Source organism: Xenopus laevis, chromosome 8L (genome assembly GCF_017654675.1).
Source record: "Xenopus laevis strain J_2021 chromosome 8L, Xenopus_laevis_v10.1, whole genome shotgun sequence".
Classification (NCBI taxonomy): Eukaryota; Metazoa; Chordata; class Amphibia; order Anura; family Pipidae; genus Xenopus; species Xenopus laevis.
The window spans coordinates 46,937,211-47,081,389 of record NC_054385.1 but is presented as its reverse complement, the minus strand read 5'-3'; the positions used below and the strand labels follow the sequence as shown (position 1 = coordinate 47,081,389).

Genomic DNA, 144,179 nt, shown 5'->3' with positions numbered 1-144,179 from the left:
GATGGCAATTTAAAAGGCCCTAGACAGAAAGAGAAAGCGGCTAAGAAAGCACCAGTATGAGTGTGCAGTGTTTAAGTATGCTGTGGGCTTTTGCTTAAAGAATTGGCTCACAATGTTATAAAATGTTCTTTTCCTGGCAATTTTGCAATTGGTCTTTTTTTAAAGAGTTTTTGAATTATCTGCCTTTCTACACCTTTTTTCAGCTTCTAAAATGGGGGGTTATTGACCCCAGCAAACAAAAAACTGTTGCTAGGTGAGCTTACAATGTTATTGTTATTGTAACTTTATATTCCTTATCTTTTTATTCAGTCCCACTCATTTTCATATTTCTCTCATTCAATCCCCTGCATGGTTGCTAAGGTAAACAGGACTCTAGAAACCAGATTGAATTCCAAACTGGAAATCTACCAAAAAAAACTAAATAACTGAAAAACCACAAAAAAACAACTGCAAATGCTCTTAAAATATCAATGTCTATGTCATACTAAAAGTTTATTTATAGATGAGCAACCCTTTTAGGGCAGAGATGCTCAGATTCGGGGAGATTTAGTTGCCCAGTGACAAATCATCTCTTCTTCTTCTTCTCCCCGAACTGCCTCCCACCGGCTACAATGTAAATTGCCTGCGGGATGGCAATTGGTGCGCTTTGTTTTCCAAAGTCGCCTTGCGAGGAAACTTCGGGCAACTTCGGAAAATGAAGCTTTTCGAGTGCCATTCCGCCGGCAATTGAGATTCTAACGAAGAGGTGATTTATTGCCGGGCGACTAAATCTCCCGAATCTTTGCGTCTGTCCTTACCCTAAAAGTGTTCTTTTCACTTGGGAAATTGTTCCCATTATCAAAGCTTCCTGGCAGCATGCACACCACAGGATTAAATATGGTAATCAAGAAAGATAGATGATATTTTTATTTATAGTTAATACACTAATTCTAAAAGTAGATTTTGGGGTTCTCTGTTATGTGTGTACTGGTCAACCAGTAATAACTGCATAATGACTTAATTAAAAGGTTATACACTTCTGGCAAGTCTGTAGGTCCATAGCAGATGTTCCAGATGAATCTCATTGTAGTCATCTACAGTAACATAATATAATTGGAGGTTTAGTCTATGGATGTTTTTTTTTGTAGTGCTGCAGTGAGAAAAGTCCACAATTCATATCATAAATGAATAAAATAAATGAAATAAAACAATATAAATGTCAAACGTTTACCGTTAAGGAATGTAGGAAAAGGAATTTAAGAAAAACCCCAACTAATTTAATATCTAAGGGCTAAACTCTGTAGGACGGTGCCGGATCGACTAAATGCATCTGACAAAAATGGATGTAGTCACATGGGTCAAAATATAATGAGACTGATACAAGAATCTGTTGCGACATGACTGTCGGATGCAAACTGCATGCTGCATCTTTATCCGTCATTTTTTTTCCATTGAAATACAGTGAATTTGATCCGACTTTACATTCCCCACACGCACCTATACTTGAATACATTTCTGAAACCTTCCATGAAATGACAGTATAGATGCAGTAATAAAAAGCCTGCACTATACAGTACGTGCTGCATTATGTGTATAAACAGAATAACTTTTGCTGTAACAGAAAATGTGTTTACAGGCACTACTGTTTTGGTTTTTTTTTTTTAAATGGCACCAGAAAAAAAAAAAGCCGATCAGAGGCCTCCGCAGTGAAGCGTTCAGATCTCTGCTGAGAGATCTATTCATACACATCTCCCAGCCTGGCCTGCAGTGCTGAATGTCTTCAGTCTCCTGCTTGGTACATGTAAATATGCACGTGCTTGTATGTGAGCATCTGTAAACATATATTCTGCAAAAGTCTCTTTTCCTATAAACACACACACATACTGTGTGTGTATATATATATATATATATATATATATATATATATATATATATATATATATATATATATATATATATATATATATATATATATATATATGAGAAGTTCTCATCACATGTCACACAGGGGGCACGGGATTGGGTGAGTGCTATTGCTTTTACTTATTTATTTGTAAGATGTTTTAATGGGCATTATTGGTCTTGACAAAGGTCTTAGGAAAACGTTGACCTGCTTTTAAACATGTATTAAATATATATAATGCTGTTAAAGGGGTGCAATTATTGCAGACCTAATCACTACTGAGAGCCCAATAGCTGTACAGTAAATAGCACTGTTTTGTATGTCACCAGGGTCCAGTTTGCCACCTCCAAAAGTTGTATATAACAGAAGCCATGGCTACAATCAGGCAAAATTATCAGGGTATAAAGTTGAATTTCCAGCAGTGGAATCAATGACTGAGAATTCAATTAAATTGCCTCATATGAGCAAGAATCATTACTTGCTGGAGTACAGCAGTAATATTAAAACAGTTCCATACACATGCTGTTTTCCAAACCACTCCCAGCGTGCAATGGCAGATTTTGGCTGAAAAGACAAGCAGGTGTATTAAATCAAGAACTCATTGGGGCAAATTCACTAACCTCCGAAAATTAGCCAGCGACAGCTTTGCTCATATCGAAACACTTCGCCAGGCGTAGATTCGCCAGGACAACACTAATTCACTAAATTCCAAAGTTCCAGTGCGCCAAACGTTGGCAAAGTTGCGCTAGTGTTACTTCGGCAAGCATATGCATATGGCGGGAAGTTAAAGGTGAATGGACGTATATGTTGCAGCAAATACATTACATTACACAAGCCCTGGAAACCTTAATAAAATAAAATAGAGTTGTTACAAACAAGGGTAAATTGTGCTCACCACTATTTTTAAAACCATTAGGCGGGGGTGCAATGAGGGTGTGACCACAAAATACATATAGTCAAACACAAGAGTCCTCTGCACTCAACCCATTATCAATATATTTAAGACAGCGACATTTTGTGCATACTGCTACTGAAAAATGCCTTACCCTTTAAACAACACAGAGATTGTTTGTCCATATATTGCAATATATTTAAGCTGGCCAACTACAGTACGTCAAAGTCATCCCATATCTGGCCAGTCCTACGCTTAATTTTCATCTGATTCATTAAGAATTCAATTGCTTAATTATACATTTTACAAAGGGACTACGTTTTACCTGGACCTCTTGTAGTTGACTATATGTATTTTGTGGTCACACCCTCATTGCAGCCCCGCCTAATGGTTTTAAAAAATAGTGGTGAGCACAACTTTCCCTTGTTTGTTATAGTTTATACAGGAGCAGTGACCAGCTCCATGTTGTAGCTCCCACCCTTCCCAACTATAGTCAGGTGATCCCACTGGTGTCTAATAAAAGGGCAGCCAAGTTTGGGAGTTTTACTTTGAAAGCAGCTAGTAAGTTGCAGGTAAAACTTAGTCCTTTTGTAAAATGTATAATTAAGCAATTGAATTCTTAATGAATCAGATGAAAATTGAGCATAGGACTGGCCAGATATGGGATGACTTTGACGTAGTTGGCCAGCTTAAATATATTGCAATATATGGACAAACAATCCCTGTGTTGTTTAAAGGGTAATGCATTTTTTAGTAGCAGTATGCACAAAATGTCTCTGTCTTAAATATATTGATAATGGGTTGAGTGCAGAGGACCTCTTGTAGTTGAAAATAGAGTTGTTATATTGCCCTACACATGAGCCCAGTGTATAGTTTATGTGCCATATGTTAGAAATTGTAGGGGGGAAGCCGGGTACACCAGAAACAATTTACGATCTTTTGCAGCCTATCACCCTGAAAAATGAAAAGTCACCAGCGTTGTTTTCAACTATTTTTTGAGGAAGTCCTATCTACTCTATTGCACGTTGCCTGGTCTGAGGTGGTGAAGGCAAGTCTGGCACAAGAGGTAACGTTCGGTAAAATCCGAATCTTAGTGAATTTGCATAGTTATGTCCATTTGCCAGAGCGCAACTTTGCCAGGCGTAAGGGAGCGAATTACTGCTAGAGTCTATCTCCTTCGCTAGCGAAATTACGCCAGCGAATTTTTGCTAATGTTAGTCACTTCGCCCTTTAGTAAATCTGCCCCATTCTGTTTCACTTCAAAGGAAGAAGGGAACAAATCCAAACTGGCTCTTTTTTTGGAGAGTTATGAAATGTCACATTGTTTACCCTGCTAACAGTTTGAATATTGTATATAGTCCACAGGTTGCACATCATGTGTAGCCTCATTATTATATCATTTTATAGCAGCACCTGGGCTTTTTTGCATTTCCTTTGGGGGGGGGGGGTTGAGTGTGCTGCCTTGCTGCCTTTCAGACTCTGGGTTTGCTGAGAGGAGTGAGTAAGCTTGGAGAAGCTGAGAGAAAAGTTTGTGTTCTGAAACAAACAGTCTGTGACACTGGGGAGAAAGACTGCCTTTTGACTGCAAAGAAGACTTTTGTTTTTTATTCTTTGAAAACTCCAATTTGGCGAGATTTTGATTTACTGTTTCCTACTTTAGCACAGAATTTGTGCTTTGTTTGTTTTGTTGAGAAAATAATCCACAGGCAGGAGCCTGCAAAGTTTGGTTGCGAACCAAAGCCTCCTGCCTCAATTGATTTAAATTTTATTCACCGCATAAAAGCACTGGAGTGCGTGAGACCACGGCTTTCTTTTATTTCTACAACCACTTCACAGCACCCAGAAGTGAAAGACATTGGTATAGCGTGTGCAGACTGAAAGGTTAAGGTATATATATACAATGGCATTACTGGACCCCCAGCAAAAAATTTTTCAGGCCCCCAAAATGTCTAGAGGTTGACCTGTTTTACTAATATTTATTGAAATTGTACATGAGGCCCCTATACCTCCTGGGCCCCCCTGCAGTCACAGGGTCTGCTGCCTCTGCAGCCACGCCTCTGTATGGATGTATATATATATATATATATATATATATACATATATATATATATATATATATATATATATATATATATATATATATATATATATATATATATATATATATATATATATATATATATATATATCATATGAAAAAGTTTGGGAATGGCATCTCATCCCATAAAAATAGCTATTGGATTCGAACTCTGGAGACCCACTTTCAAAACCATATATCTGAGTATATATACTGTAAATACCGTATAACATAAGCAGATTTACATTTTAATCACCAGCTCTGATAGCAGGACCTTCCTGACTCTGAAATACATTTATTCTAGGATCCTACTCTAAAAGGATGATGCAGCATCTTGTTTTTATCTAACCATGTAATTTATAAATTAAACCATGCAATTTCATGGTATGTGGATTAATGAACCCACGGCAAATTATATTGGATTTTTACCAGGTCAGGAAAGCAAAAAAGAAATTCAGCAGATGAGCTAACAGACCTCATCTTAACTACTGTTGAGATGCATTTTTCCCAGTTGTTAATGTGATTAGGAGAACCTAATAGTTTGGTAAGGCTTTTTCCTATCCATAATGAGGAAAGAGTAATTATGTCTTAGGAAGAAATAAGAATTAGTATATAGTATTACCTTGTAAAAGTTTAAATGTACTGTACATGTTTACAGGTGCTGAAAAGAATGCATTGGTAAAAGAACAACAAACACTATTTTGTACATACTTTGGTCATTTTATCAACACTGGGCAAAACTCAGCAGTAACTCATGGCAACCAATTAAATGATTGCATTCATTGTTCTACCTGCAGCTGGACAAAAAAACAACCACTGATTGGTTGGAATGGGTTACTGCCCAGTGGCAAATGTGCCCAGTGTTGGTAAATGAGCCTCATAATGCTTTTGCAAACACAGAAAATATTTCTCAATCCCACCTGGGAGTGGAAGAAGAATTGCAAATCTTTTGGGTTAATTTATCACATATAAATGTGAGGTTTTAGTTTTTTCTTACTTTGAATAAACTCACAATTTCAAAAAACTTGAATGTTTGCTTATTTATTAAAATAGCCGAATATATGGCTTGAATTTTTCACTCTGAAATTTTACATTCAAATTTTTTCAGGTGTTTTTGTGCTTCTGAGTTCTTGGAAGACGATTATTATAGGAAGGAAGGTGATAAGGAAGTTTGAGGCAGAGATCAGAGAAAGTGGCAATAAAAATTGAGTTTAAAACTATAAATAGTTATAGTTATAACTATTTATAAAAAGTTGAAAACTGTTTTTGCATGAATCAGAATTAAAACTAGAATTTCAAAATGTAAAAGGTGATATTCATACATTGCCATACAGATGTTACATCGTGCACAGCACATCCTTAAGGCTGGCTTAAAAGTGACGTATTTGTATGGCACAACATTTTATTCTAGAAAGAAGGTTTGTTGCATGCACTGCTCACTGGTACAAACGATAACATTCACAGTCTTTCTTTCACTGGCGCATGGGGTCGCTAAATACTGTATGCAAGGGAAAAATTATATTTGTCCAAAGGCCCGTTGTACATCAGACCAATACATTAGCACTTGGCAGAGGAGGGTAACAGGCCTACCCCTAGGTCGGCCCTGTAAATAGCCCAATAAAATACAGAGAAAGTTTTTTTCAAAGTTATACACAATTAACAGGAATAAAATGAGGCTGTAGTATATATAAACTTATATTACAATGATATACAATGTTATGCAAGTGTATTTGTAACCCTTCATGCTGTTAGTATTTATTCCAATACATATAAAAAGACATGTGAATGAGTGCAAAAACTGTACTATAAGAGCAAATACTGTTGCCTCGTTTCAATTTAAAATGAAAACAGCTATAAGGACTGCTTTCTGATTCTGAAAGTCTAACGTGCAGTTATTTAACCTAAGGTTTCTAAGATTTTCTCGATTCTTATCTGGCAAAATATTGGCTTATCCTATTTGCCAAGAAAAAATGGACAGTAGTTGCATTAATAGCGTTGACTAGGGGAAATGTGCTTGAAAACTCTTCTGTTCTGTATGTTTGTTGCTATTTGTTCAAAGCCCGTTTACCTTATATGAACTTACTGAAGCTATTAGGACTGTGCATATTTGCAATGAAATGCCTCTTTTTAACATAAACATGTTTTATTTCTTAAGGTCCCAGATCCTCAGCCTATGGAACAAGGATGACCTCTGCTGGATGCGAAGACAAGAAATCCAGTGTAATGAGAACTGACTTTTCATTAATTAACTATTCACAGAGGCCGTGGAAGGGTTAAGGTAATGCAGGGATCTCTGTGCTCTTTTATATTTCTTTTCCCCCATTGTAAATGTGAAATGAGTTGTAGCTGCTGACATCTATTGGAAGTGGACAAGCTATTTCACAGGTCAGCAGAATGTTCCAGATTGCGATTCCCATTGTTTTGTCAATTGCTGCCACCGACTGTAGCTTCTGACATTCAATTTAGCAGAGTATGTTAGGCCTAGGAAGGGAATTGGACGTATATTGTCTGCCTGACATCCTCGCAACAAAATACTTTTGCTTCATTTTTTAAATGTTAGAATTGTTTGGTGACTCTGATCTAGAAATGTTGTTCTCATGAAGCAGATAATAATCACATTAACAGAAAACAAATGACTGAAATGGACCCATCATCAACTGCAAGTCCTTTTAGTTATTCTTGTGCATAAATATAAAATGAACTGACGGCTAAACTGGTGAAAGAAGGCAGCACAGATGTCAGCTGCATTCTGTAAACATATGCTGTTGCTGTTAAGTGTTGGCACATACTTCGCTGTTATCATCGTGTAGATCATCCTACTGTATAAAATCGCTTTAATGAGACCATATCGGCACGCTATTAAAAAGAGAAAGCATTGCCCATTGAAACAGCATCATAGGAGCACAGGGCTTATTGGGAGCACAGGGCATTTATTCTGTTTACATTTACAGGTTTAAGTTTTAGTGAAAGTTGTCATATGGTTTGCTTGTCATATGGTTATTAGAAACATACAGACTGCGAGGGATACAATATCTGTAGGTAGCATGTACTGCTCGGCTGTTTGAAAGCAAGCAAGGATCTGATTGGTTGCTATGGATTACAAGCAAAGCGTGTCCCTGTTATTAAACGTCCCTGTTTGTGCTCTTCTATTGAGCTTTATGGATCATATCTCAGAAGGAGGGAGAAATTGCTTAAAGGGGACCCGTCACCTAAAACAATTATTCAAAATCTTATTTTATCACATCAGTCAAGCAAAATTAACTTAAAGGGCACCTATCACAGCCAAAATCAAACACATATTAACAATCTGACCAGTACAAGCTAAACACGTTTAATCAAACCACATATATAGTTTTTTGAAAAAACTGCAGGTTTTAAAAAAATCCCTTACTTTGTCAAATGGGTTCTTTCACTGAGGGAGGCAATACTGTGACTATAACAGAGACTCTAATATGCAAATTTCAGGAGCATGCTCAGATTGTAACACTGCTTTGAGTATTCTACCCAGAATGCCTTGTTTAAGTAAACTCCTCCACTAGAAGTATCAGGAGATTTCCTTATCTTGTTCATTGCTGGTAAAGTCATTATGCAAATGAAGGGCACACACTAACTTCCAGCAGGTGGCAGCACTACTGAACAGCAGCTAACATACAGGTTTGGCTGATTTGAAAATAGCTTAGAAGGGTTGATAAGCAAGCAAGGAATTTCAACTGAGCATGTGTAAGATTTCAGCGCTACAGTTGGCTGGGAAGATATAGGTAGGAGGAGCCAGTGAAATCCAAGATGGCTGCATCAGCTAGAACTGCAGCGGAGATAGGGGAGATCTTGCAGAAGGAATAGTGAGCTGATCATTTACATTATACAAACAATTCTAACTGTTCTAAAAATCAGATTTCTTGAACTTTCACATAGTGTAGTTACTTAGTAAATGATTTTGGTCATGATTGGTGCCCTTTAAATTACACTATATAAATTATTTGAATCTTGTTTCCTTCAGTCTGGGAATTCATAATTATAGCAAGCAGGCAGGAGCCATGTTGTGGACGCTGTTATTAAGACAAGCCTTGAATCATCTCAGAATCTTGTTTGTGCACCAGAATGGGGGACCCGATGTCCATCCCCATGTACTGGTTACACAATGAATTGGTTAAGAGACAACGGGGGAATGTGTGGAGCGCTGTGACATCTAGGAAGTGCTGAATGGAAAGTGAAAGTAATTGTCTGCCCCGCCTCTATGTCCATGGCATAGAGGAGGGCCAGACAATATTTGATTGACAGCTGAGATTTTTAAATGAGCTTACAACAGCCATGAATGCTTTAATAAAAAATAGACATTGTATTTAATGTTTAGTTTGAAAAGGACTTTTATTATACAGCTGTAGCACCTATTGGGCTGATTTAGACAATTTCCAAGTAGTTTGATAGAGCATGGGCCACACACGACCTTCTTTCACCAGGATGGGCTTTCGCAAAAATGGAAACACGCTTGCTGATGTTGTTGAACTACTACTCACTACTGTCAAAAATACACAAAAATAGAGTTGGACGCCAGGGGTTCTTTGCAAAACAGAAGAACAGGATTTATTTAAAGCAAAACGCCACAGGGATTGTAATACTCACTCATGAGTTAGCTACAGTACATCTCCAAGTACATTCATAGGTGTAGCAGAGACAGCATATAGACTACTACCACACTAGGCATAGCCCAAAGGAGTTGAGAGATCACCTTCCAGTATTTCAGTACCTCATGTGACTTGAACCCCCACAGCAGACTTGGAACAGGGTTACACCTTAGCCTAATTCCCTCGTCACTACTTGGGTCCCTTCACTACAGGCAAAGCAAAGCCTAGGGGAGAGCTACTCCCTTCTATCCTTCTAGTTGGAGCTTGAGCTGCTCTTTCTCACTAGCCTCGCTGCCTCACTCTCTCTATAGAGTGCTATAACAGGAGCTACACTACACACTAGCTCACCTCATTCACGGGGTCCCTGAACCCCAACTTCTTCTGGGGCCTTGTTGACTCCAGGCTCAGTGGAACAACTGCCCAGCTCGACTGCTGCAGGCCAAAGAGGAAGTGCCCCTCCCTGCAAATCACTTTGTTACAGCACTGCAGGAAGTGGTCATAACCTAGAACCAATAGAAAGAGGTATGCAAATAATGTATAATATGTTACTTGGGTTTAACCCAGCAACAGTGGAAAGGAGGCACTGGCAGGGAATGAAGCTATAAGGGCCGTTGCACTTAGGGGTCCCTACACAGCTTTTTGAGTTTGGACGACAGGTCCACTTTAAATAGGTGCTAAATTGTACACGCGCAGTTGCCAGTAGGTAGTTTCGCTTTTAATTTCGAATTGGTTGTTATTGTACATTGTACAGTATAGCTGATGATTTCATAACTCTCTTTGCCAAAATATATTTACAGCATAATTTAATAAAAAATATAGCCATTTCGGAATAAGTCTCAACATTCATGTTCCTTTTTATAAAGGTAGAACAGTGGTACTGTATATACTGTCCTTGAAGCTTTAGAAATGTTAAGATTGTGCTTAGAATTGACAGCACCAGCACTGTATCGAGCCAGTGGAGTAACTTCTCCCTGCAAAATGTGTTTTTCTGGACCCCCACCCCCTGATGATAGGGATCTGCGAGGTATGCTAAATCACAGCTTACCTGTGATTTTGCCTGTGTTGGGGTCAAGCTTAAAATCGCTGGTCATCCTTGACTTCCTCCTCATGGGTTCCCTTGGGCCCCTCTGCAGCCAGGGGCGCCAAAAATGCTGCTCCTGGTAACTAAGAGCCGAATTTCCGGTTTTCAAACCGGAAATTCGGCTCTTCTAGTGCAGAGAGCGCAATTGTGCTCTCTGCACTAAGCGTCGTGGACCGCTCCTGCCCTCTCCGGCGCTATAAAGGTTAGTGCCGTGGGGAGGGGTGGGGGCGGCGAAAGAAGGCCGCCTCAGGCGGCATTATAGCCAGAATCGCCCCTGTCTGCAGCAGCAGGGTCTGCCCCCTTTATCAATGGTGTAACTATAGGGGAAGCAGACCCTGTGGTTGCGAGGGCTTTCTCTATTGCAGCTCTCTTGCATGAAAACCTATGGGCCCCTGCAGCAGGGTTGCCAGGTTGGCAGTTTTCCAGACAATTTGGGCTACTAATTTAAGACCAGGCGGGTTTTAAAAGTACAATCTGGCCAAGGTATGTATTTGGGCTACTTTTTGGGCCTTTGACTGGTTTGTACTTTGGAAACCAGCAAAAGTTTTTTCTTGCCCTAATGTGCCAAGCCATGCATCTCCCAATGCATGTTGGGTAATGTAGTTTTGTTTAACAATTTGCCAACTGACAAGTTTAATGTAAGACTACAACACCCAGCATGCAATGGAACCGACTTGTGTAGAAGTCGGGTGTTACCAAATTTTGGGCTCTGTACCCCAGTCTCATCTACCTCTTAAGCATTCTCGCATGACTTTCCTCAATTTCAGACAATTTTGAGGCAAAAATCTGCTGGCCACCAAAATATCTAGAGGGTGACTGGTTTTACCAATGTTTATTGAAACTGTATATGTATTAGGGCCATATGGGGCCCCCTATACCTCCTGGGGCCCCTATACCTCCTGGGGCCCCTATACCTCCTGGGGCCCCTATACCTCCTGGGTCCCCTCTGTAGTTATGCCTCTGGTAAAGGGTGAATTTGTCCCATTTTGTTTCTTGGAAAAATGTGCAAAACAGTGAAAATTTGAAAAAGTCCCTTTTCCCATATATTCATTTATTTTGTAGACTTTATTTCACTGCACATATTGTGCTATTTTTTGTTCTACTTTTGGAGTGCCTCTTGGATAGTTTTGGGTTGGATTTGTATCTGACTTTGGCTGGTTTTGAAAGTTAGACCTGGCAACCCAGCCCTGTAGCAAGTAGATGTGCACCCGCAATCAGTGAGCTCAAGTCAACATGTCCCAAGCAGCTTGCGCCAACACATCTGAACCAGGACGTCTGTGTGCATGAGGCCTGCAAAGTTGCTGCACTTGCTACACCCCTCTGAAGTTTTATTTGCAGTGTGGCCCAGTGTCAGCTTTTTACACCGCTGCGCTCTATAGTTGTTGTACAGAACTGAGCAGTAGTGACATGTATGGTTGCACATTAAGAAGAACTAGATGAGCATTTCATTGCATTGGTGACTGGTGCCATGATGTGATGCATTAGTTATTTAGGAACAGAGCCATACAAATGTTTTCAAACACTGGGCCACATACATATATAAAATATGTGAACCCCGTTCTTTTTTTAATAGTACTGCATATTGGTATTTAGGGTTCCAATAATAACTAGACCCATTGAAAAATCAATGCCTGCACCAAAGAACTGCAGTGGAGGATTTTATTTTATATGTCCTTTATCATGCTTTTAGAACATTGGACCCAAACTACAGTCGTAAAGTATTCAGCTCCACTGGATTTTAAAACTACATACTGTGTGCCCAGGGGAAATCCAGGCCCTTCAGGGACCATCTACGCCATGTTACTCTTACTGCTCTGCATCCTCCTGCAGTCAATCTTTCTGTAAGTGAGGCTCTTAAAGTGACATGCTACCTCTGCAAGAATGCCACCTGAAACAAGATGCTCATCTTCCTTCATGTTTAAAATCCCCCTGTGTTTGCTTTCACTTTTTAGCCATCTGTTTCTGTATAGTCGTCATGTTACCCAGCCATCACTGTACTTTACCATTTTGGTCTACAAACTGCTTTATCTGGATCATTATGTCTTAATCACCCAAGGATAGCTGACATTGCTGGACCTCTAGTCTGACACCATACAGCTTTTTCTTTGCATTGCCAGACCTCATGAATAACTGGGGAACTGATGTCATATCATGCTCTTTTAAATCAGAAAAACCATTAGAGCGCCACAAACAGGGAAAGGTCTTGTTTCGTTTATCTCATGCAGACAAAAATAGCTGCACAAAATTTTAGGGCAGTGATTTATCCTCTTCGTAAATACTTAATCAGCCCAATTATTACACAACTGTTTTGGTTCATCTCTAGCCTTATATTCTTCCATGTTTTCAGCATGATGTAATGCAAAAATACAGGGTTCTGGCCCCTCTCCTGTTAACCACTGTCCTCATTATAATGTCTCTTTGTGACTGCAGGGTACTGTACATATGAAAAATGAATATTTGTAGAGCCAGTCAGTTTGAGTCATCCTTAACCTATTTTAGGAATTAATACATGCTTGAAATATGCTCGGAAAAATATAGCTGAAATAATCTGCCTTACAGGATCATGGGCAAATAATGTCTGCGTGCAATATATTGAGGTTAAATCACAGAGTTAAAAAAAGCACTGGATTAAATAAGCGGCACTAGACATGTACTGTAACACTTGAAATTGGGAAGAAAAAAAAAAAACCTACGTGAATGCCAGTTTTGTTGTGACAGAGCTCGGCGTGCACTTTGAAATATGGAACTCATTTAATAGCGAAAGACCAATTATACCGGAAAATATTTACAACACTTTTTGTATCAATTGCTAGACAAAGACTCTACAAACATGGCTATAAAAAGCTGATTGCATTCACTTGAATTTATGAACACAGTAAATAATACTATGTTTATCAGCCAGTTTCATGAGCCAAGCGTATTCAGGAAAATGTGAGGTAATCTGATCTGAGACACAGACGCCTAAATATAATTCTTTGGGGGGGAACCAGAATAGATTCATAATGTACAAAGTAATGTTGTCTATCTCCCTTTCGCCCCGGCTTCAAGAATTTATCTCTATAGTAGCTCAGTACAAAAACTACTTATATGTCTGCTTCTTGTGTTATTGCACTTCACTGATAGAAAAGATGGATGAATCAAGCGGGATGCTTGTAGAAAATGATTTTTTCCTTAACGGCATATTTCTTCTCATGAATGGGTGCCACCGAAACATATGTATTCAATACACTTGCCCTGTGTCTCAATGTCGCCCTATCGCTAATAGGATTTGCTGCCAACAGAATCTGTCGTTGAATGCCCTTCCATTTTTCTTCTTATCTCTATAAAAATGGATGCCGCAAAACTCAAGTTCAAATATTTGATCATCTCTAATAAGGCTTTAAATCAACAGCACCCTTGCATAGCATAAGAGTTTTTTTTTTTTTTTTTCATCTGCATAATCGTTAAAACCACGCCAGATCACCGGGTTTACCATTAATACTCAGCTAAAACCTAAACTTGAATTTGAATAATTTATAGGAAACTCATTGTACCAGAACAGAGATTTGGAAGCCATATAACGGGGTCCCCAGAGTTTCTTTTACTTGTGAGCCACATTCAAATGTAAAAAGAGTTGGCGAGAAACACAAACATGAAAAAAAATCCTGGGACTGTGATTGGCTATTTGGTAGCCCCTAAATGGAGACTCTATTTGGCAGTACATCTGGTTACTATACACCTGAAACTTGTCTCCAAGCCTGGAATTCAAAAATAAGCACCTGCTTTTGGGCCATTGAGAACAACTTCTAAGTGGTTGGTGAGCAAAATATTGCTCGTGATCACTGCCCTATAACATTAATGAGCCAGACATTTAAGTTGTCCACAGGAGCTTGCCATCTTGGACATTTGTAGTTACATAGTAACATAGTTACATAGTTAAATTGGGTTGAAAAAAGACAAAGTCCATCAAGTTCAACCCCTCCAAATGAAAACACAGCATCCATACACACCCCTCCCTACTTATAATTAAATTCTATATACCCATACCTATACTAACTATAGAGCTTAGTATCACAATAGCCTTTGATATTATGTCTGTCCAAAAAATCATCCAAGCCATTCTTAAAGGCATTAACTGAATCAGCCATCACAACATCACCCGGCAGTGCATTCCACAACCTCACTGTCCTGACTGTGAAGAACCCCCTACGTTGCTTCAAATGAAAATTCTTTTTTTCTAGTCTAAAGGGGTGGCCTCTGGTACGGTGATCCACTTTATGGGTAAAAAGGTCCCCTGCTATTTGTCTATAATATTCTCTAATGTACTTGTAAAGTGTAATCATGTCCCCTCGCAAGTGCCTTTTTTCCAGAGAAAACAACCCCAACCTTGACAGTCTACCCTCATAATTTAAGTCTTCCGCCCCTCTTACCAATTTAGTTGCACGTCTCTGCACTCTCTCCAGCTCATTTATATCCCTCTTAAGGACTGGAGTCCAAAACTGAACTGCATACTCCAGATGAGGCCTCACCAGGGACCTATAAAGAGGCATAATTATGTTTTCATCCCTTAAGTTAATGCCCTTTTTTATGCAAGACAGAACTTTATTTGCTTTAGTAGCCACAGAATGACACTGCCCAGAATTAGACATCTTGTAATCTACAAAGACCCCAAAATCCATCTCATTTAAGGAAACTCCCAACACACTGCCATTTAGTGTATAACTTGCATTTATATTAGTTTTGCCAAAGTGCATAACCTTGCATTTATCAACATTGAACATCATTTTCCAGTTTTCTGCCCAGTTTTCCAATTTAGACAAATCACTCTGCAAAGTGGCAGCATCCTGCATGGAACCTATAGTGCTGTACAATTTAGTATCATTTGCAAAAATAGAAACAGTACTTTCAATGCCCACCTCCAGGTCATTAATAAACAAGTTGAAAAGCAAGGGACCTAGTACAGAGCCCTGCGGTACTCCACTAACAACACTGGTCCAATCAGAAAATGTTCCATTTACCACCACTCTTTGTAGTCTATCTTTTAGCCAGTTCTCTATCCAGGTACAAATACTATGTTCCAGGCCAACATTCCTTAATTTAACCAGTAGCCTTTTGTGTGGCACTGTATCGAATGCTTTAGCAAAGTCTAAGTAAATCACATCCACTGCCATCCCAGAATCGAGGTAAACCCTCTTCTGAATGTCAGTTACACCCACATACTCAGTGTGTTTTGGGTGGCTTAAAAAGTCATTGGCAATCATCATTCAGAAAATTAGGCCAGAGCTGTATCATGAATATAAATTACTAATTAGCTTTATAAAGTGTATTCTATATATAATGTAAGCAGGTCCTTGGGAAACAGAGGCTCAGGACATGTTCTGTAAATCTTTAGAAAGGAAGATGGAGATCTACTGGAGACATCTTGAGAGCATAGATCTTTACTGCTAAAGGGCTATTGAAGAAGCCTAAATCATAGTGGGGTTCATTTATAAACACTAGGTAAATTTGCACCTGGGCAGTAACCCATGGTAACCATTTAAAGGTTTGCTTTAATTTATCAACCTGCAGGAGGCTGAAATAATCCGGTCATTGATTGGTTGCTATGTGTTACTGCCCAGGAGCAAATTTGCCCAGTATTTATAAATGAGCCTAAGTGTGTTGCATTTCTAGCCAAAGTCTCTGACTTTCCAGCTTTCAAATGGTGTTCGTATTCAAGTCAATTCATGGTTGCTAGGGTAATTGGACCCTAGCAACCAGATTGCTGTAATTGCAAACTGGAGAGCTGCTGAATAAAAAGCCAAATAACTCAAAAACTACAAATAATAAAAAAATAAAAACAAATGGCAAATTGTCTGAAAATATCACTCTCTACATTATACTAAAATTAATTCAAAGGCGAACAACCTTTTTAACCACTCCCACTGCACTCATAATACAGCAGTTTTCCCTTTTTTAATTGGAAATTTAGATCTTTTTAGGGCAGCTTAGAGCAGTGGTGCACCCTCCATCACACTTCTCCAAATGCAAATGAAACTGGCATGGTTGTTGGGGTAGTCAGCATCTGAACTGCTTTCTCAAGCAGGAGCAGCCTCAGAAATGACCATTAATTTGCATAATGGCTTATATATGAAACTAGTTGACATTTATGGTTCTCTACTCACCTATGGAAAGAAACCCTTCATTATTTAAAATAGGGCTCTTGCTGTAATCTATAACAATGCAGTTACTGAATGTAGTAACATTTACTGGACGTCACATATTATTTACATGTAAATAAACGTCTCGAGCCTATGGACACATTTCCATGCCACCTTCAAATCATGTCTTTCAAATCTCGCATCCACTAATCAAACTGACTCATATAGTCTCTGCAGCTTGCTGCATCTCTCCTCTTCTATTTATAGCTTGAGCTCTCAGGGATACGAGATATAACACCTTTTGTATTTTATAAGGTCACGCTTCACTGCAATTTGCATGTCATTTGTGTTTATACATGCCTACATAGTTGAATTGCATGGTGCGGTTTTAAGCTAAATAACAATTATAACGTCTATTAAACCATACTACAGGATCACTCAGCTACTAATTGTAGCACAGAAATATTTAACCCCCCAGCTGCTAATTGTATTATTTGAAATATGTAAACAAGCACATATCTGTTGTATTTGTAATTCAACAAAGCTGTCTGAATTCAGCGTTGTATAACATGAGCCAAAAGTAATTAAATGCTACTTTGCAAATTTTTTTTTGGGGGGGGGACAACATGTTAAATATTATTTAAACGTGTTTAAATATAATGAACTGTTTGTGAACTACAGCATCCTGGTGTTATTGTAGAAGTGCACTATGCAGGACACATATTTAATGAATAATATTTTCTGTTCACTCTGTCAGTTATTAGTTTATGACATTATGTTAACAACACAGACTCATTGATTCCTACTAGTGATAGGAGAATCTGTCCCATTTTGCTTTGCCAAAAAGTCACGAAACATCAAAAATTGGCAAACGAACTGAAGGCATTGGGTGTTTTTTTTTGCACAATGGGGTTTTTTTTGAGGCCAAACACATTGAAAAATGTCGCTCATCACTAATTCCTAAAGTAATTTTATTTATAGTTGCTGAACAGACAATCATAATCTGTACATAAATGTTTATACAATATAAGAATTTACATGTTTTGGTTGTTAATGGTGCTTTAAAATAGTGTAAAGCTTGTTATAGTATAAAGGACACTATTGAGGTATGGGAGTCATACATTCATAAACAGAGAATCCAAGTGAGAATGTTCAGCAAAGAAGAATAATTACAGCTGGTGAGAATGGTCCCTAGCAGGATTATGTTACAATGGTTTCCCTTTCTGACATACGTGTAAATCTGCCCCATAAGGGTAATCCTCTGCCCAATTACTTTCTGTCCATTTCTGCTAAAAATAAAGACATATAGTTGCTGCATTGTTGCTATGGGATAAAGCACTGCAGAACATTTGTATCTGTGCTAGGAAGAGAACCATGATTTAACATTTAGTTAAATTTTGGCTTTTCACTCTACTGCGCATTCACAGCCGCGAGAAGAAAGATGAGGTCGGAAGAGGATCGCTCTGTGGTGCTCACTTGTATAACCCTGGGCCGGTGCAGATTTCAGGTAAGTCAATACAATCACTTGGGGGTGCCTAATATTTGACACCCCCAAGTGGAAGAAGACTTTTCCTTCTCATTTAATTACAAAAAACAGACCTATCAATGAAAAACGATCAACATGAGCTATATGTAACTTTTAATGCACATTCATATTTTGAAGAGTTATTTTTTAGTGTCAGTCTCACTTTAAATACAGTAAGTAAACTTTAAGTGGGTGTTATGTTTTGGTAGCCGAGGAGTAGAGTATAACAGTGCTTTATTAGCAGGTTCATGCAGCCATTACACAACAGTAAGCAACTCTCACCACAAGCTGTATAGAAAGTATGCAGTATTTGCTTGTGGGTAATACATTGAAGATTTCCTATGCACAATATTCCTCTCTCTGAGAAAGGATTCAAATAAAGCTAGTGCTGTAGCTGTTTCACTATTTCAAAGCTATGTTGAGCAGAATCTGACCACACCAGACTTAAAGTTCCACGTAGTAGTGCCCTAAGTGGCTCCACAACTGAAGCATAGTTGGGAATATACTTAGAATACCATGAAGTAAGACCTAAGAAAGCTTACAAGGTCTGGAAATCAGATGGAGTAGGTGCTTGTGTAACAGAGTTGACATGGTCAGGGTCAGGCAGTAAGGTCAGGCAGTAATCCATCTTGTGAAATTATATGACCCAGAAATGACAGCTGAGTTTGTCTAAAGTGGCATTTGGAAAGGTTCAGTTTCAGTCCTGCAGAATCAATGCATTTCAGTACATTTCTTAGGTACTTGTCATGAAGATCCATAGTTGGATCGTAGACAATTATATCAACTAAGTAGCATTCTACACCAGGTATGCCATAGAGTATAGAAGACATCAGTCTTTGAAAACAACTCTGTGCTGAAGCCAGTCCATAAGGTACATGCTTGAACCGAAACAAACCACCATGGGTGATAAATGCTTTGAGGTCTCTGCTTTCCTCATGCAGTAATACTTGATGATAAACACTCTGAAGATCCAGAGTAGGGATGTAGCGAACTGCCGTTTATGTGTTCGCGAACACCGGCAAAAAATGCGAACAGTTCGCGAACTTCGAACATCCGCAAAATCGTTCGATTCAAACGATCGAAGGATTTTAATCGTTCGATCGAAGGATTTTCGTTCGAATCGAACGATCGAAACCATTTGATCGAATGATTTCATTCAATCGAATGGCTTTGATCGTTCGATTTGAACGAAAATCCTTCGATTTTAGCGGTCGAAGGAATCGAATGGTCGAATGGTCGAACGATTTTTGTTCGAATCGAACGCGAACTCATATTGGCGAACGTCGCGCGACGTTCGCAAACATTCGGCGGACGCGAACAGTCGAAGTTCGCGCGAACTAGTTCGCCGTCGAACAGTTCGCTACATCCCTAATCCAGAGTAGAAAAGAATTTTGCTCCTCGGAGTTCTGAAAATATTTCCAAACTCATAGGTAACAACCAGCTCTCTCAAAGCTGCTACAAATTGTTCTGTGGATTTGCCATTACGCTGTCCACGTTGGGGGAATTTATATCTTTCAGCAACCATATTTACTCTTGGCACAAAAAAGTTCTTTATAGCAGTAAGAGCAGTTTCATAAGTCTCATCAGGTAATGGTAATGTATAGAATATACGCTGTCCGGAAAACATAAATAATGAATATGTGGGAAGATAAGCGGAGCTCACCCTTCCATGCTGTGCAGCATCTCCTTGCCTGTCGCTGCTCTCGCGGGGATCTGGCAACATCAATCCGGAACTCTCTCACTCTCAGAATTACCGGCACTGACAAAAGGTATCCAGAGTCGATGCTGTATTGATTTGACGGCTTTTATTAACCAACACTTTGTGACAATAACAGTGGGGTGAGATTAATAGAACCAACGTGTTTCGTGCCTTCCAAACTGGCACTTCTTCAGAGTTCACTGAAGAAGTGCCAGTTTGGAAGGCACGAAACACGTTGGTTGGTTTTAAATTTTTCTATTTATGGCTTTTGAGTTATTTAGCTTTTTAATCAGCAGCTATCCCATTTGCAAATTCATCAATCTGGTTGCTAGGGTCCAAATTACCCTAGTAACCATGCATTGATTTGAAATATGGAATATGAGCAGGAGATCTGTACAGAAAGATAAGTAATAAAAAGTAGCAATGGGGTCAGTGACCTCCATTTGAAAGCTGGAAAGAGTCACAGAGAAAAATAAATAATTATTAAAACTATAAAAAAGAATAATGAAAAGTTGCTTGGAATTGGCAATTCTATAACATACTAAAAGTTAACTTAAAGGTGAATCACCCAACAACATGTTTATTATTCATGATGGTCATGACAAGTAATAATAAGTTTGGAGGCCTTAAAGCTGATAAGAAAGTTGGAAGACACAGCTAAAGAAGCTCCCAGGCTCATCATATAGTGGCAACAACTTGACTTCTAAATGTATAACCCAGACAGGAATTATGACAAAATCAGATTTATTCCACACAGGTGCTACAGAAAATGGGAAACTGAGAGTGACAAATGTGAGTAATAATATGCAGTTACATTATTGTCACAGAAAGGATTTGCAACAGTATCTAAGGAATGTATAGTTCCAGTAGAAACTGGTAGGAAAGTAGCGACAAGGTGTCTCTCTTAGGGGAGAACGTAGTAAAAGCCAGTAATGGTAAAAATAGTCGCAATTGGAAAATGTATGCCTCTATGTGAATAAATTTCACTTTCCGTGAATTTAATATAGATTTTGTGAACCTGTAAACTCCAACAGTGGAAGAAAGAATTTTCATAGTGTGTTATTGATTGTAATATAACATTTTACTGAAAAAGCTGTTATGTTTGCTCCAAAAGATTATGCCACCTTCAAGCACATCTTAAAAGTGCACAATACAAATTCACAGTTCAATAACAGACTAACGAAAAATATGACGTTGCTATTTCAGTTCATCTGAACTCAGTGGTAGGCTATACCCTGGCATTGAAACCCTTTAGGGTAGTACAGCCACGAACATCCAAACACAATGGAGCTTATTCAGTTAGGTGTTAGCTGAAACTCACAGATGTGTGAAAGTTTGATGCAGAGACAATGGTAACCTGAATTTCATTGAGGCAGGTGTTAATTTGTCAATGCACATGACTGGAAGTGGGAATTTTTGTGAAACCGCTGGGGTAAGGATGGTCAAAGTGGCATTGTCACAGGCCCTCTACTATATTTAGGGATGGTAATTCCTGCTGAGCATAAATGGCTTCCTTAGTGCCTCTTTATAACCATCTGTCTTCTGTGTCCAAAACATGGACATTGTTGTCCCCCATTTTCCTTTAGATGTTGATAAAAGCCTCTTGTGTTGGGTAATTACCTTACTGAGCAGTTGTTTGGTTTCCCCAAATGTATATATCTGTGACCACATTAGTTGTCTTTTGCTTTAGTGTTGGGTATTTTTTGTGTACCAGCTTTGTCTCAAGGTGTTGTTCGGTTTGAGAAACATAGTGCAATGTTTGTCCAAAATTCTCATAAGTTTTTTCACTACATATAGGATGAATATGTTGTTTCTGTGGGATACCCACAGTTTGCCTGTATTCCTTGTTTTTAGACTTGGCATTGGTTGTCCCAGCCAAATGATGTAAAGTTCTTATAACCCACAGTTTATGTCCCAGATGGTGGTAGAAATTAAACAGTAAATACTGATCAGTATGAGTGGATTTTCTGTATACGTCAGTATCCAGGTTTCCCCCCCTCGTTCATGTATATTGCAGAGATTAAACATGGCAGTTTGCTTTTTTTCATATTTTCCCTTTTGGACTTCATATTATTCCACAATTTACACAGTCAGCACCCTCACCTCCAAAAAACTTTAGTATGATGCACGTCCAACGGTTCCCAGCCTCAATCCGTTCATCAATTCAAATTGCAGTAATAGACGGCACCAATCATTGATTTGTTGTCTTAAAATGCCTTTATTGGGACATAGGCTCTGACCCCAAACACCCGGCAACGTTTCAGACCTTTCACGGTCTTTTCTCAAGCCACGAGAAAAGACCGTGAAAGGTCTGAAACGTTGCCGGGTGTTTGGGGTCAGAGCCTATGTCCCAAAAAAGGCATTTTAAGACAACAAATCAATGATTGGTGCCGTCTATTACTGCAATTTGGACTTCATATTATTGCCCACTGAGTTTGTGCTCAGTGAAGGCTGAAGCTTCAGGTTTAATTTTGACCCAGATGTCATCTACATATCTGAATAGAAGAAATAGGGCTAACCTGCACTCAAAGGAATCCACAGGGACAAAAAAATAAAGTAAAAATATATATATTTATTAATAGAGGTTTAAACATTTCGATAGGCCATGAGCCCATGACTAAGTGCCCTTAGGGTACGAAACGAGTAGGGCCTATGGAGAAGAGAAATTCTTAAACGTCTATTAATAAATATAGTTTTTTGCTTTATTTGTTTGGCTCTGTTTTGAGTGCTGGGCGGTTAACAGTGTTCCTTCTATTTGTACATACTGGTTTGTCGCTCCCTGAAGCTGAGGGGCTGGGGCTGGTGCACCTGGACCACTGGATGTACTTGGTGATCTATTTATATTGATATTCTGGGCACCTTTTTTTCTGTTTTCATCTACATATCTACACATATGAACCAATGTCTTAGTACTGTTTTCTCTTCTTCCATGTAAAGATTCATAGACTCCATTTTAATCAAATAGTCCAAATTTTAACTTCTTTTCTAAGTCAATAACTGATACTGCATCCCAACTAAAATATAATGAATCCTTATAGGTGGAAAAATATACCAATTGAGTTTATTTAATGATTAAATAATATTTAGTAGACAAAGTATGGTGATCTAAAATACAGACAAATCCTTTATCTGGAAAAGAAAAGGTCCCAAGCATTAATAACATGCATGAATAACAGGTAGTGATGGGCGAATTTATTTGCCAGGCGCGAATTTGCGGTGAATTTGCGCGTTTCGCCGCCAGCGAATAAATTCGCGAAACGCCCGCGAATAAATTCGCGAAACGCCCGCGAAAATTCGCGTCAAAAATTCGCCGGCGTCAAAAATTTTTTTTTCGAACGGGCGCCGGCGTCAAAAATGAGACGCCGGCGCCGTTTCGCGAATTTTTCGCCGTTTCGCGAAATTCGCAAATTTTTCGGCGAAGCAAAACGACGCAAATTCGCCCATCACTAATAACAGGTCCCATACCTGTAGTAATTAACAGAGTCTTTTACTTGTCCTACATGAAACAACTCTTTATTAGTGATAGGCAAATTTGTCGCGTATCGCTGAAATTTGTGAAAAACAAAAAATTAGCGAAACACATTGAAGTCATTGGGCATCAAATTTGTGACAATTTTTATCCGCACGCCTATTTCGTCCAAATGCATTAAAGTCAATGTTTGCCCCCCCCATAAACTATATAGTGTTTTCTTTCTTAGTGAAGTTAAGCATCCGCCAAATTGGATATTTCAATTTCAATATACAGTATATAAGTAACAATATTTGCCTTACTGTATCACAACTCACAAAGAGTTCTCATGACCATATAATGACACAATAGCTGTTCACACTTATTTTTTAAAGTGCAAAAACAGGACAGGCTTTCAAACTAGAGAAAGGCTGATTTGTATTTTATGTTAATGCACCCTTGGGTGAGGATAGGACCACTTATAATTTTCATTCTCTCAATCAGACCCCTGCACACATGAATGGGATTATGGGATACCAGCCTCTGAGAAACCAGCTCCTCCCCTCACTGTTTAGGAGAGCACGGCTCACCGGTCTCAAATTACGGTATTACCGAGGTCACGTTTTTTTAAATTATAACCTTTATCACAGGGGCTTAAAATGATTGGGGCAAAGGGTAGAATTGGGGTGTTATTTTACTGGGCACTTTACTCGCTACTGCAGGTTATTGCCCCCACTCCTCCCAAGAGGGTAGACAGTAATGTTTTAAAGTAAATTTTTAGAACATAGGCAAAAATACAGGCCATGATTAGAAGTGGATCCTGAAAACAGCATTATGTTTTCAGGTTAGTGATACATTTAACTGTTAATGTGATCAGTTGCCCTTGACTGTCCAATGAGCTTGAACTCACAACGTGAAACAATATATATCAATCCAAGGATCTTATTCTGCACCAGGACCCTTGGGGACTAGTTTATGTCACTGATCTTCTCTGAGAAAAGACTATTCAGGTAGCAATCATTCCATGTATTCATGTGAAGAAGATAGCTATCTAGCAATCATACCATACAGAATTCATTCCAAGGGTCCAGCCAGACTAGTGAGCTCACATTAAGGGTTCCATTCAATACGTAGGTGAATAAAGTAGCCAGTAAACTGTCCCCTGACACAGATTTGTTAATTATGCAGCATACAATGGACTCTAGCCACAAGCTGAAGTTCAAGTATCAACAATAAAGGGTAATATTATGAAGAAATTGCCTGTGAACTTCTGGGAATATATAAAGGCCAAGGATAAACTCGATTAAAGAAGATACAGGCTTTGCAGTTCTTCATCTTGCGTAATGTTCCGTGGCTCCAATTCCTTGCTCCAAATCTGCCATCATCTGTAATATGTATACATAATAATGACAGAAAAATATGGGTCCATTCAATGATAAAACGTTCTGTTTTGTAGGTACTGATGCAAGAGGCTGCGTTCCTTTGGCAATTCTAAGCGAGGTAATAGCATATTATTAATACCTCCAAAGCAGAGCATTCCTATTCTTTGTGCTGATGAGTCGATGTTGAAGATTGTATTCATTCTTAAAATGCTAGGCTTTTTGATTAGCATTTTTTTTGTTACCACTGCTGTTTCTTTTCATCCACAAGAAAGAATGTTTAAAGCTGTAAGCCCCCGAATTACACAGCTTTTGCTCACGGGTCACAATATACTTTGGCTGTCTGTGTCCAAGCAAAGAAGCAATCATAATGAACAACCAAGATGTATATTCAGCTTGCCACATACATTTTTTTTTTTTTGCCACAATGTAGTGTTGAAAACATGAAGACTAGGCAAAACATAATGCCAAAGTGCCATCTTGTGGTGAAAAGTGCACTTGCACCCAGCTGCCTGTCAGCTTTTACTTTGTAATTTGGGCCTGCTGTTTGTGAAAATTATACATAATATGAACAAAAAACATAAAGTAATGACCTAGGTCCAATTAAATTTAAATAATGAACTAATTACTGTCAGTTAAATAAGCGCAAAGTACAATTAAATTCTTAACTGCAAATTTATTTTACCACGCAAAGAATATAATTAAATTGTGTAATTACCCATAAAGTAGCTCTAGTTAAGTCTTAGTAATTGTAAGCTAGAATATACAGTGTAACCTTGAGTGGAAATAATTTCTCCGCCACGCTAATAATGCCATTGAGATAGATCACAGAATAAATCTGCATTGATGCAGATAATAACCAACTACAATCATGTAATACGTCAACTATTGGTGCTTTAAGATACAATGTACATAATGTAATTTAGTAACTGTGTTGCTTGTTGGGCCAATCCATTTCTGCACAATGCTGTCAATATGTTAGCCACGTGCCGTTACATTGAAGTAGCAGTTAAACATTTACTTTTTTTAATCTGTTTATTTTTATATATGACCAATGAAATTATTTGGCCAAATGATATTCTTCACAGAGAGTCTTACATGCCTACATATTTAATTTAAATAAAAAATACTACTTGCTCAGAGGAAGTTCAATGTGAAGTGAAACAAAATAGCAGCCTGTATGCTTTGGTTAACCAGTAACAATGTATCCTTCTGAGATCTACAATGCCTGTACAAAACAAATGAGGTTCTGTTACAAAGACCCTGTTGTTCCAGAGTTACCTATGAGAGGAAGAGAAGAATGCAAATCTATCTTAGCAATGACCATAGACCCGATTGGACATGGTCAGTCCAGCCAGAGATCACCTAAATCACACACTCCAGCTGCCACCTTAAATGGGTCACTCGACTCTCCATTAGGAATTCAGCCATTTTTAGTTTTTATGTGTTTAGAAGGTTAATCAGGAGCAGGTTAAAATAAGAAGAATGAACCAGAAAGACTATACATCTGCTTTTTCTCGCACTTTACCCATTAGACACAAAGATACAACTGAATTTCCTCAGTTGTCAGTTACAACAGAAACCAAGGAACAGAGCAGCTTTTTGGGTCTCCAAATAAACTGTACTTACTTGTACTGTACAGTAATTACTTGAATTTTGTTTCCTTCAGTCTTGGAATTCACAGTCACAGCAAAAAGGTAGGCGCCATTTTTTGGGCACTGTTATTAAGACAAGCTTTGCGTTATCCCAAAACCTTTTTATATGCACCAGAATGGGGGACCTAATGGCCATGCCCATGTACTGGCGACAAAATTAGAGGATGAAAAAGGAGGAGGAATGTGGGGAGTGCAGTAACATCTAAATTCCAGTATTGCTGCTTTCAAAATAATTTCTTGGTCCTTGATCTTACTTTTAATTGTTCATTTTAGTTATCTGTTCAATGTAGTCAGTGGGCACAGTTCTTATTAAGCAAATATGAATGTCACTTCTTCCTTTCAAACCACTTGTCTTACTGTGAATAAATATCCCCAGCATCATCTAATATAGCAGCACAATAGGGCTGTAAATAAATCAACTCTTAACTTTGTGACTGCTACTGATCATTGTATACCTCCCAACAATTTGGAAATAAAAAGAGGGACAAAAAAGTTGCGGCTTGTAGTGAGGCAAAAAAACAAAAAAAAACCCCAACACACTGCCACGCCTATTTTTGTGGCCACACCCCCTAATTACCATATTCATTTTACAAAACTTGGCAGGTTATGAAAGTTTGAACATATTTCTGTTTTCTGTTTTGCTAATGAAGGTGAATTGCCCTTTAGGGTAAGGGCACACATGGAGAGTCGGAGAGATTAGTCGCCCCGGCGACAAATCGGCTCTTCTTCAGGGCGACAATCTCCCTGAACTACCTTCCCACCGGCTATAATGAAAAATCGCCAGTGGGATGGCACTGGCGGCGCTTCAGGGCGACAATCTTCAGGGCGACAATCTCCCTGAACTACCTTCCCACCGGCTATAATGAAAAATCGCCAGTGGGATGGCACTGGCGGCGCTTCATCTTCCAAAGTCGCTCGAAGTTTCCTCGTGAGGCAACTTTGGGCGACTTCAGAAAACGAAGCGATTCGAGTGCCATCCCGCTGGCGATTTTTATATATTGTATATATTACTTATTGTATATATTTGCTTATTTCAAAATTGTTACAATAGTATCTTACCTGCAGCTGTAGCTGTTCTGGGCTCTCTGCCAACAGCCAATTAAGTCAGAAACTTTGTTTCTTTTTCTGACTGTTCAGTGCAGAGAAAATCGGGACTTTCCAGTACAACCGAGGGACTGTGGGTTGAGCTGTCAATAGCGGGACTGTCCCGCTGAAACTGGGACAGCTGGGAGGTATGTCATTGTAAGCGTACACCTACTGAAGAACTAAACGTTTGCTCTGCATGTGTGTTGTCATTCTGCATCTGAATTCCTACTCTAGTTTACAGCCTAGTTCAGACTAATACAATGGATCTTCCAAAGGGTTTGTTGTTGGATTGTTCACTAATTGTGATTTATCGTTTTCTGTTGCACTCTTTACATGTGTGCTTTTTGAAGACTCATGATGTGTGCTGTCTTGTATATTTATTTAATGGGACATTGCTGCATTGTATATATGTTAAATGTGACATACGATCAATAGAACTGCTCATAAAATAATCCCATGTGCCAATGTGCAGCAGCAATTGAGTTGTCTCCTTTTATGATTTTTCCCATGAAATTACGTGTTTTTATACAATCTATAGTGCTTATCTCTATACCATAACATTTTTATTTGTTTGTACAGGTATGGGACTAGTAATTCAGAATACTCAGGACCTGGGGGTTTTCTGGATAAGGAACCTTACCGTAATTTGGACTTCATACCTTAAATCTACTAGAAACACATGAAAACATTACATAAATAGGCTTGCAATGAGGATTAATTATATCTGAGTTTGGATCAAGTACAAGGTACTGCTTTATTATTACAGAAAAAAAGGAAATAATTTTTAAAAAATGTTGATTATTTGAATAAAATGGAGTCTGGAAAACTGGTTTCCGGATAATGGCTCCCATACTTGTATTTATTTTTTTTAAATGCTTGATGGTAAACTTTCCCACAAATTTTTGAAAGGGCACCAAAGTCATAAATATTTGTTCTTTTTATTCTACAAATTTAGAATTTTATAATGCATTATCGTGCACTGGTCTTGATTCAATCCAATCCGATATGGCAAATTTCCTATGATAAGTTCGCCTTTTTGTATGTCCACTAAGCAATTCATTGCACTTAACACCTATATCTTTCCGTTACCTATGTTTTCGCTACCTAACGGCCTATTGAAAGTACCGGGAACAATTATGTTTCACATGTTCGGTGTTTAAGATCCAGATCTGAAAGTGTTAATGCTAGATTTTGCCATGGCAAATAGGACTATAAAAATCCCTTCACTCCTTGGCTTCTTGCCACACATCATGGAGTATTTTGAACAGCAACTCCTTTTTATAGCATTGCTACATCTGGGTGTGGTGTTTAACTGATAACATTTGATTGGTTGGGATGAGCCAATAGAAGAGGTTCATAGAAATCTTAGGCAGTGTAGAAGGTAAAGTTATTTCAGCATCAAAAAATGAAAAAGTTGACATATGTTGTATTCAAGCTATTCTAGACATAAGTAGAATATCATGTGTTATGTTGCGGTGTGATTTGCAAAAAAAAAAAGTGATAAGAAACCGTTTCCCCAAAAATAGCAGTAATATCAATTGTAAGAACCGGAAATGGCGGTAACGCAATTATGCCAAATTGACCATATTTTGCATTCACCTAATTCGCAAAGAATTGAATTAGGTAAAGTTTACCACAGTAAAGTTATCGAACATTTATCGCATTGAATTTAATCTGGTCCATTGTTTATGTACTATGGTTATTCTAAATTCTATACTTCCATGCCTCATCATACTTGCTTTGTATAGTCACTGCTTATAGACTATTAAACATGCATGCAATAACGAGTAATAAGACTGTCTGTCTGTATCCCAAGACATTGCAGCCCTCTCTGGTATGTGGCTCACTGCAATAACCTGGGGATGGAGCCACAATCAAATTATGGGGCACATTTACTAAGCTCGAGTGAAGGATTCAAAGTTAAAAAACTTCCAATTTCGAAAGCTTTTTTTTTGGGTACTTCAACCATCGATTAGGCTACTTCGACTTCGAATCGAACTATTCGAACTAAAAATCGTTCGACCATTCGATAGTCGAAGTACTGTCTCTTTAAAAAAATCTTAGACTACCTACTTCAGCACTTTAAACCTACCGAGCATCAATGTTAGCATATGGGGACCTTCCCCATAAGCTTTCTATGCTTTTTTTGATTGAAGGAAAATCCTTCAATCGATGGATTAAAATCCTTCGAATCGATTCGAAGGATTTCATTTGAAGGATTTTTCCTTCGATCATTCGATCGAAGTATTTGCGGTAAATCCTTCGACTTCGATATCTGAAGTCGAAGGATTTTACTTTGATGGTCGAATATTGAGGGTTAATTAACCCTCGATATTCGATCCTTAGTAAATGTGCCTCTATGTGTCTTTAATTTGTTGCACTGTTGAAACTTATCCCATATTCAACCCCACAATGAAGTAAAACATGAAGAGAAAATGGATTGCATCTCCTGTACACAACAAATATGATGAGAAAAAAAAATGCTAGTGCATGGATATACAATAATGATGAGCTAAACAGTAGGAATTTTAGTGTTAACCTTACTTCGTCAGAAGCCTTCCGATGAAGTGACGATTAGTCATGATACGCGTTAAGCTAGTTCCCCTGCCGGCGCCCACTGTTGTATTTTAACATGGATTAATAAAGATTCAACTGTTTTTACTCAAGCTTGGTTTCCCCACAAATTGTTGATCCGGTGATGTAACCCCGACTATCAAGTTTGTTCTCAAAGTGTTTGTTTCCGCGGCCAGAGCGGATTCAGAGGGATCGACGGGTAAACGGATCACGCTTCTCGTTCTCTCTGCTAGTTCTGGAACGGCTTGCACCGTCTCTTCTCAATTCAACTGAACACCAACTGAGTGATGAAGTGGAAAGCAAACCAGGCCTGATCCCCAACCTCACTGATATTCTTGTAGCTAAATGGAAGCTAATGCCACCAACATGGTTCCAAAATCCAGTTTCACAAACAGCTGAGCATTAGTATTTCTTCCATTCTAATGTTTCATTACAATATAATACAAGACATAATACGCATATGTTTCATGTTGCAGGACTAGTTTTTCAAAGCGTTTTCTTAAAGAGGTGGTTCACCTTAAAGTTAAGTTTTAGTATGTTATAGAATGGCCAATTCTAAGCAACTAAAAGTTGGTCTTCGTTTTTACTTTTTTTTTTATAGTTTTCAAATTATTTTCCTTCTCCTACTGACTCTTTCCAGCTTTTAAATGAGGGGTCACTGCCCCATCTAAAATTATTATTATTACTAAATTATTAAAGGCTGAATACCAAAAACTTGAAAAATTTGAGAGTTTTTTTTGTATAAAAAACAAATTTTTTATGAAAAAAATACCTAAAAAAATCGTACAATTCGGATTTTGGCTTTGTTTTATCGTGTTGGTCCTCAATCCAATTAAATCATGCTTTTTAAATAATAAATAAGGTAGATTCTAGTTTGGTCTGACTTTTTTAATTAAAAAAATCATCAAAACCTGGAATTTGGATGAATAGTGTCAGGGAGCCGGGAGCTCCCTCCAGGGAGGTAGTCAGGATCGAGGAGGAAGCCCTCTTGAGGGAGCAAGGTCGCGGTGTCCAAAGGGTTAATTCAAAGAGTAGTCAGGATCCAGGCAAGAGTTCAGGGGCAGGCAGATAACAGCAAAGTCCAAAGTCCAGGCAGGGGTCAAGATAAGTAATCAGGAACAGGATCAACAAAATCAGCCCACAGGAAACCCAGGAAACACTTAGGAAATGTATTCCTATACTTGGGCGCCATTCTGGCGTCCAGGTAGCGTTTTTATTTCAAATTTGGTGCCATAGTGACGTCATTGGCGTCCTTGCGCCGACGTCATCGCGCCGGCGCCACTTGGAAGCGACGCCGGCAGGGAAGGACGCGCCGCCCGGAGCTCCTGGACCTGCTCCGGGCGGCGATCGTGACAAATAGGCCTCTAAGGGGCAGACTTATCAAAAATCAAGTTGGCTTTTTTTCTTCAAAAAACATGAATATACGCATGTGTTTTTTATTTATTATTTTTAAATCTTGAATATTCTGAAAATGTTAAAAAGTCACCAGAAATCATTGAGTTTGTGCTTTTTTTTCCTCAAAAATTTGTAAATCAGCCTCCACCCATGTTAAAATGAACCTTATCATTTAGTTTTACTGTATTTTTGATTCCTATGTTTGTCTGTTGATTGATCAATTTATCCATCATTTTGCTATATTTTTCCTTTACTGTCCCAGAAATTCTGATTTAGTTTACAGAGGCAGCACAGCAGTATTTGCAACTGGAAGGATGGAAAATGCCCCTGTATAATTCTCCAGAATAAATACATCATAAAATGATTTGAAGTATAATACTTATTGCATGAAGGATTAAGGGGCAGATTTATCAAGGGTCGTATTTCGAAGTTAAAAATACTTCGAAATTCGACCATCGAATTGGAATACTTCAACTTCGAGAATCGAAGTTTTTTTCATCGAATTTGGGTATCCTGCGGTCGAAGTAAAATCGTTCGATCGAATGTGATTCTAGGCAGAGTCAGAGTCAGGATCGCTTATTCTGAATTCATCTATTTCTCAATTAGCTAGGAAAGAGCTTTTCATCACTATTGATTGAGCAAATCCACTGCAAAAAAAATGTATCCATAGCCTTCTATAGGAATCAACATTTCCTACCACTTGCTGTTGTTAATTTTTCATTTCGCTGAAAATACAGTATACTGAGTGCCACATTCTCCAGTGTATTGTCATAATACGTACTGGCCACCAGGTGTCATCCTTGTACAGATTTTTACAAGCAAAAATGGTATTCCTTGTCTGTCTCTGAAGTAACTGTAATTCCATAAAAAAAATGTATTAGATTGATTTTGCATTTGTTTAGCATTTTGGTGAATACGCACTTCATTTTACATTATAATTTCGCCCAAATCATAAAAGTGTGAGTTAGCATGGTTTCTACTGTGTGATGTCTTATTAGGCAATTCATTAAAATAAGTGCCTAAAGTGGAATAAAAGTAATAAATGGGGAAAAAGTAGCATAGATATGCACAAAAAAATTTGAAATTCTAAAAATTTTATTTGGACCGTTATTACAGTGCAGATTTTTACTGCTTATAGCCCGTTTTTAAGATCTTGATTTTCTCTGTAAATACTCTGAGCACTAGAGAAATGTAATGTAATATTACACATTACATTGAGAATTTCAAAGATCTGTTTGAAGGTGGTGTATTTTTATTATCATAATTACTGTGTTAGTAATAAGTTACACTACATACATGGTGCTCTGGTGCAAACCATTACAATATTTTTTGTTAGATGCGTCACTAAATACTTTTTTGATTTTCCTTCACCTATATCAAAATTGTGCATGGGAAAAATTGTTTGCATAAGGGAAAACATTTATTGTATTTTCCTTTAATAACTGTTATTACGTTTATACATTTGTGTGGAAGCCGCTGGGCGGCAGATTGCAAGTATAGTAGAATAGCAGTTGTGGCAGTGAGTAGTGATGGGCAAATAAATGTGGCAGGCATGGATTCGCTAATAAATTTGCAGGGAAAATCCGACGAAAAAAAAAATTGGCACGCATAAAAAATTGTCGCGAGTCAAAATTTTAAAAAATGCCCATTGACTTTAATGTATTTGGACAAAATAGTCACACGTATAAAAATTGTCACTCGCATCAAAATGATTTTGATGCCCATTGACTTTAATGCATTTAGCAAATTTTTCACCGCTTCACAATTTTTTTCACGAAACGGGACAGATTCGCCCATCAATGACAACGAGAATAACCAGCTGTGGGCAAGCACGGATTTGTGGCAAGGCCGGCAAAATTTTAGGTGCCCAGCCGCATCCCTAAGGAGCACTGGGGACTCAAACTCAGTGCTCTGATGCTTGAGAGCACGTGCGCAGGGAAGGTATGCTAATGGGCCGGCACTAGGATCATGAGGCATCCTGGGGGGGTGTGCACAAGAAGCATCCGGCACTGGAACCATGCAGCCTTGGGCCACAGCTAATTATCACAGTTTATTATCATTATTATCCTGCTGTTTTTTTACATAGCATAATAAATATGCCCCTTAATAAAGACAAAATGCTTGTCAGTTAATATTTGTGAAGATTCTCATTCATCCAGGTTATGATATATCTGTAGAAATAAGTCACATCAACTGGACTTTCTGTGTTTTTCTTGAAGATATTTCCCCGGTCACCTGACCGACTTTCTCAACTGAGTAACAGCCAGTTGGATGACTGTTAAAATGTCTTCAAGAAAAACACAGCAAGTTCAGTTGATTTGACTTATTTCTACAGATATACCTGTCAGTTATTAATTGTCTCATAAGCTAGGGTTCAGATCTTCTACCTTCTGCCTAAAATACATAAACATCCATCTAATCCCTCAGGAAGATCCATAGTATCCGGTAATGACTCCCTCCTACAACCATTGACCATCTTTGCTGACAATTGCTTGGGCCCCATAGTGCTGGAACTCCTGACATGTCTTCAGGACACTAAAGATTTTCTTAAAAATTGCCCATATAACCTTATCTGAAGATGATGAAGCATTCCTATACACTATCAAGGTATCAAGTCTCTACACATGTTTCCCTCATGAGGAAGGACTAGAAGCTGTTAATCGACACCTACATAGAAAACATCCTCAAGACTCTCACTTAGTCCTGTTTTTATGTTCCCTCTTATAAATTATTTTAACTAGAAACTACTTCGGGATTGACCTGCAGAAACAGGGTACTAGTATGGGTGCTAACATGACTGCCAACTACATCAATATTTTCATGAATTGTCCTACAAAAATGTTGTTTTTCCAATATATTTTCTGGTATTGTCGGTATGTGGATGACATATTTTTTGTGTGGAAGGGACCATAGAAAAACTTTTGCAGTTTTCTGATTATGTTAACAGCACACATAATCCCACCAAGTTTTTACTATACTTTGATAAGGCACAAATCGAATTTATGAGTCAAGAGTTATAAAGGTAACCTGTCTACCAGCTTATACAGAAAGTTGGTAGACAAAAATAGTATGCTTCGATTTGACAGCTTCCTTCCAACTAATACAATGTCAGGTCATCCTAAAAAGCCAACTAAAGGTAGCCATAGGCGAAAAGATCCGCTTGTTTGGCGACATCAACGAGCTGATCTTTCCCCGATATGCCACTAACGGGCATGGCTATATCGGGGTTAATCTGAACATTCGGCCCTATGGCCAAACAATCAGATTACTATGAGAGCGCAATGGGCCGGAGGAAAAATGTCGGGACTCTCGAAAATCATAAGAATCCTCGATTCGTACGATAGGATCTTTGCGTCTATGGCCACCTTTATAAGATTCAAGTACATCACTTCTGATAAGAAAGATTATCTGAATAGGAAAGAAATTATGTTGGGCATGTTTATAAAGATGGTCCATCTTATAATAGTTTACTATCAATGTATTTTCCAGTCACTAGAGGACAGTGTGGGACAGAGAATACTCTTGTGGTAGAAGCATCTGGTAGGAGGTGGTCCCTCTGTTTCAATTAAGAGGGAAGGGATTGCCCTGGAAGTCCAAATTAGTAAGTAAATAAATGTCCCAGGTATTTTTGGCTGACGGGATACTTAGAGACCAAGTACCTGAGGACAATTACCTGAGAAAAGTGGCCATGAGGGAAGTTATTATATTCAGCACTATTTAGATTAAAACTCTTCCTGAGTTAATCTTCAAGACCTGGGTGAACATCCAGTTTATTCCCCACTATGGGGCAATAAGAATAAGACTCAAACAAGAAAACCCTACAAATTCAAATTTCTAAACAAATAGATTTGCCCCTAAGTGCTCCTCTAAAGTCTCCCCTCTAATGCTGGTGCTAGTAAAAAAGGGTTAATAATTTGGTCTTATTTAAAAAAAAAATACCATGAAATTAAAATAAACAATATACCATATTTCATAATATTTTTATGTGGCACATAAGTTATTCAGTACCATGAAAGCTGTACTTAATTCTTCCAGTTTCAGTTGCAAGAATAAAGAACATGGAGCTAGATTTACACAGATCAGGTGCAAGCATTATTAGAGAAATTATTATTATTAGTAGTAGTAGTATTAATAAATACAATATTAATATTATTATTAATATCCATATTATTATTATTATTATTATTATTATTATTATTATTATTATTATTATTAGAGAAATGTCTTGCAGTTATTCACTGACCCTGAACTGCTGGACAAATGTTTTTTGGAGAAATGTTACTGATTTTATTGCAATACATTCCCAAGCATGTTAAAACCTTTAGTGCATTTTGAGGTTGCATTATGCTGTAACTTGTTATGCAGCAAAGTAAAGTGTGATTTAGATCCCTGTTCAATTTTTTGCTATATGAGTATATTCACTCATTAGTCTAAAATCTTTTAGCCTCCTTTAGAAAATAATACATTTTGACAGCTTTGCGAGTGCAGAACACATTAACTGAAAATTAGAAAAACGTATTTCTTAATTGACTTTATTTATTCTCTATAAATCTAATAAAGGAAATCAAAATGATCACAATACATGCATGCAAAGCAAAAACAAACCTCAGGGTAGTATCACCATATTTGGGGCAATTTATCAATTTATCAGAGATTAGAGATTGTCACAGAAAAAATCACTTACTTTCTATTCATTCCTATGGGATTTTTAGAATTGTATTTATCAAATGGTAAACTTTCACTCATTAAAAGGGAACTCCACACAAACATAACTTGAGCTTTTTGAAAAGTAAACATAATTTCAAGCAACTTTGCAATATACATCAATTAAAAAATATGCAGACTTTGCATGATTTTTAATGGTTGCTGACAGTTCCCTAAGCCTTGCCCCCTGCTCTCCTGCTGATCTTTCTGACTTTGCTGAGCTGGCTGACTACTGTTACTTTGTATCAACAGCCAGCTGTCCTAAGCCTGCATCCTACAAACCCCACAATTGTAACATCACAGTGCAATGCATTGTGGATTATGTAGATCCTGCATGCTGTCTGTAAGGTGCGGTCACTGCTCCCATTGTCTTCTATATGACCTTGACAACTTTTACCTGGCTTAGTTTTGTATTAGTGGTTTTTACACTTCAGGACCACTCTAAATCAATTCAGACTTTTTGAGGTATTCATATTTTTTAGTGCAGAGTTCAGTGTAATATTCCGTTCATAATTTTTAATCACAGTTTTAGAGTTTGTGAGTTAAGTCATGGTTTCAAAAATCCATGGAACCAAGAAAATGAGAATGTTGATAAATAGGCCCCCCACGTAGGTTGCAGAGGTATCAGAACAGTACATATTTTCATAAATGTCCCTTCTTAGAGAGGAGTCATGGAAAGTATTAAGCTGCCAGGATATCTGAAGCTGAGGGAAGGTTAATACTAACAAGCTTCACTATCTAATGTAATATTCATTTTCAGGAAGGACCCAGTCTTCTTAGCGTTTCAGATAGATCCAATTCATTGAATAAGCTTTAGAAAAAGATGTTCTAAAAGGGCACCTTTGGTACTGTGTAAAGAGCGGCATTGGTCATGAACATAACACAAACAGAAGTTTCATTTTATCTAATTAATTACTTTCTCTGCTACAGTTGTTTAAAATACAATATGGGTCTTTGGGTTATTCTGAAGATGCTCTTAATGTATAACTAAATAAATCAGAACAGATTTTAATTTGCTAATGGAAAGGTCTAGGTCGCTTGCAAATAAGAGGGGAGCTATTTTGTCTAACACATTAGCATGCAACATGGCTGCCCTTGTCCATTCATACAAAATGCTACATTTCCATAAAATGCAGTGTAATTTGTCAGAAAAGCTTCATCAAATGCATTAGATCAAAGATAAATATGTACCATGTGATAATCATGTCTGTGAAGCTCTTGAGAAAATTGCAGATTGAACACCTGGCTCTGATTTGCTGCCAAGTAATCGGATTCCCAATTTTATCCTATTTTCATTAAAGCCCAATTAATACAGTTTTTTACAGTCCTTGGGAAATATGTTTGTTATCACTAATCCTTTTAATATATAAGTAATCGAATGCTGCCGTAAATATCCATGCAGAACAAACTGCGCTAACGATTTAATGAAAGGTTCTAACAAGCTACAGTTTACGAAATTTACAATGGGGGATTAAAATTGAAGTTGGGTTTCCTAGTAATGGTCATCGGACATAGTAACTCTCAAGACTGCCAACTCCTGCCTTTAAAACTGAGCGCATATACAGTCCGCCTGCTACAGAACTGATTACCAAGCTGTGTCTATGCATTCTTCAGACTACCCTCATTTCCATGATCTCAAGCAACTAAAAGTCCTTATTATATAAGGATCCAGGTAATATCAAGAAAAATGCTACACTATGGGTACAAAACAAGGCAATTTTCATCCAAAATTGCACTTTGCATGAAATGACCACTTTAGTATATTTTGGTTAGAAGCCTCTCAAGTCAATTAGATGTCTTGTTTGGTGGAAATGAGCAGTGTCCAAGCAGCAGTTCCAGGTCAGCCAGTAACCCAATACATGCATGAAATGAGTCAATTGGTCTGTTCAGTATTTTCTTTGGTAATCAATTTTGGTGCAATCCCACCAGAAGTTGATTGGTCAGATCAGCTTTATGTGGGACAACACACAGACAAAAAGGACAACAGAACTTGTTCTAAATTGTGCAGTGGGTGGTCAACTTACATCTGAAGTGAAAGATTCCACAGTGAACCAGTTTGAATGAAAACTATTCCCCCAAAATGAATACTTAAGCAACAGATATATATTTATACATCTCTTGCCTTTAACCCCCATTTTGTGATGGTCTGTATGCTACCTCAGAGATCACCTGACCAGAAATACTACAACTTTAAGGGGCAGATTTATCAAGGGTTGAAGTGAATTAGAGGGAATTTTCGAAGTAAAAAAATTCAAAGTCGTTTTTTGGATACTTTGACCATCAAATAGGATACTACGACTTCGATTCGAAGTAAAAATCGTTGGAATATTCGATCATTTGATAATCGAAGTACTGTCTCTTTAAAAAAAACTTCGACTTCAATACTTCGCCAAATTAAACCTGACGAATTGCTATGTTAGCCTATGGGGACCTTCTACAAACTTTTTGTAAGTCTTTAAACATCGAATAAAAAACCTTTGATCGTACGCTAAAATCGTCTGAATCGAACAATTTGTATTCGATCATAGGATTGCCAAATTCAGTGAAAAAACTTCGAATTCGATGTTCGAATTTGAAGTTTTTCAATTCGATGGTTGAATTTCGAAGTTTTTTGTATTTCGAAATTCGACCCTTGATAAATCTGCCCCTAACTGTAACAGGAAGAAGTGTTGAAGCAAAAGACAACTTTTCTGTCTGTTAATTGGCTCATGTGACCTAAGAAGTATAGTTTGTTTGGTTTGTTTGTGTGCACCGTGAATCGTACAATCCCAGGGGGCGACCCTTATTTTTAAATATTCTATTTATGACTACCCAATGGCACATACTACTAGAAACATATATTATTGTGAAAATGGTTTGTTTACATGAAGCAGGGTTTTACATATGAGCTTTTGCCAATGTGTGTAATGCATCCCCCCATAAACGTTCCAATACCAATGTATGTCTATGTCACAATTATGTCAGTCCTTTCCAGCTATGGACATAATTACATCTCTGAACATCTCTGTAGAATATATAATTTGTAGTATATTTAATTCTAAAGCATCTCAAAGATGTCACTGTTTTGGAAAATGAGAGTGTGCCAGATTATAAAGGAGTTTAGAAAAAGGCAAAACAAACCTTGTTAGGAAAATGTTTTCTTCCCAAACACAGTGACCTAAATTGGAAATCAGGAATGGAGAGTCAGATTAGGGAGTCTGGTTCCTGTTTTAGTACTGACAAAACAATGCAGCATTGTTACCTTTCAGAATGATGTTTTGTCAATGGTGGCCTGAAACAAATTTTTCAAGCAATGTAAGACTAAGGAACCTATTTACTAACATTGGAATTTTTAGTTTTTTCACAAATTTAGGTTTTTTGTGTTTTTTTATTTCTCTAAAAATTGAGATTTATAAAGTGTAAAAACCATGAAACCATATAATATAGAACTTTGCCATGTAAAAGCTGTAGATGTCCTGTACACGTCAATGATAGCTGTGCTTATCCTATTTGTCTATTTTAAATCAATTCAGACTGCTTTTCAGATTTTTTTCACTAGTAATTGCCTAAAAAAACTCAAATAATTAAAGTTTCCATACTCTCATTCTGATTGTTATGTTTTTTTTTCCATTTGTGCTTTTGTATGTTTTTATCTTTTAATTTACATTGCATTCATGGTTTAGAGAAAAATAGTTTATTTGTGATTTCAAAAACCTCTAAAATCACTAAAATGACATGGTTGATAAATGGGCCTCCCCATGAATTTATCTGTAAGAAAGAATTGTTTTATCCTTTAAGCAAAATTTGAGATTCAGCCATTTGATGCCACCCAATTAATTATATAGGTTGGGAAAAAAATAAAATGTAGTCCAAGTTTACCCCTTAACATAGTGCTCACTGCTGTAAGTGCTGGGGTGAGTGATGGGGTTGGGGGCAAAAAGTATCTCATGACAGTTGTGTTGGAAGACCGGTAGTAAACTTGTCTGATTTCAATAATGAATTCTTAAAAGGCAAATAGGCCAACATATCCTCACCAAAGGCTAGATGAAGAGAAGATTCATTGAAGGACCTTTATGACACCATCTTAAAAAATAAAAAACTCAAACAATTTGAACATCCCTAAATGAAATCAGGTATATCTAGCCTGTATAGACAATGTTCTTGATGAAATTACAAATGACCTATTGTTACAATTGTTTGCACCAACTGATAGTCTTGTTACACATTGTAACAACAGGTCATTTGTACTTTCACCAATGACATTTTCTAGACAAGTTGGCAGGTGGGGATCCCTGGGAAATGTCTTCCCTGGCCTCTCTGCCCCACCTTACATCCAGCCATGACCTCACCATGCAAAACAGTGCATAACCTTACTACTCTCCCAGTAAAGAATCCTTTCCTTTGCTGAAGGTAAAAATGCATTAGTTCTACTCTGTGTGACCTCTTGTTCTTTGCAAATTTCTGTGAGGAAAGAGATCCTCTGAAATCCGTATTCACCATTAACATGTGTAAAGAACTCTCATGCCACATTACTAGCTCCTGTTCTCCAAACAACACCAGGCCTGACAGCTGTTCCTCAAACAGTAAATGTTCTCTTCCAATTTATTAGGTTGCACATCTCAGCTTAGTACATTTTTCTGACAATTTCACTGCTTTCTCAAGGTAGCATTTTACCAGGGATTTACTAAAATTCAAACTGGGGAATCCATTGACAAATGTATCAAAGCAGATAGATGTGTCTCTATGGCAGACTAGTAAGTGTGATCATTTTAATAGCACAGACTAGATCAGCTATGACTATTAATGTAAATGACACACAATCTGCCTAAAATAACACGTAAGATAATAACATTGATGGGTTTTACAAACTGTTATATAAGCACAAGCTATGCTCTGCACAAAAGTTGGGTTTCTGAGCTACATCAGAGGTGGCCATGTTTAAATCTAAGGAATCACATATATTATAGTCAGCATATTCTATTACATCAATATGCATTGTGTCATTGTTTAAAAAGTGCAGTTCCAGCTGTAAACACATGTGGGGCATTTTGCATTCACAGCCAACATTTTGTATTGCTTTAATTAAAGCGGCACCATTACATCTTTTTGGGTTCAAGTGGGGATGCACTGAATCCGGGATATGGCCAGAATTTGGCTTTTTTTTTCAGCAGCATTTGTATTTCGCTGAATCCGAGCTCAACCGAATGCAAATCCTTATAAGTATGTGGTTTTTTTTGTCACGTGAACTAGGAAATTGCAATTTTTTTCCACTGAGACAATGTATGGTTCTTTTCAACCCTTGCTTGTACTAACTAGGGTTCAGATTCATGAAAGATTTAGGATTCAGACAAATCCCAAAATAGTGGATTCAGTGCATCCCTAGGTTCAAGTCTCATTTTGTAATCAACAGTTGTCCATGGGCTCTCTTAATTTATAAGAAAAGTTGGACATATGTGAAAACATTTGTCATATGAGGTACAATATTTAGATCTGTAGATATGTATACAGCTAAAATATCACCATAACTGGTATATTTAGGCTAGGCTCCCCTCCCCTTTACTGTTTTGGAACTGACTAAAGGTGCAGACTCTCAGTTTGGGTACATATGCATTATAGTTCTGATCACTAAAGGGTATCTTTATGAAAAGTGGATAGATTGGCAGTTTTTGGTCAACCATTTCTATGTTTCTCAGATCTGACAATATGTGACAAAACTGTAAACTTTTTGTACTACTGAAAGCAAATAAATCTAAATAATCTAAATAAAAATAAATTTCTTTGGTTGTCTAATTATAGTAAGGGGCACATTTACTAAGCTCGAGTGAAGGATTCGAATTAAAAAACTTTGGATTTCGAATTATTTTTTGGGTACTTCGACCATCGAATAGGCTACTCTGACCTTCGACTTCGAATGATTCGAACTAAAAATTGTTCGACTATTCGTCCATTCGACAGTCAAAGTACTGTCTCTTTAAAAAATACTTCGACTACATACTTCGGTAGTTTAAACCTACCGAGGTTCAATGTTAGCCTAATAAAACATAAAAATCGTTTGATCGATCAATTAAAATCCTTCGAATCGTTCGATCAGAAGGATTTTATCGTTCGTTCAAGCGATTTTTATTCGATCGATCTAAGTATTTGAGCTAAAATCCTTCAAATTCGATATTCGAATTCGAAGGATTTTACTTCGAGGGTTTATTAATCCTCGAAATTCGACCCTTGATAAATCGGCTCCTAAGTGTACGGTTTACATATTGGTTTTAATAGCAGCAAAGAATGTGCTGTAATAATAAAAAAAGTAATATATTTAGTTCTCTCACTTTTTGCCTTTCAGTTGTGACTCAGAATGGAAGGAAGACGTTTTAGGAGCAAAAACATGGTATTAAATGTTATTTTCATGCTTTTTTATGGTATATAAATCTTATTTTTGTTTCTTTACAAATTCTGCAAGGATAATTGCTTTTTTTTCAATGTTTTATGGTGTGTACCAAATGATTGACTATATACTTTATACTTTATTTCAATATATTGGGTTAACAGCTAATTTCAGTAAAATGTTGTTTTGTTTGCCTATTATGCTTTTAAATTATTGTGCACAATTTGATCAAAGGAAACATGGAACCTGCATGTTATTTGTCTAAAGGGTTTTTTAAGTTGTTGTTTTAACCCCTCAGTTCGCTATTTATCCACTCAGTTACTATAAATGATCTAAATGTGAAAACAAGGCTACATTTGCAGTGTTAAAGTTAGTTAGCTAAAGAGCTTATTTTTATTCAACAAAACCAACAACAAGGATTTTGGATTTGCTTTTCCATGACAATGACATTTTACATGAAGTTTCTAAAGTTGCTGGTTCAACCAACTAGTGGGAATCTGCCTTAGTTAACATAAAGTAACATTTTTTGTAAATGAACCCTGAAGCTGGTACATTGTTCAGTTTATTGACTAACAAAGGACCCCTGCTCCCTGAATTAAAATGCATGAATATTTTTGAACTTCAGCTCAGTCTGCTTTTCAATAGAAATGCAGGTGTTTTAGTAATTAAGGGAGTAGCCATGGCCGATGTAGTTCTTAATTTGTCTCCATTGACAAAGAAAAGACCTTTTTCCTTGAATCACAAAAGAACAGCTATAGCTTGAAGTCTATAACAGAATGGCATGAACTCCTCTTCCTGTCCTGGTGGGACATTTCAGAGGGGGAGCTACAAGGTGCATAGCTTGCAGCAGGATAGCATAGGCATCACTTAACATAATTTAATTGCAACCCTAAACCAGGGAAACCCGTTTATGGTCCTGTGCCATGGACATTTAACTTTGGAAGTGACTTGTTGGTTTTAATCCAAAGTAAAGGAAAGTTGCTTAATTATACAGAACGGTTTTATGTCAAGTTAAATTCAGTGTCATGATATAATCCTTGAAGAGGCAGCCTTGATTTAATCTACATGTGTAGTTGTTACAATCATTTTAACATCTGATATTCTGTGTGAGTATATCTGTATATTTTAAAGTACACCCTGTAGATACATTAGGACAAATATTAAGGAATAGTGGTATCAATTGAAGTTATCAAGCCACCTATTACAACTGTTATAAACCCCAACATCTCATTGCATAACAAATCACAACAGAATATTTCAAATAGAATATTTTTCACTTGTCTGAAATAAAGTTTATTTTACTAGATCGTACCATTTAAATGATTCAGCGAGTAATGTTTCTAAAGATATATAGATCATAATTGTCAGTTTAGGTCCTTGCATTTCACAAGTAATTGTTTACTTAGCCATCAGTTCTAGTGTTTCGGTGTAATTTACACCTCCATTAGGCAGAAAACAATACTTAGGTATTGCAAAGCATTGAAGCTGCTTGTCAAAAGCAGACAGCAAGTGTGTGTGTGGCATGTGTTCATTATAGCCAAAGTAGCAAATGTGCAAGACAGGTGTATAGTCTACACACAGTTTAAACGTATAGGGGCAGATTTATCAAAGGTCGAGGTGGAGCTATTTATAATTTACTGTCTCTTTAAAATTTCGACTTTGACCATTCGCCATCTAAAACCTGCTGAATTGCTGTTTTAGCCTATGGGGGACCTCCTAGAAGCTATTTGGAGTCATTTGGTGGACTATGAAAAATCTAAGTTTTTGGGGGGGGAAACTTTGAATCAAATTCGAGCGAATGCACTATTCATTTGATTCGTACGATTCGAATTCGGCTGAATACAGACCTATTTGATTGAAAACTGACCTATTCAATTGAAAACTAACCTATTCGACCAAAAATAAACTTTGACTTAATTTCGTTGGTCTTTTTGAATTCGAATTTCGACTCTTGATAAATATGCACCATAAAGAATGTTAAATTATTTTCATATTCAATGAAATAATAGACTAGAACATGGGTTTGCAAATGTATGGCCCAAGGAGAATGAAGGAGCCTGGAGTAAAATTAGGGAATTATAACTTTGTGATAAATATTTTATTTAACCTTTTTGTTTGTTTTATACGTAGTCACTTTAGGTGGAGTGGAACATACGTTGAGCCACAAAGTTAGACTTAGGAACAAGAAAGTCTAGTATACAGTTTTTGTTTCAAACAGTATAGAAAAACAAAACCACTAAATGACCCAAAATTCTAAAACTGAAGGTCTATGAGGCATTTTCTTCACCAGCGTGCTGTAAAAAACACCAAAAACTACTCCCCACCAGCACATCTCCTGAATTCACTAGCACAGACCCGTAAATATAATATGCTGGAAGAGAAAACACCCATTGTGTACATTTCACAACATCACACACAATATCTGATAGTATGAGAGTATGAGCAATGAGCATCCTTTACAAAATTTTTAAAACAAAAATGAAAGGCAAATCATCAAAAAAAATTCTCTGCTACTGAACATAACAAATAAGACAAAACAGTTCATAACTAACACACTGTCATCTATCTATATAAATCTAGCTATGTAAATCATTTTATTACAGAATAGTACTTGTCATTCAAATTATCCCTCAAATGTCTACTGGACTAATAAAGAATATTACTTTGTGTAATTCAAATTTCCTGGTTTATTTTTAAAATATGATCACATTTACTATTTTCTCTTCCAAAAAAATTTGCCTTAACTGATCCAATACTACTACTCACAGATCAGAAGGTTTTAGGAGCAAAATATTGACCCAAGTACTCATATGACTTCAGATAAATGTAACAAGCTCTTGAAAGTGTAACTATAATCCTCAAGGTGATACTGATAAATGTGTTTACACCCCCTAAATACTGACTGTAGCAGCTATGCTTTTTACAACACTCATTATTTTGTTTAAATTACCCTGCACCCCTCATATTCTGGGAATTACATAGGCACAATATTCTGACAGTTCAATTAGGAAAATAATATCCCCAAATACAGTGATTACATAATGTCCATACCTAAGAGCACTAACCACTCCTTTTGATTGGTGTGGGTATTAACATTCTATTATGTAGCTTTGTTAAGTGTTTGAGCTTTAAGCTTCAAAAGAAAGTAGCCCGAGGGATCTCCTAGTATAAAAGAAAAGCATGAACTTGGGAGGAAAAGGAAAGTAAACTGTCAGTAGAGGTAGATTAATGGAAAGATCTAAATGCTAAAAAAAATTGTAAGGAATCTGGAAATTGCCCACAGCCAATGTCAGGCAGGATATAGACTATCAAGCGACCGGGTAGGATCAAAGGTAGAGATAAAGAATAGATATATATTTGTCATTTGCACAGTAATGATTGATGTCATAACTTTCAAACAAACATTAAATTCAATTAGGCTGTACATTATTATAATTCATTCAAATTTTTAGAATGTAGATGGTACAGGTTAAATCTATAGAATTGAATGGCAGCAATAGCTTCACTTTCTTAAATAGTTTTCTAGAGCCCCCACCCTACTCCGGTATACACACGCTCTCGCTCTCTCTCACTTACACACATAAAAGTTCATTGCATAGATTTAAAATGCCTATGAATCGATCAGTCCTTCAAATACACCCCATGGTTGTGCAAACTTTATGCATTTTTTGCTGGAATTTCTGCCTTTTTAACATGAATATTACTGGCATACTAGCCTAATGTTACAATATAGACAACAGAGGTGAAATTATTCAATTATGTGCAAGAATTTTTCCTTTTCTCTCTAATATCCGTATTACTTTTATTAACACGATTACTATTATTTAAATTCCAACAATGCCCACACATATAGGGGCAAATTTACTAAAGGGCAAAGCGGCTAACGCTAGCGAAAATTCACCAGTGTGATGTCATTTAGTTACTTCGCGATTTACTAACGGGTGCTGGCGTAAATCCGCTAGCGAAGTGGAACTACTCTAGCGCTACTTCGCACCCTTACGCCAGGTCAAGTTGCGCTATGGCGAAGGGATGGAACTACGCTAATTCACTAACTTGTTCTTTAAATTGGCGCCGTATGCAAATTAGGCATCGCTAGCGTAACTTCGCTTTGCTTGACAAATTAATGGTCTCCCTGAGCACAGCTTCGGATTTTAGTAAATTAGCGGCACCCTGGCAAAGTGCGGCGAAGGCATCGCTAGCGGATTTTCGGCGCTTAGTGAATTTGCCCCATAGTCCTTGTTTTTTCCCACAGCATACACAAAATGCTTAGCAATTGGTCAGCCTTTCTAAAATGCCACATAGGCCTTATATTTTATAAGGACATTGCTTATCAGAGATATTAAATTAATGAATGTTATTGTCTAATCAGACTACCATAATTTTACTGGCTATAGCTAATATTTTCCAATTTTACCTAATAAAGTAAACTACCTCCAGGGTCTTCAGTACAAGATGTTAGCATCCTGTGTTCTTATCACTTCTTTTGCAGCTCCTCATTAATATTCCCACCATACTGATGCAATTTTTATATCATTGTCTATTAAGCAGGATAATCACTCATTCGGTTATCAAGCAGTCAGCAAGGACCTGGCCTTGAGCCTTTAGAGCAAAGAATCCTGAGGGATCAGAGAAGGTTAAATGTGATTGACATTATATTATCTATGTTTTTATATATATAATTACAATTAAAAAATGAATGGAGGTGTAAGATTGCATTTATGTATGTATTATAGTTCAGTAAAACTAAGAAGCCTTGCTACTGCAAGAAAACAATATTGCACTAAACAGTTATTTACAGTTCTATGTATATATATGTATATATGTTACAAACCAATAAAAGATTTAAATTACACTAATCTGTAGAAAATAATATCCCACAATTATGTGGACAAAGACAGTAAAATATTAAAGACTTTGGTAAAAAGTTGGAACAAAAGGAATAGAATGAACGTGCAACATAAGCTAAAGGAGAAAGTAAAAGAAACAAAGAATCCCATTTGTGAAAACAATGGGAGGGGGAAAAGTAGTAGAGCCTGGAAGTAGACAGCAGGACAAAAGATTTGAGTAATTGGGATAGTAAAGAAACTGAAAGCAAAGGGAACTCCCTCAAATTAACAAGTAGCAGTAAAAAGTGCTTAGCAACAGTAGAAATAAAACACAGGTTCAAGAATCAGAAGTTGCAGCTAAAACATTTTGGGCAAAGTCTGAATATTACATTTCTATCTTGATGAATCTTTTTAAAACAAATCCATTTATATGTGTCTGTTTCTCAGAGCTTTTGACTCTTTTTCAGCCCTAGTTACACATCTGCACAAGTCGTAGGTTATCATAAAATATTTCTTTAATTCAAATGGCAAATAAAAGTTGCTACTATTGAAATACTGATAACCATTTATTAGCAGTTATAGACAGGAGTCAGCTCAGCTCCTTTATTAAGGGGAAGTAATATTGGATTATTGCACTTTGCTCACCAAATTAAGCACAATAATGTCCAATTTGCATCAAAAAGCATGCAGTTACAAGATATTAATTTTGTTAAATCAAATGCAATCAGCACAACTGCATTAGGTGCAATGCCCATTTGCAACTGCAATGATGCTAGAATGCTGGGAAAAAAACACTGCATTGTGGGAAAAACATAGCAATTGCCTTCAAATTTCAGTTTGTTTACTGCACTTGTGAACATAAATGACCTGTGATGTATCTGAATAAATCAGTGTATTATGACCTTTGCAAATAGAATACAAAATAATCATAATAAAAACATGAAGATGGTTTCAACCGACACATTACTAGTCTGCCTTACTTCTTTGGCTATGGCTGTCCAACAGGGGAACCTTAGACTTGGGAAATAGACTTAGAAATAGTCATGGGTTTTTAATGTCCCTTCAAAGGCTCCATAGTAGTGATGGGCGGATTTATTCGCCAGGCGCGAATTCACGGCGAATTTGCGCGATTCGCGCCGAGCGAATAAATTCGCGAAACTCCAGCGAAAATTCGCGGTAAAAAATTTTTTTTCGAAAAATGGACGCCGGCGCCAAAAAACGGGCGCCGGCGTCGAAAAAACGGGCGCCGGCGTCAAAAATGGGCGCCGGCGTCAAAAACGAGACGCCGGCGCCGTTTCGCGAATTTTTCGCCGTTTCGCGAATTTCGAGCGAAATTCGCGAATTTTTCGGGGAAGCGAAACGGCGCAAATTCGCCCATCACTACTCCATAGTGATTTTTGTATCTTTATGTTGAAACAGCCTGGTTTACAAACATGGCTTAAGGGAAATAATCAGCACACTAGTAAAGTGTAAAGTAAAAAAAAATTGGGAAAACATAGTTGCCTTTCTCTGAGTCCTCAGTATTCACAAAAAAGAAGTCCAGAGGCAGAACATGAATTTAGGCTGGGGGAAACTTTAGATCAAAGAATTTAAAGCATTTGTTTAAAAAAAAAAAGTCCATTGGCTGTTGGGAGCTAAATCCCTAGATCTTCTAGGGTAAATAATCAACATGTTTATATATACTGAAACATTATGGAACCTTAAGCTCTTTCATTTCTTAAAAAAAAAAAAAAAAAAAAAAAAAAAGAAGAAGAAGAAGGGAGGTAAAAAGGAGCAAGAGCTCTTTTATAGTGAAAACATTTTTACTGGGACATCACCAAGCGTTCTTTAAAACAAAACAAGATGGCTGTGGTTCAGCACATTCCTGAAAATCCCAGTTTAGAAAAAGTCTATGATGTAACGTAAAACTTTTGCCAGTGCAGTAAAAATTGTTTGACTAGGTTAAGAGTTTAAATGTTGCATTTTGTAGTTGTTGTTCTAGTAATACAAATTAGATACCACCATGTCTAGACGCCACTTGGTTAGTTAGAATGTATGAAATAAGAGTAGAATGTGTACACTATAGCTGAACTATAGCTGAGGGTCTAGCCAAGGGATAGCTAACATTTTACAAAAATAGGTGAATATTTATGGAAGTTCCCTAATATCCAAAAGTGGATTTAGCAAACCACCACAAATGATAGGCCATAAAATAGAATTTGGTTAATAGTTAAGGAATTAACTGCATTACTTTAGCCTTATAGGTTTTTACTTTCTTAAGATTTAGTAGTAAGAAACAACAAAAAGTACTAACCAGACTACAAGTTATAAAGGAAGTTCTAATACAATGTAATTTTAGATTTTACATCAAGGGGCCCATTTACTTACCTCGAGTGAAGGAATAGAGGAAAAAATGATTTTTTTTGGCTACTTCGACCTTCGATTTAGACCTTCGACTTCGATTCGAACGATTCGAACTAAAAACCGTTCGACTATTCGACCATTCGATAGTCTAAGTACTGTCTCTTTAAAAAATAAAAAAATACTTCGACCCCCTAGTTCGCCACCTAAAACCTACCGAGGCCAATGTTAGCCTATGGGAAAGGTCCCCATAGGCTTCCTAACAATTTTCTGATTGAAGGATAATCCTTCGATCGATGGATTAAAATCGATTATTCCTTCGATAGTTCGATTGTAGCAGTATCGTTAAATCCTTCGACTTCGATATTCGAAGTCGAAGGATTTGAATTCGGCAGTCAAATATCGAGGGTTAATTAACCCTCGATATTCAACCCTAGGTAAATCTGCCCCCTAATGTGAGGTGATCAGTGGAACCATTACGCCATATATTGTATATCATACATTTTCTTATTTCTTTTCTTTCCCTTATTTGTTTATGTTCTATTTTAATTTAAGCTTATCTATGACCAAATGTACAGTATGATCACATCATTCTATTGTTCTTTAATGTCATTGTCACAAAACAATATAAAAATAATGGGAAAAAAAAGATTTAGTAATAAGAGGGATCAAGACAGGTTTTGATTTTTTGGTCTAGTCATGGGCAAAGACATTACAAAGAGAGGAGCAAAATGGGAATTTTGCATATTGTACCTGATTGTCGAATATGTTGACATTTAACAGAAATTAATATTCTAGCTGAATACCTGGATTTGAAAAGTTTTTCAGACTTCTTGGTTTGAGACTTCCCTCTCTGCTTTGTCATCCAACAAATAGTCCCCCTTTCCTTTAGCTCATGATAAGGTCACAAAAAATGGTCACAAGTCACCTGGCTGCAATCTGTCAATATCCAAAACAGCAAATAAGCATTCACATCTAAAGTTCGTTCTAATGGGTCTTCTTTATTGAGTCAGCCAAGGTGGGCTTACCTTCCAGTGTGGGAACCTCTTCTACAGTGTGATCCCTAGGTTCATGTTCCTCTTACCCAGCTCAGGTTGCACAACTGCATACTAGTAGTGTAATAGATCTTAGTAACCCAAACAGTGAAGTTGGGTATACATGGTTAGGTTTGATTTGCCCTAAATATGCTCTATGTCCTATGTCTCATATTCAACAACAACAACACAAATGCAGTGGAAAAACAGTTTGAAAGTATTATAATCAGAATGCAGGAACATGTCTGATGCTCTCGGTTTTAAACCAGAACTTCTTTTGATTTGCCATCACACACTAAAGGGTAATAGGGCAAGCTGCTGCTTGAGTGCACTTATTGAAGAGTATTAGGCCTATGGCACATGTACCATAACATTTCTCCACTGATATACTTTCAACAAGTGGAGGAATAGCTAGTACCTCGCCTCTTATTCACATGAATAGAAACAGCATCTCACTTATGGTGATAGGCTATTTCCGTTAATATGAATAAAAGGCTGCACAGAGAGCTTGCTCTTTGGTGCAAATCAGATGCAAGTTGTGGCTAAATGTGGAGATGCCATCAAATCTGTTTGCTGTCTATTTTGATACAGCACATGATGAAAACCCTAGAATTATGCCACATTCAAGGTAGCAGTAACTCTGGGGTTCCCTAGTGTCAATAGGCACACTTGCAGAGGAGTTGGGACAGACGTACTGGTGCAACTATAAAGGAGTATGTTGGGACATAAGTACATTTAATGAATGAGATGAATATGCTTAACAGTATTAGCATGATTGCACTTGCAGTTGCATTCGTAAATGAGCCATGTAGTGGTTCTCAAGCAGCTGAGAAATTCCTGATACCCCTCCCCCCAGTGCCCTATAACATGAATAGCAACCCAGAACTTTGGTGGAGAAATGTTATGTGTTCTATAAAAGTGTTTTTTCCCCAAAAAATGTACATTTGAGGATTTCCAATCAGGGTGGCACAGAGGGGTATTGGGCATTATCCTTAAGCTTATGACACACATACCATTTCTTCCCCTGTGGATAAATACCCATTACCCCCATGCCTGTTAATGATATATATGGAATCCCCAATACACTCATATATAATTTTCAGACCAAAACCTTCTGGTCTGTGTTTCTCCACTGGCTGTAAAAAAGCCAGCAGATAAATGTTGTGTGCCATTAGCCTAATAATGTAGAATTTGTTTGTAAGATTATTCAGAGAGGAGTACATAATTGGCAATAAGTTGCTAATATGAAGGATCATTTGTGCCAAATAGTGATGGGCAAATTTCTCCCATTTTGCTTCACCAAACAATTAGCGAATTCCCTGCGAAATTTGAGAAACAGTGAAAAATTAGCAAAACTCGAGTTTTGATGCCTGTGTCAATTTTGATGCCCGCATCAAAGTCAATGGGCGTCCAAATAGTGTTGACATGTGACGGCTTTGACGCTATCAAATTTTCCGGCGTGCGTCAAAATCTTTGCAGGAGTTTCATGAATTTATTCACCAACGGCAAAACGTGGAAATACGCGAGAATTCACGCCTGGCGAATTTATTCGCCCATCACTAGTGCCAAACATATATTAGTAGCTTCAATGGGATAAGTAGTACTAAACTGGAATAGAGTTATACCCCTATATGCAAGAAAAGCCACTAAGTTTGCTCAGGAGAAGTAACCCTTAGCAATCAATAAGATGTTTGCTTTTAAATAGGTGGACAGTAAATGCTACCTGCTGATTAGTTGCTATGAGTTACTGCTCCTGGGCAAACTTAGTGCCTTTTATTACATAAAACCCATAGAGTTTTCTAAACAATTTTATACTACTGTATTCTTAATAGTCTGTTACATAAAATTAGAGCAGACGGACAAGATTATAATAATTGTAGACCTTTAAGGTGGCTGGATGTTTTGGAGAAAAAGAACAACACCGGCACACGAGGCTTGTATCTGCAGGGCAAGCCCTTGCAAAAGATTTTTACTGCGGTGGTGCAACGTTTCGGGGCTCCGCCCCTTTGTCAAGCTTGACAAAGGGGCGGAGCCCCGAAACGTTGCACCACCGCAGTAAAAATCTTTTGCAAGGGCTTGCCCTGCAGATACAAGCCTCGTGTGCCGGTGTTGTTCTTTTTGTCCTAGTTACCGGAAGGTTACCGTGCCCTCCATTCATCGAGCACCGAGCCAATTTGTCTACTTTACTAAGGGTGTGCGAGGGTCGATCTTTATTGGATGTTTTGGAGAACAGTTGATGAATTTCTGATGAAGGAGCTGTAGTGGAGGTCAGTAGTATAACATTTGATTCTTGTGGGGCATCTTGTTAGTACCCATGCCCACATTCATATTAAGGGGCAGATTTATCAAAGGTTGAATGTTAGAGTTTTTTTTAATTTAAATGAACTAAAATGACCTCGAAATTCGAATAGTATCTTATTTAAGAATAAAAGAGAATAAAATTTGAACATCTAAAACTCAAACGAATATTACCAACCCAAAAAATCCAATTGAATTTGAATCGAATTTGACTAAACTCAAATCCAGTGTCAGGAAGGCTATTGAAATCTGAACAATTTGAATTGTTCCCAGAGTCCACATATGATAAATCTCGAATTCAAATTCGAGCTTGGATTATTCCCAACTCAAATTTGTGAGTTTTGATCAAAAATCCAACTTGAAAATTCAAATTTGAATTTCCAGTTCGAACCATAATAAATCTGCCTCTTATAGTACATTATGCTAGTGGGTAAAGTGTCTTGTATGTTTCCCCATATCTTGGGGAGAAAAAAAGATCACACAGCTAATTTTCTCTGAAAGCTTAAAAATATTTAGTCTATATTTACATTTCAGACATTTATACTCATGCTCAATTATATTATGACTTCTGTATATTGTGAATAAACAGAGGCTAGGAAAGAAACTCCTAATAAGAAGCTGGAGAAATATACAATATGGTGTATACATTTACCTTCACTTTGGCTATTGTGCCATGTGTGCTTTAACATTGAGCAAATACTAAGCATCTTTAGCTTTGATTTTTCAAAAGTATAAACAATATTTTATTTTGCAATATATTTGAATAATTTCAATTAATGGAATGACTGCTTATGTCTAGGAACCTTTCATCTACGTAGTATTTGCTCATGTAATTGTATGAAATCCTTACTCCAGAAATGTACTTCATTTTGTTTTCATTTTGTAGCATAAATGATGCTGTTAATTTAAAATGTTTGCATTACTTTTCTTTCTGGCATTCTAGAGGGTACACAATACATACCGCTTTTATAATCTGCTTTATATGCTTATTATTTGCAGCGGTGAATTTGTGCACACTTCAAATATTTCAGGTCATCACATCAGCTGTTCACAACGAATCGCTCCTTGTAGGCAAATCATCAGATGGAACTGTGTCCTTCAAACCCTACTTGAGCAGTGGTAAAAAGTTAGGAAACATAATTAAACTCATTCTGCATTAACATTTATATAATACATAAACCGAATGCTTATCCCGATTCACCAAACAAATTACATTTTGGCCATTATAATCAGCTACTTATCAATGGTACCGTTTGAAATAATTTCAAGTTCTACAACTCAGAATGCAAGATGCCTTAAATACAAACCTTGAACATTTACATACTGATTTCATGAGCAAAGCAGAAGGTATTTGCCAGTAACAGTACAAGACTCAGCAATTTTATTGTCTGCAAAATCCTGGTCCTCTCTGATATGAAAATTCAATTATTTTAGAATGGGTACTCTCATTAAATTTTGACAAGCAGTGCAAGCTAGGTACTGAGGCGAGCTCGGAAAGCTAGTTGGGTCTGATAGCAAGAGGCAGAATTTCAAATTCTAGTATTTTTACTGGGGGAGATTACCTGACATTTGATATTAAAAGAAACAACATTAATCAAATATTGCATTCCTTATGCATTGTCGAGAGCTTTGCCACAATGCAACTTACATAAGTTTATAGGTACTAGCCAGTTTCTCAAAAGCAAAGTAACCAGGTATAGTTTGTGTGTTTTGTCTAGCTAACGGGTTCCATTTGTTTCTTAGGAAACTTTGTAATCATCAACAGAAATCTGACTTTCATGTTGTTCTGAGGGTATAGCCAAGTCATGCATTTAAAATTTGAGAGAAAGAATAATTCTCATATTGCCAGGGTATTAACTCCTATGGCGAAATGAAAGAAATGTTTTAAACAGAAAAATATGTGCATTAATAACAACAAACAAGGGGCAAATTCACTAACCTCCGAAAATTTGCCAGTGACGGCTTCTCTCATATCGCAACAATTTGCCAGACGAAGATTCGACAGGACAACGCTAATTCACTAAAATCCGAAGTTGCATCCAGGGCGCCGAACTCTGACGAAGTAGCGCTAGCTTTACCGCGGCAAGCTAGCGTTGCCTAATCTGCATACAGAGGGAAGTTAAAGTTGAATGGACGTATATGTTGCAGCCAATACATTACACTACACAAGCCCGGGAAACCTTAATAAAATAAAATAAAGTTGTTATATTGCCCAAAAAAATTAGCCCAGTGTATAGTTTATGTGCCATATGTTAGGAAATGTAGGGGGGAAGCTGGGTACCCCAGAAAAAATTGACGATCTTTTGCAGCCTATCACCCTGAAAAATGAAAAGTCGCCAGCTTTTTTAGGACTTTGAAAAATGTTCAACTATTTTTTGAGGAAGTCCTATCTGCACTTTGCCTGGTCTGAGGTGGCGAAGGCAAGTCTGGCACAAGAGGTAGCGTTCAGTAAAATCTGCATGTCCATTCGCCAGAGCGCAACTTCGCCAGGCGTAAGGGAGTGAAGTACCACTAGAGTCTATCTCCTTCGCTAACAAAGCAACCGTTGCTGGTGACATCACGCTGGCGAATTTTCGTTAACGTTAGTCACTTCGCCCTTTAGTAAATCTGCACTGTAATATTCTTCATTGGGCAGTTATAACATTGGGAATGTTAACCACACATAGTACCTTTTTAGGACCTACTTAAGGGTGGCATCATGTTTGGCAAAAAATGTCTTCTTCAGTGTGAAGTTTTACAATATACACTGATACAAACTATATAGTGTATAATCTGTTTTCCATTGGCAGATGAAGCACTAAATACTATCTTGCATTCACAAAACTTGTATTAAATTTGTGCAAAGAAAACATTTTTGCAGAAAGGAACAATTATTGTGCAATTTTTTTTTCCATTAACAACTATTATTACATACCCCAATTACATACCCCCACATAACTTGGGGCCCCCCCACAAAAAAAATCTTCTGAAGGGGTACAGTGCCAACAGTCCCTCCTCCTCTGACTCTACTCACTTCCCACTCACGCTGCACCTACAGGGCGGCTCTGCTACATCAAAGGTCGGACAGTGGGACTAGGTTGCAGCAGACCCCACTATGCTGGTCCCCCATTACGTGGCCACCCCCACATCCGCTGGGTCTGCTGTATAGCTAGTTATGCCAGAGGCCGTTAAGCTTAGGGACATGGAGAGTAATGGGGCTTCATGTCTCATACTTGTTTCTTTAAGAATTTTACATACACTTTACAATAGAAATGTTGCTTTGTTTATATGGGCACTTTGTAAACATAACCACACAGAATGTGTTTCTAATATATATTGTATCCCTTACATTGCCCTTTAAATATGATCTTGTGTTAAATGTACAGGTGTGGGACCTGTTATTCAGAATGTTTGAGACCTGGGGTTTTCAAGATAATGGATATTTCCATAATTTGGATATTCATACCTTAAGGGGGTTATTTACTAAACTCTGAATGCAAAAATCCCGAAAAGATTATTGATTTTTTTTTATAAAATCGGACTTTTAAAAAAAATCATGAATTTTTCGGAATTTAATAAATCTGAAATCTCAGACCTGTCGAGGTTGCATATAAGTCAATGGGAGAAGTCCCAATGATTTTTTATGTACGCTGGGTTTTTGGCAATACCCCAAAGTTTTTGGGCAAAATTCTGAGTTTTCAGGTGAAAAATCCGAAAAAATCTGGAAAATCGGATGAATAATCCAAAAAAAATCATGAAAATCTAATGTTTCACAGGGTTTTTTGGATTTTTCCCCGCAAAAATGTTTTTCGGGAAAGTGTATTAATAAATACGCCCAAAAAACCTGTGCGGATTCGGTCGCAGTTTTTTTCCAGAAAATATTGAGATAAATTCACACTTTGATAAAAAAAAAACCTGCAATGTAAACATTAAATAAACCCAATAGACTGGTTTTGATTAGAAATAAGGATTAATTATATCTTAGTTGGGATCAAGTACAAGGTATTGTTTTATTATTACAGAGAAAAAGGAAATCATTTTCAAAACTTCGAATATTTGGCTAAAATGGAGTTTGTGGAAAACAAACTTTCCGTAATTCAGAGCTTTCTGGATAATATGTTTCCGGATAATTGATCCCATACCTGTATTATTAAAAAAAAATCATAAATCTCTTCTTCACAAGCCCCATTAAGTGTGATAAACTAAGTAATTGCTCTTAATCTAACCTCTTAAAGAGCGGCAGCTTTTTGAGCTCAGCACTGCACAATGCATTTTTCATCATTTCCAGTGAACCATTAGAACAGCCAGCAATCTGTTTTACTCTTTTTATATTTCCTACTTATCAAAGGAAGGGGCACATAGAAGACTTACCATATTCATTCACTGCAGTCAAAGACCAGAAAAACTAACAAGTGCCAATATTTAACTTTTAAAAAGGAACATAATAATAAAGGATGTATGTAGGTGTTAGTGTTTTAGAATGTGTTGCTGGCTTGTGTCTACATGCCTGTATTCTTTTAAGTTTTTCAGTACATACTGGGGCTCATTTATTATGGCTGGGCTTCGCACACATTCATTCAGATTCCTATTGACATAGAAAGCTTGACACCCACAGACCACACTGCCAGATCCCACAGGTACTTCACAACTGGCCTACACTGGTAGTTTTAACAAACCATTGACTTCACAAAAGCATGATTCCACAAGATATGTGCTTGCAAGGGAGATGTATAACCTCATAAAAAAATATTACAGTACTATGCCATATTCAAAAGCCATTCAGACCTTAAAGCAAAAAGCGTGACATTTGGTAAATCTCTTTACTCTGAAAAAATGTGATAGAATCCTTGTACTATTCTAAAAATGGGGAAAAAAGACTAATTATCAAGATCTGGTTGCAAAAATGAAAGAATAAAACTCAAATAATGTTTGAGCTTGCACATTTCTTCAAAATAAAATTAAGTGCTGTTCCACAGAAAGCTTTAAGGGGCATAAAGTACTGTGTAATTTTTTTTACAAATTAAATCACAGAGTAAAGGGATTTCACATTAGTGAGGCAAGAATTAAACATGTTACATGATTCCCTGGGCCTCAGAGTTGCACCTGCTATAAGGATGGAGGAGCTAATGATCTGTAAGGGGTAGAGGACACAGATTTTTGATTCCCACTACATTTGCTAGCAATGGAAATACCCCAACCCATCATGGAATGCTTGCATTTTACTATATTGGCAAGTTCTGCCAGTTGCCCCTTGCAAACAGCCACATGTAAAACCATCCACTCCCATTTTTGAATGGCAAACTCAAGTACTGTGCAGTTTAAATTCAAGCGAATGAGAGCTGGACTGGAGTAAGAAGTCAAGTGGTATAATTATGGGATCCATTATCTGGAAAAGCTGTCTCCATAGACTTTATTTTAATCAAATATTTCAGATTTTTAAAAATTATTTATTTTTTCTCTTTAATAATAACACAGAACCTTGCACTTGATCCCAACTAAGATATCATTAATTATTATTGGTGGCAAAACCATCCTATTGGATTTAATTACTATTTAAATGATTCATTAGCAAAGTCTAGATTTCGGAAACCCCCGAGTCCCGAACACTGAACAAATCAGAAACGAATCCAGCAACATAAAGTTCACAGTGTGTGCAGTAGGGCCATTATAGCCAGTGCTGTAGAATTTATGTTTTGTGCCTTTAATTATATGTTTTGTAAGCCATTAAAGAAAAACAAATACATTTTCTTTGTTTGTTACATTTACAGTATTGGTTTGTCCTTGAGGTTTCCAGAAAGAAAATGAAAAAAAAGAATTGAGAATATAATAATGGAAGGAAAACAACCTGGTAAAACGTGTAAATTGGGGTCTCGGTTATCCAAATATCTCCGAATATTTTTATCCGAATAATTAACATTTTTATAATGTATTTCCTTTTTCTCTGTAATAACAAAACAGAACCCTGTACTTAATCCAAACTTAGATATCATTAATCCTTATTAAAGGCAAAGCAACCCTACTGTAGTTATTTAATGTTTAAATGATTTTTTAATAGAATTAGGGTATGAAGATCCAAATTACAGAAAAACCCCAGGTCTCGAGCATTCTGGATAACAGGTCCCATACCTGTACTTCAGATCGACCTCAAATGTGCACCGAGCAACAATTTAATGATAACATTACAAAGCTTTAGGTTTAAATGTATTACAAAAAGCCTCTCTGATTCCATGAAATGTTAGCAATTTCTGCAAATCTGGTCATACCCTTCAAAGCAGAACGCAGGTACAGGTGCCTAGAAATACATCTGACCATCAGTTGCCGATTTAAGCTTCCATGTTACTCATTGTATACAACCTCATTCCCCAGGGGCAACATAAGCCTGGAATAGTTGTGTAAAGCTAAAAAGAGCGAATCCCAGATAGACTGGGTCTCTCACAAGTAAAGATGGGGAGGGGCCCCCTATGTGTGTAATACTGCAATAATTTCAGAATATTTCTCATTGTACAAATGCAAGAATTACGGAATTTCATTATCTACAGTACATAATAACAAAATGATTCAGAGAATCCAGATAAATCTTTGTATGCAAAGGAGATTGGAAGGGGGCTGCTAGGACCCAAGGAACATACCTCTTTTGCCTAGTCCTACCATGTGCCTATTTGAAGCATGTGTCTACTAATCGAAGACTTATCTAATTAAAGCCTGCTTCTACTACTAGGAGGTTATTTACTAAACTCAGAACGGAAAAAATAATAAAAATTCACAAATTTCTCCGAATTTATTAAACTCTGAGGATGGAAAAGTCAGAATCTGAAAATCCGGCATCTCAGACCTGTCGAGGTTGCATATAAGTCAATGGGAAAAGTCCCAATGATTTTTTGATGTGCGCTGGGTTTCGTGCAATATCCCAGAGTATTTGAAAATTCCAAAAAAAACGTGAAAATCAGATGAAAAAATTAAAAAGAAAATTGTGAAAATCTGATTTTTCCCACAAAGCAAATTTTAGAGAAAATGTAATGATAAATAAGCGTAAAAAACTAGCGGATTTTATCTGAGTTTGTAGCAGAAAATATTGAGATAAATTCAGACTTTGATAAATAACCCCCCTTGTGTGCAAGAGGGAGTGGCTGGGTTGAAATTGTGCAAATGCTGGCTGGCAGATGTGAGTGGGAGCTGGGAGGCAGTGAGTGGGGGGCCCTGGATCAAGTAGTATTGCCCTAGGTGCAAATATTACTCGGTTAAGCTCTGATATTCACTGAAACAAGTAATAGTGAATCAAGAACCTCTCAATAAACCACAATGATAGAATACCTTTAACGTAATGCTTATTCAGCAAGCACTTCTTATAATCATCTGGCTGCGGTCAGCATCTCACTCAAGACCAAAGCATCAGAGGACGCTGGCCAACCCTTTAGCCTGTTTTCTTCTCTGCTCACTTGTCTGTGCATCTGGATGATACGCAAGTTAGGAAACAGCTGGGGGCATGAGGAGGACACCATGATGCTACACACTGCCCATCATAAATTGAGTGCAGGCTAACACAGACAACAGTTTATTCAGCTGGGCACACCGTTGTCTCTGTGTTCTGGAAGTTAAAAAAATAGGTGTACAATGTCCATTTTTTGCACTTTGTACATTGCCTGGGAGGTTGTATCTGACACTAACAGGGCCACATCTACATATTGGGCACACTTAGGCCACTCTTCACCCTCTGCCCTTGCCTCGGGCCATGTCATGGAACACTGAAGATTGCTTCAGAACTCAGAAATGTGTCAGAAATGTGGATGCAGCTGGGCAGCATGCTGCCCATAAAATTGTGCCACACTAGGCCCGGGCATTTGTGGCCTTCCCACAATTTCCAGTACTGGACACTTACAGCTAATAGCAATACATGCCATAATGTCTGCACTGTGTACCTTTAAATGCTAAACTTTACAAATGGGTCATTTACTGACAAATTCAAAGTGCAATTTTTGGAACAAATCACCATGTTTTTTACTCACAATGCAACATTTTCCCCAACAAAAGTGGGATAGTGGTTTCTCCTTTCTCCTTAATATGTTGTAGACAAATGCTACTACATAACTGTAGAGCAAACCAGTAAATTGTATCTGTTAACTACTTTTTATTCAAAACTTTTTTGAACGCAATTAGTTGAATTGAATCACATGGGAATACAATTTTAAAGCAAGAGAATGCATTCAATAGGTAGTTAAAAACACAGAACATTTTTATTCTTGCTTCAGACCATTTGAAGGAGTACTTGAGGCTCTGAATACTTTAATAACAATCAATGGTCAGATAGATAATTGCATATATATTCTGAATGTACTTTGAAATTTTATTGAACGGCTAATTGAAATCTGCCTTTATAAAACACTCCTGGTAGACCATTAAGGGTCCTGTGAAACGCTTAAGTACTTTGGGAAATAGGAAAGTGACTGAGCAGTGGTTCTTTTGGAAGAGACAATTAGATGTGCTGTCAATGATGTTTCTTAAAATACTGTTCAACTTGCACTACAGAAACAGTGGCGGAACTACCGGGGGTGCAAGGGGTGCGAGCGGGCCAGGGTCCGCACCCCCTCAGGGCCCCCCAGCAGCCTGCGTGCCACTGAAATGCGGGCCATACGGAGGGGGGCGGGGGCTGGCTGCGCATCACGCACCAGGGCCCGCCCCCCTCTAGTTACGGTACTGTACAGTCTAATGTTCAATAATCCAAATATAAGGCCTCCCAATAGCTCATTTCATCGAATATTTTCATGTCTTCTTGTTGAGTATTTTGTTTTACAACTATAAATTGATCCGTCCCCAGCTTAATCTGTTTCCATTAAGTAAAATGGATGAAAATTAGCCATCTTAAATCTGTTACTATGACCCTGGAGCAACAATATCACATGCTGACAAACCCAGAGAACAAAAGTGGCACATTAGCATTAGTTTGATGGGAAAGTGATAGCACAAAAATAACACAGCCTGATAGAAGTGCTTCTTTACTGCCTTGAGAAATGCCCTATATTTTATTTGTACCCATGGATACCTGAAACCCATTTTCTCACTGTATCTCCAAAACCTTGTTGGGCAGATTTTTAAATCACTTTGATGATCTAGACTCGCAGTGGTCCCCAACCAGTAGCTCGTAAGCAACATGTTGCTCTCCAACCCCTTGGATGTTGCTCCCAGTGGCCTCAAATCAAGAGCTTATTTTTGAATTCCGGGCTTGGAGGCAAGTTTTGGTTATTTAAAAACCAGGTGCACTGCCACACAGAGCCTCAATGTAGGTTGACAATCCACATAGGGGCTACCAAACGGCCAATCACAGCACTTTTTTGGCATCCAAAGAATTTTTTTTCATGCTAGTGTTGCTCCCCAACTCCTTTTACGTCTGAATGTTGCTCATTGATTCAAAAGGTTGGGGATCCCTGATCTAGAGAAATCATTCTAATATAATCAGTCATTAATCAATGGCATTTATTTGGATCAAGAAGAAGCCTTCAACAGTTAAAGGGGTTATTTATTAAAGTCAGAATGGCATAAAATAAAATAACTATAAATTTTTTTTATTTTTTTATTTTTTTTTTGACATTTGTTATACCCCGAGGATGGAAAAAGCATGAATCCGTAAAACAGGCATCTCAGACCTGCTGAGGTTGTATGTAAGTCAATGGGAGATGTCCCTATCCTATTTGGAAGTTTCTGTGGTCTGTGCTGGAATTAGCACAAAAATCAGACTACTTCAGACTAGACTAAGACTATTCAGACTACTTCAGACTAGACTAAGAGAACTAAAACTACTAAGACTACTAAATCAGACTTTTTGGACAAAAATCCAAAAAATGTGGGCTTTTCGGGAAAGAGTCAAAAATAAATTGAGCGATTCAGGAAAAACTTGTGTTTGTCCCTGATTGGATTAAATCTTTTTTTTTTTTTAATAATAAATATATTTATATAAATAACGTCGATTCTAGTTTGGTCAAACTTTTTTAATTCAAATTTGGTTTTCGCTTCCAATAAGAATTAATTCTATCTTTGTTTAGTTTAAAGGAGAATGAACCCCTGTAGGAAAAAAAACCTTACCCCCCCCACCCCACGTAGACCCCTACTCCCTCCTCCCCCCAGGCTAACTGCCCCCCCCGGGAAATGCCCCATAATTTATACTTACCCCTCATCTCTGATTCTGGCAGCGGACTTCGCGGCATCCATCTTCTGGGTCTCTTTTAAGTACAAAGTACCGTTTTATTATTACAGAGAGAAAAGAATAATTTTGCAAAATTTGGATTACTTGGATAAAATGGAGTCTATGGAGCTTTCTGGATAACGGGTTTCCAGATAACAGATCCATACCTGTACAGGGTTTTTGCTTGGGCAGTATTAAATATCAAACTAGGAGTTAGCAAGGGAGAGACTTACCATTTTTTTGGCATGGGGGCACCCGTCTAGTCTGGAATAGGTGAAGAGAAAAGATAGGAATCCTAGCTGAGAGGCTTCAATGGGAGATGCTAGATTATTTGCGAGCATTTGTTATTTGAGTTTTGAGGTTAGATGACTAATATATTGATAATTGTATAAACATCAACTAGTCTGTTTTTATTATGTATTTATACTGCATTATTCTGCTGCAACATGTAAGTGGAGTTCATCCTGAAATAAGAACACAAATTATGAACCATGTCTGGTCCCACTGGAGCTGCTGGGAAGTGTACATTTCACAATAGAGAGTAACACGGGGTATTATATTATTAAAGTTGATTTATTGTCATTGTACAGTGTGTGTCTTGGAGAATGGAGAGTGGCGGAATCTCTCTCTCTCTCTCAGTAGACTGTGGCGATCTCTAACTTCACTTTTTGATAAATATACCCCATAGACTCCATTTTAAATTAATAACTGAATTTTTTTTTTAAATATTACCCTTTTCTCTGTAGTAATAAAAAAAGGTAACTGTTACTTGATAACAACTAAGATATAATTAATTCCTTATTGAAAGCAAAACAACCGTATTGGTTTTATTTAGGGGCAGATTTATCAAGGGTCGAAATGAAAAGTCAAATTTTTAAATTCGTATTTGAATCGCATTTTAAAACAATTTAAAAATTAGATCGAAATTTATCATGTACTGTCTCTTTAAAAATTCAACTTTGACTATTCACCATCTAAAATCTGCCGAATTGCTGTTTTAGTCTATGGGGGACCTCCTACAACCCCCTACAACCTATCTGAAAAATACTTTGATTCAAATTCGATCAAATATGATCCGAAATTGAATCGAATGGTCAAATACAGGCTATTCACCCGAAGTTAAAAATTTTTATTTTTTTAATTTATTTCGGTTGGGCTTTTTTTTATTCGAATTTTGAGGTGATGGGATTTAAAAAAAAACTCCCATCACCTCGAAAATTGACCCTTGATAAATCTGCCCCTAAATGTTTAAATGATTTTTTAGTAGACTTATGGAGTATGGAGATCCAAATTATGGAAAGACAACTTAACTGGAAAACCCCAGATCTTGGGCATTCAGGTCTCATACCTGTACCTTTTAGATAAGAAAATATAGACTTTGATATGAAATATGTGATTGGTTACTATCTCCTCTTTACTGGCTTACATTGATCGGGTACAATAAAACATTATACAGGTATTTGATTTCCAGATTAGGGTGTCTTCCTATAATTTGGATCTCCATATCTTGTCTAATAAATAATATTTAAAACATTAGTGAAAACAATAGGATTGTGTTGCTTCCAATAATGATTCATTGTATCTTAGTTGGGATCAAGTACAAGATACTGTTTAATTATTACAGAAAAAATGAAAGTAATTCTTAAAAATGTGAATTATTTGATTAAAATCGAGCCTGTGGGGAAAGCCTTTCCAGAATTTTGCAACTTTCTGGATAACAGGTTTCCGTACAACAGATCCAATATCTGAATATCATGCCTATTTTTTTAAGAATTCAAAGTAGAAATTATACACTGGGTATTGGTGCAGGCCTTATAAATGCTAATCATATTAAAACCAGCATTTTAACTATCCATCACTTCTATAAATTATCATTAACAGGAAACTAGTAATTTGCAGATATTTTCATACAGATTTCCCTATGCGTTTTTTTACTGAATTAACTCCATTTCATATTTAAACTTGCTGATGATCAAAGGTGTTAAGTATTATTGTACTGACCAAAAGGAATTACTGAAAAAAATAAAGGAGGATTGCTTGCTTGTTCATTCTCTGTTATTTTTCCAGGCGCCGGGCTAATACTATGCATTACCTCTGTTTCCCTCTGTGTTTTCTTTCCAGGCTCCAGTTCTGCTTCCCGACCAAGTTTTCCTGCAAGCCTTATTGTCTATTCTGTAGAGCTATTTAAAAAATGTTGGATATCAACAATGGCTTTCGCTAGTGTATTGTCAACTTTGTATGAAGCAATCTTCTCTCAATGAGAAGGTCCCAGAGCTCATAGTAATGTCTACCGTGCTGCACATTACTGAATGCATGTGACTGATAAGGGAGCAAGTTTCTATCTCCTTCTGTAGATGACAGCGGCAGACTTCACTAGTTAAACTTCCAAGGACTTCGATTTAACACAGCAAAAGGCATAGGTAAGTGCTCATCACTTTAATGTACCGGAACTAGAAGAACATTAGCATTTATGAAACTGTCATTCGTTTGCAATGAAGCATGCTTTTTGTCATGCAAATTACTGTGTGTGTACTTTAAAAAAAATGATATACATATTACATTTTTTTAATCTATCAAATGCAAGTTGACTGTGACATGCTTGGTGACATAACGCTTGTCTGTTTTGCTGACATTTCTTTGCCAGGGTCGCATGCTTTTAGCAACAGTAGCAAGATCTAATCTTAATGTAAGTGAATCCGTAGCACTTGGAAAATAAACAACTTCAAATTGTAGTTAAAATGAAGAAGACATTTGCATATTATAATACAGCAGACCCGCAGTTTTTTTTTTTACATTTTAGGCAAAACTGCAAAATGTTAATAAACAAAGATTAGAACATGTATGATATCAACAATACTTTCAGTTACAGTGTTAATAACTCTACAAACAGCAGCAAGAAGAAGAATGATGAATGGTGTTGCAAATTTTTGGATTTATATTATTTGCAGTGTTACTCGTGTTATGGTTATCGTGTCTTATCATTTTTAATATCATGTATTCAATTAAATATGTGTCACTTCTTATAAAGGTGGATTATTATTATGATCCTTATTGTTTTTAATTTAGAACAAATACTTTGTTGGAAAAACATATATATTTATATATTTCATATATATTCTAATAAATATTTGTCACCTCTTAAAAAGGTGTATTATTATTATTATTACCCTTATTGTCTTATTTTTGCAAACTGGAAGAGTACTGCATTCATGTATGTTATTGTAGTGCACACACACACATATATATATATATATATATATATATATATATATATATATATATATATATATATATATATATATATATATATATATAGTCCATAGAATAGCCAGCACTCACGAAAAATGGTTTAAATTGCCTGGGTGCAGTCTCATCCTTTTGTTGGTTACTATATATATATATATATATATATATATATATATATATATATATATATATATATATATATATATATATATATATATATATATATATATATATATATATATATATATATATATATATATATATATATATATATATATATATATATGTATATGTGCTTTCCCGTTTGCAAAAAAATACAGAAATAAAAACAATAAGGGTGATAATAATAATACACCTTTGTAAGAGGTGACAAATATTTATTAGAGTATATATATATATATATATATATATATATGTTTTTCCCAACAAAGTATTTGTTCTAAATTAAGAATAACGGAACAGTCTGGATTTCACACAAAAATAACAAATGAATTCGGGTGTCAGAAAAGCACTGCACAATGTAGGTGCACTCAGTAACTGATTACCTATTTTCATACCGAGCGCTCTGCAGATTTAATTGCTCAATGTGCAGAATTCTCAAAGCCTATCTGCAAAAGCTCAGAACATGTTATTATTCAAGGGGAGCTTAATTATTAGGCCACTGAGGATATTTTGATGAATAATTTGATAAATAATACAGCATTCTTTTTTTTTTTTCAACATCAGCAGCAATCTTTATGTTCGTGATATACTGTATGTGTTTGGAAGAGAGTTATGGAAATAATACAGAATGTACACTGAATGGTCTATGCTGAAGATACAGTTAAAGATGTTCAATGTTTCTATAATTATTTCCTTTTTTTTTTTTTGGTGAAGAATTTTGTGTAATTTTTAAAAAAAATAATACTCATGCTGAAACCTACTAGGTACAACTGTATTTTTCAATATAAAACTGTAACCAAGGTAACAATAGGACTTATATTAATTTGCTTGGTAGCAGTCAAATATAGGAACTTTACTTTTTTTTTTTTACTAAAGGTTTAATTAAATCATTTTTAACATGGACCTAATTATTTTTGACAGAACCTAATTAATGTTTCATCACTTCTTTGTGTAATTAAGGTTCCTTCGTTTGGACCCTTTTTGAAGTGAAAATATATGACCTTTATCTTCTATATCATACCTATCCTGACAAAGAGATTCATCATCCTCAACAAAAAAAGTATAATTTGATTTACTAGGACAGGGCTCTAAATTAATTGAAGAAATTAAACTTGTTTGTTTTTTTTCCCTGCCTCACCTGATACGTTCTCGGATTTAATTAGACCATACAGCACTACATATTCATGCCACAATTTTACATTTAGTTTGCTAAAAAGGTTTCGTTGTATATTAATTCTGATGACAGCTAGCGATAAGAACTTATTTCTATTAATCATAATAAAGGGACCAAATATTTTGGTACGGAAAATTAGTTTTCATTAAGCAATGTCTAAAGGTTTTTTACATTTTTTTTTTTTACAAGAAATGACATTGCATCCCAAGTACAACAAAAATGAGTGATGTTACAATGTATCAGCATGTGAACAGTTAAGGCAAAATGTATGTCTGGTTTATAATAAAAGAGACGTCCTGCAGCATCACAAGTGACATGTATTTGTTTTATTAGGAAATGACCCATGAAAAGGAGTTCTGCAGCAGCTTATAGTGCTGGGTGAATAAATTCACCAGGCGCAAATTCGCAGCAAATTTCCACGTTTCACCACAGGCAAATAAATTAGCGAAACTACTGCGAAAATTTGCAGGCGTCGAAAAATTTTGAATATGCATCGGAAAAGTCGCTTGCGTCAAAACCGCCGTGCATCAACACAATTCGCCCATTGACTTTTAAGCAAGCCTCAAAATTGCGGCATATATATTTCGGGGGGAAATTTACAAATTTTTTGGCGAAGCTAAACGGGAGAAATTCGACCATCACTAGCTGAGTCTTGCAACTCTCAGGGAAATTTTTAACTGCTACTTGTATTTGGCTTGAAGTAGACTTCATTTATTATAACAGTAGGATTTGGCAGGATTAAAAAAAGGACTGTCTGTGATTATCTATAGAAACAACAAATGTCAAAGTCAATTTATGGCATGTAATATTTTGTATGAATATGTATTGTATGAATATGTATAGACCATGTCATCTGAGCATTGTACCCTTTAAAGCCTTTTAACCTGACCTGTAGCTTCACCTAATTTGCCTGGGTGCAGCACTTTGAGAAAGGCCTTGGAGTAGGCCGAAACATTAGTCCTCTACTTGACAATAAAAAAGATTAGCATTTTTTAAGCCTTGTGAGTACAGATCTTATGCGATCTAAATACATACATTATATATATATATATATATATATATATATATATATATATATATATATATATATATATATATATATATATAATTTATGAATTTTGTGGGGGGGTTGTTTATCTCCATCCATAGTTATATTGAATCCCTGTGCCCCATATTGTTTATATATTTAGTTTTTTAATATGCTATTATTATTTTCCCGAAAATCTGCTTTGTGGAAAAAAATTTATTATCACGTTTTTTTCTGATTTTTCACCCGAAAACTCTGATTTCTTATGCTTTTTTTGCCCGAAAACTCTGAAAACGTCAGGGTATTGCACAAAACCCAGCGTACATCAATAAATCATTGGACTTCTCCCATTGACTTATATGCAACCTGGACAGGTCTGAGATGCCGGATTTTTTTATCCTCTGGGTTTAATAAATTCCGAAAAATTTGTGATTTTATAAAAGTCCGATTTTATAAAAAAAAATTAAAACATTTTCGGGATTTTTGCAATCAGAGTTTAGTAAATAACCCCCTAACTGTTTTGCCCATATTTAACAAAATATATTATACCAAACAATTAAAAAAAGAAAATAAAATAGCATCTAATTTATTGTTGCACTTTAGATGACACTTTGTTAAAGATATTTTCTCAAGATGGATCAAATTCTAGAAATCTAGAATACTTGGGACTTTTGGTCATTCTGTAATATCAAATACTGTTAAAACATTAAAAAAATATGATGCTGCCATAGTTATCAAGTACAAGGCATTGCCTTATTCTTACAAAGGAAACATAAATTAGTTAAAAATGAAGAATAGTTTTAAAATTATATTTAGGGAAATGATATCTCTGGTTGCTGGAGATTTTTGGATAATAGGTTTCCAGATAATAGCTCTTATGCGTGTACAAATAAACTAAAATTATATATGCTTAAAACCTTTAATGATAATGTAATCATGGACACAGGCTTTTCAAATCTAGAAAGTCCTTTGAAGACTGTAATATATACCATTATTGGATATGTATACACTTATTACTGTAGTAAATGAAATAGGGGGCTCGTTTAAAGGCAAGTAAGCCACATTTTGTGAATTGGCATATTAAATCTAATGTCACCTAAATTGCAGGGTCCTGACTAGTAAGCGTCTTCTGGGGCAAGGTTAAAGAGATTACACTGGGTACATGTCAGCAGCATCTGCTGGTAAGCACTTTGAATGCTGATTTAATGGGATATGTTGTGCCTAGTCTGTTGGAAAGACTGCTGTTCTTGGCATGTGTTTGAAAAACATTATTTATTTGTAGCACAAGGAAGAACTGGAAAAAGTGGCTTTTTATAATATGTTACTAGTATTTTAAATGAAATCAAATAGAAACCAAAATTGTAAACTTTAAAATGAAGGTAGCGATTTATAGTCTAGATCTATTATTATAGTCCCTATTATGCTATTCGAGGGTTGTCAAAAAAATGGTAATAATAAATATTCAAAACAATTTACCTTATTACTTGAATGGGCTCATATCCATGATTTTCTCTGCATTTACAAACAACTAGCAATGAAGAGCACTGAGGTTAAGGTCCCAGACGGGTGATCACGCCTCAACCAGTCAAGTCAAAATCAATTACCTCTGGTGTGGAGTCAAATATCCTATGTCAGCAATGAAGCAATCCCAGCCAGTGGTCTAGCTTAACATCTTTACTGCACAGGAAAGATACCTCATCATATTTACCCTCCCCCAAAAACCTTGTATATGAGTGATCATTGAAAAAGTGACAAAAGTCAGATGAGTAAAGTAATATTATCCTGTGCAGTTCAACTAGGGTAACCTTGGTCATTTTTTTTCGCCTTGAAAATGAGCAACAGGTTGCCCATAGCAAATTATGGTTTGTAAATATTAGCAGCATTACATTGCATCTCCAGCAGAACAAAAATCATGTTGTTCTTGTTTATTTGTTTTTTTTTTAAAGTGTAACATCCTGAGTCAAGGGGGCTCATTTATAAACACTGGGCAAATTTGTACATGGGCAGTAACCCATAGCGACCAATCAATGCTGACTTTTAAACTGTAGGTTTAACAATGAAAGCAAACATTTGATTGGTTACCACAAGGAGCTTATGACTAAGGGGGTTATTTATCAAAGTCCAAATTTATCTCAAAATTTCCAGCCATAAACTCCAATCTAATCCGTACGGGTTTTTTCAGCATATTTATTATTAGCTTTTCCCGAAAATTTGCTTTGCAGTAAAAAATCTGATTTTTACTTTTTTTTCGGATTTTCCACCAGAAAAGTCTGATCTCTTATGTTTTTTGCCTGAAAACTTCGGGGTATTGCACGAAACCCAGTGCACACCAAAAAATCATTGGGACTTCTACCATTGACTTATATGCAACCTCGACAGGTCTGAGATGCCGGATTTTCTGATTCTTTTCCATCCTCGGTGTATAATAAATTCCAAAAAATGTGTGATTTTTTAAAAGTATTATTTTATGCTAAATAATCACAAATTTTGCAGGATTTTTGCGTTCAGAGTTTAGTAAATAACATGTCAGATGGACATGAAACACCTAAAGCTGAACATGGTTGTATAAATAAAGATTTTTTTACTTTTTAAAAGATACCTATGGTCTGATCTGCAGGAGAGTTTCCTATACCTGCTATTGCTTCTACCACGTGTTACTGCCCTGGTGCAAATTTGCCCAGTGTATATAAATGAGCCCAACTGCATCACATGCAGTTTATCATGATGGCAGTTACCATGCCTAAAAAAAATCAGTACACCTGTGGATAACTGTCTGCCAAGCATGAAATTCCCAGCTTTCTTAATAACATATCTGAATTATACAGAGTGGAGTGTAACCTGTGTCTAAACCCTCTATAACCAAAACAATATTTTTCTCATACCATAATCATACATAAAACATAACTTGTGTTTTTGTTCAGCTAAAATTACTATCACCCTTAGTTAACAGACTATGGCTTATGGCTTTTGTATCACATGAACATTAAGGAGTAGTTTGAAGAGTTGTTTCTAGCACAAAAATTCAAATCATTCGAATGTTTGAGATTTTTTATACCACGATCCTGGAAATAGCTTGAATCCGAAAAAACACCATCTAAAACCTGTCGAGGTCATGGAGGTCAATGGCAGAGGTCCCTGGAACAATTTGAAGATGTTAAAGGAGAAGGAAAGTGCTTTACCACTTGGGGGTGCCAAATGTTAAGCACCCCCAAATGAATGTATTTAGTTACCTGAAACCCTGGGCGGGTGCTCATATCAGCAGAAAACTGCACCGGCCCGGGGTTATTCCAGCGAGCCCCACGGAGTGTTCCTCTTCCGGCTTCTACTTTCTTCGGACGGCTGCGCATGTGCATTAGAGTAAAAAGCTGAACTTTAACTAAAAAGTCGGCTTTTTCGTTCTAATGCACTTGCGTCTTTGAAGAAATAAAAAGCCGGAAGTGGAGCGTCGGCCCGGGATTCCAGGTAATTAAATACATTCACTTGGGGGTGCCTAACATTTGGCACCCCAAGTGGTAAATTACTTTCCTTCTCCTTTAATGGCCTGTTTGATGTTCGAGTTTTTTTTTGGAGGGTTTTGTCTGAAAACTCTACTGATTCAAGCGATTCGAGGTTTTTTGCCGAAAGCTCAAGTGATTCGAGTTTTTGGGTTGCTGGACTAGAACTTGCAGAATCGGGTTTTTGTCATTCGAGTTTTTTCTGAAATAAGATACCATTTGAGTTTCGAGTGCATTCGAAAAAAAAAAATACACTCGACCTTTGATAAATAACCCCCTAGAACTAAATCCTTCTCAAAAATCTCTTTTTTAATGCACATATGTACTTACAATTGATATTTTAACACAAGTAACATTTCTCCCTTAAAGTAATTTAGATTCCTATGGTTATTTGAATTGTTCTTATGACACACTGCTGAATTTATGGAAGCAAACAACAAATTTGGGGCTTGATTCGTAACTTCTAATTCTCTGGAAATTCATGTCAGTTTCATAAATAATTGTCAATGTTGATCAAATTCCCCACATATTTTTTTAAAGGCCTTCCACATGAATGTAGTATTTTTTTATATTAATGCATACTTGGTGAATACTGCATGTTTTTGCTTCTTATAAACCTCACACCTGTAAATATATATTTGGGGGCAGATTTACTAAGCTCGAGTGAATTTTAGAAGTTAAAAAAGTTCGAATTTCGAAGTAATTTTTTGGATACTTCGACCATCGCATAGGATACCACAACTTCGAATTTACTTCGACTTCGATTCGAAGTAAAAAACTTTCAAATATTCGACCATTCAATAATCGAAGTACTGTCTCTTTAAAAAAAACTTCGACTTCATACTTCGCCATATTAAAGCTACCGAAGTGCAATGTTAGCCTATGGGGACCTTCCACAGCACTTTTTGAAGTCTTTGCACATCGAATAGAAATCCTTCGATCAATCGCTAAAAATCGATCGATTCAAACTAACTAATTTTTCGATCAAACGATTTTTATTCGATGGTTCGTTCTGTATTTTACTGAACTGAACCCAAAGCAACCTATCAGCTGGCTGCTTTCATTGTTGCAACTGCAGCAAAACATTAAAAGCCACCCACTGATTGTTTCATTATGTTGCCTATATAGGGAAGATGTTACTGACATTTGAGTATATCCGCCTTTTCAGTCCATCTTCAGTGCATCCTGCTCTATTTTAGTAAATTATACATTTCATGGCACACTAAACTTGCATGTCAGGATGAAAGCATTGAAACCGAAAGGCCTTTTCTATTGCAGGTAAAAGTAATACACCCCAAATCCCCCTGATGAATGTATATTCAAGCATGCAAATGTTTTGCATGTTTGTCATGTGATTTACAAAGATGGGGATTCAAAATAAACCCCTGGAACTAATCCTGTTATTTCCATTTCGTCCTTTAGGTACTGGTAACAGGAAGTGGAGAGCCACACTGGAGAAAAATTGTGATTTGGCAATGAAGATAGAGTAGGAATGTCAAGGATTATGGGGTTTAATGTACTGGAAAGAACTATATCAGTACTGACAAGTCTCACAGTGTTTAATTAAGCATTTGCACTGAGTGCGAATTCAGACAGAAATGATTTGGGTTCTGAACTATTACAGCAAACAAACTATCTGTCATGACATGTCTTTTTATGGTAGAGTGATTACATATCTCTAATTTAATTTATTACCCCACTAATGGCGGCTGATATAGAAATGATGAAAATAGATTTATAAGGAATAGGTAAAGTGTGGTGATGATAAAGAGACCATGCATCAGGGAAGGAGCTAACTAATAAAATGACAGCTCCTCATTTCCCAAAGTAATACTTTGCATGAGCCATTTTCAAGAGAAAGCATATTTAAGATATGCCTCAGGGTCACTCTGGGTTTTCTATTTATCTGCAGCTCACCGAGCTCTCAGCATTTTCCTGGAGGGTAGCTTAATATGTGTATTTGTCTGGCCTTAGTTACCACCCTCTCAGCTGATAGGCTTAAGTAAAATCAACTCAATAAGTATAAACTCTACTTGCTTTGATGCTTGGCCAATGTCAGAAGAAGACAAGTGTCAACTGGGCATGATTTGTAGCTGAAGTCACTTAGGGCAGAGACCCCAAACCCTATGGGTTGGTAAATGCACATCCCCACATTGTGTTGTGCAATGTCCACAAGAGTTTAAAATGTGACAATGATTAAATTAAAAGTAATCTAAAGAACCTATAAAAAGTGTAAGCATACAAATTACACCCTGGATGTGTTAGAGCAATAGTGTATTGTGGCAACAAAAATGAAAGCATAACCAGGCCTATCAATTTCATAGCACATCCATGTGATCTCCAAAAAATAGATCAGTATAAGGCATAGTCTCCAAAATAAACCAATAAATGGTTTAATAAATTTAAACCCCAGGATGCTTATCCCCCACCCAGGATATAGGTTAAGTTAATAAAATGGTCTTGGTCACTGAGATATTGATGACATCATAAAAAGAACACCTAAGAAGTCCAAAAACGTGCTGTAACTACTTTCCACCCAAAATACACAGTATTATAAAAAAAAAACAGAAAAGAAAACACTGTTCATGATTTGTAGCTGAGTTTCACAAGATAAAGACAGTGTCCAATCCATGTCATACCTAGTTTGCCATACGTAGTTAGTTTAAACTGAGATACTGGATCAGTTTATCTGGGGAGTAGTAATGTGCTTTCCTTTTACTTCCAGGTCTTACAATGATTTGTAATGTATCCAAAAGGGTCTACCAGACCATCACACTTAGCCTCAAGTTCCAGGTTTCTTTGAGTTTTAGCCATAAATTAATATTTTAGCCATATTTCATTCAGGCTACAGTCTCATCATCATTTATATTTTCATTTGAACACAACTCAAGGTAGAACTTATGAAGGAGACATATTCTCAAACTAAGTAAAAATTACAAAATATCTAGAGCTGACCAACTGAAACTTAATTCTATGTTTGTGCACCAGTCACAGATCCTGCAGCCACTGACTAGGGCAAAATCCTATCACTTAGTACCAGTTAGAGGGATATGTATAATACAAGGTGAACCAGTTAAATTATGAACTTTAGATCCAAAAATAAACATGTCTTTCTGTAGTTCACCGGTTAGCAATTGTGGCTCATCCCACTGGGTATCCTGTGCTGATATCCCAAATGGATCATCCAAAATTTAAATATAATACGTAGGACAAGTCCAAGGCAGTATTTTCAGCTTCAAACACTTTTATTTAATTTATGAACAGGTTCCTGTCTCTCTCACTCTTTCTCGTACACAAGAGCACACACTTATTTGTCATGTTTTGCACTACACCTTCCTATGTGTCTGTTTCTCTGTCTTCCTGTGTCAGTTTCCCTCCTTCTCTTTCTCTCTCAACATTTCTTACTTCACCATCACCAGATTCTAGCCCTCTCTTTTTATCTCTGCGTGTCTATCTTTCAGCTTGGTCAACACAAGTAGGAAAAGTTTATATTAATAAAAGTTGGCCAGTTTAGTTAGTTGTATTCATTCATGCTGCTCTTACTATCACAATGGGTAGTTGAAATGTTATACTTCTGCACCTGGTCAAAACCCGTTTGCACCGAAGCTTCTGTGCAATTATAGCATGATCGTTGTACAATGATTTCTCCTGCATTTGCAGGCTTTTGAGTGGCTTTTGTTAACAAAGTGTGAATCAGAAAAATCTTATCTGTATTCTCTTAAGAGTTAGACAAAATAATCCAGTGGCAAAATGGAATAGTTTCTTATTCTGCAAGTAGCTGTCTAAGCAATTTGGACCATTACTTTCTGGACCAAAAATGACTCTTGGGAAATATATATTGTTTCAAATAATTGGTGTGCACTTCTGCAAATGCCCCTCTGTTTTAATTTCTAGCTCTGTTTCACCTTTGCATAGGAGAAAATATTGTATACTATACCACGTTCCGTTGTAATATCCAGTTTTCACATATAATACAGGTATGCAACCTGTTATCCAGAATGCTCGGAACCTGGGGTTTTCCAGATAATGGATCTTTCTGTAATCTTCATACCTTAACTCTACTAATAAAAATGTTAAACATTAATTGGTTTATTTTTAACCAATTAGGATTTATTATATACAGTATTAGTTGGGATCAAGTACAATGTACCGTTTCATTACTGCAGAGAAAAAGGAAATTTTTTAAAACATTTGAATTATTTGATTGTAATGGAGTCAAGTATCAGGGAGACAGCATTTCACTAATTCAGAGCTTTCTGGATAACGGCTTTCCGGATAACAGATCCTATACCTGTATATTCCCAATTTCCCAATTATATTATTTTTAAACAATTGTGGTTTGGTCTTTTGTACAGTGGTTTCTCTTTCTTATCTGATTAGCAATTACACTTTGTGAATTAAATTACAGTGGTATAATTTACTATTACTACAGTTGCAATTTGCTATTATACTATTACGAATATACTATTGCAATATAATAATATGTGCAGAATATTTTTCCACCAAATTCCACTGATTGATATTTCTAATAGTAACCCTCACCAAAACATGATCTTGCTGAACCGTTAAAGGCAGATTCGATAAGAGGTTCCCAATATCAATCAACCCTGAAAATGATTATACCCTATGGGTTCATATACTTGTGTATCTACTGTACCAGTGATATGATTGCATGTTAAAGATCTAAACTACCCCAGCCACTCCATTTTTGAAGTGGCAACTAAAAATGAGACAGTTTGGAGGAGTCTATCCCCAGATCCGCCATAAACTTAGTTACATATAATTACATAGTTAAGTTGGGTTTAAAAAAGACATATTCAGACCTATCTCTTTAGTCACATATCTGAACTATCTATACCAATATCTTTACTAACTAACTGCAGATCTTATGATCACAATAGTCTTGGATATTAAGCAGTTTGTTTTTGGTTAATCCAGAAGAAAGTTAAATTCGTATTCGTATGCTTTTTCTCTAATATCATACACATATGGTTACAATTATCTCCATATTTGTAAATTATTGACTGATGCTATAGCTTGAACATTTGGTTGCAAATTAGACCCTAGGAAACAGGTGTGCCGGGACTCTTATTGCATAGGCATTGTTGGTTAAGTCTCTTCTTCGGATCCTCAACTGAGAAATAAAAGCCTCCCTATAGGAAGGATCTCAAACATGAACTTACCCACTATGTTACAGATAGGGTTCTGATCATTCTTTACCTAACCTGAAGAAAACCATTTCCACTGTTGACAAATGAAACTCAATATAATACTAGGAAAACATATCAGATGACAAATAACTGAGCTACTGAGTCACACTTTGGATCCTTTTATCAGACATGGACAGCACAGCTCATGAAGGTGTCAAACTCTGGTGTCATGTGACATTTTAATGGCCTGAACATCATCGTGTTATTCAATATTTTGGAAATATGAACGTCACCCATGCCCACAGGTGTCAACTCTGTGAATATTAAATACTCCTCTACACTTCTAATGAAATGCTTGTTACTTCATGGTAAAGGTGTACCACGGCAAGCAGATCAACAGTCAAACATTGCATTCTCTAAAGAAAAGTATTATTTTAAATGAATAGAACATGCAATTTGTAGCTGAGACGTATATTTGTGGGGTTATGAGAATGTCTATGGCTCCATTCTGGTGTGGAACAATAAAGGTCACTTTGTGTTACAACCAAAGTATCACTCACAAACTCATCTGCCTATTCAGGTTGTCAATTTATGTGACAAGTAGAACATAGCCCTTGTTTAAATATAGGACTATTGGTGAAGACATCAAATTTTAACCCACCCAGTAGCTGTGAACAGAAAATCCCAGCATACTTTACAAGCCAGTGGCCTGATGAGAATAGGTTGTAGTTTACAACAGATATAAGCCTATCGATTTTTCTCTTGTATTATACGGCAAAAACTTTAGAAACTTATGAAAAAGGACAGCATTCCCGAAACCCTCTGTAGCATTCCCGTAAGTATAGCATTCCAACAAGCCTTTTCCTGTAGTGAACTACAATTCCCAGTGTTCTCAACCACCCTGTATCTTTGTCCTTCAAGTATTATGAATCAGGAAACTGAAACCTTAATGCATTTTTTAGCCTGGAGAAGGTAGAGAAATGTAGAGATAGGGTTGGCAAGATCCAATAGCATGAAAGACATCATACAGGAATGCAGTAGAAACGGTGAAACCCTGTGTATACTGAGGTGCTATAGTTTATTATAGTTAGCTTGTTCTAGGGGGGTAACTGGAAGTAAAGGATCTCAGGTGGGAAGGTAAGCAGCATGCTTTTTTTATTAGGCAGAAATGCACTGCAGAGGAATTTTTGTTCTTATAAACAGGACCATTAGAGCCAGGTGGAATTGAAAACGTGTTAACTGAAACAAAATCATATTTGATATACAGTATTGTGTTATTGTCCATTATAAATACATTCTGAAGACTGTTTTTCTTATATCCCTATTTAACATGGGAAGAACCAAACAAAACATTTCATTTTCAGTCCCATAGTAGGTAATATTTTTTGACGTGTTCTTTCTTTATCTTTATTAATATGAGTTTTCAGAGAATGACAGTCTGGTCCACCTAACTTATTTATTTTCTGTTTTTAAATATCGTACTGCTTTTTATTGTAGTTGAGGTGAGCCTTGTTCAATATTTTAATATTTCAATTGATATTACTTTGCTTTCATCATTCTTAAGGTAGCAAACCAGCATAATGAATCTGCTGACTGGTTGCTATGAGTAATTGAACCACTGACTGCTGATTTGGCATCTATGAGCATGCTTAGTCTAAAATGAATTAGGCAGAGCCAAATTTCCCACTGCCCTGGTATAGAATCCCATTGTTAAAAAGCCTGCCTTCGACCCAAACAGGTATATCTTACCAGGCTTTAGTCCTTTTCTTTTCATATACAGAAACCTCCTTCCAATCACTTTGTGGAGGCTGGTCACATTTGCTCTGCTGATGAGAATAATGCTGGATTAAATCCTCAAGTACAATATTAAAAAAAAAAAGCATTATAAACAAAATACATAAACTACAGTAGGGTCTAACTGAGCATTGTTTATATTTACCAGTTGTTTTTCCAAAAGAATAATCCTCATGCCTTATCCAAAACAGCTCCAAGGGCATCACCCATAGAGTCCCTTTTAAGCAAATAACTTGAATTATTATTATTGTTGTAATAATAATAATAATTACTTTTTGTCTGTAATAATAAAACAGTACCTTGTATTTGGTGGAAGCTACACTGCATAAATCCAGATAGGTAGCACAACAATTTTATGTGATTTTTGCAGACAGCGTACGGTAAAATTATGGAAAGATCCCTTATGTGGAAAACCCCAGGTCCCAATCATTCAGAATAATATATCCTATACTTATATATGTTTCAATATAATCAATTATTTCCCAATGAATCCTCCAAATGACTTATGGTCAGGCTCTTCAACAGATTAGTAGAATAGCCACAGCAATATCATGAATGATGAAGGAAACTGGAGAGCCTTCCAGTGTGAATAAATGTTGTTTTTAGTAAAGCACTAGTGCTTTAATAAAAACTACATTTATTCACACTGGACGGCTCTCTGGTTTCCTTCATCATTTATTGTATATGTTTCAATCCTTTTTTAATCCCTTCTAAGACTTCCTATAACAATATTCACTTCTTGTTTGTCCTGTTTGTTCCCATTAGGTGTCTCTGTTAATTATGTAATGTTCCCACGGTACATTATGCTGAAGGGAATGCTTACAATGCAGGTGAAGATATTTAAACTTCATTCATATATCTTGTCACTGGCTTTGCAATGATTCCCACGAGGCCCCAAAATCTTATTGCCCATTGCCTGAAGGTAAAATAAAGCTTTAGACCAGACAAACATGTAAATTATAGGTTCTTGGACATATAAAAGCAACCAATCGGGTTTTGGTAGGGTTGTCTAGAAGAAGCCAAAATTCTGCCAATAATTTTATATATGTTATCTTTTTTTGCAAAGGGCATTTTTGCCGATATAGTTGTATTAGTAAATGGGGCATATGTTTAAGTGTGTGGAGAGAAAACAACATGGTTTGGGAAATAAAAATAGATATATATTACTTTTAGATTGTAAATTCTTTTGAGCAGGACCTTATTTAGCTCCTGCTTCAGTTATCCATAGTATTATTGTATGTAATACATATGATTAATGTATACACTAATTTATTGTACAGCGCTGCAGAATATGTTGGTGCTTTATAAATATCTGTTAATTATAATAATAATTATAATATAATGCTATTTTTTAAATATATATGACTTGCATTCCCAAATGAAAAATAAAAATTCTCCAATAAAGGACCGCACAATTCTCTGCACATGGCTGCCTGGCACCCAGCAGTCACATATTTTCTAGATGCTCTTCAAATGAACAGCTGTAATTGAAAAGTAAGAAGCTGTATAGTTTATAGAAATAGGTGCTAAGTAAGCTGTGCTATCTAATTTTCTCCCTATTGCAGGGCAGGATTGTATTGTCTGTTCTGTGCGGCTAATTTCTTTCTGATCAAAAGAGCCACATCATTGAAGGTAGTAATGACTATTCATTTGCTCAAAACCTCCTTTCACTGCCTGGGATGCTTTATATAGCAACTGTTATGTGTTCCCAGAGAAAAAAAGCTCATTTGTGCTTTTATCATGTCAATTAACGCAGAATATAATTTCATTATTTATCCTATAAAGCCCTTAAGAAACCTAATTTAGAAGGCCTTAGATATTATGATTAAATCAGCAAGAACATGTAACACGAAATTAGATTTTCAAAAGGGAGAGAAACTTGTATTTTCTTTAAATTATTATTTAATGCTAATGAAGGTGTTATTTTAAACTAATTAGAGACTTAGGTACGCCAATTATAGGGGTTGTCTAATACATAATGACCCAGAGAAAAACATCTCAACATTTTTTTTCAACAATTAATAGTGGAAATGCAATTATATGTAAAAGATTTCCCTACGTGCTATAGAAAATATGTCGATTTATAGAGGGTTCATAGAGAGGTAGTTGGATGCATATACAGATTTTATGTTGTAGTCGAATGCAAATCGTGCTCTGGACAGCAGATATATATATATTACAAGTAGAGAGATAAAGGGAGCAGATGAAGTAGACACACCTCAAGTATGAGCAGTCCTTTAATAAACTGCATACACATATTTATTTATTTGTTTATTATTCATGTTGCATGACAGCAAAGCATTCAAAGCCCCTGCTAATAATATTACCTCACAATCGTTGGGCCATTTTTACAGTTTACAAGCTAAACTATGGGGCAACCTACTGACTTTTTTTAAAGAGGTGGCGTCCTACCTATGTAGCAACATTTGTAAGGCAAAGAGAGAGAGAGAGAGATTATATCATGCTGCAATAAATGGAGGGGGATCTAATATTTGAATATTACTCTAAATGTGATTCATGAATGCTAGAACAACATACTCTATATATTAAGTACAATGCAATATTATTCACTTGTATCAGTACTTATTCTGTCCTGATATCAGATAAGAGAAGAGAGAGAAAGAAAGAAAGAAAGAAAGAAAGAAAGAAAGAAAGAAAGAAAGAAAGAAAGAAAGAAAGAAAGAAAGAAAGAAAGAAAGAAAGAAAGAAAGAAAGAAAGAAAGAAAGGGGGGGCGAGAGAGAGACTCACAAATATTAAAAAGTAGTGATGGGTGAATCTATCCCATTTTGCTTGCAGAATAATTTGCAAACCGTTGAAAAAATTTGCAAAACGATGAAAATTCCCAAAACGCATTGAAGTCAATGGGCGTCAAAATCAATTTTTGATGCACGGGACAATTTTAGACGTGAGCGACAATTTTTAGATGTGAGTGACAATTTTGTCCAAATGCAGTAAAGTCAACGGGCTTCCGAACAATTCTGACGCACGACAATTTTTATGTGAGCGCCAATTTTGTTGCGGCAGATTTTCTTAGCCTACGAATTTTCGACGCAATTTCACAAAAACATTCGTGGGCGGTGAAACATAGAAATTCGCTGTGAATCCATGCCTGCCAAATGTATTCGCCCATCACTATTAAAAAGTATTGCTGAGCCTGTTGGATATATATGACAATTAATGTGCCAGATGATCATTAATATATACAATTGTATACACACCTATTAACATACATACAACTTTAGGCACAAAGAGTAGTGATATGACATCACCCAGCACCCGCAGGAACAGCCCTCCAGTCCTTCCCTTGCTGAGCTTCCCAGTGCTGGTGGTCTTTATTACAAGGCTGATAATTAGTAGTTTGTAAAAAATAATCCTTATTAACAAGCAGCCATGTTATAGCAATCCCTCCCCTGCTGATGTCCCTATTAATGCTGGGGGATTAGCAGAGGATCAGTGTGTCTTAACCTAATAAACAAATTCCAGCAGAACACCTGAATGACCAGCGTTAAGGAACTTGCTAATTAAGAAATTTGGCCGCTAGTGCTGTTTTCCCATAATGAGAACGCTTTGTAAAAAAAAAAAAACTACAAGCGGTCTGTCATCCTGGGGATTGGAAGAAATGTTTCATTTAGTTTTCAAACACATTTTTAAAATCACGTGCTATTATTTTAATTAGAAAATACGCATGGGATGTATTCACCTCGGAAATAAATTCGAAATATCAATAAATATAAAAATATATAGAAGAAAATGTGTGTGTAGGGCAATTAGCACTGTCAAATAAATCCATCTACCGGCGTTTGATTTAAAAAAAAAATTAAGTTTCAGGACTGTTGTCCTGAAACTTAATTTTTTTTTTGTTTTAATCAAACGCTGATGAACGCAAAGAACTTCTGCGATGTACAACGCTACTGCGTTTCACTTTATGTTTGCTAGGGGGCGGCCTTGTAACACTAACGCTCTCATCCATGTTCCGAATGAGGTTATTATGTTATGTACTCCCTAAAAACGTGCGATTTCGTTGATCGTCCGTTTGATCTATCTGTCACTAAAATACACTTATATCGCTCGTTATTATCAATCACCAATATTCACCGTTATCTAATGATTTTCTAACAGAGAACTGGAAGAAGGTGGCCTGTTTTTTTTTCCGATTTATACGAAAATCGTGGGTAAGTAGCTGGCAGATCGTGCCTTCGTTAAAATGAAATTAGAAAATGATGCTTGTCTTCCAATTGCGGGTTTGCAATGTCGAACTTAAGGCACAAACTAATTCGTATTAGTTCGAAAGTTTACAGTGTGAGAATAATTAAATCGAGAATTCTTACTCAAAGCACATTTTTCTATATTATTATTTACTATATATAATCGATACTATTTACAGTATATATATATATATATATATATATATATATATATATATATATATATATATATATATATATATATATATACACACCCAGAATTGGCGGGATTTTTGGCACAGGGATAATAAGCTCTCCGCTTCACCACTGACATCTGCACGAATTTTATACCCCTGAGACATTGCCTCTTTTCCATATTGGATAATTAATCTATTTGTTTCCCTCTTTTCATGTCATTTTAAACTCTACGCCCTTGCTAACAAAAATGTCCAGATCTATTAATGGGTTTAATTTACTTTCCAGATAGCTGAATTAAAAAAAAAAATTCTCTAATTAATTACAGCAATTACACCAAAATGTAAAGAAAAGGCAAAGAAAACAAATACTGCAATAGCCTCAGCAAAACTAAACCGTTTTTTTTCCCTTTTAAAAGGTTTTCCTTTTTTTCGGTATATTTTTGACTAAATTTATATATTTAAATTAAGTGCATTCATTGTATCATTGTTTCTGCTCTTTCTTTTTGGTGCGATCAAGCAATGTCCCCTGGGTCCGGATGTTTGGACAGCAAGAGAAACGATTAGAAAGAGAGAGTCTCCCCCCTGTATCATTTAGTCAGTGAGTATGGGACCAAACCAGTTGCATTTATTATAATTATATTAAACGAATAAATATATGAATACAAGTTACTGCAACACAATTCAAAAAAAAAAATTCTATTAAATGTATTTTCTAATTTAAAAAAAAAAAGGTTTTCACTACTTTAAAATTGTCTCTATAATAATTTTTTTATATATTCAGTCCATGATAAAGAATATTGCTGCAAATGAATTCCATTCCTATTACAAACATTGTGATGGTTTACAAGTCTCTACTTTATAAGTGTATGTTACATTAAAACGAATTGGACTTTGTTTCAGTTCAGAAGTTTCCCTTTTGCAACAACTTTGTATTGAGAGCTAGAGAGGCTTCCTTGTTGTATTGGGCTAATTATTATTCCAGTTGCATCAACGGAAAAACCACCAGCACTTTTTTTTTTATTATTATTATTTCTTTTAATGGAATATAGTCATTATTTTTGCTCCTCTGCTTGTCACCCAATTTCTCGAAATCCCTACAATATGTATTATTACACGATTAGCTAATTTTATTATTGGGGAAGTGTTAATTAGTGCTTTCTGAACTGGAAAGCCCTAAGGGGGATGTGTATGTGTGATTCCTGCACCTGCAATGGGCTACTTGGCTGGGAATGAGGCTTTTAGCCCTGGGAGACACAAGCAAAAGCCCCTTGCTGAATCCAGACTGGGGAAATGTAGCTCAGCACTGCAGCAGGGCCTGTATTTATACACTTATTTGTCTTAGCTCATTGATACCGTTTATTAAATAATGACTTAACTTGGTTCATAAAATATTTCACTTTACAATATTTATTCGTTCTTGTGTTTTGATATACAGAAGATGGGGTATTGTTAAGGAACATTTTGATAAGTGCTGACGAGATAAAACTAAATGAATACAAAAAGGGAATGTATTAGATACTGTAGCTGCAACAAAGTGGGACATATGATCATGGGCCATATTGATGTATTAGGGAGGGAGACAGGACAGGTAGATCATGGGAGAGATAAATAGGCACAGAGTTATTTCTGAGGGGCCTGGGGTGAGGACATCTGTTCCCGGATTCATATTTGGGTGGGCTTTCTCTGGTTCCACTCCATGGCAGCCCAAATCCAATGTGTCACAATCACAGGATGAAATAACCCTGTTATTAATAGGCTAATTATCAGCATCTCCCTCTCCCAGGCGCTTAGAATGAACAATTGGATCAGACAGAATGGCTCGTATGAGCCCTATATGCAAGGGGTGGGCAACCTGTGACTCTCCAGGTCTCGGTCCTGGGTAGGATTCTGAGATTTGCAGTTCTACAGCATCTTGCAGGGAAATGTAGAAATGTATGTATTGTGTAATCCAAAGCACAGTCTATATTGTAGCACAAACACCCAACAAGAAGAAAAAAAAAAGGAAACTTAATTTCCTACTATAATGTGCAAGCTGCAGTTGTTGAAATGCATGTTTGCAATAAACTTGTTTCAGAACCAAAGCCGATCTAAATCACTGTGTTCGGCTACAAACAAGCTGTACGGAAGCCCGGAGTGGTGCAACAGGTGCATGTGCTCATCTGTATTATTCTATAGTGATCCCTTGCCCTCGCTTTATATGCGCTGCCAGTCCATCATAATCAGTCTGTCTGTCTTTGGTTCTGCTGTTAGAATGAATGGCGTTATTATAGGCGTAGAATTATTATTATTATTATAGGCTCAGAATTATTATTATTATAGGCACAGAATTATTTTTATTATTAGAGGCTCAGAATTATTATTATAATAGGTGCAGAATTATTATTAGAGGCTGAGAATTATTATTATTTATTACTATTATTATTAAAGGCGCAGATTTGCAGGGAAAGTTTTGCAGGCACTTACTGCAGCCCTCGCCTTATAGCGAATGATTACAATTGCACTTATACACGGCTGCTGAGCGCAGAGCGCGTTATACAGAGACTGCAGCTAATGGCAAGCATGATGTACCCCGATGATCATCAGACGGATCAGGAGGAGGGAAAAGGCAGGCACAGAGCTGCAGTCATTCCTAACAGGAAACGTCCCATGGTTGCCCCATCCCCAGGCCCCTTTGTTAGGGCCCCACTGCAGGCAGCCTAGTAGCAGGCAGCGGAGGGAGGGTCGGCTCTACGGGGGGCGGGGGTGGATAGGTCCCTGTGATTGACAACTCTGACCTCCCCCCCCAAACTTTCTTTTCAGTGGCAAAAGCTTAATGTTTCCATGGCAAAGAGATTCTCCCGCCAGCCCATCCCCCCACCTGCAGCCAACTGGAAAAACAGCCAACTGGCCAAGAAGATCAGCATCGGTCAAATTATAGGGGAATTCTAACTTTCCCATAACACAGGCAGGCGGTTACCCTTGTCTCTAGCAAACGTCACTGACTTATGTGAGTATATAGATCTCACACACACACATATATATTGAGTAAATAGCTTCCCCAGCCTGTGTCCAGTGAGATCAGGTGCATGTGCCCAACTGACTAATCCCCCTCTGCCTGCAGTAGACCCCCCCAGTGCTGAGAGCTTTGTGAGCCGGGGCTGGACAGATAACATCGCTTCAACTTGTTCTGGTTGTTTTGCTTGAAACTCAAACTACTGTTACCTGCACGGACTCCTTCCAAGAGCAAACAAAAGTCCATTAACAGACTGACACCTGCCCTCCCTTCCCTGAAGGTCCATCATCAGTGACACCTGCCCTCCCTTCCCAAGCCAAAAATAAAATGGAATTTATTCCAGGAGTTTCCTAAAAGATCCTCAGCCACACTCCCGACCTGGGTCTGGGCTACAAACACACAAACATTGTCCTTTTAGTTTATCATTTCCAGAACAAAGAGGGACAGCTTGTAGGGAAACAAAAGTCACTCAGTAAAGTCATAATGCCAATTCTGTTTCATTTCAGCCACTTGTACAACACCAACATTACCCCTCTGAGCATTTGGTCCTACATACAATCTATAATATCCTACATATAATCTATAATATCCTAAATACAATCTATAATATCCTACACACAATCTATAATATCCTACACACAATCTATAATGTCCTACATACAATCTTTAATATCCTACATACAATCTATAATGTCCTACATACAATCTATAATGTCAATGTGCCAGGACTCCATGTGCAGGATCCTGTGGGATTTTGATTGGCTGCTTTAATTATATTTCTTCCGATTTTTATCGATAAGATTTCTCTCTTAGGAGGCTACTATAGGGTTAAAATAACTCAACCTGCAGTGATTCAAGCTTAATTTGTCCTGCGATTCTCAGCAGCCCAAACAATTTAAGATTCTGCTATAAATAACAGGAAAGGCTAACCTAAATATAATGTTCTGCTATAAATCATATACTAATAGTAAGATTAAAAGAATGTTCTGTTATAGATTGTACACAAGATGAAAGGTAAATAGATGTAGAATGTTGGGTTATAATAAATGCTATACAAGTGGCAAGACTAATAGAAGTGGAATCTTCTGCTATAATGATGGGGCTAATACAAATAGAATGTTGTGCAATACTTACATGTTAAATGCAATATAAGTTCTGTACAAGCCTATAGATACAGAATTTATATAGATACAGAATTTATATAAATACAGAATGTATAGAGATACAGAATATACAGTATATAGATACAGAATTTAGAGATATAGAATATATATAGATACAGAATATATATAGATACAGTCAGAATTTAAAGAGATACAGAGTTTATAAAGATACAGAATACATATAAATACAGAATATATATATAAATACAGAATGTATGCAGATGCAGAGTGTTCTGCGCGAAATTGATTAATAGAAAGGGAAAGTTGTGCACTAAATTGAATAGTGGAAGTGGAAAAGCCAATATAAGTGGAATATTAACAGAAAGATGTGGCAGGACAGTATACAGACTATGAATGTGTCTCTCGCAATGAGGAAATATGAATTAAGCAAGTAGGGAGGATTTAACCTTTTCCGACGCGGGCCCCGCTAGCTATAGCGCATCAGACATCACACCTGCCCAGCGGGGAGGAGGGTTAATGCGCCACAGGAGCCGGGGGAGGGGGTTGGTCTGGGAGCGCGGCCTGTGATTGGCTGAGGATTGGGCATTAATGGCCAGGCGCAAAGCCGACAGGCCAGAAGCACTTGTTCTTGAGCAGCAGGAGTTATAGGGAAGTTTTGTGCCGGGATCTGTGTGACAGCGCAGCTTTTTCTCGTGCAGTTTCCCCATCACCCGCAGCTCCAGATGTATAGCATGTTGGACACAGACATGAAGAGCCCCGTGCAGCAGAGCAATGCGCTGAGCGGGGGCCCCGGCACCCCAGGAGGCAAAGGTAATACTTCCACTCCGGATCAGGATCGGGTGAAGCGGCCGATGAACGCGTTTATGGTTTGGTCCCGGGGGCAGCGCAGAAAGATGGCTCAGGAGAACCCCAAAATGCACAACTCGGAGATCAGCAAGCGACTGGGGGCCGACTGGAAGCTGCTCAGCGACTCCGAGAAGAGACCCTTCATCGACGAAGCCAAGAGGCTGAGGGCTGTGCACATGAAGGACTACCCGGATTACAAGTACCGACCCCGCAGGAAGACCAAGACCCTCCTGAAAAAGGACAAGTACTCCCTGCCCGGCAACCTTTTAGCTCCAGGAATCAACCCGGTGTCCGGCGGAGTCGGACAGAGGATAGACACTTACCCGCACATGAACGGCTGGACTAATGGCGCTTATTCGCTGATGCAGGAGCAACTGGGCTACGGCCAACACCCGGCCATGAACAGCAGCCAGATGCAGCAGATCCAGCACAGGTATGACATGGGCGGCCTCCAGTACAGCCCCATGATGTCCTCTGCGCAGACTTACATGAATGCCGCCGCCTCCACCTACAGCATGTCCCCTGCCTACAACCAGCAGAGCTCCACGGTCATGAGCTTGGCTTCCATGGGCTCAGTGGTGAAATCCGAACCCAGCTCCCCCCCTCCGGCCATCACCTCCCACACACAGAGGGCCTGCCTGGGAGACCTGCGAGATATGATCAGCATGTACCTGCCTCCAGGTGGAGACGCCGGCGACCATTCTTCCCTTCAGAATAGCAGACTGCATAGTGTACACCAACACTACCAGAGTGCCGGCGGCCCGGGGGTTAATGGCACGGTACCGCTCACTCACATATAATAACACTTGTCTCTTTGACTCTTTGCTTGCCTGGCAACACACTTCGTTGAACAACCACCACTTGAGGACAGTGAATCAAGGGGTTATTTTGTACAAAAAAAGTTTGCGCAAACTTCCTTTATAGAGCACAATATTTTATGTACTTTTTGTTGGGGGGGGGGGGGGAGGATGATTTTGTGTTGGTTCTTTTAAACCCCAGGGGCTCCTTTATCCCACTGAGCAGAACCTTCAGTTTGTAGAAGTTGGGACTATAATGTTTACACGTTTTAACGACAAGCTCAAGATTGACTTGGGTTTTATCCAAAACTGTAGGTTTTTATCGTTTGCTTTTTTTATTTTTTAGACTTGTCTTTACAAAAACTGTGCGGGTCGCAAACAGGACTTTTTTTTTTTTTTCTTTTAATTTATAGTATGTATTTTTGTTTTTCTCCATTTGAAATCAACTTTTTTTTTTTTTCTGGTTCATACTTAACTGTGAATTGTTTAACCGATCGCCCACAAATGCTTTAGAATTGTTTTACTGGGTTTTCTAAAGAATTTGACATGAAAGTAAACGACATAATAAATTTTTCTATGAGGAATGTATTTGAGTCTCCTGTTTTCTACATGGAATTTGTTTTGTTTCATCTTGCTGTTGGGTTAAGTTCGTAGCCCTTTAATTCCGGTATAAGCAATTGATTTTTGCATTGAGGTTTGTAATTGCCCTCTAATTGTCTCCATAAAACAACTTCCAAAAACTACATTTTAAACACTACATATATGTTTAGGAGGGAAGATTTCTTTACTCCACCATTTATTAAGGCTGTAAGTTAATGAGTTCTATGTAAACTCTATTTCTTATGTTTTCCTATATCTGCTAAACTTTAACTCCTTATTATCCAACCTGGTCTGCCTCTATTATTACTATAGCTTTAATAGACGGTGGTGTTTCTGCAGGAAATATTGCTCTCAAACTCTTGGTAAACATTTTAGTTTTATGGGTTTTTTTTTTTTTTTTTTTTTTTTTTAATTTTCCAAATGATCTACACTCCACCCCCCTCTCCATTTCCCTAACAAATCTCTAGTCTGGCCCTCCACCTCCGCAGCAGCTGAGCAGCAAGAAGCGTTTTTTTTTCCCCCTTGGGGCTAAATAAATCAAATTGCTCCATATATTACCCACCAAACAGACGCAGCAGTTGCGCCTGCAGCCGATCCGGCAAAGTATTCCCTGTGTGGCTAAGGTGCCATTTAATGTGCTGGAGATGCAAATGAAATGATTTAGTCATTGGCGAGTATCTTGGCTCATACATATTTACAAGGGCGCGCTGAGGTTTCTGTGCACAGCTGAATCTGCACTTCACCTGCCATCTGTTGCTTTAATGAGCGTTAGCCCCACAGGCTCACCAATTCCTGACTGACCAGTCTCCATCAGACACTTTCGCCCAGGGTTTCCCTTTTTTTTTAAATTATTTATTTATTTATTGGTACACAAACTTGGGGGTTATGGCATGAATGAAAAATAAAGTTGGAAAGGTTATTTGCTGCCTTATTTTTTGAAAGGAAAGCTGAATAATATACAGGTCATGGAACGCAGAGGTAACTTCTAATACTTTATTTATTAGAATACACAAGTTTCAGTGAGTCATGTGACAGAAATGATATCAGAACTCGCAGTTTATAAGGATATCATTTACAAGATATTCATGGCTTCTGTGTACTATATAATGCATAAAGTACCCCTTCTCGTAAACAGGGGCGATCCTGGCCCCTCCGGCGACCTGAGGCAGCAGCAGTTGCTGCTGCCCCTCCTCCCCCGGAAATTTACTCTTAAAGTACCAGGAGCAGCATTTTTGCTGCCCCTGGTACCTAGTGGGGCGCTGCCGCCTGAGGCGACAGCCTCAACTCGCCTCATTGGCGGAGCACCCCTGCTCGTAAATTATAAGGATATTATAAGTTACCGCAGAGTTTCATGATCATATAAAAACACGAGGCTGAAGGCAGAGTGTTTTTATACCGGTCATGAAACTCCGAAGGTAACTTCTAATATCCTTATAATTTACAAGAGGTGGTACTTTATTATAATACACAAATTTCAGCGAGTCATGTGACAGAAATGACATCAGAACTCACTGTTTATAACTGATGACATTAGAACTACCCATTTATAAGGATATCATTGACAAGATATTCATGGCTTTTGTGTGTGTGTGTGTGTATATATCTCTATCTCTCTCTCTCTCTCTCTCTCTCTCTCTCTCTCTCTCTCTCTCTCTCTCTCTCTCTCTCTCTCTCTCTCTCTCTCTCTCTCTATCTATCGTCCATGTTGGGCCGGCACTACTAGTAAGAAAAGTGTTTGGTGCCTGGGTGCTATCAGCAAAGTAAGTAAGATATCCTGGAAAATGGCGAGCACTCACAGGTCTTAAGATGCAAAAAATCGGTGAAATTTATTGAAAATAAATCACTGTCGTTTCGGCTAATCCTATAGCCTTTGAGAAAGGAAAAAAACACTGATTGACACTGTTCTTGTCCTGCAAATACATAACCATCAATATGGTGCTTTCTATAGATCTGTTCTAGAGTTGATTTATATGGCTCCCTCCCAGTACCCCAATCAAAGCTGTTGGCGGGATGCGACACTTGCAGTCAAACAATACTTGGTGGGTAACTGTCTCTTCCTCACTTAATGCAAAGAAACAGGAAAAAAAAAGAGACTTGAGAAATTTGTGGTGTAAACGAACTATGCTGTATGCAATGACTTACTGTCTAGGTTCTAAATGAAAAAAAAAAAAGATAAACTATCCTATCTCTCTATCTCTCTATCTCTCTATCTCTCTATCTCTCTATCTCTCTATCTCTCTATAAATATATATATATCTATATATGTATGTATGTATATATATATATATATATATATCATCTATCTATATCTATATAATATTTGGATAGAAAAGGGCAAGCTGCAACCAGAAACTATTAAAATGAGGAGCTTCGTTTTTTTGTAATTAACACTGATCTAGTGCAAATCGCTCTGTTCAAAAAGGTGTATGGCTTCTCTGTTGTGGTAATGGTAATAATTTGGACATGAGCTTGTTGTGGGTTGGATGACGGCTAACTGTAATCATGTGCTTATTTTGGGGACCGATTGCTATAACTATCCCCAGGAAAGAGAAAACTATTCTGCATAAAACCTGAGCTTTCAATTAAGAGAATAGCTACATTTGGAGTTGCAAGTAACTCTGAAACAAGATTCACACAAAGAGCTGACAGTTTATACTATACAAGAATGAGGACCATCTATAAAACTCCTTCATCTAAAATTGATGTTTTGGTTAAATGTAACATTGGAATAAAGTGTGGCTGGCTACAAATAGGTGCCATTGTTGCCAGTGGTATAGAAAAATATGGAACAGGGCGGTGATTAGAAATCAAGTTCTCTATTTTCTTCACTCCTGCAAGATGTAGGCCCCCTATGATTTACTGAAACATTCATTTTTTGGGGGGGCATGGGAATCAGAAGACTCTCAGCAAGTTGATGACCCCAGAGTAAAGAGGATTTGGGCTCTTGGGAAACAATGGGATCTATTAGTAGCCACCTGCAATAGTAAAATTAATGATTGGTTGTGGGGTTTAGCCCTGTTGGAGTCCATACCAGAATGATCTAGTTCTTCACCTGAGACTTCTTGTTAGGGGGTCTTTTCTGACAGCCTTTTAAAAGATTTATCCGTGGCTACAGCAGTTCATGCAAAACTCTTTTCAACAACAAAGTTGCATTGGCACTGCAGGGGTAACACAAAATACAATCTATACAGCTCCCACATTTATTCACATTTGTTTTGCTCTCTCTCTCTCTCTCTCTCTCTCTCTCTCTCTCTCTCTCTCTCTCTCTCTCTCTCTCTCTCTCTCTCTCTCTCCCCCTCCCCTCTCTCCTTTTCTCTCTCAAACTCTGTAAAGGTAAGCATGACTTAGGTTAAAGAATATGACAGCCCATTTGGTGTAAGTTTTTTGGCATTATGAAAAGCATTTTGCTGATGTTAATAACATCCAAATTTTCTGACCATGTAAAAAATTGGCTTAAGATGACATAAAGAAAAGTGCAGTTCTTAAGGCCACGAGTTTGTCATTTGATGATTTTCTGGTATGAACAAACATTCTGCTCCAATTTAACACCATTTCGGCACTAATCACACGGGGCGATTTGTTTTGCAAAACTTCGGGCGACTTCAGAAAACTAATTTCCGTGTGTGATTAGTGCCGGCGATATTGCCAGCGCAGAGTGAGGGAAGGCGTTCGGGGAGATTGCTCGCCACATAGACGAGGCGATTAGTAGCCAGGCGACTAAATCTCCCCGAAACGCCTAGTGTGACCTTATCCTTAAAAGGGAATGATCAATATCTACCAATTTCTGTGTGGTGAGCAGTTCCCTATGTGCCATTTCCCTAATAACCCATGATAAATCTGCACTACAGTGGGCAACAAAACATATCCATTTTCCTTCCCACTGGCACTTAAATTGCTGGTGAGGAAACATATGAGTTGCTCCGGCTTTCTAAAGTAGCCTGAAGTTGCCTTGCGAGGAAACTTTGGTCTACATAAAAAACTTGAAGCAGCACATATGTTTTCCCACCGTTGATTTATTTTATTGCTGGTGGGAACGTTTTTTCAGGAAATTATTCACCTGCGGTAGTGCTACTGTAGGCAACTAATCTATTGGTGGCAAATTTATCAAATTGTGAGATTAGAGCTCACCACAGAATTAGAGCTCATCCACTTTCTGTTCATTCCTATGAGATTATTAGAAGCCTATTTATCAAAGTTAGAGTTTACTATTTGATAAACAGGCTTCTATCCCATAAGAATTAACAGAAAGTGGGTGAGCTCTAATTCTGTGGTGAGCTCTAATTTCACAATTTGATAAATTTGCCCCTTAGTGTGCCATCAGGCATAATCTATTATAGAATACCCCTGTGCATTGTCATAACATAATATTGCATAACTTTGTCCTAAACCACAGGTTCTGCCAGAAAGTCCACGTGGGGCTCATTTATCAACACTGGGCAAATTTGCCCATGGGCAGTTACATATAGCAACCAATCAGTGATAAGCTTTTTAAAGCCAGCTGCAAGTGGAATAATAAATGCAGCTATCTGATTGGTTTCCAGGGGTTACTGCCCATGGGCAAATTTGCCCAGTGTTGATAAATGACCCAAAGTGTGTGAGAGATCACTGGCTGCCCCAACAAACAACAAGAGTTAGAACTACCACTTTTACAATCAGTCTGCTTTTTTTGTTTTTTGCTAGGGTCCTTGGTCCCATCAAAGAGAAAGCAGTTAACATTTCAGGTTGGTGAAAATAGCCAAATTCAAAGTAGCAGTTTAGTTTCTAACTATAGAAATTTCATAGATAGAACAACCCCCAGTGCAGCATTTCCCCCAGAATTCTAGTGCAATTGCAGAAACACGTCAGCACTCAACTTGGCTGCACCTTAGACTCAAATTAGTCTTCAGTTCACCAATGTGCATGGTGTCAATAATAGCATTATTATTACATTTCAAGTGCTGTGACTGAGCTGCAGGCCAGCATAAATGTCTTGCATATATAAATTTATATATATCCAGGATTCATCGGCACTCACCATTCACCTGATAATTTGCCAGGTGCTAACCAAAGTATCAACAACAGTCCACGAAAGCACTCACGGCCACGACCATCAAGTATAAATCAAAAAAGTTTTATTCGTGAATGCTGTATCAATGCGTTTCGGCTCACAAAGAGCCGTCGTCAAGATAGTAACCAGAAGTGAGACACATCATTAAATAACCCCCATATCCAATCAACTTGCATCTGGTTAAAGCATCACACATACAAGTTAAATAGCGACGCCCTATTCTCATTTCAGTGCACAATAAAAAATTCTCACACCCAAATAGGTGACCATTAACCATTAAATATGTGACAGTGTTTCTCTGTGCATAGCCAATATAAGGCATATAGAAAGGCACTACTGTTAGAAAAGGGGTTAAAATATCTGTAAAAGTTAAGAAGTAAATACATGTATTTCATGTATTTAGTGTGTGCATTATAACCACTTAAAAATCTAAAAACAATGTGAAGGAGAATCTGTGTTCAAATAGCAACAGTATCAAATCAATATTTACTCCATCAATGTTACAGTATCATAAGACATATCCAAAATATTTAGTCACTCTGCTGCATATATATATGTCCACTGAATGGGATGTATATTACAAAGTCAATGAATGCGGATCTTTCTACAGTTGTTGGAGATATTTTGTTGTTTCTGCATCCAAGCAAATTAATTCCTTTTTTTTGCGAGTGTTGGCAACCTTTGGAGCTATGTATATATATATATATATATATATATATATATATATATATATCGCTGACATTTCGGCTGATACAACAGCCTTTCTCGTATATATATATATATATATATATATATATATATATATATACGAGAAAGGCTGTTGTATCAGCCGAAACGTCAGCGATTGTCCACTAAATAAAAGTTCACTCATTTCTTCTAAGACCTGCGAGTGCGATCTCTACTATTTCTTATATATATATTTACTGGCTATGTGAAAACAGTGCAGCCAGCAGTATGCTTGGGAACTACACCATTATTAATCCTGCAAGTACAGTATTATACTTTAGATATCTACTAATGGGCTGCAGGAAGAGGCCTGAGGTGTTATACAGGTATGGAACCTGTTGTCCAGAATAATTGATACCTGGGGTTTTCTGGATACCGGATTTTTCCATAGATTGGATCTTTCAACCTCAAGTCTACTAAAATAAAATGTAAACATTAAATAGACCCAATAGGCTGGTTTTGTTTCCAATAAGTACAAGCTGTTTTATTATTACAGAGAAAAGGGAAATCTTTTTTTAAAAAAATTGGATTATTTGATTAAAATAGAGTCTATGGGAGATGGCCTTTCCATAATTTTGAGCTTTCTGGACAACAGGTTTCCGGATAACAGATCCCAACCTGTACTGTAAATATCTGTTGCTAAACTAATGGCCTGTAGGAAGACTAGGAATCCAGATTCAGTACTGCCCCAAACACTGACCCTTTTGCCCACCTCTGCGGTATCGGGTTGATCCGATTATTGTCCTCTGCCCCAACATGAACTTTAAACCTGCCTGATCGATATCAGACATGTATTGGTTGGGGAGGCCTGTCTGAGGCAGATAAGCTGCAGGCTCTGTCTGATCTGACGGAATCGGCATCTTATATCGGCCCATGTACAGTATGGTCACCTGTAGTCTGGTAAGGGAGGACATTTCTAATCTAATAAAGGAAATAAATAAATACATTCAGGCTTTATTTGCCATGTACTCTTTTTGTTTTTTTGTCTTTTATTTTTTGAAAAACCAGGACCAGTCAAAAATAATAACAGTCTATTGATCAGTATAGCAAGTTATTTTGTCAGCTAATGGCACATAATACATTTTTATCATGGTCAGAGTACCCACTATACACCATATAACTCTAATTTCACTTCAAGTTAAGCTTTTAAGATCTCTTCACTATGGCAGGCAGTCTACAAATTGCAGAGGTCAGTAGGTTATCAGGTTAGTTTATGGGCTGAAGGATAGGTGTCAGGCTCTTGTCCCTAATAATGTGCATTCACAAGAATGATGCTCTCAGTGATATCTGTATTAAAGCACATTCTGTCTGATCTTTTGTTACATACAGCCTAGAGGTAAGAATATACCTTTCTGCATGCAAGAAGTTTTGCAACAGAATTGTACAATGTGGTGACTGCAAAATAGCAAAGAAACATTGAAATAGTATTCAAAAGTAGGAAAGAAGTAGAAGCGTTAAATAATTCACAAATTGCAATGCTTATAATAAATGTATGACACCTTTAATAGACTTTAATACTTAAAGGAGACATTTGTCTGTGTAGGACATCCCTTTCTTGTATATTAAACTGCATGAAAGGAGCAACAATATTGACTTGTTAAATTAATGGTTTAAAGATAACATTAAGGCAGTAGTTGCTGGATATTTCAATTCAAGCCCCCCTCAAAAGTTTAACAATTGATCAGGGTCTCTCTTAGTTTATAAAAAGGTTACAGTTATAGGGAAAAACACCCCAAGTCTCACCTTAATTGACCTTCAAGCTGATTTTTAAGTAAATCTAAGTGAGCAAATAGGCTTTTTTTCCCAAAACTCACCCTAACTGGTCACGAGGGTGAACCCCCCCTTCCACTGTCCAAAGCCCCTCTCCCAGGGGATCCAGCCCTGAAGTATAAGAGCCACTGAACTAAAATCTATTCAGATAAAGGATTAGTAGAATGGTTTAAAGATTCCTGGCTGAAATCCTCCAGGAAAGACTTTAATATGGATAGAGAAGAGAGAGAATGGAGTTAGGAACTAAGCCCTAAAATATAGCACAGCAAAGTCAATGAGAGTGTGAAAGATGTATAGGAGGAATTCCTGACCCGTTTCACCTAAATTTCACGAAACAGCGTTTAAATGCATTTTTTTTTCCTCCGAAACTTGGCAAAAATGTTGCTCATCATTAGAAGAAGACTCCATTCTTTAAGATAGAAAGATAGCAAATGTTTATTGCAATACTAAATAATTTTAAATGTCTGAGATTCACATATGCAATACAGGTATAGGATCTATTATCCAGAAACACACCCAGAGAACTCCGAATTAAGGGAAGGCCATCTCCCATAGACTCAATTCTAACCAAATAATGTAAATATTTTTTACAAATGATTTCCTTTTTTTGCATGTAATAATTAAACAGTTCCTTGTACCAGCTAAACTATAATTAACCCTTATTTGGAGTCAAAACAACCCTATTGGGTTGGAGATCCAAGTTACAGAAAGATCTCTTATCCAGATCCGGATCTAAATTACTGTTTATATTTTACTAAACCCTCTTCAGTGCTTTTCCAAACTGTTGTATAATTTGATTATTTAAGCACCCAGGGATTTATATTTCATGGGTAGAGAGCTCCTCTTGGGACTCTCTCTATCTCTTGGCCTTTCAAGTCTGGGGGAACCTGAACGGACCCCATTGGCCCAATAAAAAGTCACTGTCCTTGGCATCTTACAGCAGCGCTTCTGGCATTTGTCAGAATTTACAGATTCACATTCTGGGCCTGTCAATGCAAGTTTTGAGGTTAACCAATATCTTTTCTCGGTCTAGTAACTGAAATCACTTGCTACTAGAAGTAGTACAACTACCTACCAATGACGTGGCTGTAAATAAAACTTAAAAATGTTTGGTGTGTGTTTACCATGCACCGTGCATGCTCTGTTCACCACCAACCATGCATTATAGAAACTCTGTAAGTCTATGAAGAATCTAAAATGACTCACTAATGACTAATTTTACCCATTCTGCCATCAAGTTTACAGCTTAAAGTGCAGACATTTTAAATATCCCTATTTGTGTACACAGAATAGTTCGAGAAAATATTAGACATGTTGATATTGTACCACCCCTGCACATTATGGTACAGGCATGTAGTTCTATAACAACAATGCATATCCACCCCCACCTTGCTAAATCACTGCACTTAGCATTTTAAGCCACAGATCCCTTGTATGTTTTTTTTCTCATCCATTTTAGCTGATGTCTGCATGTCTGTAAGCCGCACCCAGAAAATCCATCACCATGTACTGAGTCACATTTAGCAAAAATGGAAAGTGGGTCCTAGGCTTTGGCTGCTGGCAGTGAACAGATAACGAAGCAATTTTAATATTAAAAATACCAAATCATTTAATAGCCAAGCTTACCTGAACCCGAGAAACCTGCCTTGTATTTGACAAAATTTCATGTATTTGGCACAGAAAAATATTTCATAATCTAATCAAAATGCAAACTTTATCTCCTTTGAAATATTTGCCTTCCTCCAAATTAAACTCCATAGATGGCCAGAAAATGGCTTCATTTCATTTTCTGATAAATTTAGGAGAAGTCGTAGCAATTCCAAGTACCATTTCATATGCAACAAACATGGTGGCTGCATTATCTAAACCCTTTTTGTCCCTGGAAAGAAATGTGTCGCTTCACTGCACGTCTATATACATATTTTATGGATACTTTAAAAAAAAAACTTGGAGAATAAATCTAAAAGAAAGAAAAACATTATAAAAAATGAATACGTGTCTTATGAGAAGGATTTTTTGTTTGTTTTTGCACTGCAACAAACAACTAAAAACATGAATTACATGTTATAAAAAATGAATGTTAATCCTCAGCACAAGTTGCTTTGTAAAGATCACCTATAGGACTAATGCTTTTATTTTAGAAACTACGCATATAAATATGTAAAAGAAAGTTAAAAAAAATGTTTTTCCTTTCCTAGATCATTTTTTATCAAAAAGCGATTTAAAAAAATGTGGGCTTGGTTGTCGTGCACTGTTGTTGAATTGAACTGTAAAATGTTGCCATAGATTTGTTTGAGATCTATCATTAGGAAGGTGGGATTTTGGTTCTCCAGTGTAGATTTCACACAGTTCGTGACACCTTGGAACGCCTGGAAGGAACTACATGTTCAGGGATTTTCGACAAACAAAAGAGGGTGAACAGAGCGTGGTTTAACACCTTCAGTTATTAGGAAGAAAAACACATGGCATTGTTCAGTAATTAATCCCAGTTATACAAGCACACTGGAGTTTTTTTTTAAATAACTAACCGTGAATGTCCTGTTATAGTAGTAGTCACACACTATGATAAAGCTTTATGTACATGGGTATAATCTAATACAGTAGAACCTACATTTTACGTTTTTCAGGGGACCAGGAAAAAAATAATATAAAATCCGGGATGAATGTAAAATCAGGGAAATGTGTTAAAGTAACCTTTTCTGTATGTACTAAAAGGATATAAACACAGGAGTTCATTTTATTTTGAGATACAATATTTACTGTGTTAATAACAAGGTTTTTGCCGAGTTAATGTTACACTATGAGGGCATGAGCAAGTCCTCTCTGTCAGTCACATAAACAACCTAAAGCAATAAGTGATTGGTGCAAGACTGTATAAGGGGCGGATTAATTGGAATTGACTAGTGATGGGCGAATTTCTCCCGTATTGCTTCGCTGAAAAATGTGCTAATTTCCAGCGAAATTCACAAAACGGCGATAAAAATTTGCAATACTCGAAAATTGAGCCCCGCTTCAATCTTGACGCCGGAGTTAAAGTCAATGGGTGTCCGAATAGTGTTGACACGCAACGGTTTTGACGGCGGCAATTTTTCGCTGGAGTGTCACTAATTTATTCACTGGCCGCAAATGTGGAAATTCACCTTGAATTCGCGCCTGGTGAATTTATTCGCCCATCACTAGAATTGACCATTTACAGGCAAAACCATGGCAAAATAAACATCTGGTTAGTATTTTAAATCTCTTTATTTAACAAATAATAACATTCTTAGAGAAAAAAAAGCTTTTTAGGTACATCAGGACAAAATTTTGATGCAAAATCCGGGAAATGCACCCATTGAAATGCAGTATAAATTGGTGAGATCACAAATAAAAAATGTAAAATGAGGGAAAACTTAAAATCAGGGTACTTAAAAATCGAGGTTTCACTGTATATTGACATAAAACAAAGGGCAGGATGAAAATGTATTGCCGTCTTGTGTCAGCTTATTGTGAAGCCTTAAATATTCAGTGATCAATATGATTTTGTGCTTTATGTCACCTTATATTTAGGATTACAACAAAGTTCATATGTAAGCGTATTTTGCTTATACACTGCACCTTAGAGAATAATTAGATTATTAAAGGAACAGTAACATCAAAAAATGAAAGTGTTTTAAATTAAAAAAAAATGTAATGCAGTGTTGCTCTGCACTGGTAAAACTGCTGTGTTTGCTTCAGAAACACTACTATTGTTTATATAAATAAGCTGCTGTGTAGCAATGGAGGCAGCCATTCAAAGTTTCAGATTACACAACAGAGAGCAGATAAATTCTGTAGAACATAATGGTGTTATCTGTTATCCACTATTTAACCTGTGCCATATAAACTTTTTTTATTTCCTCTATTGCTACACAAGCAGCTTGTTTATATGAACTACTGTTGTGTTTCTGAAGCAGTTTAGTTTTACCAGTGCAGTCTAACAGTTAGGGATTTATTGAATCCACTATTTTGGATTCGGCCGAACCCCCGAATCCTTCTCGAAAGATTGCATATGCAAATTAGGGGTGGGAAGGGGGAAAATGTTTACTTCCTTGTTTTGTGACAAAAAGTCACGTGATCTCCCTCCCAGCCCAAATTTGCATATGCAAATTAGGATTCGGTTTAGGTTTGGCCGAATCTGAATCCTGCTGAAAAAGGCTGAATCCTGGCCGAATCCCGAACCGAATCCTGGATTCGGTGCATCCTTACTAACAGTACATTATACTGTATTTCCATTACTTTCATTTTTTGAAATATTTGCTAGATTTAGCTGGTCAAGGTTTTTTTTTTCCTATTCTGCTGCTTTAAGTTGATTGTGGTGAAAAGTCAATGAAAAATGTTTTCATACCAGTAGCAAAATATTATAGGATTCTGTGGGAAAATCTTGCTAATGCAGGAATATTTTATATTTACTGAACTAAAGGTTCAGTATCTCTATAATAGTAATGATCCAGGCCTTCAAAGCTGTGGCAGGAGTGTCTCCTCTTGACACAGGTCACATAACTTGCCAAATAACTTCCTAGATGACAAGGCTTATGAGTGCGTCACATGAGAAATATGGTATGGGAACTGTCACTCATGAGAAAGATACACACAGACCAAACTGCTTTGTGGGTGATGGCTCTACAAGATAGAGCAGGTCCTCATACAAGTCTGAAAGTGTTGCATTAAGAAGACTTCTATAACAAAATTAATGTTTTTTTTCAAACTGAATTGAAACAATAATGAAAAAGAGGAACAATACTAGAATATGTAGGTCTACCAGGTCTAGTCTAGGAGTCAAAATAGGCCCTGGCATTCCAAGTACACCGAGGACCAAACCACCCCAATAAACAGTGAGTCTTTATGGCATCTTATAGCTGCACCTCTGGCATTTGCCAGAACCCACAGTTTGCCAGTCTGTGCCTGAGGTCTACTGCAAGTAAATAGCTGTTTAACATTTTGGGGCCCATTTACTTAGCTTGAGTGAAGGAATAGAGAAAAAAAAAACATCGAATTTCGAATGTTTTTTTTGGCTACTTCGACCATCGAATGGGCTACTTCGACGAAAATTAAAGGATGAGGAGCAAAACGCTGTGGTTGTGTTTATTAAAGGCTACTACACGACATGTTTTGGGTCATTACATACCCTTTCTCAAGTGTAACAAACACAGAACAAACAAGGCTATAAAAGCCCTCCCATCAAGTGAGAAATTAGTCAAAGGGGCGTGCCATCAATTAAATTAACATCATATGAAAAAAGCAATTTTTTAAAAATTTCTAGAAACATTATTGTGTTAAAAAATTTCTGAAAAAACATTAATGTCCATATATCCATAAATCAACATAGATTGTGCTTTAAAATCTTCTGTGTTCCCATCAGTGCTGTAGAATGATAATATAAATACACACTATTTAAAAACATATAAAATCCACATGAGTACAAGGCATATAGAACCTAATGCTGTTCTTATCTTATCTTTTTTGAAACAATGTATTAGTCACATACCGTATCAATACATAATGTAACATAGTAACTATACTCAATTAACCTGCAATGAACAGGATCCTCTATTCCATTTAACATAGCTATTATTTCGCCATTTATTTAGCATGTTTTCAGCATTAGATAAATCTTACCATATACTTTATTCATCTATGTTGAAGTAAATTCAAGGCCTGCAAAATCAAAAGAAGAAAAATACAGTATAAAATATTTTATAGAAATGGTTTTAAACTCCAACTGTCATTTAGCCCATCCGGGGTTAGTGTATTCAGCCTTTTTATCCATTTCCCTTTTTCCCTTGTTGGGATAGCGGTTTACCCAAGCGAGGATTTGATGCATTCTTTGAAAGATTGAAAAGGCAGTGCGGAGAACGTCATTTGCTTATTTTGGGTTACTTCGACCTTCGACTACGACTTCGACTTCGAATCAAACGATTCAAACTAAAAATCGTTCAACTATTCGACCATTCAATAGTTGAAGTACTGTCTCTTTAAAAAAAAACTTCGACCCCCTAGTTCGCCACCTAAGACCTACCGAAGTCAATGTTAGCCTATGGGGTAGGTCCCCATAGGCTTTCTAAGTATTTTTTGGTCTAAGAAAAATGGTTCGATCGATGGATTAAAGTCCTTCGAATCGTTCAATTAGAAGGATTTAATCATTCGATAGAACGAATAGCGGTAAATCCTTCGACTTCGATATTCGAAATCGAAAGATTTCAATTCGGCAGTTGAATATCGAGGGTTAATTAACCCTCGATATTCGACCTTAAGTAAATTTGCCCCTTTATCATTTCAAAAATAGGCATTTTTTAAAGTTACTGGGACCCACAGTAAAATCATTTTAGGACCCCTCTAAAATTTGTGAATACAAAATTCTTCATAAACATATACTGAAACTGCTTATCAACTAATGCCCCATTGCTCCCCTATCTCCCCAGAGGTGGTAGAGTCTTCTTCCTCTTTAGTTACACCCCTGACTGCAACTCTACAATCTCCTTGTATCGTTTTTTAATTTGTAATGGACTCACAGTACCAATGTTCCAAGTCATTACATTTTATTGTCCCCAGCCTGTCCAAGGGTTCCATAGATTGGCATCATCACACAATCCTGACATCCATTCAACCACTGTTTTAGGAGACCACATTGTGTTATTTTTGGAAATATTATGAAATCAAGATATCAAGATATATGTGTATATCATCATAGAGTATAGGGCACATATCTAATCCATCTTAAATTGTTTATTTGCGTGCATTGCTGGTGACAAGGTAAATAGTAAAATCAACTGCAGTATCTTGGATGCTTTTTTGCAAATTGAGTCAGAAAGCACCTGTTGAGCGGCATGAGGTGTGTTTGTTTGGCTTTCCTGAACTTTAATAGTGGCCCTGTAGCATACCATTGCCTGTTAAGTTGCCTGAATGTCTGTCGTAAGACGCATGCAAAATAGATTGACATGCTAATCAAGTTCCTTCACTTTGCACAAAGCCAACGCCCGAAGGCAGGTTACATTATAATGGTAAATGGAAATGAAGGTCGAAGAAGAAACTTGCTGTAGTTTCTGGCAGGAAAACAATTTTCATAACACTATCCCATTTTGTTAAATATACAGGATTAAGATTTGAAATCTATATAAAGAAGTGTATCAAAGAAAGTCTTCATTTGAGAATGTGAAATATGTGAAGATGTCATCTGATGCTCTGGCTTCTGCATATAAGAATCCAAGCTGTGTAGAACTACAATTCAAGGGGAAGGGAACTTTGTTTCTGCCACAGCTGGAGGGCAGAAGGTAGGCATCCCTAAAAGTGTTGCCTGAAGCTGACATTCTTTAACACCGTACTGCCTACTGCATTTCCTCTGTTACTACTATTAGCTGAGACCTGAAAAACAATGTTAAGTCTTTTCTACAACATGTGATAATTGTCAGGTAACATCTGATATCAGAGGTGTACGCCTATATATATATAGCAACTATAGCATGAATACATACAAGCATCTAAATATAGAAAAAATTACACACTGCTTTAAAATTCAAAATTAGTGACGAGTGAATTTTTTTTGCTAGCCTCGGATTTGCGAAGAAATTCCACATTTTGTGATCTGCAATTTTTTGTTCCAAAACTGAGTGAAAAATGAGGATGGAAAAAGTCTACAAGACTAAAAAGTCGATTAAGGAGACATTTTCTAAAGAGAGAAAAGGAGAAAGGTACCCCGCATAAAACCAGTTATCAAAACAAACATAAAGGTCACATTTTGATAGTTTTGATAAGCGGGGAAGAATTGAAAGTTTCTTAGTCACCTAAAAATTTTTTTAAAAACTAGTTTTATGTGGGGTACCGTTCTCCTTTTATCTCTATAAAAAAATTCTCCTTAATCAATGTATACTGACCTGGGTCAGACTGCAATAAAAGTGGATATAATTTGAAATAGTTAATGCAGGAATAAGTGTAATGTTTCTTCTTTTTGTTCCAAGACAAAAAAGTCGCCATCCGAAAAAACACCCATTGACTTTAACTGATTTGGACAAAAAAAGTCGCCATAAGAAAAACTGTCCATACCACTTGCCATAATTTGAGCCATAGGGTAAGCAGTAAGTACAGGGCTCTGTTGCACCTAGGCCACCCAGTGCTCCATATATTGTGTGCGATTAATGCATACAAACTTAAATATATTCAGTATGTATGTTATGGATCTGTTTTTTATTCAAATCCTCCATAATGAAAAGAAATAAAAGAATATGTTTGCAAGAGCTAACCACATGGCTTCAGAAAAACATCACTCTTAAGAAAAAAATACATTATGGAAATGGCACAATGGGCAAGTTTGGCTGATTTGGGGGCAGATTTACTAAAGGGCGAAGTGACTAACGCCTGCGAAAATTCGCCAGCATGACGTCATTTTGGTACTTTGCTGATTTACTAATGGGCGCAGCCGTAACTTTACTAGCAAAGGAGATTGACACTGGCGCTCATTCGTACTCAATGCAATAAACTGATACTTTTTCCTCTGTGGTTTAATTCTGGTATCGCAACACCTTGCTTCCATCCAAAGCCATCAATAGTGATTCCAAAATATAGGTGTCAGTACAAAACAGCGCAGAGGTTCTGCTGCAAAAGTGCCTTTATTTACAAACACGACATGTTTCGAGCACCAAAGCTCTTTATCAAGCTCATTCGTACTCAACCATCAGGCGAAGTTTTGCTCTGGCGAAGGGACGTAACTGTGCAAATTCACTAAGATGCGGATTTTACTGAATGTTACCTCTTGCGCCAGACTTGCCTTCGCCACCTCAGACCAGGCGAAGTGAAACAGAGTAGATAGGACTTCCTCAAAAAAGTCCCAAAAAATGCTAGCGTCTTTTTCTTTTTTCGGGGTGATAGGTTGCAAAAGAGCGTACATTTTTTGGGGGGTAATCGGTTTCCCCCCTACATTTCCTAACATATGGCACATAAACTATACACTGGGCTCATGTGTAGGGCAATATAACCACTCTATTTTATTTTATTACGTTTCCCTGGGCTTGTGTAGTGTAATGTATTTGCTGCAACATATACGTCCATTCAACTTTAACTTCCCGCCGTATGCAAATTAGCCAATGCTAGTGCTACTTCGCTCTGCTTTCTGAATTAATGCTAGTGCAACTTTGCCAGCGTTCGGCACCCTGGACGCAACTTCGCGTGTTAGTGAATTAGCGCTGTCTGAGCGAATTTTCGAAGTGTTGCGCTGCCTGCGAAGCTGTTACTGACGAATTTTCGTCACTTAGTAAATTTGCCCCTTGGTGTCTGTTCCCTCATTGCCTACTCCATAATCATCTCAAATCACCAATGCAACTGCTTTTTTGTGAAATAGCTACATGGTCAGCTGGCCATGAGACTGGGGGGGAGTGGAGGGGGGGTGAGTTCATGAAGAAAGTGTCCTATAAGGACCCCTAGACTCCCACTCCCTCTTTCCCTCCTTTGCTGCATTCAGATGCCCAGAGCATGACTTTTATAGGGTTATTTACTAAACCTCGTTTTTTTCTGGTCAAGGTTTTTTTGGGCAAAAACTTGAATTTTTAGAGGAAAAAAATGCGAATGTTTCAAGATTTATCATACCGTGAAGCTGCAAAAAGTCCAAATCCGAATATCCATTGCAAACCTGTCGAGGTCATGTATAAGTCACCGGGAGGTGTCCCTTTTACAATTTGACGATATCGGGATCTGAATTGGGTTTCGTACAATAATCCAAAAAATGTGGGGTCTTCAGGCAACCAATCAGAAAAATTTTTATGATTTGACTTTTTCGAGTTATTTTATAAGATTAAATCGTGGATGGGAGTTTGGTCGAGATTGGTTTAATAAAAATTTGAGATAAATTGGACTTTTAATAAATAACCCCTTAATGTTCCACAAGCCAAATCCTAATTTCCTCCTTATCCTGAATAGAGAACTGGAAAGCAGCCTAATTCCAAATCAAATCATGGATTCAATGCAATCCTAATTGGCTCCAGTCAAATGTAGAAGAAAGGTGAAGATTTCAGATTAAAGATTTGAGTATTGATCCAATTGGCCAAATTGGGCAAATATTGCAATACCAATGCTGTTTGTGCCTGAAAATATCATGTACCATTGGCAAAACCTTTCTTTTTGTAGCATAGGATTTATAGGGTTTCTTTTCTACTTTGGAGGCAGTACCAACAGAAAACAGATCAAACCTATTGTTATATATTAAGTGGCCACACAGAGTACAAGAAAATTAGAATAAATAAATAAAACTGCATTCGATACACTTACTGTTTTAGCTGCTCTTGTTACGCTTTTGGCACTCTGTTGGCACACATCTACTTTCTTTATTTAAACATTTTCAGTACAGCAGGATAAAAGAAAGACATCTGCTGATACAGATACAAGGACACATTCAAGCACTTACAGAGCACAATGGTTGCAGGGAGATTTTTTTTCTCATGATTATTGGCAGCAGTTCAATATAACAGGATCATTTTTAAAAGTTTATTTATTTTTTATTTAACATAAGTGTATATTTATTTGTTTCCGAAGGCTAATTATTTTGTACTGTCACAGAATTTCTGGGCAGTATCCTCGCCTTGGGACTTTATATAAACGCAGAACCATCAGCAACTCTTGCTGAAAACATATTCACTATGCAAAATAGAAGCACAAACCTTTAGTTAAGTTTGTGAGTTTCATTAACTAATATGTGATTTATTTATGGCCCTTATATTGCTAATGGCTCACCTTTCATTTAGTTTTGCCAATATAAAACTAAATTCATAGTAATAAGTTTAAATGTATACAGGTATGGGACTGTTATACAGAATGCTCAGAACCTGTTTTTTTTGGATAACAGATCTTTCCATAATATGGATCTTCATACTTTAAATTCTACAGGTATGGGACCTATTATCCAGAATGTTCAGGATCTGGGGCTTTCTGGATAATGGATCTTTCTGTAATATGGATTGTCATACCTTAAACCTACTAGAAAATCTTGAAAAATTAAATAAACCCAATGGTCTGGTTTTGCTTCCAATAAAGATTAATTATATATTAGTTTGGATCATGTGCAAACTATTGTTTTATTATTATAGAGAAAAAAGTAATCATTTTTAAAAATTTGGATTATTTGGATAAAATGGAGTCTATGGGAGACGGTCTTTCTGTAATTCGGAACTTTCTGGATAACTTGTTTCCGGATAATGGATCCCATAACTGTACTAGAAAATCATGTAAACATTAAATAAACCCAACAGGCTGGTTTTGTTTCCAATAAGGATTAATTATATCTTAGTTTGGATCAAGTACAAGGTACTGTTTTATTGTTACTACAGAGAAAAAGGAAATCATTTTTATAAATTTTTATTATTTGGATAAAATGGTGTTTATGGGTGACGGCTTTTCTATAATTTGTAGTTTTCTGGATGATACCGGTATATGAAAACATGTCTCACTGTCTGTTCCATTATAATGAATTGCAATCATATTTTTTTTATTTTCATTTTATTTTTGTTATTTAGTAAAACTCGAATTTATCACATGTTTTTATTTAACCAAGCTCGACCAAACTCTCATCCACGATTTTATTTTAGCAATAAACTCGAAAAAGTCGTATAGGAAAAAACTCGATAACATTTTTCAGATTTGATGGCCGAATCACTTGATTTTGTTATTGCCTGAAAACACAAAAAAAAAACAGTTCAGATCACAACTAATATATTACCTTTACAGATTTGAGATGGAGGATTTTTGAACTTTTTGCTGCTTTGGGTATAATAAATCTCAAAAAAATCAAGTTTTTGCCCAAAAAACCCTGACCAGAAAAAAACGTGGTTTAGTATATAACAACCTGAGGGTAGATTTACTAGTAATATACTCACCGGGGGTAAGTGGACAGATGGTTGCTCTGATTTCCAGACACTGGCGAGAGAAGGCGTGCAGACACGGGAGAGCGTGCAACCTGCCAAGGCCGAACCGGTGCCTCTACCTCCTCCTTCGCTGCTGGTGCTACTGCTGCTGGGGAGCCCACCATCATCGCCTTCCTCTGTGGCTTTGAGTTCTTCCTCCGGCCTCCTCCGCAGGGCGTCCCCCTGCAAGTCCGAGCCACAGTGTTCCTCCTGTAATGAGAGCAACCGGGCCAGCTTGCACTGTTTGGACTGCCAGTAGAACTTGTGTGTGTCCGACTTACCAATGACTACGCTCCTTCACATGCTGTCAGTAGAATATAGGAGATAGCCAGGGAGGAGAAATCAAGCTCTGCCGGGTGGATCCTCACCGTGGAAGAGGAGAGGAAGCGCAGTTTCGGTAAGTTATTTCTTAATAAAGGCTTTGCGATTTTAAAGTTTCATTTGTCTTGGTGGTTTTTTTTGGATGTATACTAGTGAATTTTTTTTTTTTTGATGTTACTCACAGGGCCCTTTATCAAGCCTGGATAGGTCTGTACCAGCCTGGAGCTAAAGCAATCATACAGCAACCATATAAAACTAAACATCATTTGGAATCAGATTATGTGCCTATATCTTAGAATGTAGAAAACAGCTTTCTAAAAGGTCTGGTTAATTCTTATTTCCTACCTCTTACAAAAACCTGATAGATGGAAGTTATGCCAACATTGTATTGCTAAGCATTGTACAGTAATGCCACATCCACCATCTGCCACCCTTCTTGGGGAGTAAAACAAGCCTATAAGTGGCAGGTGCAACTAGGAGGTGGCAAGGTGCTTTGTGGAAAAAGCATGGTACTCTGCACCTTGGTTCACCATTGTACATGAGCCCCATAGTATTTTAGAAGTGTTAACATTGCCAATAAAATGTCAATATATTTTATTATTACAAGATATAATTTACTCTGTGTATATGTCTCAGAAAAGTAAATCATGTTTATGGGGGACTACCAAAATCCAGTTATTTCTTTAATGGTCTAAAAGCAATGCTATGAGCAGATGAGAAACTAAAGGGCAAAGTTCCAAACAGGACGTAAGTGAACTTCTTTCTCTAGGGTAATTATGAGCTACAGCTGGAGCATGCATGATCTGTGCATCTGTCTCACAAGGCTCCAGCCTTTCTGCCTTTAAAATAAATGGTGTGCCATATGTGCTGCCTTATCCAGATGCCCAAATCACACCTGCTCGATCTCTATTTAATTAGCCTAATTTAGAAAACTTTTTTCACACGAGATTCTGATGAACATGAAGAAAAATATAGAAGTCATAAAATTAGGAATTTCTAGAAATTCCTTTCAATATTTCTTACAAGCACTTTTAGGTGTGATTTACTCTTGGAATCAAGTGTAAAACTCTCTGACATAATTAGAAAGCTGAATACTTTTTTGCTTTATCTTGACATTTCCTTTGGAAATCTAAAGCCCTGTGTCCTGTATTAATCTAACTTACTAAAACATAGACAAATAAAAGCCCTTGTTCTCTGCCAAACAATCTGTCAGCTCATCGGCTCTTCCCAAACTGGCATGGCAACGTCTGGATGCATAACTTGAATCCCTTGCTCACTGTTATAGCTAATGATTGCTCCTTTGAATTCAAGCCAAAGTCTAAAATGTTTTCAGTGAGGATGTCACAGAAGATGTCAGTCACCATTTTTAGAATTGGAAAGTACCTCAAAACCAATCCCAACCTTTCAAAAATATATTTTTTCTCAATATTTATGTTATAAAGTTCTTTTAGGTATTTGAAAAAAAAAATCTGCTATTCTGGGAATACCTTTGTTCAAAATTTAAGAGTTTTAATCTACAATACCAAATCTTCACCTTTCCTTTCTACATGGGTTGCAATTGGGGCTGGTATTTTACTGGACTGGTTGGTAAAAATGATGCTTGATGCCAATGTTATTAATAGGAAAAAATGGCAAGAATAAAGGAAGGCCGGTATTTTTTTCCAGAGAAGGTGGACCCTAGTTGCAATAAAAAGGTACTGATGACTTAATTTGTGCTGCAGACACTGAGATCAGCTCCTGAAACCAAGAATGTAAACTTTAAATACACCACTCTGAGACTATTGCCAGGGGCCCTATTGCCATGGAGTAAGATAAGAACTTTGGGGTCTGTTTGGGGTAAATTTGACTATATTTTTCTGCATGTTATCGCTGCGAATATGTTTCCGCCAAATTATTCGCAGCGACTGTGTTTACTAAACTGCAATGTGCTCAGAAGTCATTGCGATCACTGGCGGTAACTACATTATCGAACCAGCTTACGTTAACGGTAATTTTAACGAGTTGCGAATTTTCTGGCGACAAATCACGTTTGTGAATATTTATGCTATAAAATAGCCTTGTTTCATGGTGTTTATCATGGCATGATTTATGGCCAGATATGTATCTTCAAAACTGCTAAACTATTTAGATATTATCAACAACACAGTAAACAGATTTCACCCCAATCAAACATGTATGCATCGTATAAATCCACATTTCCTTTTTGGCCATCTTATGTCTTTCTGAAGTAGCTCTGGGCGAACAACTGAACTAAACTGAACTTAGAGTAAATATGGCAATGCAAGTGAACCTTTTTTGAAAAACAAAATTAAATATCTTGACTGGTCCTTTAGTTTTAGGCTAGTTTTTATGTAATGTAGGAATTGTTTTTAAAATAATTGAAAAGAAAAAAAGCAATTTCATTCATTCTTTTCTTTCCATGGGCAAGACATTACTTTTGCAAAATAATTGGCATAGCTACCCATTCCCAATTTCCCAGGTTAGAATTCCAAATTGTGTAAAAGATTGTCGTGCTTCACTTGAAAGTGTTATTCTTCCACTACCAAAAGGTAAAAGAAATGTTTCATAGGTAATAAACGAAAAATAAATCGTGAATGCGGTTCTTTGTATCTGGACGGCGTGCTGTTGTTAATGAGTTTGGCAATAAGACAAATAAAGAGCAGGAAGAATGCGCACAATCTATTCACAGTGTTATGTAATTCAAGTGTTGTCATGGAAAGTACAACTTTTAGTGAATAAACAAAGCCTGAAAGCGGCGGCTGCTTATCAGCTGAAGTACCGGGTAAAGCATGTGCTGTGTGACACCAATAATTGCCTCAACAAATTGAATAGTGCGTTTTCCAGATGGGAGTCCTTCTTCATCTCCTAATTATCTGCTTTTTTTTCCAGTACATCTGTATCAAAGCTGTATAAAAAGGTGTTGATGATTATGAAGTGTTCTAGTAAGAAAAAAATATCAGCCTTCTCCTGTTTTCTTTGCTCATCCTACTTCAAGGCATAAGAAGAGATATGTATTTATGTTCATCTTATCATAGACAGAACAGAGTCCCTTATTTTAGTTTGTTAATTTCATGAATGACTCCCTAAATAGCAATCCTTCAAATATTATTGTGGCAATATGGCTATAATTTCTTTGTGTATTATTATTATGCTTTATTTGTATGTAAGCTCCACTGGGGCAGGGACTATAGAAATACCAGGAAATAAATACTACACACCTGTGAGAATGTAAGTAAGTAAAGCATATATATACTGTATATATATAAATTCATAAAATATGCATGTCCACATAATAGCTCATTTACAAGTGCTAAAGTGGACATAGTATATTGTACTTCCATATAGTTGCACCAAGCGCTGTTGCATTTTCCCTGACTCTTCTGCTTATTCAGGATCTGATTGGACCACTGGGGGCCCACCAGGGCTGCAACACCAAGGGCCCTTCTAGCAGTCCCTGGGGCCCCGTCCCGACTAGTAAACTTCCACACTTATGCAAGAACACCGGAACTACACACGCATGAGCGACAAGGGCCCATGAGCCGGGACCCTCCGGGTTTTTTCCCGGTGTCCCACTTGCCCAGTTCGACCCTGTGCTTATTTGAATTGGTATGAATAAAAGTGAAGCATTATGGGTAAAAACATGTCAACATGCATACAAGATTGCACTTTGAATACTGCATTAAGTTGTAAATTACCTCCAATGTAAATGTTGCCTATACTTTTATTTGTGTTGCAGATCATTTTCTATTGTTTCTGGCACAGCTGAAGGTCATACTGACACTTGCAGGGAAATGCCCTGATTTATTCTTCTTTGATAAACTATTACGTAATTAGTTTTAGAAATAAAGATAAAAAGTTATAAATATCATTTCCTAAATACATCATGTGCCCAGCAGCCTACTAAATGTGTTAGGAACTGCTTGGTAGGTTATTGGTCCTCTAGACTCTACTGGCCACATGGCCGAGCTCTTGACAGTGACAATATAATATAATCAATATTTGTACACATATCCAGTGCCTCCCAACTAAGGGGCAGATTTACTATAGGGCGAAGTGGCACCAATTTGTCAGCGTTACCGCCCGCCGATTTACTAGTGAAAGAGATAGGCGCCAGCGCTCATTCGCACTCTATCAGTAGGTGACAATTCGCTCTGGTGAATGGATGTTACTCTGCAAATTCACTAAAATGAAGATTTTACTGAACGTTACCTCTTTCGCCTTACTTGCCTTCGCCAGCTCAGACCAGGCAAAGTGCACTGCAGTGCATAGATCTTCCTCAATCTTCTGTTACTTACATCTTATGGAAAAAGCATCAAAGTTCAAAAAACACTGGGGTATTTTACTTTTTTCAGAGTGATAGCCTGCAACAGTCCTTAAAAATTGTTTTGGCGTAACCGGTTTCCCCCATACATTTTCTAACATATGGAACATTAACTATACAGTGAGCTCATGTGTAGGGCATTATAACAACGCTATTGTCTTTATTAAGGTTCCCTGGACTTGTGTAATTAACAGTGGAAATTTCATGTATTTTCTGCAACATATAACATAAAGCTGTCCATTCAACTTTTAAATTTCCGACCATATGCAAATTAACCTGAGCGCAAGACCTCTAGTGAATTTGCGCAAGGCAGAAATGAACACTAACACATCTTCACTTTGAATTGGCACCCACAACGAAACTCCGTATTTTAGTGAATTAGCGTTGTCTGAGCAAATTTTCACCCGGCGAAGTGTATCAATGGGTGCGAAGCGGTCACTGGCGACTTTTCGCTGGTTAGTGTATCTGCCCCTAAGTCTCCAGCTGTTGCTGAACAAAAAACCCATAAAATGCCAAACTCTGTTTCACTTCTAAGCAGTTTATAGCATCATAGCCTTTAGGTCCTTTGAAAATTACAGATCATATCATTTCAATACCCAGTGAGAAAGGAGGAGATCAATATGTTAATCACTTTGACAGTCCTGCCCACTTGTTTCCATTGAAGGAGAGGGTACATTCTCCTAGCAGATTTAGAAGTCGCTAGCAAACACATTTTAATAACTTTTTTTTAACAAAATTTATAACAGGTCTATAGTTTATTAGCACAGCGGATAAGCTTTCAGGGTTCTTCCCTGCATGTGTCAGTATCATAAACTGTCCTCTCTGAAAGGCTTTTTATTATTGTCAGTGATTAACTTAGTACAAAGCTGTCTACACACAGGATATACCATAAATGCTCAGTAAATGTATTGCCATAGGGTATATTGCACATGCAGTCATATGTATGTATACTTGTATTTATTCATAAAGATGGGAAAACTGTTATGGCAGAAGAACCTCTCAACAGATTTTTATAAAACCTGCAATATATCTGTTAAACTATCAGTATAATGATTGAGGGCTTGCTTGCCATTACAAACTAATGACTAGTTCTAAACAAAGCATCAATGAGACATGGGGTGCCTTTGTTTTACTCCCAAAAAATCCACAACTGTTGAGAAAATATCCTTTGCCCTTTTTTTTAGTTTCATACAGGAAAGTCTATCATCTATCTATTTACTGTCTGTCATGATGCTAATTTTCTGGTATCCTGCATAACATGTCTTTCTCATTTAATTGGGGTTATGTAATAAAATGTGCCAAGTTTGCTACAAGTTTAGTTACCTATAAAGATTTACATCTTTGGCTTATCTATGAAGTGCTGGGCAGGGTGCAAAGTGTAAAAGAGAGACTCAAACCACCATGTTTCTTCTTGTGCCTTATAGAGGAAAGGAGCACGACTGGCGGGTAGGGTACATTACCAGAAGATAAGGCATACAATGCATAATACAATAAAATTTACATGGATTGTGTTATTTTTGTTAACTCATAGCTGGTAGCATTTATTGCTCAAAGTCTGCTAGATGTTTATTATTCCAAATCAACCAATCAGCAAGTAGATTTTACTGGTCAGCAAAGTATAAACCTGATTTCCATTAGAACTAATAGTAGGCTTCTCATTTGGGTTTGGGCCCTTTTTCACTGGCTAAAATAGGTTGGTACAAACCATTCTCTGAGCTACCCAAACACTCCCAGAACTAACTAATCAGGTCTTAACGGCTGCCAGATTAGCCATAGCAGCTAAATGGAAATCTTTTAAACATCCAACTATATCTGAGTTGATAGCCAGGGTAAACAGGAACCGATATTTTGAAGAAAGAATAGCTTTCTTACAGAACAAGACTCCCAAATTCCTGAAGGTCTGGTGTGTTTGGGTGTTTGTGGGTCTGGCAAAGTAACATACAGTATAAGTTTTAATGGTCTAACTCCAGATACGGTGCTATCATATGCACAAAAAATGTCCAAGGCTGACTGTTCTTATCTTACCCCCCACTCTCTTTTTCCTCCTTTTTTGTTCTTCCCTCGCCTTTTCTCTTCCCTTCTCTCCATCTCTCCCACCTCCACACATACTACTTGTACGACTTTTATTTTTTCCTCCTTAGATACTTAGAAACCGAGTGCAGCTTCATGATCCTTACAGTATATGTGTATATCATTACCTGCACTGGTTTGACACAAGTTATGTGAATAGCTCATAAATCGGTACTATTTTCTTGTTCTTCAATAAAATTATAAGTTACAAAAAAAAAACAGGTTGGAAGAGAATGTGCCCATCTGCCATGTGCCTAAGGATGCTTCCGAGCAAACTAATCCTGAATGTGGTCTCCCTCTAGAGAAAGCCCTGGATTTATCAAAATAGCTAGCGCCAAATCTAATTCCAAGTATGAAGTTTATTATCCAGAAACCACAGAGAAACCACCACTGAGAAATGCAACTTAGTCATTCCCTATAAAATCCTAACATAAGTAGGATAGAAATGCTGTCCATACCAGCCCAAGACCTCCACGGCTATTTTATCAGGACACATTTGTGCCTCTGAAGGTGCTCCAGTACTTCCCCACAGGGCAGCCATCAGAGGGGCAAGGGGGCACTGTTGTACCAGGCCCAGGCCTAAAGGGGGTCCGGCTGTGCTCCACTTTTCGAAATAGCCGGGCCCCCCTTGACGGAGTCGAAGTTGTGTCATACCGCTGAAGTCCCCGAAGAGCCGAAGTCCTGAAGCTGCAAACGGAGCCAAAGCTGTGAAAAGACCTGAAGCTGAAGTCCTGAAGCCGCAAAAAGACCCAAAGCCATGAAAGGAGCCGAAGTGAAGTCCTAAAGCCGTGAAAAGACCCGCAGCTATGAAAAGTAGCTGAAGCCGAAATCCAGAAGCCACAAAAGGAGCCAAAGCTAAAGACCCAAAGCCATGAGTTCAGTTCTACAGAACACCAATGGGTTTTATTTATTTTAGTTAACCCCTGGCCACCAATGTATTATTTTAATACTCTATAGGCCCCTGCCACCAATGTTTATTAAAAAATATTCTCTGGGGCCCCAATGTTTCTTTTTAACTTGTATGGGGGGGCATGGCCACCAATGTTTTTTTTAAAAAAAAAAACATTTATGGGGGGCCCTGGAACCAATGTTTTTTTTTAGAAACTTTTATGGGGGGCCCTGGCACCAATTTTTTTCTTTTTAACTTATAGCGGTGCCCTGGTCACCCCATTATTTTTTTTAACTTTAATTTGGAGTTGTTTGCAGCCTTCTTGGCATTCAAGTTGTTTTCGGAAAAAAAACTCGAATCAGACTCGATTCAAATTCGATTCGAGTTTGCAGGTCGATCCTAATTAGATTTTTTTTAATAAATTACAGTTGCTCCAGTTTTGGTCGAATTTCAAGTTTATGGGAGTTCGTGGTAGTTTAAAAAAAATTCCCACAAACTTGAAATTTGACCTTTGATAAATTTGCCCCTTAGCTTCTTAACAGCTCAGAACACACTGAGATTGTGCAGAGTCACTGACACACTGTCACAAAATTCAAGATGGTGACCCCATGTGCACAGCTTTGAAGACCTGAATCAATACTGATATAAAGAGTATAAAAACTTTAGGCTGGTGTAGTATGTTCAGTATTTAAAAAACAATTTTTCTACCCATTTTTCTTATTAGCATTGAGTTCTAGGGATGGGCGTTTGAATTCAGCAGGCACAAATTCGTGCAGAATTTCTGCGTTCCGGCATCAAAAATTTTGGACGCCCACAATCTTTATCATCAATGTCAAAATTGCCAAGAGCGTCAGAATTGAGGCAGACGTCAAAAATTTCCTTCCGTGAATTTTTGCCCATTGTGCGAATTTCACGGAAAATTCATGAATTTTCCCTCATAACAGGACAAATCCGCCCATCACTATTAAGTTCTTAAACAAGAAGTTTTTTTTGTTTTGACAAATTTACTGTAATAACTCGACGGTACCCTGAACTTGATGATAACTAAGCCATAAATGATGATAAACAACCCTTGGTAATTAGATACAATCTAAATGTACTTTAGTAGTTTTAGCATCTAGAAAATCAGGTTACAAGTACTCCAAATAAAAGATCTCATGGACAATAATCATTACAATTAAAGTTTTAGATTCTAGATGAAAATTAATGAAAATATCCCATCAGTTCATTATCTTGCTGTTTGCACCAAAGTGTTAGTGTGCCTTTAAAGTAGAACAAAATAGAATGTATCTGTATTTCATAAGGAGAAAAAAAAAATACAACTGTTCAGAAAATGTCCCTGATCTCCAAAAAAATTACTTACAGCTTATTAAGTAAAGAAAATCTGAAAACATAAATCAATGACTGCAACCCGAACGGATCACATGCAGCTCATCTATTAATTTTTAATGTATCATTTGTACAGCATTACAGAGAGACGTAATTTCTCTTGATCATTAATTGGACAATGTTATATGACATTGAGAGAAAAAATGATCCTGTGGTTTACCTGTCTAGTAAATGGAACTGTCATTAGCAAGAAGAAGTAGGTGATCATGACTTACCTATTTTTCATAAATTACACTAAATAACCATAATGGTGCAATTTAGTGGTCCAAAAGTTCATCTTTTTCCCAACAGGCCATCCATAGTTAACAGCTTAAAGTAAGGACCCTGCTGAGAAAATAGTGGTCTAATCAGATGGCAGAAAATCTGACTGATCAGATGAGCCCTATTTCCTTTCAGCAGGAAGATCCTAATAAAGTAGTGTACTATAGGGAGTCACAACTTTTGTTCCCGCATTTGATTATTCAGGGTGGCTGCACTGAGTTCCAGGCCGATATAGTACGGTACACTATAGCCTAATCCCTGACAGATTTGGGAATCCTTGCTGAGCTTTCCCAAGGATTTATCATTAAATCTCCATAAATGGCTACAAACTAAGAGCCTCTAATCACTTCATATTCTAATGACAAGTCACCCATAAACAACTGCAAAGAAAGAGGGGCTATTTTCCTAGTTAAAAAGATATATATTTTTCAATTGAGAACACTTGTTTAAAAAAAATTCCCTTTAAATATTTTTTTTCATTATTGCAAACCGATTTTCTCGAGTGTTTTGGAAGCCAGGATAAGGGTAGATTTAGTGGCAAAAATTCAGCGTCAATGATTATAGAATGTGTATCATTTGTCAGCAGCAGCATTCTTCATCTTCATCTTCCTCAAGTGCATTAGATGGCGTTGTAATCACCGAGCTGTAAAGCACTTTTACATCTTCTATTATAAAGCTGCAAAGTGGAAGCACAATGTTTTAGGAGGCCCTCGTGCTTAGAAATATGTTATTGTTATAGGAAACAGCTGAAATATTTAAAGTAGTTGTTTCTTAAAAGTAAACCATGTCCCTTTTAGAAAAGGATGAAAGAGGTGATTTTTTTTAGCACGGAAGTCTTATTGGTATGTCTCTGGCTGCAGCTTCTTTCGGCTGTCTTTGGTTAGGGATGCTGATTTGTAGTTCAAGAGCACCTAGAGGGTATTATTTGCACCGACACCTGACATACAATTCAAACAGTATCTGCAGACATACAGTAAATCTTGCTGCTCAAAGTGTATTCACTTTTGATTAACAGATTTAATGGATATGTTCATGTGGATTACTTATTATTTTGACCTCAACTTTAAAGAAAAAAAAAAGGAATCCTTGATGAAGCCCCCCACAAACTTCAGCATTTCCCCCCCCCCCCACACCAATCTACCGCTCTGGATTGGATCAATGCAGAAAAATGCTCTTTGATGGACTTTCTAGGCCTGTGATCTCCCAGCCCTTAGGGTTTAAAGGATGAGCATATCAATTCAGGACCACTGAACTGCATTTCCATTTCATTAGGACCCCTCCTCCTGGCTTTGTGTGGACCGTCACAGCTCCTCCTACATTTGTCACTCTTCTTTCATGCTTTATTTAGCAAACACAAAATGGCCTTTGTTTGTTGCTGGGTTGGTTTTAAACATTTTAGTGCTGTTAAGCTTTGTGCACCTGAGAACACCTTCAGGGTCAAAACTTGCTTCAAAATTAGTATTTCTAAAGTGTTTTGCAGTGCTTTTCTTCCCCCCAGGCAGGCTAATATTTCTCTCCTTCCAGTAAAGTAATTAATAGAAGTGCTCTCTGCATGTAAAAGTAAGTAGCAAGACAGCCCCGGGCCTCCCAGTCTGACCCTGATAAGGATTAATTATATCTTAGTTGGGATCAAGTACAGGCTACTGTTTAATTATTACATAAAAATAATTATTATAATTATTACAAAAAAATAATTTTTGTTATAATAAGGTCTATGGGAGACGTCCTTTCTGTAATTTGAAGCTTTCTGGATAATGGGCTTCTGGATAATGGATCCCATACCTGTACCTGGTATATTGCAAATGTGCTACAGATAGGGTTGCCACCTGGCCAGTATTTTACATCCCATAGTAGTGCAGACAAGTCAAATGTGAATGACCAAGTGACATACTAAAGTAGTTAAATATCAGTGAGGGACAGATTATTTCTTACAGGGGGTGATGCACTTACCCCATCCCCCAATGAGTTAAAGTATTTATGGAGTTAGCAAGCTTTTCTATCTCTTTATCGAGATAATTTCAGGCTAAATTTATGTTTATTGTAGCTGTATGTAAAAGTTTGTTTTGTGTGACTAAACTGTGGATAAAACCACCAAACACTGCAACAACTGTAAGTACTGAATAGCCCAGTATCTTATAGGCCTGTAAGGGCAATGGCACAAGTAGTTGCCGCTTGTTACAGTAATCAAAGTGCTTGCTTTCAAGCCATTGCTTGAGTCTAGTGATGGGTGAATTTGGAGCATTTCGCTTCACCGAAAAATTAGAGAATTTCCCGCGGAACGGCAAAAAAATTGCGAAATGGCGCCAGCGTCTCATTTTTGAATTTTCAATGCGGTTTCGCGAATTTATTCGTCGGCGGCAAATCGCGGGAATTCAACACGACTTTGCGCCTGCCGAATAAATTCGCCCATCACTACTTGAGTCCTATTATGAATACAAAGAGCTGTGTGTGATTATTGTCCAAAAGCACACCACCAATTTTTGGGCATCCAAGGCAGGAAGCTCTGCAACTCCAATTGATACCTGATGTGTGCAGAACTATTTGTGCTAGCTGTGGGAAGCAAGCTTTGGTTAGCATCAGTGATAAAAAAATGTGCTGTGCATTGCAACTGCTGCAATGAAACATTTTTTCATGCTAAATATTCTGATCTTTGTATCTACCTGGCACTGGCAACAATTTTCTTCCTATAACTATAACAACATTGGAACTGCTGCGAATACTTCAGAGCTCCTCAAATAAACATGTTAATAAATTTGCCCCAAATAATGGCCAATGCAAACCATTGACATTTGCAATTTTGTCTTCTCTGGCTTTTTTCATAAATGTTTCCTTTCGTGAATTTTATGGCACTCCATGGTTTTTTTGGTGAATGTTAATATTTACTTACCAGTGAATAGATAAGAAACATGGGATTTATTATTCTGTAAAAGACTAAAAATCAGGACATGTGACATTATTATGATGATGATTAACACATATTTATAAAGCACCAACATATTCTGCAGCACTGTATAATAAATACACTGAAAATGAAGATATATTAATAGTGATGGCCAAATAAATTCACAAGACATGAATTCGAGGCGAATTTCCCTGTTTCGCTGCAAGCGAATGACTTTGCAAAAATGTGATGCCACATCAAAAAAAATTGCCGTGCATCAAAATTATTTGAACACCCATTGACTTTAATGCATTTGGACCATATATTGGCACATATAAAAATTGGCGCTTGCGTTAAAATTGATCAAAATTATATTATTATTACTTTGAGGCATTTCGTAAATTTTTCACACAGATTTGACAATCACTATACATTAAATGAAAATGATACTTCATATCATAGTTCAAAAAAAAAATACTCTGGGGCTCTGCAAAAAAACAAAAACAAAAAAAAAACTCAAGGATTGTTTACCATTATCTGAAATTCAGTCTAAGATTTTACAGATTTTAAAGATTTTGCCTTCCTCTGGATCAACTAGCAGTTTGGCAGGTTATATATAGATTTAAAAGGTTGAACTTGATGGATGTGTGGCTTTTTTCAACCTAACTTACTATGTAAATGACCACTGCCATTAAAATATGACCACCGTTCTTTGCTTACCACATAGAAAAGAAAATTTTATTTTTGGCATGATTTTAGTTTTTTTGGAAAACAAATTTAGAAATCTCCCCTTAAAAGAGTGGTTCACCTTTAAGTTAACTTTAGTATGATATAGAAAGACTAATTCTAAGCAACATTTTTTAAGCTTCTCCTCTTTCTAGCTTTCAAATGGTGGTCACTAACAAACTAACCCTCTCCTATTCATATTCCTGTCTCTTATTCAAATTGGTGCATAGTTGCTAGAATCATTTGAACCCTAGCAACCAGATTGCTAAAAACTGGAGCGCTGCTGAATAGAAAGTGAAAAAACGAAATGATAAAAAGATGAAAACTAGTGGTGGGCGAATTTATTCGTCAGGAGCTAATTCGTCAGCAAAAAAATGGACACTGGGGTCAAAAACGAGACACCATTTCATGAATTTTTCGCCGTTTCATGAATTTCGCCGGAAATTCGCAAATTTTTCGGTGAATTGAAACGCCCCAAATTCGCCCATCACTAATGAAAACCAATTACAAATCAGAATATCACTCTCTACGTCAAACTAAAAGTTAATTTAAAGGTGAACAACCCATATCAATTGGATTTGAAATTATTATATTTTAATAGTCAACCAGAAAAGCTGGTTTGCACTCTCAGGAAAGTCAATTTGATCAGTATTGATATTGTTTAAATTAATATGAAAAAAAAAGGCTAATAGCCTTCAACGGGATTCAACATCTCAAACCTGTCATTGTTTTGGCAATGATAAATATTGATATTCATTATTATGGGGCAGATTTGGCAACATGTGAAATTAGACCTCACTACAGAAAACCTCAGCCACCCACCTAATTTAGAAGCGTATTTTTCAAATGGTGGACTTACATAAATCGGTCCCTATATATATTTTTGATTAAACTGGCCTCTTCAATAGATCAGTCAGATTCTATACACGTTTTAATGTCTGGGAATATCCCATCCTGCAGGAATCCCTTCTGATTTTGCCCCTTGGTATCTGGATTTAAAAATTCTACACTGTTTTGTATTCCTTACCTGCTGGGAAAAAACAAGGACACTTCTATGTCTGGGAGGTGTGCAGTTCAAGTTAATAATTGTTAAGGCCAAGTACGTATTCACATGTTCAAAAAAATTTACAGGACCACATGTAATAGACAGCAAATTGTCCTGCTAATTCAATTATCTTTTTCAGAACAGGAAAGGAAGATTCTGCAGAGACAATTGATAGCTGGTGGAAAAAAGAAAAATACACAAAGTTTCTAAGTTCTAAATACTGCTCAACACTTCCAATAAAAGCTGTAGTTATTTGATTGGATGTTTTACCTGCCCAAGCTCCTGTTCCCTGCTGCATTGAGATTGGTTTATGGTTCCATACTATGATATAAGGCTTCTAAGGGCAAAGGCACAGTATACTGTTGATAAAAAGCAGCATTTGATCAGTGCTATATACAACAGAAATGAGCCAAGTTTCTTAACCAGGAGTGCACCCTCCTGGATCATATCCTCTCCATAAATTATGGTAGCTGTAAATAAATACAAGTAAAATTAATAAAGTGACTGGACTGTGCACAATCCTGGACCTTGAAGTAGTGGAGTAGATAAAAGTGTGATGCAGAGAGAGGTAGGATTCATAAGAAACACATGCAGGTCTATATTCAACATTGACCCTTAAATGGGATACATTTTTGGAAGATGTAATATTACTAATATTATTTCTCTACTTTCCAATCAACTAAAAATCAACGTGCAAAGTTAGCAGTCGGTATGATGTAAATGTAGAAGGTTAAGAAAGAGAGAACGACAGAAGAAAGATAGAAAGAAAGAAGGAAAGAAAGAGAGAGAGAGAGAGAAAGAAAGAAAGAAAAAAGAAAGAAAGAAAGAAAGAAAGAAAGAAAGAAAGAAAGAAAGAAAGAAAGAAAGAAAGAACTTCAGATGGGCAATTAAGACTATTACATTTCATTCTTTCTTTCTTATTGGCTCTAAATTCCAGGGGAAGTGTCCACGGCACATTTTATTCTTCAAATGCAAACATGCATCTAAGTAGAAAATACGACTTGGGTTTCTCAATATTGAATTACCAAATATGATTAGTTGTTAGTGTGTGGTAGCTGTTCATACTGGAAGACATTTACTAAAGTTCTAACATTTCATGGAACTATCGGATGACAATTGCAGACTTAACCAATTGCCACTTTATAGTACAGGAGCACACCAATTAAGATCTCACCTTTCATTGTTAAATATTGGATTTAAATAGATCCAATCTCATTGTGTTTGCAACAGATACCGCACAGTAGAGAAAAACTCCAGCTACCTGACAATGGCATATTATGTGACAGCAGAAGGGAATTTCTGAAATGTATGGTAATTTTGGAAAACCTATTTTTGGTTTCAGATACATGTATTTTTCATGATGTTAGTAAACCGAAAAAAACAACCTATTAGTAGAAGCCAGGTATGCCTAAAATGCTTGGTATTAAAGACATTTTACTTGATTGTAGCTTTTGTAGTAGATGCAATTTTAAAGCATAACTCCTGGTTTTCTATAGAACGACATGTAAGTCAAGTCTGTAATACCCTCCAAGTCAAGGACGTCAGCCTTAAATGGGACAGGGACATTATCTAGGCATGGTTTAGTGCAGGCTGCATTTATCTTATCTAGGACCTCGCATATTGTTAGGAAGAAATTGTACTAGTTAGACATTCAACAAACATCTCTACAAGAGTTTTGATAACATGACATTAAATAAACATAGGATTGTGCAGGATTCAGATTTGGACAAGCCTTTAATGTTCAGCTAAACTGCATTTGAATTCAAACTTATGTGAATACACTATAGTACAGGTAAGGGACCTGTTATCCATAATGCTTAGGACTTAGGGGTTTCCAGATAAGAGATCTTTCTATAATTGGGGTCTCCATACCTTAAAGAGATACTGATACCAGGGGGCAGATTTGTCAAGGGTCGAAGTGAATTCAAGGGAATTTTCGAAGTAAAAAATGTTTAAATTAATCTTTTGGATGCTTCGACTATCGAATAGGATACTACAACTTCGAATTTACTTCAAATTCAATTCGAAGTAAAATAGTTTGAATATTTGAATATTTGATAATCAACGTACTGTCTCCTTAAAAAAACTTAGACTGGGGATGCTTGGATGCTTCGACCATCGAATAGGATACTACGACTTCGAATTTACTTCAAATTCTATTCGAAGTAAAATAGTTCGAATATTTGAATATTCGATAATCAAAGTACTGTCTCCTTAAAAAAACTTAGACTTCAATATTTCGCCAAATTAAACCTGTGGAAGTGCTATGTTAGGCTATGGGGACCTTCTACAGCATTTTTCTAAGTCTTCACACACTGAAGTAAAATCGTTCGATCGTACGCTAAAATCATTCGAATCTTTTGATTCAAACGATTTAATAGTTCGATCGAACGATTTTACTTCGATCGCAGGATGACCAAATTTGCTGATAAAACTTCGAATTCGATATTTGAATTCAAAGTATTTAAATTCGATGGTTGAATTTCGAAGTATTTTCAACTTCGAAATTCGACCCTTGATAAATCTGCCCCCAGAAATTAAATTTTTTTACATCTATCATAATATTGCCTTTGAAAGCTACTTGTAGCTTTTCCATAAAGTATTTGCACAATGCTAATACATTACCTGTCTGATGCCCCATGTTCCTGTATGAGGGGGCTGCCATATTTGTGCAGCAGGAGTCCGTTATCATTAGAAACTTTAAGGGGCCAATTCACTAAGGGTCGAATATCGAGGGTTAATTAACCCTCGATATTCGACTAGGAATTACAATCCTTCGACTTCGAATATCGAAGTCAAAGGATTTAGCGCAGATAGTTCGATCGAACGATCGAAGGATAATTCCTTTGATCGAACGATAAAATCCTTCGAATCCACGATTTTAATCCAACGATTGAAGGAATATTCTTCGATCAAAAAAAGTTAGGCAAGCCTATGGGGACCTTCCCCCATAGGCTAACATTGACTTCGGTAGCTTTTAGATGGCGAACTAGGGGGTTGAATTTTTTTTTAAAGAGACAGTACTTCGACTATCGAATGGTCGAATAGTCGAACGATTTTTACTACGAATCCTTCGATTCGAAGTCGTAGTCGTAGTCGAAGGTCGAAGTAGCCCATTGGGTGGTCGAAGTAGCTCAAAAACAACTTCGAAATTCGAAGTTTTTTTTACTTTGAATCCTTCACTCGAAGTTAGTGAATCGGCCCCAAACTGACAGGCTTAGATGGGTCAGGTTGGCAAAACAGTCAGGTTTAGAAACTTCAACTAACAATAACTTACAAAAACAAACCTCTCAGAAAAAAGGATCAACGTGACCTATAGGTAACTTTTAATGTACATTAATATTTTAAAAAGTAGCTTTTTAGTGTCAGTATCACTTTAACTAAACTTTAACTAAAAAGTATTGTAACCATTAATTAAACCCAATAGGATTGGTTTGCCTCCAATAAGGATGAATTATATCTTAGTAAAACAAAACAAGGTATTGTTTTGTCAATACAGAGTAAAAGGAACTAATTTTTAAAAATGTTATTTTATTAATATGGAAGATGACCTTCTCATAATTCTTAGCTCTCTGGATAATGGGTTTCCAAATAACGGATCCCATACCTGTAGATCCATTTTTGTTAACAGGAGATGCAATTGTTTTTTTTCTTTATTTCCTTCATCAAATTTCAATAAGAAAATCAGAGTTCAAATATGGTCCTCTATTTGCCCAACTCTGCTGGGAAGGATACAGTGTTAGGCTGAATCCAAAATGATGGATTCCCTGCCTAACTATTAATTACCTAGAGACATAATTGTTACCCCAACTGCTAAATATATTTTTGGCTCCTAATCGGGTAATATAAGATAGTTTCAGAGCATGGGGGGGTGAGCATTAATTTGGGAAACCAAGAGAGCTGTAACATAAGACAAAAAGGGCTAGTTTAACATATCTGCCCTAAAGACTATGTTTGTATGTCCATTGAGTTCTTAGTTCTATTTTTTGTTTGTTTTTTTAAATGTTTTTATAGCTGCTTTGTATTTGTCCCTTGAATGTTAGTCTCACCAAAATATACAAGGAAGTTATTTGTGTAAAGAAAATGTATTTATTTAAATATATTTTTATCTTAAGCACTCATGAACTATAATGTGTATAGTGTGCACTTGCTAACACTGCTGACTTATTATATATTTGCCCATGTTTTGCAAAGTTGGGTCTTCTGGTTGCTGGCAACCTCTTATGGATATAACTGGTGCATTTTACATGTCTGATTATAACTAGGACCCTTTTCTTGGAAGTCACTCAATTGAAGTAAGTGTCACAAAGGGCTTGTTTGGGTTTCTTTGGCAACCGTGATTATTAGTGGAAATCATGAAATCATCTAAAAACGTTCATGCAAACGTTTCCAAGTGATTGTTGCTGCAAACCAACACCCTTGTATTTCAGCTTTGAGATTTTTACATATGAAATGTGTGTCCCACTATTGTATAAGGGTGTTTCTACCAGGGAATAATGGCCAAGATTGACTCAGCATTTGATATTAATGTCCAATCGCTAAATTTAGCACAAGCTGGTTATCAAAAAGCTGAACAAGAAAGCACTTTACTTAACTGTGTTCCCATAATTTGCAACCTTGTAAAGCAGATGAGTACAATATCAATAGGTATTGCAATACTCTACTTTGGGTTGAGAATTAATTGTTGTATTGTTTTGTATTAATTTTCCTAGGTGAAAACAGGATCATGTTTTACGTTTAGCGGGAACCAAAAAAAAACTGCCACAAAAAATAAAAAACTGACTATAGCCTACTTGTTGCTTTTTTTGCTCATTTTCATCTACATGTGTGCAAAATAAAATACACAAACGAAAAACTCCAATGAGAACTTTCATTTGCTTTTTTTTTTTCAGATCATAAAAATGCTGAAAAGAGACTGCCTTTGGAGCTCTGTATAAAATTAAAGGCCTGAGACAATAGCAGAGTTTGAGCTGGATAGAAAATCAGGAGAGCACTTTGTGATCACAGATTTAAATGTCCCTATTATCTTGCATGGATTATGTGCATGACAGCTCATATGCGTATGCTCTGATCCCTTCTAATTTTCACTGGTTCACATAAACATAAAGGAGATTTAGCACCCTGACAAATTGCTGGTGAACACCTGCCCACTTCAACTTTCTCTCGATTTTTTTTTTCCTACAAAATTTCTGGGAGCTATATCCTTTAATACACTGCTCTCTCTTTCATAAATTAACAGCCCGGCTTTAGTTTGGGGAGAAAAAGCTTACGTTGGGATTTTATTAAATGGATTTTCATCCTGTTCATCTCATAAGTCAGACACTTAGCAAGCTTCAAAACTCTTTGTATTCAGGGACATTTTTTTTTTTTTTTTCAAAAGAAAATTCATCATTAGCTTGACAGTCAATTTTGTATTTGCAAACTCAGGAGTCTGTCTTTTTTATTCTAGACTTGCAGGTGGTAATGTTCAGCTCTTGGTTATCCTTTGAAAACAACTGCAATGTATTTAGTAGGAATTAAAAAAACAAACACTAGCATGTTTTGTCCTGAGTATGCTTTCAAAGTATTAAAGAGAAAAATGTTGCTGCATTGAAACTTTAGAAACCTTTAACAAGATCAATATTTGTTTTTCTTTAAACTGTGATGTGTCAGACAATCTTATTTAACAGGGGATTTTAATTTTTAAATATTTTCTTACAAGGAAAAAAAAATGTATCTTTGATGGGATCAGACATAGTAAATATAGTAATTAACTCCAAATGTACTGAAAAATATATGAAAAGAATAGATTTAAATGTTAAACATTTCCTTATATCCTTAGCTAGCCAGATTGTTGTGAAACATCTTTAGTGCTCCTGGGACCTATTTAACAAAGGGGCTATGTGGTCATGACATAATATGGAATGTTGCCCAACATAGAAAGCCACGTTACTATAATTCAGGTACTAAATAAATAGGTAAATCAGGATCCTTATGCTATTAAATAAAGGCAAATGTACCCTGCAAAAAGGGGTTTTGTAGAATCTCTGAAAGGTTAATGTATTGCCATGCTGGCTAGTCATGCAGAGACTATATCATGAGATGCTCCCTGGGCTGGATGGACTGTATAAATGGCTACATGTTAGGGATTTCTTTTATAAAAGGTCTCTTTAACAATTGACGGGGCTAAGGGCAAAAATGGATGCAAGCCACCATGTTTTTCATATTTTACACCCTGCCCTGCTGAGCAGAATGACAAATGAATAAAATGCTCTCTGTGTTGAGAAGTTCTATATTTATGAGTGGTGGGCTAGAGGAGTCCCATAGGCATGCCCCATCCCACCTCTTACTTGCATATCATTCAAATGCACATGTTAGGGAGCTCCAGTGGGTGCAGGGTTCAGAGGAGTGCCGTCTGCCTGAGGCCCGTGTGATTTTGTGCCCCTAAGTGCTCTTGCACTTGCATAAGTTATTCCTAATATAATTTATAGATATTCTTATTTGTGCTCCTCCCACAGCGATAAAAAAGTTGAAAACGCTCTAAATTGCTTTGTGTGTCATTACACCCACATTGACAGATGGACCTCTGCAGGCATTGCCGGAGAACAGGTCTAATGGCAGTCAGGGGCGATTCTGGCCCCTCCGCAGCCTGAGGCAGCAGCAGTTGCTGTCACCCACTTCCCCCGTGCGCTTACCTTTTTGCACCTGAGGGGGTCCAGGGGGGTCCATGAGGGCGGCAGAAAGGGCCAGTACGCTAGCGCAGAGAGCCTAACTGCGCTCTCTGCGCTAGAAGAGCCAAATTTATGGTTTGAAAACCAGAAATTCGGCTCTTAAAGCACCTAGTGTGGCGCTGCCTTCTGAGGCGAGAGCCTCAACTCGCCTCATTGGAGAAGCACCCCTGATGGCAGTAGCAGTCAGCGCACCCCCAATTAGACTTATATTAGGATATATAGAGCTGCTTATTACCATGTGTTCACAGTGGATTTGTTCCAAAACCAAACATCAGCAACTAATATCTCCTGATCCTCCCAGCATGTGACACAATTCAATGAACAAAACTGACTTTTCACCTAAAGAAAGGGGTTGTCCCCAAAAGCTTGTACCTTTGTTTTTCTGCTTCACAATATGTATAAAGGGCAACAGAAAATTAGTTGTGCCTACGCCCCTTGTTTTTGTGGACAATATTGGATTTGTAACAGTCTGGGGATTTTGGACAGACAGTTTGGAAGGTGAACTGACCTTCTGTAGTATGTAAGCATGCATTTACCTGAAGAGTACACAACTACACATATACGCTTGTTTTAACAGCATCTGGCTCATATTTTCCCTTTATGTTACAGGGATTTGCAAGACCAGCCGGAAAGCAGCAAGATGACAGATATTGAATTGATATTGGGGCAAAATTTCAAGGTGGATCCATCGAATACAGGGTGACCCATTTATCAAAGGATGAATTTCGAATTCATGTGAATTTATTTTGACTCTAATAAATTCGAATATACTCACAATTTGACTGGGAGGTTATTTAAGAAAAAAATATTCGATCAAATAGTTCCGACCCGAAAATTCGAATCATATTCAAAACATACGATTTGAGTTTTTCTACAAAAAAAAACCCCTTAAGGGGGGCCAATTCATTAACTTCGAGTGAAGGAATAGAAGAAAAAAAACTTCGAATTTCGAAGTGTTTTTTTGGCTACTTCGACCATCGAATGGGCTACTTCGACTACGACTTCGACTTCGAATCGAAGGATTCAAACTAAAAATCGTTCGACTATTCGACCATTCGATAGTTGAAGTACTGTCTCATTAAGAAAAAACTTCGACCCCCTAGTTCGCCACCTAAAAGCTACCGAACCCAATGGGTCCCCATAGGCTTGGCTTTTTGGTCGATGGATAATCCTTCGATCGTTGGATTAAAATCCTTCGATTCATTCGATTCGAAGGATTTAATCATTCGATCAAACGATTATTCCTTCGATCGTTCGATCGAAGTATTTGCGCAAAATCCTTCGACTTCGATATTCGAAGTTGAAGGATTTTCATTCCCAGTCGAATATCGAGGGTTAATTATCCCTCGATATTCGACCCTTGATGAATTTGCCCCTTAGTCAGGAAGGCTATTAACATCTCCAAATGGCTCAACAGATCTCTGCTATTGACTTGTACATGAACTCACCTGGTGGCAAATATTTGAATTACATAGTAAAATAGTAAGTTAGGTTGAAAAAAGACACACGTCCATCAAGTTCAACCTTTTTACTTTTTTTAACCTGTCTAACTGCCAGTTGATCCAGAGGAAGGCAAAAAAAAACATTTGAAGCCTCTCCGATTCGTCTCAGAGGGGGAAAAAATTCCTTCCTGACTCCAAGATGGAAATCGGACTAGTCCCTGGATCAACTTGTACTATGAGCTATCTTGCATAACCCTGTATTCCATCACTTGCTAAAAAGCCATCCAACCCCTTCTTAAAGCTATCTAATGTATCAGCCTGTACCACTGATTCAGGGAGAGAATTCCACATCTTCACCCCTTCCGAATATTTAGGCGGAACCTCTTTTCTTCTAATCGGAATGGGTGACCTTGTGTCAGCTGGAAAGACCTACTGGTAAATAAAGCATTAGACAGATTATTATACGATCCCCTTAGATATTTATACATAGTTATCATATCACTCCTTAAGCGCCTCTTCTCCATCGTGAACATCCCCAATTTAGCCAGTCTTTCCTCATAGCTAAGATTTTCAATACCTTTTACCAGCTTAGTTGCCCGTCTCTGTATCCTCTCTAATACAATAATGTCCTGTTTGAGTGATGGAGACCAAAACTGTACGGCATAACTGACTGGCATTGCTTGCTACAGCCAAGTTTATCATCTCCAAGGTAATTTTCCATAGTGGATTTGCCTCGTGCAATCCCATTAATGGTATAAGTGGCTTGGATATTTTTACATCCCAGGTGCATGACTTTACATTTATCAACATTGAATCTCAATTGCCATTTAGCTGCCCAGATTGTCAGTTTGTCAAGATCCTGTTGCAAGGATGCCGCCTCCTGGATGGAACTATTTGGGCTGGATAATTTTGTGTCATCTGCAAACACTGATACATTACTTACAATACCCTCCCCTAAATCATTAATAAACAAGTTAAATAAAAGTGGACCCAATACCGAGCCCCAATACAAATTAGGACTGTTTCCATGGTCGAGGTGTGATAAATCTAACATTCAAATTTACATTTGAATAGGGGGATTAAAATTTGAATGTGTGAATTGTGACACCAAATTTGAAAATTTGCATTTATTATTTGACCCTTAATAAATCTCGAAAATTGCAGAGCTTTCTTAAATCTCTGATACCCCAAAGTTGGGCTGTCATTCAACAGCCATGGGCTCCTCTAAAGAACCTAGTAAGGATCTGAAAATTAAGCTAACTGATGCCTGCGAAGTAGGGGGAATATTAAAACAGCTAAACAGTTCCTATAAAGCAAATGACTATATGGTTATTTCATATTATTGTGCTATATGCTGTATAGAACATCAACTTTAAATACGAGTCAAGCAGAATTTAATATAATTTCAAATTTAATGTTGGTGCACATTGTTTATGCAGAAGTTTAAGGCAAACTGTCCTTTTAAAATTCCTGAACTTGAGGAATGTGATAAAGGGTTTCAGATTTGTTGGCTGAAAGTTGATACAGATACTTACAGTACAAGCCAAACATCAGCACACATGCGGGGTGAGAGGTGGAGGGCACTGGCTTTACACCAAACCCTGTACTGTTGCTGCTATTAATAATTCACTCATCCCTCTACTGCACCAGTGTCTCCCTCAGGATATCTATATTCAGGGCAGTGTGAGCAAAAACAAAGCAGTTTATGCAAAAGAAGTTGTATATTAGTGTGCTGGATGTACAGTGACAGTCAATATATTACTGGGCTCAGAAAAACTCTTAGAACTGTTATCCTAACTTTCAAGGTAGATACCACATCTGACTTTGACAGACAGACGATGAGCAAAGTTTGGATCAAATTAGCAGCAGACGCTCTCCTTTCACTTTTCGGCTGATTATTCTAGTTCCTCCCTTCCTTTTCATCCTGGTTTTCCTGAGGAAGGCTGCTATTGGCTGTCTCCATTCACTTCCTGTGGCAGAGGTTTGTCGAATATGCAGTTTTCAGACTTACCAGCAAATAGTTCTGCCTCAAACACATATCAAATGCTGTTTAGTCTCTGTGTTGTGTTACATGAGTTCTAGCAACCTAGTAATGCATAGTCCATTTCTGTGGCATAACTATGGAGGAAGCAGACCCCACAGTTGAGGGGGGCCTGCTGGAAAGGAGTCTTGGAGCATGGAGTCTGCTGTATAGAACCCCCCCCCCTGATGCTTGTCTATCTAAAAAATTGGGGGGAAGGAAGGGCTGGCGGGGAAATGGTGTGGGCACCAGGTTCCTCTGAGGATTTTATGTGGGGGAGACCCTGGTAGTTACAACACTGGTCTCTTTATACTTCTAATTGTCACATCAATAATGTCCACACAGGCTGTACCCAAAGTAGAGTGCTACAGCTTCATCTTTCAGGGCTGGCAAAAAGCCATTAGCAGAGACAATTGCATGTGGTCCAACTAATTGTGAGTGCTTGTAAGTTTGTCTATTTTAGTGCAAGAGAGCACAGTAGTACTCTACTAAAAAAAACTATCCCCCTCCTTCCAACCAGGTCCACAGTACTAAAACCAAGATGGGGTTGGGTACCTACAGCATTGTTTTATAGTATCTCGCTGTACTGGCAAGCAAAATTAGGGGATTGCTCCATTACAAGTCATTTTCAGATTGTCACACCTTTAATGTCATCAGAACACTGGCCTTGCTCCCTAGGCCATGCCCTCTGCTTGTGTAAAAGGATTATCTCACTACAGGGGGGCTATGGGAAGAAATAAGATAGACTGTGTGAAATAGTCAACAAAGACGTTGTGGTGTTCATACAAATGGCCTGATAGCTTAAAACTGAAAGTGAAAGTTACTGTTGTGTAATGCCTGCATGAGTCTCTGCTAATAAAGCACTGTTTTACTCTACTCATCCTCGGCTACCCAAAACATAACAGAAGTCTTTTATAAGGACCAATGTGCAGTCTGAGTAACAGTATCATGGAAGCTTTGCGAGACAATAAAACTTGAAAATCATCACCATACCTTGACATTTTGCTTTCAATATTTCCATCTTTAAATCTCAAAGAAAAAATGAAAATGAAGAAGGAATAATACACATCTCAGAATAATTTTAAGAAAAAAAAAATGATTGCTTAAACATGGTTCATAACAAATCATCCCTAACTATGATGGTTTTATAATTATTATCTATTTAAGATAATTCCCTGTGTATCCTTTGGCAAATAACATTTTTACACCTTTTGCACTGACACGTGCAAACTGATGAGCATCAGAGTGATTTGTGTTGGTAAAACCTGAAGTCTTGTGCGTGTGTGATTGTAGTCATTTCCTTATTACTAAGATCTGGAGTGTGGCAGCTTGCATGACTTAATACCACTGAATGTGCTTTTAATACGACTGAATGTGCTTTCTGAATCATACTCGAGTGTTTTGCTTTCTGCATAGAATTCGTTGTTGGAATTATTAATTGAATTTTATATTCAGGGCTGGAGTTATAGATGCAGAGGCCCTTGGCTTGGGGTTTCAGCCTAAGAAAAATGTCCAATTTAAGGATTTCTGACCTGATAACCCTCCAGCTGAATGAAATCCATAAAAAATAATACGCTGTAGTCCTTCCGGGTGATTTAACACCATACAACATGTTCATGTTAATCATCCAAGAAATCTTTGCAGTATTTTAAATGTAATTTATTTTATTCCAGAGAAACAGCATCATTTAAACCATTGTTTTACAACACCTCAGTACTGATTGTCAAATTTGTCCAGTTTCGCTGAAAAATTCGCAAATTTCCTGCGAAATTCACGAAACGGTGAAAAATTAGCGAAACGCTAATTTTGATGCCCACATAAATTTGGACGCCGGCGATAAATTCAATGGGCTTCCAAATAATATTGTCGCACCACAGTTTTGATGTGAGCCATTTTTCAGATGCACGTCCAAAATTGTTTTGACGAAATGCGGAAATTTGCCCATTGCTACACCTCAGACCTTGTGTAAGCTTTTCAAGTTATTGGGTCAGAACTGAACTGCAAAGAACTTTTTAGCATAAAGAGTGGTACACAATGCTGTACATAAATGCCAGCCATCAACACCTCTTTTTTTCAACTAAAACCTCTTTATGACTCCACTATATTTTACACAGTGTACTGAGATGTTATGCTTAGTGTAAGCAACTTTGTAAATATGCAACTTAGTGTACTCTGCATGTCCACAATGTGTTGCCATCTATGCAAACTACAAAAGCATGTAAGCAATTTGGTAATACAATGCAGTCCTGTCAATGAATTGTATCTATTGAAATACATTCAGTGAATAGAGGGAAGCAAATCTAAACAAGTCAGTTAGGTGGCTATTTATCAAAGCCTGAATGCAAAAACTCAAAAAATGTGATGTTTTATTAATATAAAATCCAAATTTTCTGACTATTTCTGACTTTTCGGCCAAAAATCCAAAAAAATCATACTATTCGGGAAAAAACTATGTGATTTTGGTATGATTTTTTTTGGAATTTTTCCGGAACCATTTAGTTCGTACTTTTTTCATAATAAATAAGGTCAAATCATGTATACTAGTTTGTTCAGACTATTTTTAATTTAAATGAATATTAGAATATACTTCAGTGCCAAAGACCTTCCACAACTTACAATAACCCATTCCTCCAGCCACTTACCATGATTAGCCTTGAGTTTTACTACAATAATTGGTCACTGCAGAATTTAGGTTTGCTTTACAATACAGAAAAACCTACTCTTAAAAACATTATTTTAAAAGGTATTGTTAGTGTAAATGAAGGTAATGTCTCTGAGATCCATGACTTTATATATCTATACGTATAGCTCATTTGTAGCTTAATAGAGCATAGTATTATTAGTATAGTTACTAGTATAATTACTAAAAGTTGCTCAAAACTGATGAATCACAGTTATGCGAATGGGGGGGGGAAACAAACATAATATGTCGTGCCGTAACGCTTGAGAAAGCAAGGGAAATCCCTTAAAGAGTGCGTCACGTTCAAATGTTTCAGAGCTTTGCAAACAGCTGTAGCTGCCACGCCTTCTTCTGCACCCACATGAAAATAGACTGAAGGGGTGGAGAGGAATTTTTGTCTCACCTTGACTCTGAATGATTTCACATCTTGTGTATAAAGTTCATAGTTCTGGAATAATATAATCATGTTATCAGAATATCAAAAAAAAAATTAAAAATGCATGACATTTAAAGGAGAACTAAACCCTAAAAATTAATATGGTGCCATATTTTATATATTGCACTTATTGCACCAGCATCTCAATAGCAGCAATGATCCAGGACTTTAAACTTGTCACAGGGGGTCACCATCTTGGAAAGTGTCTGTGACACTCACATGCTCAGTGGGCTCTGAGCAGCTGTTGAGAAGCTAAGCTTAGGGGTCGTCACAAATTATCAAGCAGAAATTGAGGTTGGCCTGTAATATAAATTGATGTTACAGGGCTGATTATTAAATTCTGATGCTAGTTGCACTGGTTTCTGTGCTGCCATGTAGTAATTATCGGTATTAATTAATAATCAGCCTTATATTGTGACATTTCTATTCTATGGGGGTTATTTATCAAAGTCTGAATTTATCTCAATATTTTCTGCTACAAACTCTGCTTGAATCCGCTTTTTTGCGCCTATTTATTATTACATTTTCCCAAAAATTTGCGGGAAAAATCCGATTTTCATGTTTTTTTCTGATTTTTCAACCGATTTTCACGAAAACTCAGATTTTTGGCCAAAACTCTGAAAACTTTGGGGTATTGCACTAAACCCAGCGCACATCAAAAAATCATTGGGACTTCTCCCATTGACTTATATGCAACCTCGACAGGTCTGAGATGCCAGATTTTCAGATTCTGACTTTTCCATCCTAAAGCCCGATTTTATTAAAAAAATATTTTCACGATTTTTGCATTTGGAGTTTAGTAAATAACCCCCTATGTGTACTGTATATTGTGAGTGGGTTCCAGTAAGTGACAGCAGCACAGAGCATGTGCAGTGAATCAGCAGAAAAGAAGATGGGGAACTACTGGGGCCTCTTTGGAGACACAGATCTTTACTGCTAAAGGGCTGTGGTTGCCTTGGGCTGGTACAGAAGCCCAAAACATAATGTACAACATTTCTAGCTACTTCTTTAGTTAAGCTTTAGTTCTCCTTTAATTTTCATTCTGCCCAGATGCAAATTTGCTCATGCAAATAACTTATAGACCACTGAGCCCTATCACCCAGATTCTAGTTTGAATCCTAAAACAGGCCCAATAAATAATGACTGTCTATGGCATCTTACAACAGCGCAGGGGTTTTGTCGACCACGAAGGGACTCAAACCCTCAATCTTCTGATCTGAAGTCAGATGCCTTATCCATTAGGCCACGCGGGCATCCCCCATGGGTGGTTGCCACTGACCATCACAGATTGCCAGTCTGGATCTGATCAGGAACCACATGTAGGGTACAAGTAAATCAGTTGGGCCTCGCCAGAACTGACAAACTTAGAACCAAACAAAACAATTGTGCCCCACTTTGGACTCAAAAGAGGTAAGTGCAAGGACTGAGGGGTGGCATTGGAAATGGCTCATGGAAGAGAATTCTGGGGAATACAGTCAGGAGGATGGAGTGATCTTCAGGACCACCTAGGAAGGAATGCCTATAGAGCTTTGACAGAAAATTTGGCCTGGAGTAGAGGAACTGTTCTGTTTCCTGAGAAAATCAGATCTTCTACTGAAACTACTATAGCAACCCAGTATCATATTTTTAAGATAAAGCTTTGATTGTACATTTTCTTGATAATGTTCGTTTTATAGTGTGATCCTCCAAATTATATTCTTTGAAACCTTATCAGGTGGGAGCACTGAGCACAAGGTTTTGCTAAACACTGGCACAAAAGTGCCCTGAGTCAAGCAGAGTGTAACCTCCATTAAGAGAACCAGAGATAATATTGCTACACATGTAATAAAATGTTGGTTCTCTTCTTTGGTACACCAAGCTTCTTTGGCTTTTCTGGGATTTATTTCCATTTATTGACCTCACGCCAGCATTAATACATGGCGCAGTCATTATTTTTCTTCCTTCCTGTATTTTAAACGGGATCATGATGCTATGTGATATAGTGAACTCTCTTTACTGAATGTTCAGTCTTGGTCGATTTAGCGCAAAGGTGCTCGTTTGTTCATTTCTAATAGATAATTAATACAGCATGACTGCCAAAACCTTGATTTGATTAAATCCTGTTTGCTTGGTTATTGTTTCATAACTCAGCTGGTGTTTGTGTGACTGTTTACTGTATGAAGCGTAATTCAACTTTTCTTGCATGGTCTTAAAACCGTGAATGTTCAAAGTTGTTTTAAGGATCAGACCTGAAAATACAGTCACTGAAACCTCGTCATGCCTTGCAATTGCCTGATGTCTGAAAAAACTTCCTGTGCAGAAATGTTTAAAAAAAAAATTCATAGCCAGGGTATTTTTTAGTGCTGCGTGCCACTGTACATGACAGGCCACATAGTCATTAGCAAATTGCTCTCATGTCACAGGTGAAGTGGGGCATATTTAAAACCTGCGTAAGGGAGTTAGCACATGGGCAGATTCGGGGCGATTTAGTCGCCTGGCGACTAATCGCCTCTTCTGTGGGGCAACAATCTCCCAGAGCTGCTTTCCCCCTGCTTCCACCTGCTATAATGAGAAAACTCCAGTGCCAATGCACTCGCAACGCTTTCATTTTCGAAGTCGCCCGAAGTTGCCTCACAAGGAAACTTCAGGTGGATTCGGAAATCAAAGAACCGCGAGTGCAGGGGGCTGGCGTTTTCTCATTATAGCAGGCGGAAGGCAGGGGGAAGGCAGTTCGGGGAGATTGTCGCCCCGCAGAAGAGGCGATTAGTCGCCAGGCGACTAAATCTCCCCGAATCCGCTCTGTGTGCTAAAGCCCTAGGCCAAAAAAGGTTTACAGTACATGTATTATCTATAAAGCTCTATTGTAATCTTCACACATGAATTCTCACCAAGCTCTATGATGGCAGATAAAACCATTATAAAGAACAAATAGCTGTATTTGTAAATGTTGCATTGTAATCAGGAACAGGTCACTTTCTCCTTTAATGTGGGAGGTTAAATTACATACAATGCTGTCATTTGGCCCAAAAGTCATAAGAAATCATTCAACCTGTGTCATGGATTCTGGGTAAGCTTCTCCAATGGGAATATAATTGTACAGGTATGTGACCTGTTATCTAGAAGGCTCGGGACCTGGGGTTTCCTGATAATGGATCTTTCCGTAATTTGGATCTTCATACTTCGTCTACTAGAAAATCATATACAGAAAACACAAAATAAACCCAATAGGCTGGTTCTACTTCCAATAAGGATTAATTATATCTTAGTTTGGATCAAGTACAAGCTACTGTTTTATTATTACAGAGAAAAAGGAAATCATTTATAAAACTTTGGATTATTTGGATGAAATGGAGTCTATGGGAGATGGCCTTTCCGTGATTCGGAGCTTTCTGGATAACGGGTTTCCGGATAAAGGAACCCATACCTCTACAGGAATCTTTTCATTGGCTGAATAGTAATAAAAAAGTAACAATTTTTATTGGCTCTTTATTTATCAAAATCCGAATTTTCCTGACTATTTCAATAAAAAAAGTCCAACCAAACTAGAATCCACGATCGGACCTTATTTTGTAATAAAAAAAAAGATTTTTTTCAGATCAGGGACAAACACGAAAAATAAAATTTCAAGAGTTTTTTTCGCTCAATCTTTTCGGGCTTTTTCCCGAAAAGCCAACATTTTCCGGATTTTTGCCCGAAAAGTCAGAAATAGTCAGATTTTCAGATTAATTCCAGCGCAGACTACAGAAACTTCCAAATCGGATAGGGACCTCTCCCATTGAATTATATTAAACCTCGCCAGGTCTGAGATGCTAGATATTCGGATTCAGACTTTTTCCATCCTCTGGGTTTAATAAATCTCGAAAAATAGATTTTTTTTCTCTGAAAATTTGGATTTTACAGTAAATAAAACTCAAATTTTTTCACTTTTTGTCATGTGGATTTTAACAAATAACCCCCTAATGTGTTGTATCCTGTCTGACTTGCTCTGTGTCAAATAAAACATCATTTTGCTATATATTCATTATTAGCTTAATAAATAGAAAATGTTGCTTGTATTCTGTCCTTCCAGATCTGTTTCTTTCCACAATCATCAGAAACAAGGGATATCATAAAAGATTAATGGACTGGGCAAATGTGCTTCATCTTATTTCATCAGCTTGTGAAAATCCAGGTAAAAATTATGTTAGTGCCTAAAGTAACGTCTTTTATGCCTATAATTGGGCAGCTATTTCCACCATCTATATTTAGCATAGATTGGGTGGCCTGGATCCCCTATTCTGTAATCAGTAGCCCATGAGGGCAGTGTCAAATGGTGCACTGAAAAATCAGAAGTGATTATCTTCTGGTCAAGTATTCACAATGATATACAAGGAGCAACTCACCATGAGCCTGTCAGCAATTGTCTTCTGAAAGTATTTTGGCTTATCTGCCTATTTACAGTCAATAATTATACACAGTAGACTTCATCTAGTAGAGTGTAGATGTTGATAAAATTCCAGGTACTAGCTCCAGGTTTTTTAAATTTCAGTTCTGAACTTGCTAAAATAAAGTGATCTTTTATGTTGACAACTAATGTGACAATCTGGTTCCCATCAGAATCCAGAAACCGCAGTTTTAACTTCATTTTTATGCTGCAGCCAGCAACATGGTCTGTTGCTATTGTTATTATTATTCTGATTATTAGAAAGTGTCAACACAGCTCTTTATGTAGAATTATTGGGGATACAAATGTTTTGTAACTGTCAACAGTATGGGCCATGATAGTCAGATCTTTTTGCCAGCCTTACGAATGCTGGGGCTCATTTCTAAACGTTGCACAGCGCAGAACGATTCACACAGGGAAAATATTTGCCTGGTTATATTTATAAACCTGCATAAGAGTGATGTATTTAATGCGCAAACAGAATTGCAAATTCTCATTTGCACTGCAACTGTCAATAGGGGCTTTTTAAATATGGTGCAATCCCAAATTTCGAATATTTATGTACATAAATTATTTAATTTATAACAGAAATTTGGAGGAGGAGAAAATATTCGCAAAACAGTTTTCGCAAATTGAAATTGAAATTACTGTCAACTGTATTTTCGCACACAACGATCTTGTACATTTATAAACACCAATCTCATTTGTGATCCATTTGTGAATATTTTGGCACAATGCGACTTCGAAAAGAAACGGAAATATGGGCACAGCAGTGCAATATTTCAGGGAAAAAACATGGGTAAAACAACCATAAATATGCGCAAACTTTATAAATGACCCCCACTATCGTCTATGATAGGCAAAAATCTAGGGTAAGGGCACACGCGATGATTCATGGTGATTTAGTTGCCCGACGATAAATCGCCTCTTCTTTCGGGGCGACTAATCTCCCTGGACTGCCTCCCGCTGGCTAGAATCTGAATCGCCGGCGGGATGGCACTCGGAGCACTTTGTTTTCAGAAGTCGTTCGAAGTTTCCTCATGAGCGATGTGCACTGATTGCCATCCGACCCGCGATTTACATTCTAGCTGATGGGAGGCAGTTCAGGGATATTAGTCGCCCAAAAGAAGAGGATATTTGTCGCTGGGCGACTAATCTCCCCGAATCTAAGCATGTGTCTCTGCCCTTAAAGGACATGTTAGCATCCCAGCTGTTCCAGTAGACAAGTATCTTCCACATCCTCACTTAATTCCACATAATCTCAAACTTAAACATAGCCAGACAATAAAAGTGTACTTCTTTTCACACATGATTACCATAAAAGACATTTTTACTAGCTCATAAATCATATATAAGAATTGCTAACCAAGTCATGTTTATTCACTTTCAGATTATAATACACTGATGTCTTGGTGTTGACGAGTGAGCAGCTAGTCCTCATTAGTGAAGATATGTATTTACTTGTTTCGATTGTTCAACTATTACAAGTAAAATGGGTTATTGATTGTGACGCTTACTACATTACGAGCCATTAAGCAATAAGAATCACATATAGTTGTTTCAGATTATGTTCACTGCAAATCAAGAGAAATGACTTGGGGTTATGCTATTGCAAGCCATTAGGGTCTGCGCTATTTGTCTAAAATTAAACTAAGCTCTTGCTGTTGTTTGTTTACTTTCATAACATCTGTTGAAGCTTCCTCTGCGAAATGACTAGACAGGTTCAAGCTCAGTCTTAATTGCTTCCTTTAAAAAAAACAGTCTACAAAACCCCTCTAGGTAAACCAGCATTTCCAGTCTCCCAAGAAAAGGGTGACTACCTTTTGCTCACCTGTTCAAACAAAGCAGGCCACGTAAAACAACATTAAAATAGCAAAAAAATAGAGGAAAAACATGAGAATTCTTGTTCGCTATTATCAATTGCAAGGTATTATTTCCCACAGCTAAGCAAACTAAGATCTGGGTTGTGGCAGTAATCTCAGAAAGCAGACATTCTCGGCAGCATGGGACTGACGTAAAGAGAGTATGGCTTTGCAGGCAGTTTCAGCTCTCTCTTATATGACTATATTTTTACGATTATTTCTGTTTTATACCCAGGGGAAAATAAGAGATCAAATTTAGAGCATATGAATTTTGATATGAAGGTATTAGAGTCATTAAACTACTTTGCATGAAGAGAAGCTATTTATTGGTACTAAAACAAAAAAAAAAAGTATTTTTAAGAGAAAACACTAAAAGCACCAGAAAAGGTAAATATTTACTGAATGAATACAGGTTCTTGTATCTGATTACTAGTTGGATCAGTCTTGGGTACGTTCCCATTGAAACTAAGGAACTACTTGGATAAATGACCATGATACACAATGTAATTCTCTGCATTTTGCTATTAGCAACAATCTATATGTTTCTTCTACTACAGTTCTACAGAGATAGGCAATAAAATAAAACATATAAACAGATTTAAATTTATGGTTTGCGGATATCACTGGGGGCTACTGAAAGGAGAAAATCCACATGCACGCCAAATGAATCAAATTTTAGTGGCTTGAGCAGAAATATTTTTATCATAGGCTGAGTTTTAGTCATTTATATCTAGTGATGGTCGAATCTGTCCCATTTCGCTTTGCCAAAAAAAAAAATTTGCAAAACGGCAAAAAATTTGCGAAACTCATGGAAGTCAACAGGCGTCAAAATAATTATTGACAGGAGTGACAATTTTTGACGCCAGCCAATTATTTTTTTTGTGCCATGAAATTTTTTACTGGTGAATTTTCACAGCAGTTTCGCAAATATATTTGCGAGTGGATAAATGTGGAAATTTGTCGCAAATCCATGCCTGCCAAATGTATTTGCCCATCACTATTTATATACAATTGTTTTAACTGTCGTTGAATGCAAACCATAAGATGAAATCACACAATAATGATGAGATGTTTGATAATTTCACTTCCCAACTACATTTCAGTCCAATTTAAGCCATCCCTTTCCTTTAAAGGCAGGGCTGTCCAAAATGACATGTCTTATGGGTTTATACAATAAAAGACAATGGGAGTAATTTATAACACCGAGCAAATTTACACCAATCAGAAGATCACTTTCACTGTTCAACCTACAGCTTGCTGAAAAAAAGCTAATCACTGATTGGTTGGTATGAGTTACTGCTGAGGTTCAAATCTGCTTAGTGTTTATAAATGACCCCCGAGGAGCAGTT

At 37.1% G+C, this 144,179-nt stretch overlaps 1 protein-coding gene and 1 long non-coding RNA gene across 2 annotated transcripts; both read left to right on the top strand.

The window, feature by feature from the left end:
* The first annotated feature begins 83,060 nt into the window (after positions 1–83,060).
* LOC121397027 lies at positions 83,061–130,749 on the top strand. Its single transcript, XR_005963361.1, has 3 exons — positions 83,061–83,364; positions 84,091–84,171; positions 130,598–130,749. It is a non-coding gene; the product is annotated as an uncharacterized LOC121397027 (long non-coding RNA).
* Positions 88,328–89,920, top strand: sox3.L (SRY-box 3 L homeolog; the record flags this gene model as incomplete). The annotated part of the gene is given in 1 exon segment (NM_001173404.1): positions 88,328–89,920. A coding segment is annotated over 1 exon segment (924 nt). The 3' UTR covers positions 89,336–89,920.
* Positions 130,750–144,179: the final 13,430 nt, after the last annotated feature.